The sequence below is a fragment of the Sceloporus occidentalis genome, unplaced genomic scaffold (genome assembly GCF_023333645.1).
Source record: "Sceloporus occidentalis isolate IW3139 unplaced genomic scaffold, rSceOcc1.0.p SCAF_3, whole genome shotgun sequence".
Classification (NCBI taxonomy): Eukaryota; Metazoa; Chordata; class Lepidosauria; order Squamata; family Phrynosomatidae; genus Sceloporus; species Sceloporus occidentalis.
Genome location: NW_028316983.1, coordinates 65544627 through 65688805, shown reverse-complemented (window position 1 = coordinate 65688805; position 144179 = coordinate 65544627). Strand labels below are relative to the sequence as shown.

Here is a 144179-nt window from a genome sequence, read left to right as displayed (position 1 = left end):
ATGTATAGGATGCACAATCACTATACAAAGTATATGATGCACAACAGCAACACACCATGAGCAACTCACAAACACAAGTTACAGAGGAACATGCTATCTGTGCAGCTCTGCTTCCACTACTATCAGCAGAACATGCCTGTTGCATAATGGTAGCTTTAAATAAATAAATGTGTCCTTTGTGTGAGTATGGGGAAGAGAGCTCAGAAATAAAACCTTCTGGAAATCATAGCAGACATCAGCTGAACTATTCCATTCTGAAGTTCAGCAAAACAGTTTAATTGTGAGAGTTCTTTCAAATCCAGGCCAGGGCTAGAGGCAACAAGAGAAACACTCTGGGGCATCTTATGAATCTTTCCCATTAATGCCCCAAAGCTCTTTTTACAAGGCTACATGGGCTATTAAAAATAACTGTGGAGTGTACAGATGAAGGAGGGAGAAGATTGTTGAGTGCCCTTGATGAGACTGATTGAATTGAGCCTGCTGGCAAGCAATTTCAGCAACAGAAAGTCCAGATTAAAAGAGCCAAGTGCCCCAGCTGGAAACCTGGCTGTAGGTGTCGGTACCAGATGCCTTGAAGTGAATCTGTATCATCCTCAAAACAGCTTTTGAAAGACACAAATGACGACCAGGGTGTGATAAACTCTTGATAAACTTATGAATTAGGAGGGAGGATTGGGCTGTTTCTCCTTTGGGTTTAGTGAGTAGTAAGCAGTGGAGTGAAAGAAAGAGAAAATGCTGGGAGACAAGCAAGTTGGATTGAAACCAGACCTCCATAGTGCAAGATATGTTTGGACTGGAACTAGATCCATTTACAGTGGATAATAAACAGTAGTTCTGGAGGAGCTGACAGAGTGGCAACTCTCTTAAAATATGCTAGATAACAAGTCGCACCATTCACAGCAAATGGTCTTGCAGGTTGATGAAAATGGGAATTGTCTGACATATCATGAAGGCATTAAGTTGTGGGAGGGGAACTGGTTTAGATCCATAACTAAATATATGAGGTAGGAGAGTCATAAACAGTTTCTTGACCATTTGAGGTGAGTGGTGTTGTTTCCCACGATACACATCTTAATCTAAAGTTCTGTGGAGCTGGTGGTAAAAGTCAGGACCTTGTTTATGCTATTCTCATTACCAATCCATATATTACTTCTGCTGGACAGAGATTTGACATATGACGTCAGGAACAAAGATCTTTTTGTCTCTATTGCTTCTAAAAGTATAAATGTGGTTAAAATTGGTTGTATCCACACTGCACAATGATTGTAGTTCAGTACACTTTGGATACCGTGGCTCCATCCTGTAGAATCCTAGGACTTGTAGTTTGTTGAAGCACTCAGAATTTACCCTGCTAAAGAGGTCTTATCCACTCTCCTGAACCTACAGTCCTTAAAGCTCTCTAGCAGATAACTGTATGCACTTCTGGATTACTGAATCTCAAGAATATTTAAGATGGAGCCATGGCTGTTAAAGTGGTATCATACTGATATAATTATGCAATATGGATATGTTGTTGTTGTAGTTTCTGACTTATGGTGACCCTACAGCAAACCCATCATAGGGTTTCCTGGAGCTGAGCAAGTGTGACTTACCCAAGTTTACCCATGGATTTTAATGGCTGAAAAGAGAATCAAACCCTGATCTCCACAGTTGTAGTCCAACACTCAAACCACACCACCATGTTGACAATATGGATACACCCATAGGATGTTAAAACAAAAGAAAACAAAACATAGGTCTAAAAAAATGTGGCTAGGCTTAATCATATTTAGAGCATGATGACTGCCTTCCATTTATTATTGATTTTTATGTCTGATGAAGGTTGGAGATATCTCAGTTTAAAATGAAACTATATTTCTTATAATAATGACTGTTTCATTTCAGGTCTTTGATATAGGCATATTATTTGGTCTTGACTCCTGTGATTAAAACAGCTGTGGTCTGAAAGGCCTTCAAGACCATTTTTCCCTAAGGGGGGAAATGGTATAAGGACTTCGTATTTTTAATTCACAGCCTCTCTTGAATTAGCCAATGGTGACAGCAGTAATGTCTAAAAAGAGAAAATGTCAGCATTTGAACTTGTATAATTTAGATCAGTATGATGTCATAGCACAGATAGCAGATGCATTTTTAAAAGTGATCCTTCTTAAAATGAGCTTAGTACTTAAAGTCATAAAACAGGAGATTATTTGTTACAAGTTCGCCACTTCTTTGAGTGAAAAAAAAAACTGCAGCGGCAGCAATACTTAGGTTTGCTTTCTTTCAGAAGCAGATTCTCAAAACTGCTGTCATTTTTATATTGCTTTATTTATAAATACAGTGGAGCCTCGGGTTACGAAAATAATTCGTTCCGCGGCCGCTTTCGTAACCCGAACGGCTTTCGCAAGCCGAATCCCCATAGCCGCTAATGGGGAAAAGCCGCGATTTGGTGTAAAATCGCGGCAAAAAGCACCAAAAGTTTTTTCGGGACCCGAAAAAACGTTCGTAACCCGGAACAATTATTTCCAATTGGATTTTTTCGGGTCCCGAAAAATTCGTAACCCGGGTATTTCATATCCCGAGGTTCCACTGTATGCACATGTAGCTTTCAGGGAGGCAGAGATACGAAGGCAGTAGGGCTGGCAGTATGTAGTTTGAGGAGAGAGGAACCTTATCCCATCATTTGGGAGTGAGGCCCCATACTACTCAGATTATTAGCTACCTTTAGGGAGCCAGGTCTGCTATCCCTTATGATGTCTTGAAGGTGTTACCCTGAAACTCCAAGGTGCTTTCAACTCACTGCTGGCAGCTGCCTGGCAAAGTTACTGTTTTGGACTACAGCTGCCAGAATCCTTCACTAGTGTAATCACCAGCTACATGTGGGCTGGGGAAGTCTAGGAGTGTGGCTCTGTCGTAAATAAAGAAGCCGGAGAAAAAATGAAAGACTACAAGGCACATAAAAAAAGACTACAAGACTAAGGGGCATAAAAATTAAGCAGCCATTTCCTCATAATAAGCACAGACATCTGGTTGGTAGGACTTACTGGCTGAGTTCTTTGGGATGCACCTTGAGGTTGTCATTCCGCGACTCAAAATATAAACAATTCCAAACGTACCCACCAAGGGGACCACGTTAAAGGTTGAACTGAGCATTCATGTAGATAGCCAAAGTCCAACCTGCATAGTTCTGACAAGCAGCCAGAAAGGACAAACTGGTACTTTCTATAATCAGGCAGCACACTGTAATTCCTAACTTAAAAATAGGTAAAAGCTGTTCTTTTGGGCAACCTCTTTAGTAGTACTGTGGGTATGGTCTTATTTAAAACTACATGGAAAAATAGTTGTTTATGAACTACCTGAGCTAATACTGTATAATGTTAGCTGTAGGGGTCCAATACACTGAAGAAGAACAACTTAAGAACACAGCCCTCCCAGATCAGACCACACATCTATATCAGAGATGGGCAAAGTGTGGTTCTCCAGATATTGTTGGACTGCAACTCCCAGCATTCTTCACCTTTAGTATGCTGGCTATGGCTGATGGGAACTACATCTGAAAGACCACACTTTGTCTACATATGGTATCCGGTGGTAAACTCAATATATATCTAGGACTTGTGATCACTGATGTATTCTCAGGAGTTGTGCCATAAGAAAAATGTAATACTGGTTGAGATACAATACAGGTAACTATGGGAAGAAGCCGTATGTAATCCACAATACAAGAAGAGATTTAAGAAGTTGCATTTATGGTGTCTAAAGACAAAGGGTTGTGCCCAAATCTTCCAACTTTAGCAATGTAGTAACCAGAAAACCTGGAAATTCTCTTTCTCTTTCTCTTTCTCTTTGTGTTTAATTTAGAGATGCTTCAATATTAGCAATTAAATCGTCTGGTTGCAAAAAACAAACAAACAAACAAAAAACCAACAAATAAAAAACCCAAGAGTTTATGAGATAATTAAAATTCCTAATTTTAAGGCACTCTTATTGAATGTGAATAAATATGCACATCTTCCCAAAATGTTACATTTTGGAGGCAATAGTTATCAAGGATGGCAAATATTAGACAACAGAAACTGGATTTATAAACCAAGGTAAGTATGGAACAGTAAAGACATTCATATGCAAGGGGCTTGCTTTACAGAAATTATTTATTCTACTTCTATAGTACTATGCAGCAACAACAAGAAGGAAAATATATATATTTGGGATTACCAATATTGAGATGCCAGATTCATACGCATACAGTAGTAATGAAATGATATATAAAGCTTTTGGAAGAATATCTTAAAAGCCAAGGGAAAGAAGTGATATACTTATATTTAGTCTGCAGGTGATGTTATTTAATGACCTAAAAAACAGTGTAGGTAAAAATGCAGTAGATTGGTTGGCAATTTACTAGTAGCTACTAAAATATTAATAGCTAAAAAGGGAGGCATAATAAGAAGCACAATAAGAAGCCATTGATTAAGGGATGATTTAAAAGAGTGTGGAATATGATTCTAATGAATTAATTAACAACCATAATCAAATTTAAGGGGTGAGAAATTATGGCTATATATGATTTTGGTGTGTGTTGAAGTAGGGGGACTAGGATGTAGTTATAAACAGGAATATAAAAGACCTCAGAGACATGCATGCTTATAATAACTATTTATTTTGGGGGGGGGGGGACTTCAATGTAGTAAAATCGTATTTTTCTGTGTGTCTGTGTTTGTGTCTGTATCTGGACAGTGAAAAACACTTGTTCATTATATTGTGATATTTGTGTATGCACTTTTGTTTATTTGGTAAATATGATAAAAGGAGGAAAAATAACTCAAGTACTTCTTACTGTGCACAGAAGTAGGCACTTTGTGTTTGATGCTGAAGTAAATTGTCCACATATATTAGTTTGGCTGGTTGAGCACCTTGCTTAACAAAGCAATCTCTCAACTTTGTTAGTATAGGGCAAGCTTTAAATTCTGATCATTCTGTACAAAAATATGTGGATTAAAACCTTTGAAAATGCATACCACAAAAAAAATTGCTGGTCCTTTAAGATGCTATAAAACACAACAGTGGCTGGACCGTTTGAAAATATAATTCATTTGTGCTTATTAAATGTATCACTCAAGACTTTCGATATGATAGTGGTCTGACTTTCAAGATTACACCAACATCTTTGAACAGTAATGTAAGAAAGGTAGCCAGGTAATTTATTAAAAAAGATTATATATATTCACTCATTCAAAGTACTTTGGCAATCCTAGGGTAAAGTTATATATAGGGAATTCACTCATTCAAAGTACCTTGGCAATCCTAGGGTAAAGTTATACGTACATGTATTGTCTGTAAAAAATGAATGCTTCATATCCTAAGAATCACAAGAGTGGAAGATCTACTATACTAAATTTTAAAATGTGTTGGTATAGCAGCCTGGGTTTTTTGATAAAGAAAAGTTTAAGAGGCAGGTTAGGCAGGTTCTGGTTAGGGTAGTGGTTGTTTTCCACCTTGAGTCTAGAGTAGTCTAGACAGTTTTAAGAAGCCATTATTCATTCATTCATTCATTCATTCATTCATTTTATATTCTGCCTTTCTCCCATCATAGGATCCAAGGTAGCATACAAAATTTTAAAAGCACAATACAATTTAAAAACTTTTAATATAAAAATTGATGGTCCTTGTGGTCTCTTCCAACACTATTATTCTATGATTCTATGATTCTAAATTTCCATTTCAAAAGCGCAAGTTAAAAATAAGTAAAAACAACATGAAAAATGCTTTTAAAAAATCTCAAGGAAGGGAATTCTATAACTTGGGAGGAGCCAATGGGAAGGAGGTGTTCTTTTTTTCTCTTTGTCTTCAATTTACATGGTTTTGTTTAAAACAAAAATTTCAAATCGCTTCATGCAACAACAACAAAATTAAAACATCATATAATAAATATAAAAGAAAGTAAAATATAGCCTTGATCTGGCTTATACATCCCCATAGAAGTATCATATGGAAAGAAACCCCAGTAAATACACTTTTCAGACAACAAAATCAGTGTTAGATGCTCTGATTACCTATCACCAGCTCAGAAAAGAAGCAATGGCATTTCAAATTATCCAGAATTAACAAAAGTGTTTAAAGAGCAGCCCAACATAGAATATGTTGCAGAAGAGCATGTGCCTGTATATCTCAAAATACAGGTGACTGAACAAGCTGAGTAAGGTTGGAAAAATTGTCATGTGAAGTGTCCCATTTGATAATGAGAGAATTTTGTATTTCTCATGCCACCAGCATACCTCAAATTTTGCTCACATCTACCTCCTCCAGATGCCCTCAGTGGGTAGTTCTTGAATACAGGATTGAACTTAAAATGTGTTATGTACCAAAATCAGAACATTGTTGTGTGATTCCTCATATAGTGGCAATCATCCTCAGATTGTGATAACCATTTCTCTTGGCCTTAGTTTTGGTCATCATTAATTCCCTTAACAAAGATATGGCCCACATGACCACCATAGCATAGCTTTCATTCATAACAATAGACATATACTGAAGAAGATGGAATGAAAATTAAGGAGTCTAGAAACACATACAGGTCAGAAAATATACAATATAATATGGGCAGACCACCTTTGGCCTGCCAGATACTTTAGCCTACAGCCTCTCCCAGCATGTTCAATAGCTAAGGACAGTGGGAGTTGTAGTCAAAAATATCTAGAGGTTTCCTACTATTGCACTAGACTCTTAATACATAATTTTGTCACTGCTAAGTTTTTAAAACAATGTTATTACAAAGCCCCTAATTCCCCTCTCAGTGGTACACCTCACAGCTGTCTTTCTCTGAAACAGCAAAGCACTGGAAATTTGCAAAAGATGTTATCACCCACAAGAAAAATTACTTTGAAAGCTTTTTAATATCTCCATATGGATACACCCAGGCTATAATGTGATTGTTACATTTATCACAGTGCAAACACAGTCTTCTGAATTACTGTCAGCCTTTCAACTCAATCTGATGTGAATGCTAGATCTTCTGTGGCAAGAGGTGGGAAGGCTTTTATTTTCTTCTCTTACTCCAAAGGAATGGAATAGGAAGCAGAGATCCTAAAATGTTGCAAAGGTATCTCCCACTTCACCTAGGACTCCAAGGAGAGGCCAAGACTCTTGCCTTTAATCCAAAGGTTAAAATTGATCCTTCATTATATTAATAAAGCAGTCCTTTGCTTTCTGTGCTTCCTCCCTGCTTCCCTAGAGTTCCCAAGTGTGAACTACAGTCTTGTCGCTTTGTCAGCAATTTTGAAATGCTAATGGGAGATGCTGTTTGCCAAGCAGAGCATTAGGAAATGTCTCCGTGGGGAATATTTTATTTCTGGCCAGTTTCATTCAAAGAAAGAAACTGTTGTGCATTTTGAGATGGGAAATGAGGACTTAGTCATATCAGGAACAAGCTCTGACTGATCACTTAAGGACTGACACATCCAACCTTCTGACCATCCAAACCCCCCCCCCCCATATAGTTATAATATTATGATTCCCTTTCACACCACACAATTACCATTTTAACTCCTATGGCAGCACAGTGGTGTCCCCATGCTGGGTGGCGGAGGGCAGGTGCATGCTCCTCCAGCCCTGGGCTTTCTTCCCAGAGCAGCCAGCAAGGGTGCATGTTCGCCCCTCCTGCTCCAAAGGGGGAGGAAGGCCCAACTGGGTGTCACCCAGTGTGGTCCACATCCCCCACACACCCCTATGATGCCACTGTGGCAACTCCTCATGGAATCGTGGGATCTGTAGTTTAAGGAAGGATGTTTAGCCAGAGCACTCTGGTATTTCTGACCAAATTACTGTATATACTCATGGATAGGTCTAGAAATTTTAGTCAAAAAATTGACCCATAAAATCTGAGGGGTCATTCCCACTGGTAGGATGAATCGCTTCTGCCCTGTGATCTTTTCCTTACCCCAGTCCAAGCGATTTAATTTGCCCCAATTGTCATCCCCACTGGCAGCACTGCTTCAGCATCCCCTGTCACTCATCCATGATGTAAGCAACTGCCTGGCTTAGAAATTTGGGGGGGGGGGGGGTGGAGGCTGAGAGAGTGTGATGCTCAAGAGATGGGTCAGAGGTCAGAGCAGTGCAAGGGGGAGGAAGAGGAAGAAGGAGGCAGGAGGAAGGGTCAGTGACCCGTGGGAGAAGGAAGAGGGGGATGAAGGCTCTGGCCAGGGGAGGAAAAGGTGGGGGCTTGGGGCCCAACTGAGGCAGGAGGAGGAGGAGGAGGAGGGGGGGGGGACCCAGGGAGCAGGAGGGCACTGGGACCCAGGGAGCCTTGGGAAGGGAGGGCACCACCATCCAGGGAGGCTTGTAGGAAGGAGGACAGGGCATCTTTTCTTTTTCTTTCTTTCTTTCTTTCTTTCTTTTGTAAATACAATTAAGCAATTAAGCGATAGAGTGTAGCATCTTTGCAAGTAGATTAATTTTTTTTTTAAAGGAACTGAAAGTCACACCTATAAATGACAAGACAGCACTGGGGGGGCATGGAGGAATAACATCTCCACAAAAATGGGGAGGGATGATAAACACCCCTCTGCCATTAGTCCCTCCCCTCCAGAATGCTGTGATTCCAATCTGTTGTTCCCATTTGCTGAACACTCTTTGGAATCACGGTTTTTTTTTCTTCAAAAGAACCTCTTTTAAGCTAGTGTCTGAAAAAAAACAGTTCTTTTGCCTTTGCCTCGCTTCATCATGATAAATTCGATCACATCGCGACAGGAACCAATTTCAAATGGGAACGAGGACCATTTAATTCACTCAGCGATTCGATTCTTTTAATAGTGGGAATGAGCCCTGAGTCGGCTTATCCATGAGTCAGTGTAAGTACTGTACCTTAACTCACATAAAAATAGAAAACATCCCCTGGTGAAAGGCAAGAGTATAATCTGTTGTGGAAGCACTGACCTTCCTGTATTCTCTCACCCATCCATCCTTCAGTGTGAACACAAACAGTTATGCCTCCTGCAATTCTTTGACATTGTTTTCTTTTGCTTCATCCTTTAGATCCTTAGTTACATGCCCTTAGGTTTTACCCGTGACCTATCCCTGGGTCATATCAAAGTCCATAATTTTGGCTCCAAAACCTGCCCTCAACCTATGAAGTCGCCTTATAGTCGAGTATGTACAGTACAAACTGCAGCCATGGCAGTTACAGTGTCATGGTGCTATAACTGGGTAGTGTGAAGGGCCCATAGTATTTGAGTTCATTTACAAATGTACAATCTGTGTCTGGGTGGAATCTGAACAAAGCACTACTAGAGACAGCCTGTTGCCTCAAAGCAAATCCCTACAGAGAGGCAGTGCATGAAGGTGCTTTCCAGTACCTGAAGGTGCTCTATCTTTGGGCAGAGTAATGGCAGCTGCTAGGGGAAGAACAGTGGTAGCCCTCCAGCTGTTTTTCCTGAACTGCCCGATCTTTCCTTTTTATTGAAAGATAGAGCTTTGTGTGCCACACAGCTTGCTCTCCATCCCCTAAACCAGCCTGCTGCTCTCAGATGTGGATTTTATCCCTTTGCCAGAACTGAAGTGAGGTTCATCTGCCAATCCAGCCAGCATTTGAACATGGAGAGAAATGGAGTCCTCTGTCCTCTGTCTCAGACAGCAAAATAACGTGGGCCAGCTCTGCATTAAGTTCAAAGCAAGCTTCTCTGTCAATATCATTCCCCATATAGTATGATGATTTCCAAAGGAATCCTATAGGTATCTATTCAGAATTTGAGTTGAATTCAGTAGGTTCTTTGAGTCCAGCAGGACTTATTCCTAAGTAGATATGGGACTGCCTATTTTATTTGTATCCCCCCGACCCCCCCCCCCAACTGACTGGCTCAGGTTACTTGTTACAAGGATTGGTGTGCAACCTCCAATATATGTAACAAGTAGCCTGAAACAGTGGAGGGTACTGGTCAGTAAGTTTTCCCTTTAATGTTTAAAGAACCTTTCACAATAAACAATTTTGTACAATGATTCCACTTTTACTGCAACCTAAGGAATCCTAGGATTTTGACTTTGATGAGTCATTAAGAGCTCTCTAGCTGGCTGAGAATTGTAAGTCCTCCTCCCCATACTACAAATCCCAGGATTCCAATGGATGTAATGATGACAGTTAACGTGGCATGATAGCTCTATCATTGTGCTATGTGAAAAAAAATCAATATAAGTACTTGTTGATATATAATTTCTAAGTAACTACTTGATTCTTCTCCAGAAAATTAGTTGGTTTTGTCCTTTCCTTTGGAAAAGTCAGTCACATATCTCTATGAAGGCCAGCACTCATGAAAGCTAGTCTATGGGCATACAGTGCGCCCGCGCCATACGCGGGTGCGCCATACGCGGACTTGAGCGTATGCGCTCAAGCCACGGCGCGCGCGCGGGGCGGAAGGGGCGGCACGTCCCATTCAATTGAATGGGCGCGTGCGCCCGTTGCGCCCTGCGCGCGCCTGCGCCGCCGCGCACGAGCCCCATTGTTTCCAATGGGGCTCGAGCACAGGCAGAATTTGCCTTACGCGGAGGGATCCGGAACGGATCCCCCGCGTAAGGCGAGGACGCACTGTATAATGATTGTTAGAATTTCCAGAAACATTCCAGTATACATTCCTTTTTTTTCCTAATTACAACTTACCGCAATGTGCTCCAGTAAATACAAAGCTCAGCACTCAAACGGCTTGACTCTGCCAATATTAGTAACACCAATAACTGCGGCCTCAAAGATAGAGAGACTGTAAGGAACACACACAGACCCCTATAGCTCAAATTACAGGTGGAGCAGGGAATACAGGTGGACACAGTCCCTTTGGATGTTGCTACAAGTCACCTTTTTGTGAAGTTCCATCTCATCTTTTTCCCCCCTTGCTGTTGAATGATGCTGAATTAAACAAGCTGTGCCTTTGTTCTTCATAATGCAGCAACTGATTGATATGCTCTTGCTTGGCTGCCCTGCAGACATCTCCTATGCCCCTCCCAGTCACCCAGGAATAGCCATTTGATGTTTGCAGCTGCCTTCACTATGAATTGCTTTGATTCTTGTAAGGTGTTGCAGTCTCTTTTCTTGTGCTGTTGCCAGGTCTCCTTGCTGTTTGTCAGGACGAACTGACATTTCTATGTGCCAGAGAACTCCTAATTTCTAACTCATTTTTTGTGCACATGTTCATGCAGGTGCATACATAACAGAGAGAGAGAGAGAGAGAGACTCCTTCAGGTGCTTGTTTGATGACAGGTAAATCTAGGAGGATGGGCTTCTACTTTAGGGCTGACCTTTTCCAACTGGTTTAAGAGATGGCAAGTGGCAGTGCTGCAGGCATTCACATCTCTCAGCTCACGGAGGCATTGGTTATTACCAGGAATAAATCAACACCTCAAAAGACTGGTTCAGCATGAAGAACAGTTTCCTTAGACTCACCTAATGGGATTCTCCCATGACTATCTGCCTTCACTGCCTAAGGGCATTTCCAGATAATTTTTGTGGAATAACATTGTAATTGCACCCTTGTTACATGTAGCTCCCGGGGAGCTTCATATTGCTAGTTCCAGTGTCTGTTAACAGGAAACTGTACTTTTATAGTTTCTCAACTGCAGCCTGTTGCTGCTGGGAAAATGCAGTTGACCCCCTGCTCTTAGCAGCTAAAATGTCAACTGTAATGTAGCAAATACTACATCATGAAATGTAGAGATGTCAGAGGCAGAGTACCTATTGCCCAGTTTCCATGTCATTCTCACTAATAAGTGACCTGATTTTATTCTAGCCACATTTTCTTGTATGTATAAGGGTTTTTTCTTAGTAATCTTTCTTGGGAGATGCCAGTTGTGAGGAAGTTGGAGAGGAAGTGGCAAATGGACATTATCAGGGAGCAGGGGTTCTCAAACCCTTTACTCACAGGATCCACTTGAGAGACCTGAAAATAACAGAGATGTATCAGCCACACAATGGTTGTGCATGTTTGAAGCTGGTCACAAAATGGCAGCAGATGAAGGCAGAGTATGGCCTAATCAGCTCGGATATACTGATCCATTTTTATAATGCTATCTAATCCTACAGCAGTTTTTTCATAGCAAGCAGTTCCATTCCATTTGTGGAAGAGCAACTCCAAAGGAGGGGAGGGGCAAACTTCCTAATAAGAAATCCTTACCCCACTGTCATTATCTTGTACTGATATATTTGTATTTGAAATAAGCTGGAGGATCATGCAAAGGAAGAACGACTAGCAAGAGTTACATGACTATATGGATAAGTTAATACTGAGGCAGAAGTTGTGGCATGTTGGGAAGATTGACTTTCCAGTGAGTTCATGGGGAATCAAAGTGGGAGGTGGACTTTCATTGAGTGGCTGGATCTGTTAAAAAAAATGTTTACTAAGCAGAATACCTGAACCAAAGTAAACTAGCCATTTCCCTTCTTTCTGAAACCTAGACAGAAACAATATGCCCATAACATGGATGTCTTTTAAATCTATTCTCCAGAGCACAGTATAGGTAATGAGCCACTCATTGGAAGGAAACAGCCTCATTACCTTCTGTTAACAGATCAGGACATATCTGGGGCACAGACAAGCTAAACCTTTGGTATCCATTAACCCAATAGTTAAACTTCCCCAAGTTTCTTCTAACATTACAATAGCTTCTGTATGAGCATGAATGTCGATTCTGAACATGATTAAAAAAGAACTGTCTACCTTCTAGACTGACTTTCTGTTCACATGGTAATCACTTAGATGCCTCCAGGAAGCCCACAAGTAGTGCATGAGCGCTTTCCCATTCATGTGCCCGATACCTGATCTGGGGGCCATTCAGACTACCTTCTAACACGGTTCAGGATTAGAAAATTGCATGTGAAGTTCATATTGGGCCCGATTCTGTCACAATCCATGTCTAGGCTTACACAAGGAAATGCCCCTTACCCTGGGGTATCCAGAATCGGGCTAAAATCCATCTTTTCCCAAAAGACCTGGGTTCTGCGAAATATGAACTTGCCCTCGATCACGATCGGGACAAATTCAGGGAGGGATTAGGGTCGGAGAGCGGGCAGAGGTCAGAGCATTCCCTCCCCTCATCCAAGGGGAGGGGGAGGAAAAGGAGGGGGAGGAAAGAGCTGAAGGACTGGAGGCTGAGAGGAGGCAAAAGGGGAAATCAGGGTGACTTTTGGGCTGCAAAGGGCTGTAAGAGGGAGGGGGAGTGGAGAAAGTGATGGAGGAGGAGGAGGAGGAGGAGGAGGAGGAGGGAGCCTTGGGAAGAAGGGAGCCATGGAGGGCATTCTCTATCGGAGCTGGAGGAGGAGGATGAAGGAGCCAGGGCAGCTTGGGAGGGGAGGGTCAGAAGGAAAGAGGAGGAGGAGGATTGCCCAGGGAAATAGGGCTAAACCGGGGGATGTAGGGAAATCCAGCTGCAGCAGAAGGAGCCTCTTTTATTTCTGACAATTTATGCGCATGATTTTTTTGGGTGACATGTCTGTGTGCTTGCTTGTGCTTTATTTCCTCTTGCTCCTGGATTATTATTATTATTATTATTATTATTATTATTATTATTATTTGTGTTATATAATAATAATAATTTGTTTTATTTATATACCGCTATTCCAAAGATCATAGCGGTAAACAGCAAGTAAGCTAATTAGCAAGTAAGCTACAGTCAGAATGCCTGCGCTGCATTTCCCTTTTATTCCCAATTGATTCCATGGGTCAGTTGGAACTGACAGGTCACTCTCTCTCAGCCTCAGTGGAAGGCAATGGCAAAGCTCCTCTAGTAGGAGGAAAAGGGTCATTTCAGGTCAGGTCAAAGGCAGGGCACCAACGGATCTCCCATCAGGCACCTTCCCCCCCTTTTTTATTTTTTAAAATTATTTTTGACAAAATATGCACATGTTTCTTTTCTTGAGGCAGATATATAGATGCATAGAACATGGCTAGCTGCTTGTTCACTTTCCCTTCTATTTGCTGGCTTCCAGCAAAGGGGAAATGTTGCAAAGGGCTAGACTTTTTTTCCTTTGCGAATCAATGCTATAATTTGAATGTTACATTTGTTGCTCTTGTAAATTAGGCAATTGGCAAAATGATACATGCTTTTGCTACTGTCTCTTCAGGGCTAGCCCTGAATTGCTTTTAAAAGCAAAAAAGAATGCATGACAATCGCATCCTTTTCTGGCATTTCCGAGGTGAGGAATTTATTATTATTATTATTATTATTATTATTATTACATGTGTAAGAGGCATTCTGGGGTGGCAAGGAGCTGGGGATACAGGATGCATTAACTTGCATTTTGGGGTTGAAAATGGGGCCAAGGGCAGATCATAACCTGCACTGACCCTAATGCCCACACACACACACACACACACACACACACACACAAAGAGGTTTTAAATTTTGATGTGCGCACTTTGGGGCATTTTGTGCATGGCTCTTTAAAAAAAAGGAGTGAGGAAATCACACTTCCGATGCCCCTGCAAACGTCACCTATGACGATCGCTTGATTGACAGCAGATGCCTTCAAGTTAAACCTGATAAGGCATTCGGGTTAAAATGCCCCTCAAATCTAGTGGGCACTCGCTAATGGAGAGATTCGGGGGAGGGGCATCCGGATCTACACAGTTCCACCCACGTTAAATGGGCCAGTGGGAATGGGGCCATAGAGAGGTCTATTACTTCTGGTTGTATAAAGCCCTCATTTAAAATCTAAGGGATGGGTAAATGTTTTTGGATAGCAGGCCATATTGGTGGGTGCACAATTCTCTGAAGCTATGAGATCAGAACAGGATTGATGGTGGGTGGCACCAGGGCTAATAGAAGGCAGAGGCGACTCTTACCTCAAACACATATACACATCCTTCTGTCTTGCAAACCCACAATAAGATCCTTCACTTACCATCTTCCTTACACAAAGACTTACCTCCTTGTCCCCATCCACATACAGACACCTTCCCTTAACCATATTTTATTAATTAATTAATTCACTTATTATCTCAATATAGGACCCAAGGGAGCTTTCCATGTAATTTTAAAATATTTAAAGCAATATATAATACAAACTATTTTTAAAGCATATGTAAGACAAATGAGGCAACGATGTTATCCCCAGCCTTCAAGAACAACTGATCAATGTTCGGCAGAAGGAAAGTGTGTGTGAGTATTGTATGAATGTGGGAGTGAATGAAAGAGCTCTTGATAATCAATGTTTATATTATTTTTGTGATTTAATAAATGTTACATGCATAGTGTTTAAAACCAAATTTGGTGTCTCACTATCTGTGTCAGCCCTGCTCTGAATAAGTCCACAGAAAGAGAAATTTTCATTACCTGCTCTCAGGTTAAACAGGTTGTCCTTACAACCTTGGACATAACACACAATCAAAATTAAAACATTAATTTAAAACAGTGAAAATACATTGAATGCAGAATTTAAAAAAATACAATACACACTAAAAATTCTTCCATCCATATACAGGCATCCTTGTTTCTCAAGCCATAGATACTTTAAACACAGAGGTGTGTGTGTGCGTGCACACACACACACACACACACACTCTACTGAAATTTAAAGACTACATTTTTAAGGCCATTTATTTGGATGAGAAGGATCTCTGTATATATGGAGACGAGGGAGGCAATAGGGGCTGCTTACTCCAGTGACAGTGAGGTAGTGAATCGGCACTGGGATTTAGGCCACGATCCTCTTGGGCTGGTGGTAGAATATAAATCTCTGGAAGTGTACTTATGCTGGTTCTTGGGTGTGTGAAGGCTACATCTTCTTTCCTGGATGCACAGAGGCAGCCAGAAGTTCCTGAATTCATCTCTGCCCCTGGGCAATGATTGGCCGTGGGGATGTGCTATCTAGCAGCCTTGTGCATCTGGGGAATAAGTTGCACTTTTTGCCACCCAGATACAGGCCATGGTTGCTTCTCTTCATAAGGTGCATAAGAGCAGGTTGATGGGGTCTGGATGCAGCTCCACAGCCAATCTGTGGCTAGGGGTTGGAGTGGAGATGCACCTGGGAGCCTCTAGCTGCCTTTATGCACTCAAAACAAAGGTACTGTGCAAGAAAGTATTGGCTACCCCCTTGAACAACGCCTAAAAATATTTACACTGGAATAATTAACCTTTACACCAGTTTGAGGTACCAATACAACTCTGCCCTTGCTCTGCATTGTAATGGGGCTATCCAAGGAGCTGAATCCTAACCCCAAAATAGGTTTATTGCCTTTGATTGCATTTTTAAAGTTTGATGTCAGCCTTTGACAGTATAATTATGTCAGTACTCTGCAGTAACAAGCAACTTCTTCCTGGGCTTTTGGCTCCATCCCCACCCCAACCTTCAGGACGACTGATAGCCCTGTTCATAGGCATCTAAGTTCTAATCTGCACTGCAGAAATAACACTATTTGATGCTGATTTAACTGCCATGGTTCAATGCTATGGCATTCTGGGATTTGTAGTTTTGTGATATTTAGCCTTCTCTAACAGAGAGTTCTGGTGCCACAACAAACTACAAATCCCAGGATTCCATAGCATTGAGCCATGGCAGTTAAAGTGGAGTCAAATTACCGATTTGACCTAAATCACAGAGTTCTAAGGGATCTACAGGGACCATTCACTAGCAATTGCAGGCTTATAACAATATACTTTTATTTTACCTTAAGGGAGAAATCTTTTGCCCTTTCATGTACTTTTGAGACAAGCTAGATCAAGATCTATTTTACGTATACCTATTGAATGTGCAGCATCATTTAATCCTGGAATTGTCTCTCCAGTTCTGACAATGTTACCTCATGTAAGCATGAAGTGATATTGCAGTGTAGATATAGCAGATTTAATTAATCATTAATCTTTTTATTAACTGCCAACATTATTATTAAGGAGGTCAGTTGGCTTGATTTCTGTGAATGAGTGGATATCAACCAGATTGTAACATTTCTTAATCACTGTGGTTGTTACCCTGCATGGGCCATTCTCACACAAGGTGGAACATCAGACTAAGGCTCTGGAGATGAATGTATGAGAAACTGCAGTTGAAGTCTGAAAAGACAGAAAGAACTGTACGGTGCGTTACAGACCACCCTAAAGCGGGCGGTCTGCCGCCACCACCATTAGCTACGCCGAGAAGCCCTGGCGGCCAGACTGCGAGGCTTCCTGGCGCAGCTAAAAAGGAGCGCCGAAATGGCGCTCCTTTTTGGCCCCTGAAAGTGGCACCGTGAGGCGTGAGGTGCACAATCGCAGCGTCACTTCCGCTGTGCCACATCTGGACGCTGTGTGTCCAAGACGTAAATATGGTGGCGCCTGTGTGGACGGGCGCCGCCATTTACTACGCGCTCCACGCGTCCTAGGAACGGGGCCAGTTAGGAAGGTGAGACCCTTCCTAACCCTAGCACGCCTCTTCCTAACCCTAGGATGCGCGGAGTGCGTAGTAAATGGCGGTGTGTAACGCGCCAAAGTTTCCAATTGGATTTAGATGGAAACCAAGAGTTTGGCCTTCTTGTGTTGCTTCCTTGGTCCCTGCTGGCTGTTAGAGGAGCAGGTGTTTGCTTCCAGTGTGCTCCACTTGTGTACAAATAAATGATGTAGAAATTACAATGACATCAAACATATCCACTGCTTTCTTATCCTAAAGGAACCATACTCTGTAGTGCTGCTCACTTGGGAAGATGGGTGCATGCATTGAAATGCAAACGGGGGGAAAATCTGATGCTCTTCTGAGGAAAATGTCAAGATCCTATGTGTGGTATGAGGCAAAAGCCATAAACAAAACTTAGCATTACTTACTGAGTTGTTCATGAAGTAGCCAAAGGCTAATAGTTCTCTCCCCAAATGCCTTAGGGCAACCTCTCCTAACCTGGCACTGCCCAGAAGTTTTGGATTATGGGCAATGTTCATAATGGTTAGTGATAACAGGAGTTATAACCCACTACACCAGGTGGGAAAAGGTTGCCCAAGGACTAGATGCACAATATGTAGCCTTGGGGCTTCATAATTTTTCATGGCCCTTGGCTCCACCAGACTCCCCAGAGCACCCTTTCACTTTCTGTGTGTATGTCTCCAAGTGTATGTTGACCTGAATTTCATAGGGTTTTCTGAGGCAAGGAATATTCATAGGACCTTATGACGTGGGGAAAATCAGAGGGAAATTGGGGGTTTAAACAGTGATTATCCTATGCAAAACACAGTAAGATTTTCACACACAACGCTATTAAACAAGCAATAAACGGCAACAAATAATTTTGGGGATTTCCTCATGAATGATTTTTTGCTGTTTATTGCTTGTTTAATAGTGACGTTGAGTGAAAATCTTACTTGCGATATTGCATTTTACATGGGATAATTACTGTTTAAACCCCCAATTATGCCCAATTTCCTCTGTGTGATAAGGTCCATAGTTTTACAGTTCCTTCCTCAGAAATATAGCTACAGCGCCTGGTTTTTGTTGGTGGTCTCCGATCCAAATACTAACTAGAGCTGACCCTGCTTAGCTTCCAAGATAAAATGGGATCTGGTGTCTTTAGGATATTTAGTCTCACCCTTTCTCTACCAAATTGAAAAGGTGAATTATTTCTCCCCAAAACTACAAAAGATGCAAGCAATTCGCCTTCTAAATGGGTTGCCAGGGACTCTCCACTTTTTATTAAAAACTCTGTTAAAATACCAGTTTAACATTTTAAAACTTGGGGGTTTTATTATTGTTGTTGCATTTTTGGCAATCCATGCCCCCCACCCTAAGGCTCAAAAAACTAGAAAAATACGTTGTTCTGTAGGCTGGTAGTTCTCAAACATTTTTGCCTCATAGACCACTTGAAAATTGTGGAAAAGTCTCAGGAAACTATTTAATAAATGTCTTTTGTTTGTTTTACAATTCAAAGAACTTATATTGCTCAGATTTTAATAAATGTAGGCTTGGTTTTCAGACTTGCCACAGATCACCTCATACCCTCCAACATTTCACAGGGAAAAACCAGAACGCCTGGGACCAAACACATCAGAGTGCAGTTAAGATGGCAAAGAGTTATTAATGAGGAAGATCATGCAAGCTAGGAGAGACTGCAGCAGTTTGCCTTTCCCTGAGCCTACTAGGAAGGACAAGTTTCCGCTCCCTCCTCTCCTCTCCCCCTTGATGAATTAATGGAGTACAAACTAGTTTTGCAATTTGAACTCATCTTGCGGCAATTGAAGTAAGCTGAGGACAAAGGGGAAAAGTGGAAGGAAGAGAGAAACTGGGACATTTTAAAAGCTGCTAAACAAGTGGGACAGCAGAGGATTGAGATTAACTGTCCCTGGCAATTCAGGACAGTTGGAGGGTATGCAACCAGCATGGGTCTCAAGGACTATTGTATGAGGACCTCTGATCTGGGGGGAACTGTTTATTTTGCTCTGAGGGGAGGATCATCTTCAGTGTTACAGGTTCTGAAGAAACAACTGGCTGGTATGTCCAAAAGGACCTGGACCCTCAAGCAGCATGCTTCCTCTCAAAGACGGCTACATGCTAACTCTTACGGAGTTTCAGAGTTAGTTAAGCTTTTTTCATAGTGTAGGAAAACAAACAAGCCAGTTTCCATGACGATTCATGCAAGGATTGCTTCAAATGACAACAAAACAAGATAAAATTGCTACCAGAGGAGAGTGGAAATATCAGGGGAGGAAGGCATGGGTGGGAGGAGATGAAGCAAAGTTGTTCAGTTAAAACTAAAATTTAAATTTTTAAACAATCAGAAGGGGGTCTTCCTGATGAGTACAAAAGAGAGACCAAGAGCAAGTGAGAGGGATGCTGTCAACCATGTTGTGTAGCAATCAACTTTCTCTGGCCCTTGTCACTTCTGGGTGCGCCTTGAAGTCACTTATTTTATTTCAGTCAGAGATTTTATTGTTGTTGTTTTTTTAAAGGCTGCACCTCCTATTTAGGCAAGATTTGTCTTGAGAAACTGCCAGGAACTGCTTTTAGCACCTGGAGGAGATCGGAGCTTATTTGCAAATGTGGCTCAGTTTGTGTTCTTTTTCACAACTGCATTTTGTCCTGGAATTTCAATTCACAGTGGCTCCCTCCCAACACAATTACAAAAAGGAAACACTTGAAACCCTAAGGTAATTCTGGAGATTTAGACTTTTGCATTTGGTTCAGGATTTGTTGTGCCTTCAAGTCATTTCCAACCTATGGCGACCCTAAGGCCCAGGGTCAGCCAATGGGTTTTCTTGACAAAATGGAAGTTTGAACTCTGGTCTCCTGGAGTCCTCATACAACACTCAAACCACTACACCATACTGGCTTTTTGTTGTTGTTGTTGTTGTTCAGGGCATCTGTTTATTTAAATACAAGGATCTCTCACACTGGTGTGAGCACATTGCAAATTTTAGAAGTTTTGGGTTCCACCTCCAGAGTAGATCACACCTAATTCCTTATATATCAAGGGTCAAATTTATTTTGACCAATTTAAATGTTCATAAGCAAGACTGAATCTATGCAGGCTAAATAATGCATCCTTACCTCAGTCTGAGTCCACTTGGAACACACACCGTTCCCTTCCTTCCAGTGTGAAAATACTTCTTTTCTGTGCTTCAGAGCTTTACTCCATGGGTTTTGGGGAGGACTGAGTTTTGAAAACATGTAGTTTGACTCCCATATTGGGACTGCAGAGGAATCAGGTGGGAGGAGTGAGGGGGCAAGTTGGGAGGTGGTCACCTGACTGTTCCCACCACTGTTGTTGTTGTTGTTGTTGTTGTTGTTGTGTACCTTCACATCATTTCCCAGTTATGGCAACCCTAAGCCAAGCCTATCAAGGGGTTTCCTTGACAAGATTTGTTCAGAGGAGGTATGCCATTACCTTCCCCTGAGGCTGAGAGCATGTGACTTGCGCAAAGCCACCCAGTGGATCTCATAACTGAGCTGGGATTCAAATCCTGGTCCCCAGAGTTGTAGTCCAGCACTGAAACCACTATGCCACAGTCCTCTCCACAGAAAGATAGCTCCCTCGTTTGTATCAGCATCCAGAAAGGGTAGTGTTGCCCTTTTCTTTTCTTTTTATTTGGTGTTTATATTCACACGTTTGCAAGTCAGCATTTCACCTCCCTCTTCTCTATGAGCTTCACTATACTGAAATGCATGTGAGCAATCAGAATGAAAGGAAAACTGGCTATTTAATTAAGCAAATATGTGAATATGAACATGTGTTGGAGAGGGATAAAAAAAATCCTCTTCAACAGCTGAAGTCATATGAGCAGTTATAACCAGATACAGCAAACACACAGTAGAACACTCCCTTGTACCAGTGTGGCTACACAATGAGGGGCCCCTGTGTGCCTTTCCAAACTGGTTTCAGTTTGGATTAAAAAAAGGTGTGTGTGGCAGTAAAGGGGCCAATCCAGGACAGGAAAATCACGCAGTAGAGCTGGGATACAGCCTTTGTGTAGATTCATTCCCTAGTTCAAGCAGTTAAATGTTACTCCCTTCCTCTGAACTAATCAGATATTTTGTACTCAAGGTGGTAATTGAACTAAGTTGGTTCAGAGTTATTCAGTGCTGGAAGCTGGTAGAATATTGCCAACTTGCCTACTAGAGTTTCAGGGTCCAACACATTAGGAGGTGATTGCATACTAAAAGCTGTGACTGATATAATTTTACATTTGCTGGCATTCCAGGATGAAGTCTTAGCAACCAGAGAGAAGAATGTCACAAGGGTTCCTGCACCTAGAGGGAGGTACCTCGCCTCACTGCTCTTCCTGCCTCTTGGCCACTCATTGCTTTTCCACATGGTCCTAACTCACAGCCTCCTCCATACACCAATCACTTCATCCTGAATCATAGAGTTTGAAGAGACCTCAAGGACAATCGAGTCCAACCCCCCACCACACAATGGAGTTTATCAGACAAGGGAAATTGGAAGCATAATCCAATGGCAATCTGAACGCAATCATGGGGTTTAACATTATTGCATGATAGACTGCCACACACAATTTTGGGTAATGGGAAGTCAGTCCAAACGCAATCATGGGGTTTCATATTATTGCGTGAGAGGTGATCATACACAATTTCAGGCAATGGCAAGCTATTTTTGGGCAACGGGAAGTCGATTTGAATGCAATTCGAATTCACATAAATTCACTGAACTAGCGAATTCACATGAATGCATTCTGGCCCCACTTTCTTTTCATTCAGAATTAAGAGAAATTCCTCCCGTGTGATAAACTCCAAAGACTTTCTTCCCAGTAACTATTATTGTCTTCTGTACTGGTGGAGCAATGAATCATTTGAACTTCAAAGAAGCTATCCAAATGTTTAACCTTACCACAACCCCCATAGAATAATAGAATTATAGAATCATAGAGTTGGAAGATTCTTCAAGGGCCATCCAGTCCAACCCCCTGCCATGTAGGAATACACAACCAAAGCAATCCTGACAGATGGCTATCCGGCCTCTGTTTAAAACTTCCAAAGGAGACTCTACCACTCTCTGGGAGAATGTGTTCCACTGTTGAACAGCTTTTACTGTCAGGAAATTCTTCCTAATGTTGAGGTAGAATCTCTTTTCTGGTATCGTAGTTTTCTGGTACTTGTAGATGCCTTGCTTTGAGCACATCATCCTCAGAATGAAATATTGTGGGCAGAGGAACTATGAAGATTGCTTATGCTACCACAACACTGGCAGTCTCCACAGCCACTCTAACCACAATGCCTGCATTGTGGTTATGGTGGCAGTGGAGATTGCCAGTGGTAGCACTGTGTGAGTATGTCCCAGAGCATGGCATGTGGGAACAGGTTGTTATCTCTGGGAGATATGTAGCAGCAGTTCTTCGGTTGCACCACTGCAGCCCTCCTCAACCTTCTAAACTTTGGAGATTCCATCCAGCCTCCTCTTGGCTATGGCATTTGCCACACACAGTGACCAATCAGTACATCTCTTCCTAAGTACCACCACTCTCTGCAAAGTTAAGAGGCAAGATGACTTGGAACCAGATCAGGTTCCAGATCTTATTAAGTAAATGGCAAAAAGCCAAAATCCAGGCCAAAAAGCCAAAATTGAGGTTTATGGGTTAGCATGTCAAGTTATTCCCAGTTACCCACTTCTGTGCCAAAGACTAAATACAGATACAGGTTGTAGTGCCCTTGTGTGAGTGTGCTGTGGTTACATCAACTTGCAACATATACCATTCAACAGGCCTTGATGTGATATTGTACACTAGCCAAAATCTTCCAGACTCTTGTCAAAGGGTGTCCTGTGTACAACATACTGCAGTAATCTGGTCTTAAATTTACAAAAGCATGACCAATGGTCACCAGAACTGAATCTGACAGCTAGTTTTGTCTTCCCTGCCAGAAGGCACTGCCCCTTACTTAGAAGGGTTTTGACATCTCATGAAGCCCTCTCTTTTCTGACATTTGGCCTGTCAAGTTGATTTGCACTGGCTGCCTGGAGATCAGTGTAAGGAATTGTTTTCCTCCATCTGCTGTTTCTTAGACTGTTAAACTATTTATTTTCCTAAATGTTGTGTTTTAAGCCACTCCAGGCCTATTTTAAATGGAAAGAGCAGGATTGTATGCATGTTAATAAACAAGTAATTAGTATGTTCCTGGCTGGTGCAAGAAGTGTCATAACCTTCCAAGAAAACCAACTCTACAAATCTTTATAGATCTTTCTGTTATCTCCTGCTTTGCTTTCCTATTAGAACTGTTTGAAATTGTACCTTATATATTTTGCTTTTAAGAAACTCCCACCCATCATGAACTCGCATCCCCTATGAGCATTTCTCACAATGAGATCTCAGTTCCTTAAGCTTACTGAAATCAGCTTTCTTAAAGTCCAGAATACATATCCAACTAAATTTGACTTTCACATCCCCTGTATCTGAAGAGGAGGTGGTTCTTCCCAACCAAGATTCTGACTGCTTCCAGTTCATTGATCAGTTCTCCCTTGTTTGTTAGGATCAGGAACAAGATACTGTAGTTAATCCTTTTGTTGACTTCTTCACATTCTGGACAATGAAATTGTCAACAAGGCAAATGAGGAATTTGCTGTTACATTCTTGGCAGAAATATACTTTCAAGAAAAATCAGGGTAGCTGAAGTCTCTCTCCTACTGCTGTATCTCTCCTTTTTAATGCTTGGTCCTCCTTTCTAAGAAGGCATTATCCAAGTCTTCAGTCTTACTGGGAAACTATAGTAAGTGCAACCAATTTCTTGCCAGAGGTCCATCTTCATAAAACCACAGAACCCAGCTCTTTGCTGAGAGCACCATCTGCCAATTGTTCAATTCCAGCATTCTCTCTCTTCCTGAGCTATGTTCTTCCACAAGGAATGATGGAATAACAACTTGTGCCCCAAGGTCATTAGCTTTCTAATCAGAGCTTCCTAGTCCCTTGCAATATGCAGAAGGTTATATCTTGCAGTATCATTTGCTACTACATGTGGATTAGATGGAGGGAGGGACAGCCGCTGGGCTTGATGAGTCTTAGCCTCTCTGTTATGTCATGCAACTTTACTCATGGAAGACAGCATAACTCTCAAGACATCTGGTATCACTGCATCTGTTCCTCTCAGCAGGGAATTGCCAACCACCACCAACACTCTTCTCTTCTTTTTCTAGGAAGGAGCCTTTCTGTCCACAGAATCCTCTGAGTCCACCTCTGTCTGTGTTCTCTGGAGACTGAGGCTGTTCTCCCTGGTCCTGTGTTTCATAATTGCTGATCAAGGATAGAGTTTGGAATCTGTTCTGTAGCCTCAAAATCACAACATGATTCCTGATAATTCTGCTTCTGTCTGTCTCTCCTGTGTATGCTTCTTGTGTTTGGTGATTGTATCTTCCCATCTATATTGCTCCTTCAAAATAATCTGCTCTGCTTTGTCCAAAAAGGGATTTATTCTCCCTGATAAATTTGAGGTAGATATGCGGGCCTCAGGGTATTGTTCCTTCTCTTCCAGCAGTGTAACCAGCTTGCACTTGATGCAGATATAACACCTCACATCCTCAAGCAGAAAAACAACATAGCACAGACATGCAGCTCCATCACCTTCCATGTTCAGCTGGCCTTTATAGGTAGTGTCACAGCACTCTGAGCCTCCCTTTCACATTCTCTCATGAAATTCCCATATAAATCACCTGTTGTCCTTGTCCTGTTGGCCAAGCTCCTGTTCAAATGTTTTTCTGGTTTTGATAACAGTTTAACTCCACAGAATACCCAACAATGGCTGGATGAACAAGGTAGGCTCCAGAGCGGTCATTCCCTTCTATTTACAGAATGCAGAAGATCCAGTGAAGCCTCTGTGCCACAGGAAAGAAACAAGGAAGTAAGCTTTGTCCAGTGGCATGGCTTCTGAATGGAGTGAATTCACCACCCTACTGACATTGGACCCACTAGCTGCCTGCCACTAACTTTATTCATTCCCATCCACTCCAGCAGCCTGCTGTGTATTGACTCTTCATGCTATTCCCAAGGATCTGTTAAAATATATTTCTAATTTGTATTGAAAATGTTCAGATGTGTCAATGGTTAACTAAGGTTTAAAATAGTTCCTGTTGCAGGCCAGAAAGCCTAGGCCTGGAAGAACAAGTCTTCAAGGACATTTGCTGAGACATAATATAAACAAATGTATTATTGTTATGCTTTTGTGCAGTATGGTGACTTCATGAGAAAGAGGTGTGTCCACTTGGTGGGAAAGTTGATCTTATGTGAGAACAAAGATTGATGTCACATTCAAGCTTCTAGCATGGACTCTGAAAGAGTACAGATGTATAGTAGCCTGCTGTAAAGTGTAAATAGCAACAAAGTCAATAAACCCTCATTTGAGTGAAAATCTGTGTGGAAGTTACTTTGATATTAAGTAGCTGAGAAGACTGCATCTGTTCCAGTTGGTACCAGTTCAGAACCACCGGTAACAAGAGACATCAACCATGCCAAAGATCTTTTTCTCTAACAGGATCCCCTGGAGAAGGTTAGAGGGTGACGTGATAGCCCTGTTTAAATATTTGAAGGGGTGTCATATTGAGGATGGAGCAAGCTTATTTTCTGCTGTTCCAGAGACTAATACACAGAGCAATGGCTTCAAGTTATACAAAAAGAGATTCCAGCTGAAAATTAGGAAGAACTTTCTGCTGGTAAAGGCTGTTTAACACTAGAACACACTGTTTCAGAGAGTTGAGTTGGTGAGTACCGAGGATGTGGACAAGATCCTCGGAAGTGTTCGGAAGACAACCTGCTCTCTTGATCCCTGTCCCTCGTGGTTAGCGGCCCAGGGGGGACCGGCGGCAACACTACTGTTGCGCCGGATAATTAATTCATCTTTGAGGGATGGGCTATTTCCATCGGATCTTAAATTGGCCATTGTAAAACCGATCCTAAAGAAACCCTCCCTCGACCCCCTGGTGTATAATAATTATCGGCCTGTCTCGCTGCTACCATTTTTGGGAAAGGTGATCGAGAGGGCGGTTGCTATCCAGCTTCAGGCGGTCTTGGATGAAACGGATTATCTAGACCCATTTCAAACTGGCTTCCGGGCGGGTTACGGGGTTGAGACGGCCATGGTCGCCTTGGTCGATGATCTCCGTCTGGGCATCGACAGGGGAAGCGTGTCCCTGTTGGTGCTTTTGGACATCTCAGCGGCTTTCGATACCATAGACCATGGTATCCTTCTGGGACGCCTGGCAGAGGTGGGGATCGGGGGCACTGCGCTCCAGTGGTTCCGCTCCTACCTCTCCGGGAGGTCCCAGATGGTGCAGCTGGGAGACGTGTGCTCCGACGAGAGGCCCCTTAAAACCGGGGTCCCTCAAGGGGCCATTCTGTCTCCCATGCTATTTAACATTTACATAAAACCGCTGGGACAGATCATCTGGAGACATGGGGCGCGGGTTTATCAGTACGCTGATGATACCCAAATTATTTTCTCTATGTCTCCGACTCATGCAGTGACTGAGAATGGCGTCTCTCCTCTCGTGGCCTGTCTAGAGTCAGTAATGGGCTGGATGAGGGAAAACCAACTCAAGCTGAATCCGGAGAAAACGGAGGTACTAGTGATAGGTTCTCCTGGTCCAGGAATGGAGGTGGTTCCACCTGTCCTGAACGGGGTCACGCTCCCTGTGAAGGACTCCGTGCGCAGTCTGGGGGTGCTTCTTGACTCGTCGCTTCACCTGACTGCTCAGGTGAATGCGACGGTCAAGAGCACCTGTTATCAGCTTCGGCTGATTCGCCAGCTGCGCCCATACCTGGCCCAGAGGGACCTAGAAACTGTTGTACATGCTCTGGTAACTTCAAGATTGGATTTCTGCAATGCACTCTACATGGGGCAACCCTTATACCAAACTCGGAAGCTGCAAATGGTGCAGAACATGGCAGCCCGGCTGGTCACTGGTGCTCCCAGGACCAGCCATATAACACCGATTTTAAAAGATCTCCATTGGCTGCCCATTCGCTTCCGAGCTCAATATAAGGTGTTGGTAATTACCTATAAAGCCCTAAATGGCTTGGGCCCAGGATACCTAAAGGACCGCCTCTCCCCGTACATTCCGCCTCGCACCCTCAGAACGACTGGGCAGCAGCTACTGAAGGTGCCTGGGGCTAGGTTAACCTCCACTTCTCGGAGGACGTTTTCCATAGCTGCCCCAGCCCTTTGGAATGCGCTGCCCACAGAGCTCCGCTCGTCTACTACCCTGGCCCAATTTAGGAAGGACCTTAAAACCTTCCTATTCCAACAGGCATTCCCCGAATAAATATCCTGTGGGCCTCCCTCCTCTTTCGTGGCCAAGAGGTTGGGCTATGGGGCTTTTTACTGTTGGTTTATGTGCATTTTAATCTGTTGTCTTTAAAGTGTTGTAAGCCGCCCTGATCGAAGGAAGGGCGGCATATAAATAAAAAGTTTATTATTATTATTATTATTAATGGAGGCTCCTTCTTTGGAGGTTTTTAAACAGAGGCTGGATGGTCATCTGTCAGAGGTGCTTTGATTGTGTTTTCTGCATGGCAAGGGGTTAGACTGGATGGCCGTTGTGGTCTCTTTCAACTCTGTGAATCTATGGATTCCACAATAACAAAAATTGTAATAATTTTGAATATACATTTTACTGCTGCAGTAACAGTAAAACAGAAAGATAACAGCACAGCACATTTGTTGGTCATGGAATTGAAGGACAGCAAATTCTTAAAAAACTCTTTTGAAAGCACTGTGTCCCAATTTGACTACTTCTGTATCCTGCTGGTGGGGCACATTCCATTGGTTCAGAAACACTGCTTCAGTGTACATATACATTTTCTCTCTCTCACTGTTCCAGGAATGGGGAAGGTGTGGTCCTTCAGATGGAGAAGTACAGCCCCTATCATCCCTGAACATTGGTACTAACCAGCATAGTCAGTAGAAATTCCAAGATGGCAGAAGATAGTTTTTTTGGCTCACAAGTCCCAGAATCCTTTAGCCAACATGGTGAAATGCTAAAAGCTGCCATCCCCAAGTTGTTGTTTTTTTTCAAGTTCTGTGAGAGATGCAGACAAATAACAGCCGAAAGGCTACATGTTTCCTAAATCTTCACTATTGTCTCTCGTCAAACAAACTCTGTAGACTTTTAAAAACACTTTCTGCATGTCTTTCTTTCAGAGACAGACACATACACAGACATACACCCTTGTAAAGAAAAAGCCTCACCTTTTCTGGCTCTTAGAAGATGGGGAAAAAATCTGGCAAAAATGAATAGTGGATGCTAGGAAAAGAACATATACTACCAATAGCGTGAAATGACAAATGCCATCTTAGCAAATATTTATGTACCAGAGTAAACCTACCTAGTACTCTCATTAAGCAAAAGAGGGCTCCAGTCTGACTGCTCTGTGGCAGGCGCACAAACTAGCTATGTGCCGTTACACTAATTTGTGCTGACCAGACACTTAATCCATGGTATTGCTCTGAGCCTAACACAGCCTGACTCTGATACAGTGACTGTAAAACACATGTTGGCATCGCTCCCAGGTTGGAGCTGTATCCTTTGCTTGACAGGGTCAGACTCTGCCTGGTGGGGAGGTGCGGTAGACCAGCGGATTAATAGGTGTGAACAGTTATTTTCTCAGCTTGTCCCTTTCAGGAATAATTGACTTGACTTGGCTCCCAACAAAAAGAATTCCCTCCCTCCTTCATAGCATCTCCGACACCACTTAACACAGTTGGGCAAGTACTAATGAAGCAGCGTGACCTTACTGCTCCTGAGGATTGGAAAGCTTGCTTTTGCCCTGAAGATGCTGCAAAATAGGGTGGGGGGAGATGTAGATATTCATGATGTTCCCATGGATACATCACTGGCTTTGCAAACTGTAGCCTCTCTCTACACACTCACACTTTTAACTATTGCTACAAAGCAATCCCTAAGTTACATAACTAGAGCGCTGCTTAATATTCTTTAGGCCATACTAGGGTAATACTTTTGATTAGACCAACACAAACTGCACAAACTTAAGATATTCAATTTATTTCTTTTCAAAACTTTTTGTAGTTTTTAGATCAAACCATAAACTTGAAAACCAGTTTATGGCCTTTCTCTTGTCCCGTTTCACAAGAATTGTGCAGAGTAGACCACTTAACATATTCCATTTTACAAATGGGCTAAGTGAGGTTTAAGCAATGGTTGCTAATGCATGCTGATACAATGAAAAGCTGGGGAATTAGATTTTGGGGTATGTATCTCAGTGTCAATTGAACAGTTTTTATTAAACACATCAATAAACCTCTACAAACACTAAATGAGGAAGTTGCAAACAGCCTAAACAAAACAAAACCACAGAAGATGGAGTAGCTGCAAAGTAAACATTACAGATTTTAAACCAGTGGCATCACTAGGAATGGTGTCACCCCAGTGTGGTAACTTACGCTGTCATCTTCAGGTGCCTCCCTTCGCCAACCAGGCTGCTCTTCCATGGTGTGGGTGAGCTGTGGCTGCTGGCACTCTGCAGTCTTTTCTGGGTCTGGTGGAGCTGCTGCGCAAGCAGGAAATGGAGGCAACTTGCTTTCCCATCTGCCCAGCAGACCCACCAGACCTGGAAGGCAGCCCATATCCACCAGTGGCTACTCCTGGGGGTGAGCTGCTGCCACTGCCCAGCAATTTTTCCCATTTGATCAGCAGCCCCATCAGACCTGGAAGGAGCTGCCAAGCAGCAACTTCACCCGACCCTCACCAGAGGCCATAGCCAATTGTGGGGTGATTTAAGTTTCCTAAGGCTTCAGCCTTTGCTGGGAAACAAAAATACAGTCCTCCCTCCATTCTCATGGCTTTGGAATCATGTCCTTCACTTATGCGTGAGGGATGAATAGAGGGAGAAATGATGGGGTGTGTGCCTGAGGCGCACATGCGTGACTGTGACCATGAAAACAGAAAGTCAACTTTATTTAAATATCAAAATATCAAAGCCAAGCCTGTTAGAGTTTAGCTTTAAAAATAGCAGAGAGAATTTCAGTCCCAAAGGGGGAGTGACTTAAGTAACAAGGTTAGTTTGAATGAGAGAGAGAAAGGGGGAGGGAGAGGGGAGAGTGTGCATGCAGGAATTCCCTGTCTATCTAAGGAGGGGAAATGAGAATGCAAAAATCTTCCAGCACCAATGGTATAGCAGAGGCAACCTGGCTAGTGGAGGGCAGGAGCGAAGAGGGGTCTTGGGATAAACAAGAGCAACAACTCCACTGAGGTGTCACCCAGTTCGGGCTGTATCCCCCCCCAAACCTGCTAGTGATGTCGCTGTTTTAAACAAACCTAACTGCTGCCTTTTCTGAAGCCACAGTTACATCTGTAATCCCTGGACCCAAAGAGCTCATGAGATCTCATCATGAAGTGTCAATCATATTAGGTAAAGACTCTGTCCAGTGATTTCAATACATTTTACTATTATCTTTCATGGGGCCTGAATAGACAGACCAGAATAAAGCTGCTTCAAGCCACTTTGGAAGTGTGCTGTTTAAATGACACATGCATTTTAAGAGGCCAGAAGCTGACTGGAGTGTGGCTTTGGTGTGGCTTCCGGCCTCTTAGGACACATGCATCATTTAAACAGCACACTTCCAAAGTGGACCGAAGCAGCTTTATTTTGGCCTGTCTGTTCGGGCCCATAGTCTTCTTTCACTAGCATTCCTTTCCCATCTTCAAAGTGATGCTCATGTCTTTAAGGAAAGCAATCCAAACAAAATAAGGACTTTAATGGGAGAAATTCAGATTGTGATCCTGTCCTAGTTTGCCCAGTGGCAAATTTCAGTGAAATCACTGGGTTTATATTACAGTAGAACAGTGTACACTTGTTTTGTTAAGCATGTGCTTAACTTCCCATTAAAATCATTGGTATGTTCAGCGTCCTTACATATGGTTCGATAAGACCTCCATGTGTAATGTGTTTTCAGAAAATCAAGGCATTGACTGGGAATGAAATGGTCATTTACACATTATTTTTAAACAGTTTGGAAAAATATTCTTCTCATTTTCCATAGTGGAAAAAGTAAGGCATGAAATAACTCTCACTTGAACTAAATTCATAGCAGTATCTATAATCCAACACAGAGCACACTCAAACTCACTGAAATAATGGTCACCATCTTCAACTATTATAAGCAGCGAGGTAGTGAACCCAGCACTTACAGCATCCCAACACTGGGACTATTTGATTTGCAGGAATGATGGCGTCATCTGCCAAACAATTTGGACTTCCCTGTTTCCTCTCTATTTAGCTGCATTTCTCACAGCAGCCAGGGAGATGGGTTGCATTTTCTCTGGAGTAATGCTGTTGCTATCAATTTAAATGCTTAATCTTGAATGGAGGTGGCTTAAACTTGAATGGGCAATTAAGACCCATTAGCTATACAAAAGTCCTACTCTTGATAAGATGAAAACTGTTGAAATTGGTTTGTTGGTATGAAATAATACAGCTGCTTGTATTTTTGCATTCTCCTTGAGGCCTTGGCTACGGGAACTATTTTGAAGAGTGCCTGTACTTCAAAATTTATCACTACACCACTGAGCAGAAGTGCAGGCTATCATGACCTGAGCTAACAGAATATATTCTTCCCTGCTGTGGTGTTTTGAGGTGAGATCAGACACTCTCAGACATCCCATTAACATCCTGATGACCCTGTGAGGGTCAAGGCATTTACGTCCCTTGATGAAAACATCAGGTAGATGCCAGCATCCTGGGAGGCTGCAAGATGGAAGGGATGGCATTTGGAAATCCACCCATCAGGATCTGACCTTTAATTCAGAGCAATGCTGACATTTTTATCATGTCAGAAGACATCAAGCCTGCTTGACTAAGTGCAGACAGAGAAGACGCCAGGCTGAAATGCCAAAAAGTGATGCTACAGGAATAGAGAATGAAATGCTGGACACCTGCAGCCTCTAGAAGGGAACCAGATGAACACTGATTCGCACAGCAGGTATTTCCAGTGCTCCTGTGACTTCAGGAATTATGTAACCAAGCCCTGATTCTGATAGCTCTAGACTGAAGATGCCTTTGCAGATGCCTAGAGGCAAGAATGTGGTTTGGTATGAACAGGCCTGCCCTCGATTATCTGGTACTTATTTATTTCTGATTCAGTCTGAAGTACCTTCTGCCAAATGTCTAGTTTCTGCCCCAAAGTGCTTGTTTTGTCTTGTGACAACACCTGGGTAGATGGCAAGGCTAGCTCAGGATAATGTCAGTTTCCTTCAGGGTTTATTCATCACATATGGATGAACGTACCTCTGCATAGTGAACAGCATGTGGCTTGCATAAAGATTGTGCTGGGTTATAACTGCACATGTGGCGTTGTCTTCTAATATCCATTTAACCTGTTATTACAACCGATATAAAAGATGAACAACACTCTAAAATGACACGTGGAACATTTATAAGGAGATAGAGAAAGAGGAAAGGGGAGCAGTTTTGGGGTTTGTAAATGTCTGAAAGTAACAATTAACAGCATCTTCTTGCTCCTCTTGTATTGCCTATTCTATCTTTGCATGTGGAAGCTCTAAACAATAATATTGCACTGCATCCAAACCATTTGCTAACTGTGTGGTTTCTTTTGTTTAATTCTTTTATTTTAGCTAAGAAGTATTCTTCCTAACCTCTGGTTCCAGGGGTAAGCTTACTTGGTTCCTGACCTTGTTTATTACTTTGATCTGTTGCTGTTTTCCCTGTAAGCTATCATAACTTTTTGAAATGGTGGGCTGTGTAAAGATCCTTAAATGGAAATAAACTCAGTGGGTTGGGAGAATTCTTAACATTTTCTAGTCATACACACTGCACAGATGGTGACAACACATTCATCTGTTCCTGCAGGATTAGCTTAACCTCAGGGCTTCTCTATGAGGTCTGGATGCAGTGGCCACTTTTTCATTGCCAAAAGACAGGAGATGCATCACTGACAAAGATGACAAAAGAGGACCATTAGCTGCATGAAATATACATATGTCAATTTATATTTGTAGATGCAAATTTAGAATTAAATACAGTACTATAATTTCCTGTTCTAGGTACTGCATGGGGACGAAAGGCAGGAGATATATAAATATAAAGTTAATGAAGATACAATAAAAATGTAAATAGAGCATGGGGAAGTGTCTTCTTGCAGTACAAGTACCAGCATTCCCCTGACACTTTGGTTATGCCAGCTAGGGATTCTGGGAGTTGCAGCCCAAAAGGTAACTTTTCTAGACCCTGAATTTAAATAGAATTACAATGCATTTCTTCCTACTGGAGAAGGTGGTCATCAGGTGTCATGTGTCTGCTCAGCCTGTGGCCCAGATGCTGAATGCAAATGGAAAAATTCAAGTCATCATTTGGACTGCCCTTCAGATGAAGAACACTTCGAATGGAGAACTGTTCTCTGTAAAATAGGACAAGGGGTTACCCTGGTTCTAGATCCTCTCTTCTTGCTTTACAATGTAGCCATACAGACCTCTTCCATCTCTTCCCCCACCCCCTCACCCACAATTGCTGCTGGTTTCCAAGAAATCAGGCTTTATGCTTGGTTCAGATTAGATGTTTTAGGTTTAATCTGCATTGCAGAAATAATGCAATTTGACAACACTTTAACTGCTATGACTCAATGCTATGGAATTCTGGGATTTGTAGTTTTGTGAGTTATTTAATCTTCTGCCAGAGAGCTCCACAACAAATGGCATTGAGCCATGGGAGCTTAAAGCAGTGTCAAACTGCATTATTTCTGCAGTACAGATGAAGCCCAATTCTAGTTTAACTGAACAACCATAGAACGCAGCAGCCGGTCACTAGGCAGTTATAAATCAAATGGAATCTCAATAGTATCTCACCTGTACATAACTAAGTTTGCCAGTTAATTAAATGTATCTTGCTGTTGAAATAGAATTTCCTCCTTTGCAGATTTTTTAAAAAATAAAATCCTGAATGTCAGAATTATAGAGTTGTGTTCACATCTGACAGTCATCATGAAGCTCACTGGATGATCCAAAGCCAGTCACTTTCAGCCTCATCTATTTTAGTTATAACAAGCAAGACCTCCCACAAAATGGAGAGTTCCAGCCAGTCAGCCATACCTCCTTCATTTATTCTATTCCATTCTCCTTTGGTTTACCCTCTCCAACAGTCAGCCGGCATTCCACAACTAAATGCTTGCTCAGTCCTGACAGCAATATTTTTAAGAGGGGTGTGTGTGTCAACCACCTGATGCGTTTTTTTCTTAAAGAAGAATCATACTTCTAAAAGCCTTAGCAGACACCTCAAAACTTGCTGACACTTCACCCTGGGGTATGGATGGTTCTATTTTGGCTACATGAAAATATGATTCCTAGAACAAATTTGCTATTATTGTGTGGGATAAAGAAATAAATCATTTCCCCCATTTCTTAAACTGAGCATTGTCTTTTCTTTAGTAGTCTTCCATTCTTTAGCCAAATATACAGAGCCTGGATCAATGCCTAGCAGTAAATAAGGAGGATAGCACCCTCACCATTTCCCACAAAATGGAGATTCAAACTTTGGAGGCATTCATACTTATGGCCCCATTCCCACTGGGCATATAAAGCAATGTATTTCGCTGCGATTCTGACTCGGATCTTTTTTCTGAGTCGTATTCGAATCTGGTCCCTCGTTCCCATTTAAGAAAGGGTGCAAATGGACTTGGTTGGTTTTTTTTACCCATGTTCTCGTTCCCATCGAAATTTCTTCCATTGTAATTTGAAGCGGACTTTTTTGCTCCCCGTTCCCATTGCCCTTCCGGAACCTTTTTTTTAAGCAGCTGTCAATCAAGCGCCTAGGTGGTTGATGTCACAGTGGTGTCAGTTGCTTTGATGCATTTTGGCATGGGCTATTTTTGTTCCCTGTTCCCATTTGCGTCTTTCAAATGTGTTTTTCTATTTTGTTTTGTTTTTAGCAGTCAATCAATCGCTTAGGCGCTTTTCCCTTCTGGGAAAGGGAGAAGGAGCCTCCATCCCCCCAAGTCCCTTTGCCTCCCAAGCTGTCCTGTGTCTTCCCAGAGCCCCTCTGGGAAAAGGAGAAGGAGCCTCTATCCTCCCAAGTCCCTTTGCCTCCCCCATTGCTCTCTGGGCTGTCTGGGGGACGATCGAGCAGGCATGTAAAAAAAAAAGAAACATTAATAGTTAAAAATGGTGTTCAATGGGTCTCCTCACACGTTGGTCTATGAATGTGGAGCAGGGGGGAGGTTGCAGGGGAGCGTAATGTGTTTACCGCGTTTGGAGGTCAGTTTAGCAATTTGCTATGTTTGGACACCCGACAGAGCGCCTAGGCGATCGAAACATTAATTTTTTAAAATAAATTTGTCTACATATGCGATCGCCTTACCCTGCTTCTCACTTCACCGGGGGAAAGGCTATGCGAATGGGGGGAAATGGTGGCAGTAATGCAGGAAAGAGAACAAAGCTGGTGACTCCCCCAAGCCAGCCCCTTGAGCACTGCTCCTCCCATCACTCTTGTTCCTATTCATTTGCCCCAGATTGGATACGGGAGCTGCAAGAAAAACCTCCGGAAAAGTGCAGTCAAATTAACCCAGGTTCGACTCCCCCGATTCAGGTTTTCCCTGAAAAATCGATTACATGGGGATCAGATTCGAATTCCAATGGGAACAAAACCAGCGTAATGAGGATCGAATGCATGCTCAAATGGGAACAATGCCCCCATAATCTGAGTCTTGATCCGTTTTGTAAACCAGTGGGAACGGGGCCCTACGTTGTTGTGCCGAAGACCTCCATGGTGACACAATTTCAAGATCGCTGTTCTCACTATGGTTTCAAAGCCCATATCTCTCCGTGGCATTTAAACCCTGATCAACATTCACATGGCCAGGTGCCCCCTTTTCACATCAGAGGCCACAACAAGGGTCTTTTCTGCAGATGTGATGGCAGAAGCAGGTATGGGGTGTGCAAAGCCATCTTCTCTGACAGCTGCCACCACAGAGTTTCCTAGATCCACATCAAACAGCCAGTCTTTTTAGACTGGGTTATGGACTCTTTGGGCTGGGATCAAGCTGAATCCACTGGACCCATGTCCAGTCTGCCTGATCTTGGCTGAGGGCTAATGCCCTGTGTCTTCTGGACAGGACAACACAAGGGCAGGGGGAGCATGGGCTCATGCATACAGGCCCTTTGAGTGAATGTCTCATGGAGGAGTCACACAATATGGAAAGTTGTTTAGAAGCTTCTAGAGAAATGAAGGATCACAAACACACAAATACACTTCTTATATAAGGAACAGGTTGTAATAATTTTTGCATCCCATTGGGGTCATTGTTAATAAAAATGTTAATATCTTGAAAGCTGCAGATGTCTCTTTTACTCTAAACTCTACATAGATCCACTCATTCCACATGTGTCAATCAGATTGTGTGAATAAGCCTCAGACTGGCTCACATTACATAATAGTTGCTAAGAGGTATCCTTAGGGAAATGTCTGCCTTACTCTTGCCAATACTGCAGGAAAAAGGGATGTAGAAAAACTAGGTCCTAGGAGAAACAAAACCTGTGTATGTCACATGGCTGTGTGGTGCAATCTTTTCTCCTCTTTGCACTGGTGTTGTGGACACGACAACTAATGTAATTTCATGATTCTTCCCAGTAATACCCAATTTTTCTTGTAACACCTAAACCTTTTTATTCTTCTTGGCTCTGCAGTAACTCTTACTTATATTGCCAGATTATCTTTGCTTCAATTTCCATTTTCTCTTGCACATAATTAAGACTGCATTGTCCACACATCTTCTCAGCATCTGAAACAGACCGTGTATAAACAAGCTTTTCTTTATATGTTATATGCCCAAAGAAAAAGGCAAGTGCAGAGAAAGTTTCAGATTATTTCCCTCGCATTTTAAAATAACATATGTGGTTTTTATATAGTAACCCTGTGGCACAATGGCAAACCTCCTTTTCTCACTGACTACACCCATTCTGAGCTGACAGGTCCTGAATCTACCCTGTCAAAGAACAGCTCTGTGTACATAGAGTGGTACACAGAGCCTTTTTTGAATTCTTCAAATAAATGGTTGTTGGGGGGGGGCTGTTTTGTGAGATTACCTCTTGCCCTCAAGGAGATTTTTACATGCTTTTATGAGAAAAAAAACAATGATCACAATGTGGACCACAAGCTTTCAAATTACACAATATTTCTTTCCAGCATGGATTTTATAAGCTTCTTCTGGGGAGGTAACACCTTACTTATTTTCCAGAAGAATAACCATAGCTAGTGCGATGAAAAGACAAAAATCATCAAATACTTTATAGATTAGGGGTTTTTAGAGCAATGTTTTAGGAACCTCTAGTAAGCCTTGTTTCCATATGGACACTTGATGACTGCAACTTCAAAGGAAGACTGGCAAAGATGAACAAACCACCTCAGACTAGACACTATAAACCAAACACTCCTGTCTTTTCAAATATAATGTCACCAGCTCATATACTTAAGCTGCATCCAAAGTGATGTGGTGATGATAAATTAGGTTACCACAGCTAATGTGCATCAAAGAGCCCAGCTTCAATTGAATTCACAACACAGTACAGGTATCAGAGTTCTCTCTCTTTAAATAGCTGAATACTTTAGAAGGTGGTGGCTAGATAATAGTCACAACCTAAAAGAGGGGGCATAGTGGGCAACCACTGCCAGACAATGCAATTTGCATGGGAAAGAATTAAGGCAGGAGGAAGAAAAAGATGTGTAAAAAGTCAAAAGCACTGAAGATGTGCCAACATAATGCAGCACATATTTGGGATTTGCCCCCAACAGTAAGCAAGATCTGTTTTGCCGGAGAAAATAGAAAGTCTAGGACATTCAGTATTGCAAAGCAAATTCCAAGGATGGACCCAGATATAAACAAAGACTAACAGCAGCACCAGAACAGAGACAACTGCAATCAGGATTCCAAAAGAAAAGAAAAAAAACAACCCCTGCCATTTCAGAGTGGAGTCTGATTTCTTCTGTGGGGACATTAATTAGATAATTCCAGAGTGAAGCAGACCATTAGCAATCAATTACAACAAAGCACTGGCAATAAATGCAGATAATTAGGCTCCCAAAAAGTAATTACGTTTGTTCCACTCCAGTTAACTTTTTATTTTACTAGTAAATAACTTAGGGTGGGGGTGAAAAAGTTGGAGTGACCTGCTGTGCCCAGCCCAGTCTGCATGAAAAATAGAAGGATGTCCAGTCCCAGCTGTGAGGTCTTCTTGATATACCTTTTGGGTGAAGGTAGCACTAAAACAAGTATTTATGGGAACAACTCAGAAGGATTTACCATAGCAGAAGAGTGACTAGTTTCACATGTCTTGTGTTTGTACATCTTGGTCAGCTGAACCACATTTCATGCCAACTCTGGCCACAAAGTAGCTCCATTAGACCGGCAGTTCCTAGCAATGAATCCCAAAACCAAATCAATCATTTCTAGCTGCAACTGTAACTGTTAACTGGACAATTGTCAAGATTCATCCCATTCATCAGAAGCCCTTTGGTGACCCCTTGAGTGATTCTGTAACAGAGCTGCCAATGCCCCAGAATTGCCTTCTCCAGAAATACGTTTATATGCATGTGGGCGGGGCTGGCGTAGCAGGATGCATGGTGGGAATAGAGTAAATGGAAACCCTCTCCACGTGGGAAACAAACTTTCCTTAACCAGGGATTTGCAGCAACAATAACGCCTTTATTGGCAACAGGTAATGCAACAAAATAAACAGTCAAAGCCAACTGGTGCCTCGGAGTCCTCTTTAGCAGGCTGTAGTGGGTAGTCCTTCACTGGTCCCTTCGTCCGGGCCGGGTGTGGGCTCTCTGCCTCGCTTTCCCCCTGAGTGTTTCTCAAGGGCCTCCCTGTCCGCCTTTTCCCAGTCCTGAGGTCTTGGGCCTTGCTCCCAGCTCCCTCCTTTTGGGTCCCACCATTCACCTTCCAAACTCCTTGGGTCCCGTCGACGCCAGTCGCCTTCTCCCGGGTACCTGAAGTCTCCCTCCACTCGAGGGTCTATTAACCTCACAGCCTCGTGGGGTCCGGGCCTCCTAGGGCTTGCTCGGCCCACCAGCGACACGGGCCTTCCCACTCTTTGTGGACTGTGAGTCACCTTTCCTCCTCTCAACTCGACCGCCTCACCGCGTCCCCCTCTTCCGCGCCTTCTCCCTCTCCCCGCGCAAGCTCTCTCCTCCTCCTTTATACTCTCTTGACGTTCCGCCCTCTCCTCCTCTGGCCCCTCCCCTGGGGTTCCTTCCCTTCTTTCTTCCACCTGGTCCTCCTCAGCCCTCCCAACTCTCCCAATCTCTACCTCTGCCTTGCTACAATGCTGTATTAATTTTTCAGGTCTGCCTGAGACGCCACTTTGCCTTTTGCTAGTTCCCATTATTAAAATCAGGTTTGGATCCAGGATGGTTTGAAGATATTGAGCAGACAGGCTCACAGTCTTGAAAGCTTCAGACAGCAAGAACTATAATTCCACATACCCATCTAACTAGCATAATCTGTGCAAAAAAATCATTAGGCAAAGAACGCAGACTTTCCTCCTACCTATAAAGAAACTACCTTGAGACCCAAAAGATTTCAGCAAGGCACAGAAAGAAGACAGTAGTTTGACTTCCACATCTCCTATCTCTCATTCTCTAATCACCAGGCTAAAATAATTTTCTCTTCCATGGAGCTAATGAACCATCCTACCTTCCAAGCTGTGCTTTTGGGGGACTATGTTCCTGGATTTTAGGACATGGTGAAAATTTTGAAATAGTCATAGGAATTTGTGCCACTCTCCAAATATCATTGGACTGCATTTCCCATGATCACTTACACCTTTGGCTAAGCTGTCTACAGTTGACTAAATATCTGAAGGGCCACACATTCCTTGCCCTTACTATATAAACAATAACAAATCTAACAATTAGTGTAGTCTAGTTGGGGAATTCCAGTATCAAGAAGAGCTAGATTAGGGTGGAACTTTTCAAACAAGAAACTACTGTAGAATTAATGCTACCCTGCACTGGAGCCTGCTCCAATGTGAGATGAATTCAGGAAAGAGAGGAAGTCCTGCAAAAGCTTTGCCACTTGCTCATAATCCTATAAAATCAGTAAGAATAAAAGATTGGCAACATGTATTTGGTTTTCTTTCTTTTTTTAATTAGTCATGTTAAACTAATGACCACCAGGTCGCTGTCTCAGAGGAAACAACAAAAGGCACACACACAAAAGAAAATCAAGTCAGAATGCCTGAGAAAGCAACTCCAGGTTAGAAATGCCATTTGAGAGACACTGCTTGGTGGCTGAATGGCAGCAAGACTCTTGCCTTGTTGTGCCTCCCACGTCCCCTGGTGCCATCACTAAAAGAAAGATGCTGGAGTGTTTTTCATTTTCAGCCCCAAGAGAAAAAACAAAATGAGGAGTGGGCAATTTGAAGCCTGATGAGATGACAAGTCGGCCCAACAGAAGTTGAAAACAGCCCAAGGGAACAAATGTGACCAAAGACGTCAAGGCTTGGCACTAACAAGACTCTACCTGCTGGCTGGGGAAAAAAACATTAAAATGAAAACAAACTTTTTCTTGTTCTTTGTTAGAAATCACACTGAGACAACAGTGGAGCATTGAGGAAAAGAGCCTGGTACAGAATCCAGCACTTCTTCCTATCTCTCCAGAACAGTTAAGAGCCTTAAAACAAGAAGCCCATCTCTCCACTGCTGAAGAAAAGCCTGGAGAGTCCAATCAGGGCTGGGAGGAGAGAAAGGCCAGGTAATGCAGGCTGGGCACCACTCCCCATCTCAAGAGATCAATACAATATAGGCCTGGTCTCAACCACAGCTCCACTGCTTGAGGGGAGACTATTGCCATTCCAGAGGGCACTCCATGTTTTGCTTTGGTGTGAAGTTTGTCATGACCAAAATGAAATGATTTTTTTTGGAGGAGAATAATGTGCTAGTGCAGATGTGCTGAGATTTTCAGAACGCTGACAGCCAGGGGAGGCAGGGGGGGCACTGTTATTTGTAACCTAGGCAGCCTTTACACGCTTGAGACACACATTATAAATATAAAATCATATCTGCTACAAACAGAAGACTGATATTGTACATCTTTTACCCATATACACAAGAACACAATATACACATAATGCCTTGGAGGAGTGTCGTTGTCACAGAAAGATTTTTAGAAGCACAGCCTTCCTCCTTCAGTTCAATTCACACAGCAGGTCAGACATTCAATTCATTCACTAATTCATTAATTCAGTCAATCACAGGAGAAATCCTGTCTTGTTCACTTGTATCATTCCAAACTGTGTGTGGACAAGACAGCCTTTTGAACACATGTGTACCAATCTATGCAAAGAGACATGCTGCACAAGAGTGTAACTTGGTGTGGGTGGGTGGGTGTGGAGTGTATGTCTCTTGTTAACCCTTAAAATGCTGCACTTCAGACACGCCGAGTGAAGCTAAGCCCTGAGAGCTTCTTGAGTCCAATGGCACTGCCATTCCCCAGGGCAGAACTCTTTGTAAGGCATCTTCATTAGGGAGTTTGATTGAACAGCATCTGAAGGGGGGGGGGGATATACAGGTCCAGCTGGGAGTGCATGAGTGTCTCTGTGCTTAGGCGGGTTAACAAGAGGCTGCAAGGCTCAGATGACCCAGGCTGGAGCTTGGAGTGCATTCAGAGGCTCAGTTTATTTGGACGTCTCCCCCATCTGAGCTCAGGCCACCATCATAGCATGGGACACTAATGGTTGTTTGAGTGGCACATCCACGCACAGAGTGGCAGGCACACGCAAAAGTTAAGACAGAAGTCCAGTGTGAGCTTTATACAGCAAAGAGTGGTTCCTGTCAGAGTGTTTGAGAACTCAAGTGATGAAATGCCACAGTGTCTTGGACTGGGCTAAGATGATAGGGAGCAGAGGCAGAACCATGGAGCCTATCGGCGGTAATGATTGGGGGCATCTGCAAACATGTACTTGAGTCTGTAGGCTTCAGCAAGTAGGAGTCCAATCTCTTCGTTACCCCAGTGTATCGTGGGTAGGTTTTGTAGCAACATTAGAAGGCCCTGGAATGAAGAACAAAATTTGGTGGTGGTAGCAGTGTGGCTATTGCTTTAAGCAAGAAGAAGTTCATTTTGTGTGTTTGTGGCTTGACATGTTCAGATATCTACAGCTCAGGGAGCAAGCCAAATTCATGCTTAGTTTCAATTAATTCACTGGGGTAACTAATTTTCACCAATTTAGGACAGTGGTGACCCTGTTGATAAGTGGTAAACCATGCAATGTATTTCACAATTCTGATCAAAACCTCAAACACAGAAAATTTAATTCTTATCTTAACAGACATATTTAGAATCCCACAGTAAGGGAAACTCTTGTATTGACTTCTCATGGAAAATATCTGGACTGCTAGATAGCATCATTTTGTTCACCTAATCACATGCTAGAGATCTTATTGCTCACGGTGCAGTCTGTTGTCTTATCCTAGATTGATAAATGCCTCAAGAAAGATAATCATGCTGCATTTCTTCCTAAATGTAAGTGCCTTGTGAAAATTTACCTGGAAGTCCTTTTCGTCCAAGATCTCTTTCCGCCACTTAATCAAGAATGCAGCACAGACATATAAATGGAAATGAGAGAATCCCTCTGGCTCAGACTGAAAAAAACAACAACATTCCACAACACTTGGGGTTAAAAAGTCTAAAATTATTGTAGCTCATTTCTTACTGTTTCTCCAGGTTTTATGAGTTTTTGCATATATGCATGACACAAGTCTTCACTTGAATATACTGGCATATAAAAGCTGACTGCTCCCATACGAGATAATTGTTGAAACAATGCAAAATCCCAGCAACAGAGAGGTTATTTGAGTAATGCGAACAGTACACAAACAATAGGCATCTATAGAAAGGAAAGCTCCCAACAGTAAGATTAAATAGTCTAACTTCCATACCTGGTAGGTGTCCCAAAGGCGAATGGTGCAGCGAAGAGGAAGCTCCCTCATCAGTAAATTGTTCATCCAACGAAAGGCAAACTGCAGATATTCCACTTCATATTCCCTGAAATGATTGTGTACCTGTTCTGAAACAGCACATTCCATTTACACTGTTGAATATGGAGTGTCTCCCACTGACAAACCTCATAAGCCATTATCTAAGTAAAGCTTCAATTTCGTACACACTCTAATCAACCTCATTCTCAAGTTAACCCAACCCCCCCTTAAAAAACGAGTGAAATCCCAAGCTTTCTACAGGTGCAGCTTAAATACTGCAGCCAGTTTGGTAGGCCTACCAGCTAACCTCTCATCCCACTCCCCTTTCACACCAGTTTTTCCCTTTCTAACATTCCTTAATGGTGTAAACCTAAGAGATTTGACATCCTGAATGGGCCACCCCTTAGCACAGCTGTCTGGTTAAAGAAACCTTTAAAAGCTTTGTTTTGTCACAATGGTAGCTTTGTACTTGTCACACACAATGTCTTTTTTCTCTTCTGATTCAGGTGGGGATATGAACAATTAAGAATCTGACAAGTGCAAATTCATCTTTAGAAGCTTTGGTCTCACCTACCATCAATACGGCTAACAAGTTCCTCCAGTGCTTTGACCTTCTTTTGGATTCCAGGTTGTGCAAATGTATAGTTGTCCTGCACAAACACACACACACACACACACACACACAAAACAACAACAGTGCATTAAAAGGGAAAATGCCCATTCTTTTTGAACTAGTTTTGCACTGCAATTTCTGGAAGGGCTTCCCTGTCCTTTGAAGCAGAACTTTACAAGAATTACTAGAGCTGCACTCTGGGACCAAATTAATGCAATCTATTTTACCACCAAGAAAGAACTTTGGGGATGGTAGTCATGAGAAACTACTGGATGGATGAGATTACATGAGTAGTTTCACTAACTGTGGTTAGTAAAGGTAATGGAAGATAACAGTTGTGCTATCAACCATTTCTCTCCTTACTGGCTACATAATCACATTTTGTTAGGAACTTGTTTAAGAAATACACATGATACAAAGATAAAGAAGGGGGTAATGTTGGCAAATGCATTTCTATATATTATATTTATTTATATTCTCTTTTTCTTCCAATTTAGGTACTCAAGGTGGCTAACAGCAGATTTAAAACAATACAAATTGAAAGCAATACAAAAACATTTTAAAGGTATAAATATACTGTTTTAAAAACAAATTAAACACTTTATACAGTTAAAATTAAAATAGTAAATGTATTTTAAAAACTATATACAAAATATAAAATCTGAATCGCACGGCATTTAAAAGCCCAACCCTTGTCAATCTGAAAAAACCTGATGGCAAAAAAATGTTTTTACCTGTTCCCAAATGGAAAACAGGGATGTGGTCATCCTGGCCTCTCTAGGAACAGAGTGCCAGTGCCAGGGAGCAGCCACCAAGAAGGTCCTCTCCCATGTTCCCACCCAATGAGCCTGAGAGGGTGGGGGGACAAAGAGAAGGGCCTCTCCAAACAATGTTAGCAGACAATGGACTCACAGATACGGTCTTTCAAATAACCTGTTGCCAAGTCATTTACAGGTCAAAATGATCACTTTGAATTGTGCCCGGAAATGGACTGGCAGCCAATGGAGCTGTAGCAATAAGGAAGGTGTATGATCCCTGTAGCCAGCCCTAGTTAACAACCTGGTTGCAGCTCTTTGGGCCATTAGAAGTTTCTGAGCACTTTTGAAAGCCACCCCCATGTAGAGAGCATTACAATAATCCAACTGGATATAACGAAGGCATGTACCACTGTGGCCAGATCCAAATCATCAACATTATAATCAAAAATATATAACACTCTTTCACCTAAGGGTGATACATCAGAACATATACAATAAAAAATGAATGATAAAACACCACACTATAAAATGCTGAAATACTAAAGTAATAAACTAATATGCTAAAAACAAAAAGAAACAAAAAGAAACAAAACAAGACATCTCCGGGAATGGGTACAGTTGGCACTTTAGATTTAACTGTGCAAAAGTTATACTCAGCAAGACTGCACTGATCTGAATGAATAAATTATGCAAATATACTGAATTGGTATCATTCATATAAGGAATAGAAAGTAGATATTTAGAGGCAGAATTTAGGTTGCCTGGAAGCAGCTTTTTAAAGCATGGAGTACACCCATGTACATGCACATAGTTTCACTATGTAGATACAGAGGCAAATGATGAAGCAAAGGCTACCTGTATCCCATCTAGTAGTTTGCTCATACACCAAAAGCTATCTGCTTCAATGCTCCGCATCACATCCTGAGACAGGTTTGTAACATCAAAATTCTCCACATCCTCTTCTGAAAAACAAAAGGCAAAAGAAATCCAGAAGAATAAGGTGTTGGATATGCTTTCCTATTTAGTAAGATGAATGGTTAAAGTTGTGTTCCCTAGTTTGCCTTTAGCACTTATTGTACAGACTCTTGCCAGACTGCTCTATATGCATTGCGGTGGGTTTGCTCTTCAATCTCAGGGTGGCTGCTATTAGCTATGACTATGGCTAGATCCAAAACCGTATAAATTGAAGGAAAAATACAATTTAGTACTGGGTCAGGGGCCTGAGAAATTCATCTTTCATTGTGTTTGTTTTTTAAAAATAAAAAAGGGGAAAAAAAGAAAAAAGAAATTCTGACCTTTATGAGTGAAACGATACAGATACATTTTCATGAATAGATTGTAAAATGCAACTACTTTTAGCACAGAATAGTAGGTCTTTCCCCCCCCCCCCCCCCCAGTATAGATTACACACTGATCAACGTATATCCAAGAGTGCACTACAGTACACACAATGCGGTCTTTAAATGAATTTTGTACTACTCCTGAAGTAACCTAACCTGGACCCCAAATACTGTATGTGAACAAAAGAACCCAGCATGTCCCTTTCCCTGACACAATATTTGAGTAAAAAGTTGCCAGCAAACTCCAATTACTCCTCGGTGAACTGGTTTTTCTAGATATATTTTAATGGGGCTTGTGGCCAGGGTTTTGAATGGTTTGCCTGTGTTGCTGTCAAATATCTTCTGTAATGAGAGGGGCACTGCAAGCACAAACCTGATATGCCTTCTTTGTCTCTCCATGGATTTAGAGGCCATAAACCACAGTATCTTTCTGGAGAGATTGTCCAAGACTGTGGTTAGAGGTAGTTTTGCTCCTACTGGGATTCTCAATCCCAAAAGATACTGTTGAGAAATTATTGCTCTGGCACCTAAGTGTTCTGCTATAAGATCCCACAGAGCCATATTCTATCCTCCATATTAACAGCTACATGAAACCACCGAGAGAGGTAATTCAGAAGTATGGACTGAGGTGTCATCAATATGCAGATGGTACTTGGCTTGGTCTTACCTTTTACCTAATGCTTGTGAAACACTAGATATTCTGGATCGATGATTGAGTACAGTAATGGACTGGATGAGGAGAAATAAACTGAAATTCTGTACAAGGAAAACAGAAGTGCTGACAGTACATGGTTTCTGTTTCCTTCTCCTTCCGAGTGGCCTTTTAACATATTCTAGAGGGTGCTGCACTCTCCCCAGAGCAAAGGTGGGTAAATTCTAGACCATGAATTATGTTTATCCATCAGCATTCTCCATACTGAATAAAAATTACCCCAAGAACTGCAAACTGAGTGCCCCCTCCAAGCAGGGGGGGAAAGTAGCCCCCATTAAATTTGGCCATTCCTAAAGGATCAGGTTCACAGTTTGGATCAGGTTTACAGTTTAGGAATGTTCTTATACATTTCAAACCCTACTCAAAGTGGGGGTATTAATCTTTAGTATCCTAAATGGTCTGGACTAGGTTGTCTGAAGGACTCCCTCCTAACACTTAACACCCACTTGGACTTGAGATGATCTTGAGGTACTATAAGCAAAGGAGATGAGGCAGGCAGCCACTAAAAAGCATGCCTTTTCCGTAGTATTAACCCAACTGTAGAATGTTCTCCCCAAAAAGGTTTGGCCAGTATCTCAAGTTATGGGGTTGTTTTTGTTTTTTTGGCACCAAGCAAACTATCAATTCTCTGTGGCATTTTAATTGTAAAAGATCTGGTGTGTTCAAGTTTACTGCATTAATTTCCCCTCTGTTCAGGTTTTATTTATACTATATTTTTAATTAATTTGTTTTAGTATTTCCCAATTTAATTTTAATGTACATCACTGCAAAAAGATACTGAGTGATATAAAAATATTATTCAGAATTTGGAATTAACTCATTGAATAACCTGTCAAGTCAATAATTCACCCATTTTTCCCTAGCAATTTCTTCTAACTTTCCAGATTCCCCAAACTCACGGTTAAGTTAAAATATGGACCAGGTAGTTAGAATGCGTTAGAATGATTAGGATGGATGTCTCTCCCTCTGACGCATTCAAGAAACATTCTGTCTCAAGAAAAGAAATATTAGACTTGGACGAAAGGGGCACATGGCTATGCTGTTAGGCAAACTAATCTGTGTTATTTCTTTGAGAAGATAGCAATGAGGAGGAAAGGTGAAAGAGAACTTCTGGAGTTCTGGTCAGATATTTGAGCTCATAGAGCGAAAGAACGGCTAGGTTTGGGAGAGAAGAAAAACCATGAATGGGGAAGGAAATATGGTGGATAGGAGAGTGATTTGTTTGCTTAGGAGGAGACCAATGCCCTCAGACAGCCAGGGGGCTTTCAGAATGCTCCCTTCCCATGGCCCTGTATGGAAAGAAAGTGTTTCTGGGGGTGGGAGTGCACTCTTATAAGTAACTTTCCCATCCACTGATTATATCGTGGACTGATTTCTATTTTATGCCAGCGTAATCATATACACTATTATATTATTTAGGGTGACCTGTAATGAACTCCTCTCAATTCTTAAGGATATTACTTACACAATGCCAGGCTCTTGAATAATTAAATGAAGTTTTCCTCAAACCCATCCCCCATTTCTTTATCTCTCAGCTTTTCCCTCTCTCCCTGCCAGACATCCCTTGCAGCCCCATCCAATGTTATGATTGTGATTTTAAAAGGTCCCAGCCATGTCCTTTACATGACACCTCCTGAAACATCCCCCAGATCCTCACTGCATACCCAATATCAGCACTATGGCATTTATTACAGGATCAGCTCGTGCATCCTTTGCCTGTGTAGGTGTGGGTATATGAAACCTTACAGTTAGTTCCAGCTAGGAATATAGGATTCTGCTTATGTGAATTTTAAAGATACACATGACAACTCATAAAAAGGAAGGGGAGAAAAATAGGAACGTGACAGCACCTTTAAGAATGTTTTAATGTGAATTATGCAAGTTTCTAGAAGCATAAAAATGCTGCATATATTAAAACTAAGACACGGTTATAGAAATCATTCTGACGTCAAAGGTTCTCTTAGCCACTTCCATATTTCTGAACATCCTTCACTCTCTTTGCATGAAGAAACCCCATATATAAGCCCCATGTTGTGGTCTATGAGACACGTGTTCTGTCTTGGGGAATTCCATCCACTTCTCAGATCCTCCATAAGCTCTCTATCCTGCTGTCTCCACATTTTCAGTCTTAATAATTCTTTTTGAGTCCAGAAAAAAACAACAACAACGCTGGACAAAAATCACTATCACCAACAAAATGACTGTGCAAGGCTACTCCCCACTTCACCATTCAACTTTATGTAATAAAATCTATAATTAAAAATAATATATCTTCAAGAGGTGTTTTTTCTCATCACAGAGTTTGCTTTGTTTTTAAAGCACAGAATTCAAGACTTCTCCTATTTTAAGCCAGAAAGTGACCCCTCTAGTTTATCAAGCCTCATCATTACTCCCCTACCCCCAATCCTTGCTTGACCCATCTGTCCAAGCATCTCTTCCTTCTTCTTGTGCCAGGATGTACTCGACAACCCCATGAGAGACAGCTGAGGAATACAAATCTGGCCACTCTTTGCCTCTCTCCATGGCAGCTGCTTTGCTAATGCATATCAGTGTCCCTACGAAGAGCTGCTTTGGCTGGCAGCACTGAGCAGGAGGTTACGCTTTCCTCTTGCTTCTTTTACAAAGCCAAGGACAAGCCATTCAAATCTCCCATGGTGTTAAGAGCTACTGCTGAGCAACTGGCCCAGTTCTCTAGTCCAAGGGATTGAGGGCTTGAAGCCCAGGAAGGGCAGCTGCTCTGGGATGTAGACAGGCAGGCACCAAATTCTACAAACTGAATTCAGGAAGGATTGGCAAAAGGCTGTTTTGAGCTATAGTTCCTTCCATCAGAGTTTGCTGCTTTGGAGGATTCTATTAACTTCAGACATGTTTAACCTCTATTTTAAAACCAAAATTTGCACAGAATGACATATATTCACTGATGCCTTTATGCAAACTGCCCTCCTCTGTATTCATGGCTACCCTCTAACCTAAAGAGTGCTACATTTTAATCTGGAAAGTGCAGAAAGTGCATTTGAATGAAACATTTTAGGAAAGGGTAATTCAGTAGTTAAAATGTAGACTTGGCATGTGTTTCTGGACTTGAGTGGATGTAGCAGAGACAGAAACATTACATTCTGTGTACAAAATGCAAAACAAACATGGGAGGGGAGACAATAGTAGGAGTGCCCCATGTTTTCTTTTTTCTTAAAGGCTATGGGGGTTCTTTGAATCTGACTGAACAGTAATGTTACAGTAAGGGGTATTTATCATTTTTCTTCTGTGCTGATTTTGTAATCTTCCTTCTGTGCCGATTAACCATCCAGTGCAAGTACTTTTATTCCTCTTATCCCTGCAGAGTTAACATCACAACCCCCCTAGTCAGCTTCTGAGTGAAAAATAAAAACACTGGGTGATCCTATCTTGGATTTCCTGCATAGTATGTTTGGCCCTTAGCAAAAGGACTAATCACAGCATATGGCTTATGTCAGCCAAAGATTTAAGCTGCCGCAGGTGGTATGTGATACTTTAAAGCAGGCCCTCAATATCTCAAATGCCCTGGGTTAAACTCAACCCACAATTCACAGCTTTACTATGATTCAACAAATATAGGATGAGTTGCTACCTGGTGAGGTAATCATATACTTATTTGCAATATACCAAATTCAGAACAGCTTCAATAAGTATGTTAGCTGGATTCTTGGAATGGATTCTTTTAACAGCCATACTGAGAACCAAATCATTTTTACTTCTTAAATTTGAGTACCAGAAGTGCTGAAATTAAAACTGGCAAAATATTAAGAACATATAAATATGTGATCGTGTGATGCAGAATGGGCCAACCTTAAATGGGTATTAGACTAATTTATGGAAGCTAACAATGGATACTAGCCATGATTGCTATATATCTCCTTCAGTAGGAGAGGCAAGTATGATTCTCAACAACAGGGGCTTGGGTACATGCGTGAGAAAGTGTTGTTGCACTCATGTCCTGCTTATGAATTTCCCATAGGCATTTGCTCAGACATTATAGGAAGAGAATGCTGAATTTGATAGGCCTTTGATGTGACCCAACAGGGCTGATCTTGCATTCATATTTGTTTGCTGCAGCATAATGTCGCCATTTAAATGCACACATATCATTCATAACTGTTGCTGCTGCTGCATACATATTTTCTTCAAGTTAAACCTTGGTAATTTGAGAGCATGAATAAAAATGTAGACAAAAATATGAATTTATCATCAGCAAGTTTGTTAGGACTAATTCTCACAAACTAATTGGAATATGGAGTAAAAGCGGACTAAGTTTGTTATGGCACAAAGGAGCAGCTGTGTTAATGATGGAAGAAGTCATGTATGAATAGCACCACTGTGTTTAGTTGTGTCCTGCCAGCTATTTGGAACTTAAAGGATTAGCTTTCTGCAGCTGGAGGTCCTCCAGCTTTATCTTTACCCTCAAACTGATAACCTCATAGACACCAACTTCCCAGCTCAGGAGGAAAGACATCACAGAACAGCAGGAAGGTGCCAGTGCTGTGGAAGCCCAGCAGCAAACAGAGTATGAAGAACATTAATGTAATGGAGATGGCAGCAGGGGTCTATCAGGCAACTACAGTCAGGAAAAAAGAGATGTGAGATGATCCCAGACAGCCACCTTGAGTCTTTGAAACACACAATGTTGCCAACACTAATTGTGACTTCAAGAAAACCTCCACAGACTTGCAGGAGCATAAATGCTCTTAAACAGTTTCTTACCCATCAAAGTTCTGAGAGTTAAATCTAGCTCCAAGCAACTAGTGTCTGTAGCTGTGATGAGCTGTCTCTGTATAGAGACCTCTCAGTTTCCTTCATCAAACTTGAAAGTATCATCCCTTGAACTAAGTAAGGTTTTGACTTTAGAGGAATTTTACAGAAACTGCCTCTTTAACAGAGAAACCATAGTTTGCTCCCTGGTTTTCTTGGCTGCAGTTAATTCATATGTCAGCAGAAGAGAAGGTTCTTATTCACAGGAAGAAAAGGCAACTTTAGAAACACAAAAGGACAAGTGGATACCAATATGTGTATGTGAATACTGTACTTGTATGTGTGCCCATAGGCTGAAGGAAAGGATTTATATTGCAGTGATCCATCCCCTTCCCCTTTTTTGATCAATCGATTAGCTTTGAATATAATGGAAGCATTGTTGAGTAACTACAGAAAGTGGGAGATAATATGCAAATCACTGCCACTTTTCTAAACCTGCCACTCACTATAAGAGGAAAAACATATTTTCCACTGCCCATTAAAATAACATACCAGATCCAAGCAGTGTAATAAAATTAAACAGTGTCTTCTGCACTCTCAACTTCATGGATTAAAACCTATCCCCATCAATATGGGCCCACTCTGAATAATCAATATATTTTTGGCTATAAATTTACTGATTAAATATTACAGCCTTAGCCAAAGGGTAAGAAGTTCAAGCTCACATTATAAACAAAATATGGTATTTGTCCATCCCCTAGTAAAAACTCTTGTTGTTGTTGTGTGCCTTTAAATAATTTCTGACTAATGGCAATTCTAAAGCAACTCCATTATAGGTTTTTTGGGGGGCAAGATATATTCAGAGGAGGTTTATCTTGTCTTCCTCTGAGGCTGAGAGAGGTTTCCCAGTCAGTTTCCACAGCCGAGCAGAGATTCAAACCATGGTCTCCAAGTGTCCTAGTCCAACACTCAAACCACTATACCACACTGATCCATACTACCTTATCTTAATGTTAATTTCACAGTGAAAGTAACATGGACTGAAGATGGGTTAATGTACATCAAGAGCCAGATTAACATCAGAGTTCATTTAAAAATATCTCATGGTAAAGACATATTGCATGGTTTAAAACTACACAAAAATTGTCTAAATTAAAAGTTTGTGTTTCATTTCATCAAGACATTGGTCAAATAAAAGACATTAACATTTTTTGCTCTTTCATAGCTGTCTAAAAGCGGCGGTCTGCCGGCAGCGCCAGTTGCTGCGTCTGGGAACCGCAGCGACCAAACCACACGATTCCCAGGCACAGCCGAAAAGAAGCGCCAAAATGGCGCTTCTTTTTGCGCCCTGGAAGTGGCGCCGTGAGGCGCTAGTCGCGCACTCGCGGCTCCACTTCCGGTTTGTGACGTCCAGATGCTATGCGTCCACGACATCAAGATGGCGGCTCCCGTGTGGACGGGCGCCACCATTTTGTACGGACACAGTCCGTACTAGGATTGAGGGGCATCTAGAATAGACACCCCTTTCTAACCCTAGCACACCCCTTCCTAACCCTAACACGTACTTTCGGCGCATGTGTAACATGCCTCTGTTTCTATACCATGAGGTATAGAATGAGCTGAGAAACAGGCTAACTATGGGGCTCGACAGACCCTCCTGAAATCACGGCCTGAAGCCGTCCATTTCTACTCCAGAGGAATGCTGCTGCAGCAGCCAAACCGCACGGCGTTCCTCTGCTCCTAAAAGAACCCATTTTCCCCGTGTTCTTTTAGGAGTGCGCTTCTGACGATGTCGGAGCACCACTGGCTGGTGCATGTCAATGACGCGAGTGCGGCACCACGACATGCAGACACAGCACCACACTTGCACCATCATGGCAGCCCCCATATGGACAGGAGGCCACCATGACGCCGGCGTCCATACAGATTAGGGTTCAGGAGCATGTGGTTGGTGCGTGCTCCCGAACCCTAAAATCACTGGGAGGACGCCGCTTCGAGCCTATCTGTCTCAGGCCTTAATAAATCAAGAATCAGACACAGTGGAGGGCATGAGTGTGGCTCAGGTCTCCATAACTTCGAGTCTAGAGTTTATTTCTGTTAGGCTTCACTACCCCTTTTTGCCCTTCTCTGAAAGAACAGGAGGATTTTCCTAAATACTTCTGATGCTTTCTCTGTTGTGTATTTAAAACTTTCCAATCTCACAAAACAAGTGTCTAATAGAAGAGTGGTTTTTACTACTACATTACTAGAATGACAATACATATAACCTTTATAAACTACAGTGGGCCTTTGGTTACCTGCTGGGGTTTGGTTCCAGGAGCCCACATGGTTACCAAAATTTGTGGATACTCAAGTCCTGCTATATACAGTGGTGCAATAAAATGGTGTCCCATGATATAAAATGGCAAAATCAAGGTTTGCTTTTTGAATTCATCTTTTTAAAATGTTTTCAAGCTGTGGATGGTTGAATCCGTGGATGAAGAATCTGTGGATATAGAGGGCCAAATGTATTTGGAAACACTGATTAAATTTTGTTTGGCTTGTGAATATATTCTTTTTTTTTCATTTTTTAAAAAAGAGTGTTCAATTTCTGACTGCAATTAAATATGTAGCACTTGGAATACTTTGTTTTGTCCAAGAAGCACACTGGTCTTTGTACATATTTCTGGCGCTCTGGGGTCTTACATCTTATCAGGCCAAGGACTAAAAGATTCCCCTTCTACTCAGGCTGCCAATACTATTGGTACGATTTGTGGTAGAATGCCCTGTGGAGATAAAGTTACCAGGGAACAAAAGCAAATTATATCACATTTCTCTCAAGATCCTGGTGCTCTATAGCCAGGATCCTGTAAAGTCACAGATCTTCCATAACAGACCATTCTACAGGACATATATGGCTCCAAACCACTTATTATTTGAAGGCCTGTTTTCTGTAGACCCCACGGATTGAAAGCAGTACAAAAGGAATGACTTGGACACCTGTCCTATGTCACAGGCAACTGTCTAGACCACCCTCCCATAGGCTGTTTGTACCTTGCTCCCACTGTCCCAGGCTAAGGTTTTGATAAACAGAGATGGTGGCCTCTTTATCCAGTCATAACTGCTGCCAGATGTTTTGCCTTTTCCTCATTACTGGCCCTGGTTTTTCTTCTTCCCATCACCACCAGCATAACTTCACCAGTGAAACCAACAGGAACCTGGCCTTAGGACCATACACTTGGAGGTGCTCCACTTTCACCATGAATGACACTCCCAAAAGCAGCAGCAGAATTACACTATCTCATTATCATATTATTATTATTATTATTATTATTATTATTATTATTATTTTCCACCTCTCCCTGTAGATCAAGGTGGGATCAGATCAATAAAATAAAATTACAATACAATATAAAATATAATCAATAAAATATTATCATTACTATTAATTCAATAAAATAGCTAGATCGTCATCTAGTCATCCAAATTTAATAAATGATAATCAGGAGCGGAGCTTTTCCTAAGATCTCCCATAAAAGGCCAGGTGGGTAAGCCCACCAGAAGAGAGCCATCTTAAGTGCCTTCTTGAAGGCATCTAAGGTGCTGATAAGACGGATCTCTTCCGGTAAGCTGTTCCACAATTTGGGGGCCGCAACAGTGAACACTCTGTGGGAAGTTGTTATTAACCTGGTCTTATGGTACTCTAATAATTTCTTCCCTGATGTTCTGAGAGTGCCGGGCGGATTGTGTAGGGAGAGGCGTTCCTTCAAGTAACTTGGGCTCAAGCCATGTAGGGCTTTAAAGGTAATAACCAACACTTTGTATTGCGCCCGGAAGCTAATTGGCAGCCAGTGAAGAGATTTTAGCACAGGCATTATATGGTCCAATCTAGGTGTTCTAGTGACCAATCTGGCTGCTGCATTTTGAACCAAATGAAGCTTCCAAACTTGGTACAAGGGTATTCCCATGTAGAGAGCATTACAGAAATCTAAATGAGAGATTACTAGTGCATGCACCACTGCTTCAAGGTCCTTTTGGTCCAGGTAGGGGCGCAGTTGGCGTATCAACCGAAGCTGGTACCAAGCACTCCTGGCCATCGCATTTACTTGAGATGATAACTGTAGAGATGAATCCAGGAGTACTCCCAAACTGCGAACTTTATCCTTTAGGGAAAGTGTGACCCTGTCCAGGACTGGTTGACAAATCTCCTTCCCCGGACTTGGGTACCTATTCCAAGTACCTTCATTTTCTCTGGATTCAGCTTGAGTTTGTTTTCCCTCATCCAGCCCATTGCTGATCCAAGGCAGGCATCCAGAGGAGAGATGCCATCCTTAGTCACTGTGGCAGTCGGAGGCATAGAGAAGCATATCTGGGTGTCATCAACGTACTGATAACACCGCGCCCCATGTCTCCGGATGATCTCACCCAGCGGCTTCATGTAAATGTTAAATAGCATGGGGGACAGAATGGCGCCCTGTGGCCAGATGTCAGCTCTCTTTTAGAAGAGCAACTGGCCCCCAGCATCACCATCTGGAATCTGCCTGAGAGGTAGGAATGGAGCTACTGGAGCACAGTGCCCCCAATACCTAACTCCCTCAGGAGTTCCAGAAGGATACCATGGTCTAATGATGGATCTCCAAAATGTGATGGTGATCCAAAGCTGGCATCCTTGCTTCATATGTAACAAAGGAAAAGTAAAAATGCTAATTGAAGGTAACAATCCTGAATTAACAAACCCTGTCATAGCAGGGTCCAAATATTTAGAGCCGCTTCAGTCTTTTACACGGCTGAGCTACTACATGACTGCAACTGGTCAGGCACATTATTATTATTATTATTATTATTATTATTATTATTATTATTATTGCTATATTAGCCTGTATTAATAGGAACATGGTTTCTATGCCTCAGGAACTCAGTTTTGCTCCCATTGTCATTGTTGTAACTTTATTTGGAATATTGTGTTCACTACAATGGATCACAGCTTCATTCACACATATCAAATTTGAAAAGGATTCAACTCCCAGAAGCCCCAGACAACTTGTCCAAAAGGAATTTTGCAGTTGAAGTAGAAAACAGCTGGAGGACCAATATTTGGAAACCACTGATGTAAAACAACTATAATCTTAGCCATCTTTCAGTTACTATTCTCCTATTCAATATATTGTATAATTTGGCCCATGAGAAATCTTCATCTGGACAGAGAAATGTCATCCAATAACTAACTTATTTAGGGATTTCTGAGATATTAATAGAAGATTATGATGATGCCCAGATGCTTATCTTTGAGGCAGAGGAAGAAGATGTGCACTTTTATCCTTCTTGTTCAGTTAGAAACAGTATTTTCCTTTAACAACTGTCATGGGGAGCTTAGGATTTATAAATTTGAATTTAATGTTTACCTAGCACCCAAATCTGCTTTCCTTCTTGTGGGGCAAAAGTGCATATTAGTTCACCATTTTTCACGCTTCCTAATATACTAAAGCAGACCACACTGTTAAATCAATTTCTCAGCTATTACCCTTTAAAAATCCCTCCTCAAACTCCTCACCCACCCATATTAGCCTTCTAGTAATAAACCTTCATTAGATCCTAGCTTTCTGTGCTCCTTGGGATTCATGCTACACCCTCCATTAGGAGAGGGAAAGACTTTTCATCCTTTACTGAGCAACTGTTTATCTGGTTTCCTAGGTAGTACATAATGTATGACCAAACTCACTACAACACAAGGTAGGGCAGGGGTTGAAAATTAAAGCCAACATCTTTCTGTTTGCTTATTTGGTTAAAGTTATGTGTCTCTGTTGTATATGTTCCTGTGTGAACAGAACTTATGATGACTTACAACTCAAAATTAAACTGTTATAATTTGGGGGGGAGTTAACTAGCCCACGATTAGAAGGTGGCAGAGCGGATACAAAGTATCTCAGTTTATTTCTTTTCCTTACAGTACTGAGAACAGCCTTCCCAAATATACTGGAGTATGTTGTTCTACAGTTTCCATCACCCTTTAGTCAGCATGGACAATGTGGAGAGAGATCTATTGAATCCTGCTTCTCTGGTCAGGAGATGGTGGTAGAGATTGATTTAATGTCTATCCCACTCTGAAATGTCCACTCAATTTAAGTAGCATTCAGCAACCCCAGCTTCCCAGTGGTATAATCATTCTATTTAATGTGGTTAACCTAGTTAGCCCCATGGGTGCAAAAGTTAAGAACTCTCTGAAAGAGCCCTAGGATATTACATGTAACCTTCACATCAGGGAATGATACTGAAGGAAAGTCTCAGACCAAGTTAGAAACTCAAGAAAAGTTCCCTGAGAAAAGTGGGTAACGTGGCATAGAAGAGTCTTGAGCTAACATCACAACTGATATTTTGATTAATGTAATTCTGATTTAATTGTTATTTTAAGTGGGGGAGGGTAGATGGGAATTTGTGTATTTTTTTTTACTGTAAGCCGCCTAGTTCCTAATCAGAGTAGGCGGGATATAAATAAAAGATGATGATGATGATGATGATGATGATGATGATGATGATGATGACGACTCTGCCAATCTCACTAGAATCTCACTTTGTCTGCATAGTGAATCACAACAAATTATTTTTAGGGGACAGGCAGAATGTAGAAATTAGTGCAGCAACTGGATTGCAAACAGTGAATTTTCTACTTGCACAGTTCTCACAATTGTGGGGCAGGGAGAAAGAAGATGAGTCATGACTATGGACTGATTTTCTTTATTTGCTTCTGTATTGTATAACTCTTAGGAGTCCATCATCCAGCTGCCTTTCCCTGTGGCAGTGGGGGTGGGTCCCAGCCTAGGGAATCTACATAGCCAGCCATGGGGAACTGGACTGACAACCAGAGATAGTCTGTGTAGTTAGTTTAGGGGCCCAGTTCTACCATTGGCTGTGAAGATATCCTGGACTCCACCAGCAAAAGGGCTGGAATGCTTCTCTGCTGTATACCTTGAGCTGTATGATTTATCACCAACAAGGCAACAGATGCTGTCTGATCTTGAAAGCTAAGAAGGGTTACACCTGGGTAGTATTTGATTGGGAGATTGCCAAGAAATACCAATAGCTATATTTCAAAGAAAGGCAATGGCAAATCACCTCTGACTATTCCTTGCCTAACAAAGTCCTATGAAATTACTAGTCACAATAAGTCAACAGACAACTTGAAGGCATATACACACACATAGCAGTAATATGTGTTTGCATTTCGCATCAAATGAAGTCTTGGGGAGACTTAGAATTATACCTGTTTCCAGAACAGAACATACCTCTTCCACTGGACATGACATCAAGGCCTTAACAAGGAAGGTTTATTTTTCCAGATCAAATGATACTACTAACATTACAACTCTGTTTAGAGGCTCTTCCTGAAGAAAGAACATGAATACTGTTAAGACAGATGGGCCATGCAGTGCCATCATGTGTCATCATCATGCACTTTAACTCTTTGCACAGTTGACAATGACAATGGTATTTTTAATGTCATCATGCACATTAACTCATCTCACAATATGCCTGACCACCCATATTGAAGAGGGAGGGCTGCAGTGGCTTCTTATCAAGGGCAAGTGAAATTTACAGTTTTTAGTCACATGTTCAAGATAAAGCAGTGTTCCTGGCTCTCTGGAGGCTTATTCTCATTTTCTAGCAAGCGAAAACTTTCTGTAACTTCTCTGTTCAAAAGAGGGAGAAGAAACCAGAGATGATACTGCCAGGAAAAGCCAGTGTAGGATTGTGATTAGCGTATCAGACTGGGACATGGAAGATTCATGGCTTTTGGGAGACTAGAAATTAAAACACACTGGGTGATGCTGGGCCAGTACTATTTTTCACAGCCTGGCCTACTTCAGGATTGCAAGAATAATGACGAGTGCTGGGGTGGGGGGCGCAAAGGAGAATGATTTACCCCATCTTGAGCCAATGGGAGGAAAAGCAGTGATATAACTGTAATTAGTGTACAGTTAAGTGACAAATAATAAATAGCTTGATGAGATACATAAATTCAGACATAGTGATTCTATAATGTTGCAATAGGTCTAATTCCTTCCTATACAATTTTCCCCACCGCCACTCCCACAAGTGGTAGTGAATGCAAACAGCACAAACAGCATTGAAAATATGAGCCTGCAGTCCTGGCAAAAGAGGAGCTTTGGAAAATTCTCTCTCGAGCATATTGCTCAACACAGACATCTGTTCTGTAAGAACCTTAGACAGGTCCTACATAAAGAACCTGGATATTCAACATATGGCTCTGACAGGAACTGAAAGGCAGCCAACAGCTTTGCAGTAGGCACTTGGGACTGGCATGAAGAAGAACAAACGTGGCTATGATTGACACCACAGTGCAGGGCATTTTGGAGAGAGGTTAGAAGAGAATTAGCAGCTTGTTATACAGGCAGCGATGGGGAAAGAGGAAAGATCTTTGGACTGGCATTCAACCAACAAGGTAGGAGATTGCACTGCAAATCAGCAAGTAGGGTTAATTTTCAATAGAATTGGAGTCCAGCTCATGGCTCTCCCTGCAGGTGCTGTCTAAAACATTTAGGATATCAGCAATGAAAGGTTGTACTTTGTTCTGCCTTATCAGGAATGCATCCACTATTCATTTGTTACTGTGACAGGGCATATTAAAAAACTTACTGGTGTTTTGAAGGTATTGACATAGAAACTGAAGTGAAACTGAGACAATTGTGCAAGTAGTGAGACAACTATGCCGGAAAATAAGTTCCTACTTAAGACCTATCTTGTATACCAACAGATAGTGTAAGCCTTTGTGGTTTGTTTTGTAATATACTAGTGCCAAGGGAAAAAGGTGTTTTTAAAAATAAAATTGCCATTGCAACTTGGCAAGCTGTGGGTATATGGGGACTGCTTGTCTGTGCTAGGCATTGTCCTTAAGCAATGTCCAAGAAAGTCCAACCATTTGCTCAATGGTGTTTATGCCATCATAGAAAACCAACAAGATTCCAGCCAATGTAACCACCTCCAGTGAGACGAAACTAACAGAGCGTTAGGCTAACAACATATTTTGAAGTTCTTGATGTTCCATTAATATGTTTCTATGCCAGCATGCCTACCTTTCTTTTGCTAGGAGACACTATTTATGTTAAGATACCATTTCTATATGTTATTTTAAGGCAATATAAAATACCTAAAATATCTTAGCAAATCTGTTGTCTTACAGCCTTTGGCAGAAAAGATTGTTGTGTGCTTTCAAATCATTTCTGACATAGTGAACCTACGGCAAACTTATAGTGGGATTTTCTTGTCATGATTTGTTCCAAGGAAGTTTGCCATTGCCTGCCTCTGAGGATGAGAGAGCGTGACTTCCCCAAGGTCATACGATGGACTTCCATGGTCACACAGGAATTCAAATCCTGGTTTCCCAGTGTCCTAGTTGAACACTCAAACCACTATACCACATTGAGTCCCACCTAGCAAATCTGAAGTCTTATAATCTTTGGCAGCATGCAGGAACTCCACCTGTAGAACACTAAATATCCATTGCAGCTGCAGACTTGACAACTCCCATATACCATTCTGTTAGATGGAACTAGATGGAACAAGCAGTGCTCAGCAATGTTCAGCTGAAGCCATTGATCTGATGGGAGTAGCAGACATTGCATATATAGATCTCTCACTGGCAGCAGCCCAAAAGCGCTTGTGCACTCTGCCAGCTCACAAAGGCAGCTGAGTTGATGCTGTAGGGCAACAGTGGACACCTTGAAAACATGCAAAGAAGAAGAGCCTAGTCTAGTGGCCAGACAGCTCAGTGGGGATCCTATGATGGCATTTTCAGACAGAGAAGAGCACCTGTGAACACCAGTCTATGGAAATAACAAGAGTTCCTTCTTACTCAATTGCAGGGCAAAAGTTAACAAAACCTCCTACATTGCCCTCTGTAGTTGGTACCTCAAGGAATACTGCATAGTTGCTCACTTCTGGACCTTCTCTAGTTCACCTATATTCTTCAGACGATGGGAAATCAGATGCACATCGAGTCTGATTACTGAGGAACACCTCAACAATGCAGCTGCAAAAACAATCAAGTCATTTCCGTCTTAAGATGACGGGGTTTCTTAGTAAGATTTTTCAGAGGGGGTTTGCCTTTGCCCCCTTCAGAGGTTGAGAGGGTGTGACTTGACCAAGGTCACCCAGTAGGAACTATGATTGTATAAAATTAACATATTTATTACCACATGAGCTTCATGGTGTAAGAAAGCTGTTTGCCTTTTAGGTCATCACAGCACTCTTTGGTGTTTTTTACTACAAATGCCTGCCATGGCTATCATTGTGGAAACTGTTACAATAAAATGGCATGTTCAATGGCCCAAATCTATCATGACCCTAGTAGAAGAGCCAAGATTTTCAGTCTCACTACCTTCCCTCGATTATATCATTGTAGCCTTATTTTGTGCTCATGAACTGCTCCAGAGAGCCTCCAACCCTCCACAGGCAGTGTTTCAGATAGGTGACCAAAAGAGAGAAGAAGGCTTGTGTTCTTCCAACTTGTGGAAACTGCTTCAAATTACATCAATTGCTTTGATGTAATGCTAATATTGGGTATTATCCAATATCTAAGAATGATTTCATAAAAATATTTTCCTTGTCAGAGGCCCTTGGTTGTTGTTAGTAGTGCATGCTTTTAATTCTTTGTATATTCTTCTCAAATTACCAGACACTTGTACAAAGCAGCAGACCTTTTAGCAAGGTTTCTTGATCAATCTTAAAAGATATGCTGATGATGTAGGTTGCGATTGTTAACACTTACTCCTACCAGTGAGAGGTTAATGAGTGCCAGAGACCTCACCAGCGAAGGTTAATCCATCACTGAGAAAGGATGCTAAGAGAGAGACACATGTAAATCCAAGATCCTAGGAGGCAGAGGTGAAAACAGAAATGCACAAGCATCAGTTTATTTTGAAATAATCACTTAAGATCTCCCATCCCAAACAAAACAGTCATTTCCCACACAAAATGCTTCCCCTGGGAGCTTCTGGTGGCTTGCTGATTCAACTATCTACACAACAGATTGTGCCATTAGGGGGCGGATATGTACAGAAATGGCTCAAACCACAGATAACAAGCAGCTATTTAAGGGAGCTTGTAATGGGAAAGAGAAGTGAAAAAAGGTTACTATTGTAAGCTCCAGCATCTGATACTTAATGTCAGGGGAGGAACTGAAGGCATTTGCATTCACAGTATGAATGAAGATGTAACACACTATTCTGAGAATTAGATATGCCTTGCTTGAAACAGTGAAAAGAAGATCAACTTCCCAATTTTGATGAACTGATATTTAGAACATAGAGCATAGCACCACTCTGAATTTTACTGCTGTGCAGGCAACTCCAAGTACTTCTCGATAAAGTGTAAATGTCCCTTTTTTTCAGCCTGATTTTGATACAAAATGGCCTTGGCCACCATCCTAGATATTCTCCTCTATTAGGAGACAGAAGCAACATGTGTTTGCTAATTATTCTAGGCTTCTTGACAGGTTTTGAAACTGTTAACCATGGAATGTTTCATTATAAACTCTCTGGTTGTGGATTGGGAGACAGCACGTTCCAGTGGTTTCATCCCTAACTGCAGAGCTGATTGCAGGCACTGCTGGAAGACTACTGCTTGGCTCTGTGGTACTTTTGCTGTGGATTTTCATCTTGTGCCCCCTGTTTTTCAATATATACCTAAAGGTACTACATGAGTAATGTAAGGATTCCCCTTTACATCTGATTTAGGTATAGTAGCATAAGTGTTAAATCAGTATCCAATATTGATGGATTGGATGAGGACCAATAAATTCCATTCTATCAGTTTTGAGATATAAATGATGGTGGTTTATCTGCTTAGATAAATGAGGTTCAATCTAGACAGAATGCCATCCCTCATAAAGTATCATACTCAGACTGGGAGTGCACACTGATCCACTTTTGTGACTTGACTTTTATGCATGGAGTGCCTTCTACCAGCTATGACTGGTACATCAGAAATGGCCTTTTTTGCAGAGACCCAGTGTGATCATTTACTGGTAATCCTCAAGTTAGATTACTGTAATACCTTTCGTGTTGACTAAAATTGTGAAGGGTCTGGAAACCATGCCCTATGAGGAACGCCTGAAGAAGAGATGGTTAAGAGGTGATATGATAGCCCTGTTTAAATACTTGAAGGGATGTCACATTGAGGAGAGAGCTAGCTTGTTTTCTGCTGCTCCAGAGACTAGGACCCGGAGCAATGGACCTCCAAGGAAGGAGACTCCACCACACTCCGAGGGAGTGTGTTCCACTGTCGAACAGCCCTTACTCTCAGGAACTTCCTCCTAATGTTGAGGTGGAATCTCTTTTCCTGAAGCTTGTATGCATTGCTCCGGGTCCTGTTCTCTGGAGCAGCAGAAAACAAGCTTGCTCCCTCCTCAACATGACATCCCTTCAAATATTTAAACAGGGCTATCACATCACCTCTTAACCTTCTTTTCTCCAGGCTAAACATCCCCTGCTCCCTAAGTCGTTCCTCATAGGATATGGTTTCCACACTCTTCACCATTTTAGTCGTCCTCCTTTGGACACGCTCCATTTTCTCAATGTCCTTTTTGATTTGTGGTACCCAGAACTAGACACAATATTCCAGATGGAGCCTGACCAGAGCAGAATAGAGTGGCACTATTACTTCTCTCGATCTAGACACTATATTTCTATTGATGCAACTTAAAATTGCATTGGGTTTTTTAGCTGCTGCATCACACTGTTGACTCATGTTCAACTTGTGGTCTACTTGGACTCCTAGATCCCTTTCACATGTAGTTTCATTCAGCCAGGTGTCCCCCATCCTATATCTGTGCATTTCATTTTTCTGCCCTAAGTGCAGTTCCTTACAATTCTCCGTGTTGAATTTCATTTTGTTAGCTTTGGCCCAGCTTTCTAGTCTATTCAGGTCGTTTTGAATTTTGATCCTGTCCTCTGGAGTATTAGATACTCCACCTAATTTGGTGTCATCTGCAAATTTGATAAGTATGCTCCCAATTCTGTCATCCAAGTCATTGAGAAAGATGTTGATTAGCACTGGGCCCAGGACAGAGCCCTGTGGGACCCCACTGGTCACTTCTCTCCAGGATGAAAAGGAGCCATTGTTGAGCACCCTTTGAGTTTGGCCGGTCAACCAATTACAAATCCATGTAACAGTTACCTTGTCTAGCCCACATTTTACAAGCTTGTTTGCAAAAATGTCATGAGAAACCTTGTCAAAGGCCTTAGTGAAATCAAGATATACTATATCCACAGCATTCCCTTCATCTACCAAGCTGGTAATTTTATCAAAGAAAGAAATAAGATTTGTCTGGCATGACTTGTTTCTCTGAAACCCATGTGGACTTTTTGTGATTATGGCATTGCCTTCTTGAGAGTAAGGACTGTTCAACAGTGGAATACACTCCCTCGGAGTGCAGTGGAGTCTCCTTCCTTAGAGGTCTTTAAACAGAGGTTGGATGGCCATCTGTCGGGGATGTTTTGATTGAGATTTCCTGCATAGCAGGGGGTTGGACTGGATGACCCTTGTGGTCTCTTCCAACTCTATTATTCTATGAAACAGATTTATTTAAAAATACTACTACAAAGGTGCAAACTGGGACAGGTCCAATGGGAGTTTTTTTCACCAGCATCTGAACAGTTCTACTGGTCACAGAATCATAGAATCGTAGAGTTGGAAGACACCACAACAGCCATCCAGTCCAACCCCTTGCCATGCAAGGAACTCTCAATCAAAGCATCCCCAACAGTTGGCCATCCAGCCTCTGTTTAAAGACCTCCAAGAAAGGAGACTCCACCACTCTCCGAGGGAGTGTGTTCCACTGTCGAACAGCCCTTACTGTCAGGAAGTTCCTCCTAATGTTGAGGTAGAATCTCTTTTCCTGTAGCTTACATCCTCAGTTTGGTCCTCAGTTTGCTTCCAAGCACAAACAGCTAATGCTGATCTTCAAAGCCTTACATGGCTCCCATGAGCACATGCTCTGAGGTAATCTTCAAAGGTCCAAGTGTCCCCAAATTTGAAATGATGAGGACAGCTCCTGAGGAAGTGGGTCCCCCCTCTTGTGGAATTATCCGTGTAGTGAGACTCCTTTAATGTCCATTCTTCTGTCCTTTCAGGACCTAGCAAAGAACCTTTTAAAAGCTAATGAAAATGAACTCTCTGCAGCAATGTTCTAGTAGGAAGATGAAGATTTTTCTCTCTCATGAAAGGCTGCTGACCCAGGAGAACAGTCAATCAGGGAATGTAGCCAAAGGTGGACAGGGCTGCAGTGTTGCAATACTGCAGTGCACACACACACACACTCTCCCTCTCTATGCCACCCTATCTTCTCTATACCCCCCATTCATGTATGCATGTGTAGACACAAAGAAAGGACCTGAGGGAAAGCACAACTCTTGGCATGACTTTCTACCAACTGATATTCAAAGGCATACAGAATATGAAGCAGACAAATCATGGCCCACAGTATACTGTTGTACTGCAATTCCTGCTAACTCAAGCCGGCCTGTCCCCCATGCTGTTTAACATTTACATGAAGCCACTGGGAGAGATCATCTGGAGACATGGGGCGTGGTGTTATCAGTACGCTGATGACACCCAAATATGCTTCTCTATGCCTCCGACTGTGGCAGTGACTAAGGATGGCATCTCTCCTCTGAATGCCTGTCTTGAGTCACTAATGGGCTGGATGAGGGAAAACACACTCAGGTTGAATCCAGAGAAAATGGAGGTACTCGCCATACGTACCCCAGGTCTAGGGGAGGAACTTTGTCATCCTGTCCTGGATGGGGTCACACTTCCCCTAAAGGATGAAGTTCGCAGTTTGGGAGTACTCCTAGATCCGTCTCTACAATTGTCATCTCATGTGATGTTCAGGAGTGCTTGGTACCAACTTCGGTTGATATGCCAATTGTGTCCCTATCTGGACCGAAGGACCGAAAGGACCTTGAAGCAGTAGTGCATGTTCTGGTAATCTCTCGTCTTGATTTCTGTAATGCGCTCTACATGAGTCTACCCTTGTATCAAGTTCGGAAGCTTCAATTAGTTCAAAACCTGGCAGCCAGATTGGTCACCGGTTCATCAAGGTTTGACCACATAACTCCAATTTTAAAAGATCTTCACTGGCTGCCGATCAGCTTCCGGGTGCAATACAGGGTGTTGGTTATTACCTTTAAAGCCCTACATGGGTTGGGCCTGAGTTACTTGCAGGAATGCCTCTCCCTACATAATTCGCCCTGCACTCTTAGAACATCAGGGAAGAATTTGTTGGTATTACATACAACTAGACTAATTTCTACTTCCCAGAAAGCCTTCACGGAAGCTGCTCCAGAACTTTGGAACAGTCTCCCGGAAGAGATCCGTCTTACTACCTCCTTGGAGGTCTTTAAGAGGGCAGTTAAGATGGATCTCTTCCGGTGAGCTTACCCACCTAATCTCTTATAAGATATATTTTTCCATCTCCTTGACCTAAATTGAAACATCTCTCTCCTTTTCGCTTTGATAGCATTGTTTTAACTGTTATCCATTTTTATATTTTATTGTACAATATTGTTGTTTTTATTGTTGTCATTTGCATTTGTATACTGTATATTGATACTGGACTGTAATCCCGCCTCGATCCAACTGGGAGAGGCGGGGAAATATAATTATTATTATTATTATTATTGTTGTTGTTGTTGTTATTGTTATTGTTATTATTATTAGCACAGCCAAGGTGAGAAAGTGCTGGGAGTTGCAGTCCATGTGGAGGGTTGCACCTTGTCCACCCTGATTTAAACTGACATAAGCATAAAGAACATAATCACGAAAACCTGAAGAAGTTTGAATGTTCTCATTTTCAGGATTAGAAGATGCGAGGGATGCTAATCTAATCTACAGGCAGATGTCCAAATAATCAAGAAACTTGGTTTCCTAATTCATTTGCCAACTACAAAAATGTCAGCTTCCATTCCATTTTCCTCTCCCTTTACAAAAAGAATGGAGTACCTAACCTAGTGTGTTTGATGAATGGTGCCATCTAATCATTTGACAACAGTTTTACTAGTTCAGTGCAATGTATACTTAATCAGTTTCATTCATGCTCAGACATTTGCAGAACACAAAAATAATACAGAATTTATTCTGCTTTCTGTTAAACTAGTAATACTGTTGTCAAATTATTAGACATTAATTCAAGGGGAATATTCTGTTTGGAAATACCAACTGGATATAGGCCTTAATCACTGATTGCTTATTTTGTCTACTGGCAATCACTGCTATACATGAATTTTAAAGCCATACCTATTTTCAATGTTAAGCAGATAATGACAACAGCCAATAGAGGACTGCAGTGAGACTATGCAGTCCTAATTATATACAGGTTGAAGTTTTTAATAGAGCATGATGCAGCCAACAAGTATCGCTTACCCACATATTCAGAGAGGAACACCACAAAGAATGGGGTGACCAGGTCATTAATCCCCTGCACGTAGCCACTGGCTGGGTGTCGGATAGCCCAGATGAACAGGATTCGTTCAAAGATCTAGAGAGGAAGAAGGAAAGCCAGGTACTTGAGTTAGCCGTGCTCAGGGAAAGAGAGAGGAAGTCAGACATGTGCAGGGACAGAACTGTAGGTGGTAAAGGTTAGAAATGTTCATAGGCTAAAGCTGCTGCCACACAGAATTAGTGTAGCTTGACACCACTTTAACTGCCTTGGCTCCATCGTATGTAATCCTGGAGTTTGTAATCAGTTTTCTGCTGACAGATAAGGCTAAATATCTCACAACCCTACAAATCCAAGAATTCCATAGCATTGAGCCATGAACTACATTAATTCTGCAGTGCAGATGCAACCCCCAAGTCTGGAGTGCTTAGAGGCACAGGCAGACTCAACATGAAGCAGAGATGGTTCCTAGGTCAAGATCCAACATAAAGTGCTAGGTGTAACCAGTGGAAAGGCAAAAATGATCCAGTGTATTAGTGAAATCTCTGCATAGGAAGAAATCCTTTTGTTGATTGCTCTGCCTGTTCAGTCACAGATAGGGAAACGCATGGAAAGTTAAAAGATAAATAAGGTGTAACTTGGGTATTATCTAACTCCATTTGCACTATAATCACACAATAGCTGATGGTTTACTAGAAGGTCTTTTGCTTTCCTGTCCCTAGATGAAGAGTAGTAACCACTAGAAAGGAGGAGAAACTGCATGGAAGCTTGCTCTCTTTTCTGAATTTTCAATTTTTATTTCATAAAGAAGTTCCTACCTCTCTTAAGAAGAAAGAAAACCTATACAGGCAGTACTTTACACACCTGCCAAGTAGTAAACTACATATCTTATTTTAGTAATCCTCTCAATGAACACAAATTACATTAGGATGACAGAGCAGCTCTTAAATATATGTGAGAAAAGAAAATATTATACTTAACAAACTCTTAATGGCTGTAGACTATCTGTGTTTAGGTTTTGGGTGCTTCCCACTTTCAACAGTGCCATACATTTTCATTCACATACTGTTTTTTTACCTCTCTTCAAGACCTCTTTCTTGCTCAAGGTCTTGCAAGGATCAGGAATGAAACAGGAATACATCTAGTAAGTGATTTTGCAAGATATTCTGTTTCAGCTGGAAGGGTTTTCAAAAGCTTCATTCCAAATTGTATAACAGAAAATGTAGCATTCACAAAATACTATTTTAGTCATCACTCCCAATTAAAGCAACTTTCAGCTACAAGACCTTCAAGTTCTTGGACAGATTAGTGTGCTAATATATATGATAATGACAGGTTCAAGGATACTGGTAGTAAGTATACACTAGATGGGCTTCCTCTCAATGTTGCTAAACATAACATGCATGCTTCTGTAGTTCAAACTACAGAACTACAAAACTGTAGTGCTCTCAAAATAAATCTAGAGAAATGGGATTTGGGGGGAGGGGAACGGGACTATAGCTCAGAACTAGAGCATATATCTGAAGAAAGAAAATCCTAAATTCAATGCCTGACAAATCCAATTAAAAAGATCAGGAAGCAGGTACTGGGAGTGACATCAGCCTTGTACCTTGGAGATCAGCAGTCATCAGAACAGAAAATGCTAGGAAACAGTACATGGCCACTTCCTATGTTGCTACTTCAAAACACTGTGCTCTCCCCTGGCACATAAGACAACCTAATCAAGTCACTGCCAAATTTTCTTAGTTTATATATACCGTTAACCTTACTGAAATCTTATCAAAGGCCATTTGCCTACTGTAGTGATCTTTCTGATTTATCCCTGGTTCATACATTTAAAACCTCCCCATATGAAATTACCTTGTCACCACAACTACATACCAGGAAAATAATGCATGAACCACTAGGTCATATTGCTGCTTAATGACAATGCATTTGATCATGGCAGGTAAAAAGATTGTTACTGTGTTCACACAAGTCAAGATAAATCAGCCTAGCTACACAGGTTCTTCCACTACATGGTACTGGCAATGATTAGAGAACTACTATCTGGGTTTAGATCTGTTAAATACACAAACCAGGCTCTGATGGCCCTGGATGCTTTTAAATTGAACTCCCCCACACTGATACTGACAGACAGGCAAGACATTAAAATGTTACCGTTTTTTGGTTTCTAGAATATTAAAAACCAGGCAATACCCCCACAAACATGGATATAAAATCCTTGACAAACTTGCTTGCATAGGTTTTTTAAAACCTTGCAAATTGCTCAGCAATGATTGTCAATGCAATTACAATATATATTTCTCATTAATCATACTCTAAATATGACAGTTTGCTTTGCAGCATTATTAACGACATGAATAATAAAGTGCTTCAGCTTTTAGGTAAACAATACTTTATCCCAGTATCTATGAGCCATTGTCTGCTTGCAAGCAGAAAACAAGCCATATTAAGAGTGGCAATAACAGATCTCAAGATAGTCATGGGCCTATTAATTGCAAGACCAACACCACAGGACTTTGTTATGTATTTATTTATGGGACTCACTGTGTGCTTCTGTGTTCGAGAAACCTGAAGATCTGAATCAAACTTTCATGGTTGCAAGGCCTGTGATTTTAGACAGTCCTTGCATTAGTTGTAATAAATCTCAACATCCAGTCAGCTATTGGCTCTTAGATATAGCAAATCCAAATGCATAAGAATTCTGGAATGGATTAAGCCTACTCAGACTTGACTGGAATTATATGATCTGCAAGTGCCCTTACCTACAAATGTTAAGAAAATACCCTACCTAACTCTATGTAGGAGAAATGGGGATAACATTTCACAGCAGAAAATATTGACTACAATTAGTCTGGTCAGAGGATTTTCAGCTATACTGCAGAAACCGGTTTTCAGTTATGGACAACTACAATTCTGCCTGGTGTATCTGGATGTTCCAACTCATTTTTGGCCCTGTCACTGAGATGTTGTGTGGCCTTAGGTAAGATGAACCACTGCTGTGAAGTGCTATCCCCATTCCTTCTACACAGAGATCCTGGTATGGCACCTTCTTAGCATTTTTTGGAAAGGGCATCTGGCTCAGAATTCACAAGTCACTGTAAATTGTTCTTAAGAGACACTGACCCTGATGCTACTACTTCACAGCACTCTCCAGGGTAAGCTTACAAATAGCAGTACAGTCCTGCTCTCTTCCACATGAGCCTCCTCAAGTATGAAGGCTGCAGAGAAGAGAGGAGGACGGCCAGAGGTGAGGTGCTGAGTGACTAAGAGTGTGATCTTCTTAGCTGTGATGTCCCAGTATAAGGACTTTCCTCAAATGGGAAAGAATTTCTTTTCATTACCAGGCAAATACTTTTTTATTTGTACAGGCCTTTTAGCTCTGTCAGTCTCAGTCTTATTTTAATGCTGGAATAATATCAACTCCATTGTCCTTTTTAATATTTAAAAATAATTTTAAAGTTGTTTTGTAAACCATTCTGGGAATGCTCAGGGACTGGAGAGAAAATTAAATGTCCTAAATAAATTGTCAAAGTTTCACACTGATGCAGATAAATATATATATCTCTGAAAGGTACATTCTGACCTGAAAAGAATGTCTAAGACACTAGTATATAGAGCTCCCTGTTCGGCCTGTTCGTTTTTGATTTGATTTGATTTTTTCCTGCATTTGTTCATTTAAAGAATAATATGGCTACTTATGAAATGTAAACTAGAAATACATATTATGGGGAATGCACTATGGGAAATAATATTCCCCATCTCTACATTTCCCTCCTCCTCTCTTCTCTGCAGCCTCCAGCAAAGGAAGATATACAATGTGTGATCACTATGTCATGATCAAGTTGTAGTCCATGAAGTAGAGAGGAATAAGGAAATGGAATATGTCATATCATGCATTATGCATTATGCGACATTACTAGGAAAAGAAAAAGAGGAAAATAGGAGTATTTTCCCATAATGGTAGCCATACATCTTCTAACATCCAGTTCCGGAGAGAGACAGGCAGGCCAGCTCTATCAGGCCTAGTCCAGAATAAGAAGAAGGCCGTCCCTCCAGTGCATCTGCCATGGTCCAGACCTTAGAGGGAGAGAAGATCTGCTGGACTGGATCCCATTCCCCACTGCTATTCCCTTCTCCTTTTGTGTCATGTCTTTTTAGATTGTAAGCCTGAGGGCAGGGAACTGTCTAATTAATACTCCAAATAAATAAATACATAATAAGATAATATGCATCTTACAGGGAAGAGGGACATTTCTTGTACCTGTGTGGTGCTGAAAATAAAGCATGCAGATTAAGCATGTTCCTCCAGACTACATCTATTTCCACAAATCTCATCTGAGAATTTAGTTTGAGCGCAGAATCTGCATGCTGAACATTTACTACTAGGTGGGAAGCTGATAATGTACTCAGTTACATTTAAATCATCTTCTAGTCTATTTGAACAGCTCTTGGATATAGCAGAAAATAGCTGACCAGGGAAGAATATCACTACAGTGCACCCACGTCATATGTGGGCGTACTTTACGTGGCTTTCAGCATATGCTGAAAACCATGCGGGGAGAAAGGGGTGGCACATCCCATAGGGATGAATGGGGTGTGTGCCTGTTGCATCACCACGTGCACGAGCCCCATTCATTTAAATGGGGCCCGAGCATACGCGTTATTTGTTTTACGCAGGGGAGTCCGTAAACAAAGGGCACACTGTACTCTGTATCCTTGTGAAGCCATTATAGTCTGGTATATTGCACTGCAAAAAGATTAGAAAGAAAAGTAGGCCTCTTCTCACCTCCTGAACTAATGGCTGCTGGAACAGAGGGATGAGGGGGTTCGTCCGTGGAATGTCTATATGGATCTGAAAGATATATATATTTTAGCAGGGGGAAAAAACATTAAGTACTGCTGATTTCATTGACCCACAATTTCAACATAGTGAAGAAATATTCCCAAAGCTTGAGTGACAGCAGCACTATGTCTGGAGACAGAGAGGGACTACAGTGGACCTGCTGTATCAGTGGGTTAGCCACTGGTGGATTGCAGTTCCTGCGGCTTGCCCTGTCCATATTAGCAAATGACATCACACACCCATGGATGTGCTGACATGGGTATGCACATGTTAAATAATAATAAGTTTCATTTCTATTTTCCCGCCTCTCCCGATGGATTGAAGCGGGATTACAACAGTATTTCAACAACAAAATATCTAAAATTACAGTTTAAAAACAATTTAAAACCATGTAATATCAAAGTATGACAGTACAATATTAAAACCACAATACATCCTGCGATAAAGTTATCTTAATTTCCTGAGGTGAAGTTTTCTTCAGATCTTATAAAAGATCAAGGGTGTATGCTTGCCGGAAGAGATGTGTTTTTAGTGCCTTCTTAAAGGAATCTAAGGTTGGAATCAGTCTGATCTTTTCCGTAAGATTGTTCCAAAGCGTGGGAGTCATAGCTATGTATGCTCTTTGGGAAGTAGTTAATAGTCTGACTTTTGTATGAACTAGAAGATTCTTCCCAGTTGTTCTGAGAGTCCGGGGCAGATTGTACCAGGAGAGGCGTTCTCTCAAGTAACTCGGGCCCAAGCCATATAGGGCTTTAAAGGTGATAACCAACACTTTGTACTGCGCCTGGAAGCTAATTGGTAGCCAGTGTAGAGATTTTAATACAGGTGTTATGTGGTCTGACCTGGAAGTTCCGGTGACCAATCTGGCTGCTGCATTTTGGACTAGTTGGAGCTTCCGAACTTGGTACAAAGGTAGCCCCATGTAGAGTGCATTGCAGAAGTATAAATGAGAGATTACCAGTGCATGTACCACACTTTCAAGGTCCTTTCGGTCTATTCACTAATATGGGCTTGAACTCTCACATTTTTTTCCCATCCACGCAGTAGAGTGAGGGTTTGGAACCAACCCCCATGGATGGGAAAGGCCCCTGTATTAACTTATAGATACAACTACCCCCACACCAAGAACTATTTGCTTCTCCTTCAGAGATACAAAAAGTATATTACAGTCACCCTTCCATATTCATGGATCCTTTATCGATGGATTCAAACATTCACACCTTGAAAATATTAAAAAACATATAAACTCTAAAAAGCAAACCTTGATTTTGCCATTTCATACAACTGACACCACTTTACTACCCCATTATGTTTAATGGGACTTAAGCATCCATGGATTTTGGTATCTATGGGGGGGGGGGGGGGGTTCCTGGAACCAAACCCCAATGGATATCCAAGGTCCACTGTACAATATGAGGGTAACATGAACAGAACAGCCTATTAATCATTACTCTTCCAACACAGCTTGCATTTACAGCAATTAGACCAAGAATGAGTCCTAAGAGAACAACATTAGGGCAACTTCAAGTATCTGACCAGTTTTGAGAATTCTTCACCTCTAGGATAACTCAGGGGTGAAACAGACTGTCCAAAAAGGGTGGACCAGGGCTGCCCTGGTGCCGCTCGCCTGGAGCCAAGGCAACTGCATGAGCATGGCCTCAATCCAGCCCATCGCAGCTGTTTCATAGTAGCTTCTTAAAAGAAGCAGTTTTTTACCACTATTTTTTTAGGTTGGCTTTTTCAGGCTGCGATGGCTTGGCGGCGGCTTCTGGGCATGCGTTATGTGACTGACATGCCCCCAAGTTACCCGGAAGCACGCTTTCTTCGCCCATCTCTTTTGGGCCTTAGTCAGGGCAAGTGTCAGATCTACTCACTTCTGGCAGCTAATACCACTGAGGTATTCTGCCATGATATCACCAGGGCTATGTAGATAGGCCTCATGTGAAAATGGGTAGGGCTACAAGCAAAATTACAGAAGGCTTCTACTAGTGAAAATCTTTAAGGTCTCATGTCATGAAACCTCAAAATAGTCCAGGATGCTATATAAAAGAAACCTCATGCATCAGGAAATAAGTGTTGTGTACCTGACGGTATGTATCTTGATGATGCTCCTCATTCCTAGAGTCATAATACTGCTCAATGAATCCAAAATACTCTTCTCGTTTGCGCTGTAAGGTCAACTTCCTCCGCTCCATGTTGGCAGGAAGATACCCCTGTAAGAGAAGAGAAAGGGGGAGAAAATCTTCTTCTTTGCTTTGCTCAATGTTCATAGAAAATCACAGAGTCATAAAGTTGGAAGAGACCACAAGGGTCATCCAGTCCAATCCCCTGCCACGCAAGAATGCACAATCAAAGTACTCCTCATGGATGGCCATCCAGCTTCTGTTTAAAAGCCTCCAAACAAGGAGACTCCACTACCCTCCGAGGCAGCATATTCTACTATTGAACAGCAGTTACATCAAGAAGTTCTTCCTAATGTTCCCAATGTGGAATCTCTTTTCCTGTAGCTTGCAGCCATTGCTCCGTGTCCAGTTTTTGGAGCAGCACATACCAAGCTTGCTCCATCACTTCAAATATTTAAACATTGCTATCGTGTCATATCTTAACCTTCTCTTGTTTGTATGTCCTACCCCAACTCATCTCTATTATATTGCTGCAACAATAGCAAACTAGTGTTGTTGAATTCAATTTCTGAAAAGTTGAAACCCCATAAGAATTGCACAAATGACCCAAGTTTTACAAGTGCAGTTGCTCCAAGCCAGGTGTTGCTGTAGTGGAAAACATTTGCATCTGTCAGAATTTAATTAGCTTACTTGCTAATTAGCTTACTTGCTGTTCACCGCTATGATCTTTGGAATAGCGGTATATAAATAAAACATATTATTATTATTATTATTACATGCAAAAACATTTTTAAAGGCATTAGAGTACATCTTGTGTTGAATCCAGCAGCTGTAATATTGAATCCAGTAATTATAGTATTAATATGCAACCTCTTCCTTTGGTAATGGCCTTTTGGAGCATTGGTATATGAAGACATTGGAACTTCTCTCATTGATTGCTCCACACTAGCATTTTTCAGGTGTCAGTAGCACAACACATGAACAATTCCCATTTTCACTTTTTTGCTGATTTAAAAAAAATGACAAAATTTAACATATGCCTCTCCTACATTATAGAGTGGCATGTTCCTCTTCCATTAAAGGACTTGAGACAGCTTCATTAAAAAAAAGGTAAAAGTGTGAGCTAGAAACAGAGGGAACTGTCACATGTGCTTAAATTCCAGTTACTGCTCTTGTGCACGTACACACATTTTCCTATGTAGGATGCATACAAGCAACTTCAGCTTGGAGAGGTGCAGCACTTACTGATAAAAGTCGCCATGTCACAGGCCGGACTTCTCTGGGGACACCAGGCCAGCTGCATTTCCTCAATTCATCTGCAAACAGACAGTGGTTAGTTTCTTCACATATAGTATTCTGGTAGATACTTCTCTGTTGTAGGGGGGCAAGCAACTCCTCTAGAATTCCAAGCCCATGAAAAGGTTATTCCTTTGAATATACAGGTTTCTAGGACAATAGGGGGATGCTTTAGTATTTATATATTTTTAATTATGTTTGCTTCAAAGTGTTAGGTAACAAAATAATTTTAATCTATATTAAACTCAGCCATGAACAACATATTAGAAATAATTTCAACAGATGCAGAGCTGTATTGCTTTATTCTTTTAAGCAGGCTTCCTCAATCAGTACTCATGCTGGCTGGAGCGTATGGAAGTTGTAGCTATTGCATCTAGAGGGCACTGGGTCAGAGACGTATAGTTTAGACCAAGAAGGGTAACACAGAAGTTCCCTCTTCGCGGCCTGTTTTTTCACCCTGGCAAAGGCTGGCAGTACTGCAGTAGTGAGGCAAAGAAATAACATCCTTTTCCCATTTTAAAAAGGTGAAGTGCATTTCTGAACTTGTAATTCTGCTTTAGAACTAGGAACATCTCCCCTAAACTCTTTATTTTAATATGAAGATGTGTACACAAGAGAGAGTTAAATGGAAAGTGGTGTGTGTGTGTGTGTGTGTGTGTTGTATTTCTATTGGGGGCATACTTATCAAATTTGCAGATGACACCAAATTAGGAGGAGTAGCAAATACCCCAGAGGACAGGATTAAAATTCAGAATGACTTCAATAGACTAGAAAGCTGGGCCAAAGCTAACAAAATGAAATTCAACACGGAGAAACATAAGGTACTGCACTTAGGGCAGAAAAATGAAATGCACAGATACAGGATTATGGGGGACACCTGGCTGAATGAAACTATGTGTGAAAGGGATCTAGGAGTCCATGTAGACAACAGTGCAATGCAGCAGCTAAAAAGCCCAATGCAATTTTAGGTTGCATCAATAAAAGTATACTATCTAGATCAAGGGAAGTAATAGTGCCACTCTATTCTGCTTTGGTCAGGCTCGACCTGGAATACTGTGTTCAGTTCTGGGCACCACAATTCAAAAAAGACATTGAGAAACTGGAGCATGTCCAAAGGAGGGCGACTAAAATGGTGAAAGGCCTGGAAACCATGCCCTATGAGGAATGCCTTAGGGAGCTGGGGATGTTTAGCCTGGAGAAGAGAAAGTTAAGAGGTGATATGATAGTCCTGTTTAAATTCTTGAAGGGATGTCATACTGAGGAGGGAGCAAGCTTGTTTTCTGCTGCTCCAAAGAACAGGACCCAGAACAATGGATGTAAGCTATAGGAAAAGAGATTCCACCTCAACATTAGGAGGAACTTCCTGACAGTAAGGGCTGTTCGACAGTGGAACACACTCCCTCAGAGTGTAGTGGAGTGTCCTTCCTTGGAAGTCTTTAAACAGAGGTTGGTTGGCCATCTGTCGGGGATGCTTTGAGTGGGAGGTTGGACTGGATGGCCCTTGTGGTCTCTTCCAACTCTATGATTCTATCACTGAACTTCAGTGATGCAATGTGGCAGAAATGGATGGGGCCTATAGCAATTTCTGGCATATGGTGGAAATGCCCCCCAGTTGTTGTAGTTGTGTGCTTTCAAGTTGTTTCTGATTTATGGTGGTCCCAAGTCAAATCTATGACAAGGTTTTCTGGGCAAGATTTGTTCAGAAAGGATTTGCCATTGCCTTCTTCAGAAGCTGAGAGAGTGTAACTTCCCGAATGACACTTGGTGGGTTTCTATGGCCAAGCAGGGACTCTGGAGTCCTAGTATAACATGCAAACTACACTGGCCCCTAGACCAGCCAAGCTTGCTCATTTGTGTCACAGGGCTTGTCTACATTTATCCCAAATTCCTCTTGGGCTTGCTGCATCCTGCTTATGTGATGCTGGGCCAAAACCCTCAATCAAGTCTAAACTATCTTCATAATGCCCATACCTGATTCAGGACTTCTTCCTCTTAATCAGCATTTAAATAATTCACATTTTTGCTGTGAGCTTTTGGTTCTCTTTGCAGCGACACTAGTGGCTGCCTTTTCACTCATAGTCTCTGTGGGCCACTTGGCACTGCCACTGCAGACGTGAGTCACTCTGAGGTCAGAATGAGGTGCCCATCATTGATAGTGTGGCTAAACTCCTCATTCTGACCTCAGCAGTGACACTGAAAAACAAAAAGGGGCTGTATTGGAAAGCAGCTGTCCATCGTTTGCTGCGAAAGCCGAAAACTTGCAGCAAAAGAAAGCAGCTAAGGGGTGAATTTGGAGCAGCCTGGAGAATTCTGACAAGCTTAGACCCAGCCTTAGACAATGGCTACGCTATATCAATTATTTGGATATCTTCCTTATACCTCAGTTTTCAACACACAACCCCTTCAAAACTGGAGAAAGGTACCAATGGAGAACATGCCTTTCTCTAGTCGTCCCTCTAAAACAAACAGAGTGCCAAAAGCTTATTGCTTTCTAAACCCAGACTCACCTAGATCTGTGTTGGGGCTGGACAGAAGCTGCCGGAACTTCTCCAAGCGAGTTTTTTCACGCACTGTCATAGGAGGAGCTCCTGAAGCATTTTGGTCAGAGATGCGAGCAACGAGTGGAATGATGGGTCGGAGTGGGAGAGACTGCTGTTTGTGGAGTGGGTTGCGCATACAGGCATCGTCTAAAAAAGTTTAAAGATGTTTATCAGGCTATGATCATACTGGACAACAGCAAGCCCTGTCTTGAGGTTCCAGAATCCACTGTGTTCTTCATGCATGCAGCACTTCTAATTCCAGGAAAGCATTCACATCTTGATCCACAAGCATGGCAAGGAAAATCTACATACTTGCAAATTTTCTCTCCCAGCTCTTAAAGATGGGAGAAGGTATATCTGTTCAAATTTTTCTGACATGCTGATATAAGTACAAATGCAACTTCAAGCCCAGACTATATAAACCAGAAACCTTACCAATTCTGCTGGACTGAACTGTTCTGCCTCAACCGCATGTCTTACAGAATAGTGAGAATCCCTACACAGATATTTCCTTACAGTTAATACAATGCTTTAAGACCTTTATTGCAACTGATGCAACACTTCATGATGGGAAAGAAATGACCCAAAAGAGCCTTCCACTTCACTAGCGGGTGTACTGCTAAAGGCAAAGTATCACATTTTTAGCAATAACCATTGTTCAGAGATTAGCATGCATGGCTATTATTTCTCTTTGGTTAACTTTGGCCCGTTACAGACGGGCCTATAGTATGGACTGGGTATGCACTAGGGTTAGAAAGGGGAGTCACTTCCTGATGTCCCTAACCCTAGTACGGACAAAATGGCGGCGCCCGTTCCACACGGGGGGCGAAATTTTGACATCACGGACATGTAGCATCCGGACGTCGCATGGTGGAGGTGATGCCGCGAGTGTGCGACTAGTGCCTCGCGGTGCCACTTCCGGGGCGCAGAAAGAAGCACCATTTCGGCGCTTCTTTTCGGCTGCGACCGGGAACCACGCGGTTTGGCCACTGCGGTTCGCAGATGTAGCAACTGGCGGCAGCAGCAGAGCGCCCTTCTTGGGCGCTCTGTAATGCGCCTAAGATTACCTGTTCTTTCCATCAACTACAGATATGGCCAGACTGATCGGTCTCCAGCCTTCTACAGCCCGTTCCGCATGGGTGGAAAGTACGTGCACAGCACGTACTAGGGTTAGAAAGGGGTGTCCTTTCTGGGCGCCGAGCGCATACAAAATGGCGGTACCCGTTCTACATGGGCGGCGTCATTTTGACGTAGCGGATCAGCGCCATTATGACGCCGTAAGTGCGTCACTGGCGACTTGCGGCATCATAAGGGCACCGCAAGAAGAAGTTGCATTTTGCAGATTCTTTTTGTTGCGTGGAGGAGTCGCGCGGTTTGGTCGCTGGGGCTCCTCCGCACAGCAAATGATGGCGCTGGTAGACCGCCCTTTTTGGGCGGTCTGTAAAGCGCCTACCTCTCCAGTTTTTAAGCTCTCTTCCTTTCCTCCTTCTTTTAATATGCTGGGCAGCAAACTTAGTACAATGGGCCTTGATATTAGCTGGGGTTTGGTTCCAGGACCCCTTGTCAATACCAAATGTGTGGATGTTCAACTCCCATTAAATACAAGAGATAGTAAAATGATATCCCTTATACAAAATAGCAAAATCAAGGTTTGCTTTTTGGAATTTATATATGGTTTGAAAATTGAATATTTTCAAGCCATGAACACTTGCATCTGTGCATATGGCGGGCCAGCTGTAATCTTATAGCAGGGAACCTAAAAAGACAATTTACAGCTCCAATGCAGAGGGGTTATGTGGGTTCTGATGCCATCTGGTGGCAATGTGATAGGCAACATGTTTTCTCACATGTTTTGTTCATTCCAACATCAGCACAAGAAAGAACAGTTCTCTACTGCCTTAACTATTTTCATTATGCATTGTATATCTGTTTAAAAGCCCTAGTTAAAGTTCTGTGTTTTCTCCAGAAACCTACAGTTCAACATCTCCAAAAATCTATTCACATTGGTTTGTAACCAGAGGACTTCAAAGGCCCAATCATGTCAAAAGAGGTAACACAAAAAATGGGCCTGATAGTAACCCACAACAGACAAGTTTACTAGACCGCTATGTTACAGAAACATATCACTTATGTGCCTACTCTGTTGACATGAGTTATAAAGTATACTACGGTAATTTAAATGATGTGGCAAGAAATGCTAAATTCCACTCGTTGCATAAGAAGAAAGCTACTGGATCAGATCAAGGATTCATCTAATCCAGCATTCTATCAACAATGTCTCCAAGTGAGACTTACACAATCAAGAAAATACATATTTTGCTTCTACAAGGCAAAACAAGGAGAAACAAGGCAATCAGGTCTAGCTACCAGAATATTCTATCCTTTTCTAGATCTCACCAAGCACTTACTGCATTCATTCAAAAGAACTTTTGCAACCATAAGGGAAAGAAATCTTAGCTGTAGTCCCAAGATTCTCAGGATGCTCTATTCTGTAGTTTCAAATGTGACATCTCTACCGAACTGTAGAAGCCAGAGACTTTGTAACAGAAACATGCACTGTGAAAAAGCCATGGGTTGTAAAAAGCAGTAGAGTTCTTACCAGGCGTTCTGGATAGCTGGGCATCACTATTGGATTTGATGACTTTACAGTTGGTCGAAGTTTCATTGAGAACTGCCTGAGGCCACTCAGGTTTTACACGTAGCCTGCTGTGGTTTTCCAGTACCTGGGCTGCTGTGGCCTTGGCCACCTTAGAGTTCAAAGTCTGGAAAGATGAGAAGTCCTCATCTTCATCATCCCCAATGTCCCAGGCATCACTGGTGTCACGAGCAAACTCATGAAAACTGCTGGCCTTCTTATTCTTCATGGGAAGTGCATTGACCTTGGAACGCTCCTTAATGAAACTAGAAAATAAAGGATAACTCAGACTACTGTGTCTCTCTGCACAGTCAGCATTTGCATCTAGCCTTCCCCTGCTCATGGGGAAATTCGCTCCCATTTATTTCATTTCCCAGGGAATATGCCTCCCTCTCACCGTTTCTCCATCTCACTGTACAATCCTTTTTATTCTGACCAGAGTGCAGAGAAGGAATGCATAATCCTTCCATGCATTCCCCAACAAGAACAAAGTTTGGACTCTGAACTGCAGCATTAAACTTGACACTTGAGAGACCAAACACTCCAGCTTTTCTTTGGTGAAGAAAGACTGCCAGTCAGGCCTACTGTGTGGTAAGCAGAGCAAGGCAGGATAATGGATTCAAATTCAATGAGCATATACGGAATTCTAAACAAAAGCAAAAGTGTATACATAGAAGATTTATGCAGAACAGGGGTCATTATTCTTCAACCCCCTACAAGCTGCATTTACTTTATCCACAATCAAAATCCTTGTGTCAAAGAACTCTAGCAGAAATGTATTTCCAAAAAATAAATTCAGAAAGCATATGCATACCAACTGGGTAGAAACAGAGTTGAAAAGAGGGGGCGGGGGGGGGGGGAGATAAAAACTTGTTTTGTGGTTTAAATTTGTTTGTTTGTTTGTTAACTAGTTTTTTGTTTGTTTTTTGTATTAATGTGTAGAACTACACCAATATAGGACTAAATCAGAAAATTAAGAAGTAAAATGGAGTTCAGATATTATGGCCACAGGCTTAAATAGCAATTGTTCTTTAAAAAGTGTTCTTTTAAAGCAAGTTGTTTTGGTTGAACATATTTTAATTGAAGGATTTGTTCCTGAATGGCATTTCTTGCACAATAAAATAAAATGGTTAAAAAGAATCAACTGACACTGGATACTGGTCAATGAACTGTTAAAGTTAAAATGTTTAAATTCAAACAGTTATTGTTCCAGTAAGAGGATTGGAAAATAGTAATAGCTAGACTTTTTTAAAAACCAAATTTTTTTTAAAGGCTAGGAGTTGTTGTGGGGTTTTTTAACATTGCTTGGTTTAAACATGGTTTAAATCAGCCTGGTTTAAACCAGCCAACTCTGGGTAGAACAGGAATAAAGCATCACATCAAAAAACTTTGTGCAAGGTTATCAAGACATGGGCAATGGCAATCTTAAATCATTAAGATCATTAGTATTTACTCTGATGAATTTTAGATGCAAACCAGCATATTTAGACTACCACTAAAAAAGAAAAAGAATATATAAGAGATGTAGATGTAATCCTCAAAAGTCTATCTTTCCTAATAGGTCAACAGAAAGAAAAAGTCATAGTTGTAAAGAAATAATGATTTGTTATACATTTTCAATTTCACACACATACTTTTACCAAAAATGTATGGATTACAACTAGTATAAGTAAAAGATATATCAAAATTTATTGATAAATCCCAGAATGATTTGTAGTAGATTAGCAAGCGTTTCCAGCTCTTGGGTTGGAGCAGACAGGCATGAAAGAGTGGTTTGAGGCCGCTCTGGCTGGAAGTGGGTCAGAACCCCACTGACTGCATGGCCCACTCTCAAGACCAACCAGCACCATCAGGAGTCAGTTTAGCTGGGCTCCTTTTTGCTCTGGTTTTACAGGCTGAAGCACGGCTTCCAGCCACTTTGGAGGCATGCATTGTCTAAATGCCACGCCTCCAAAGCGGCTGAAAGTTGCTTCATATTGACAATCTGTTTCACCCCTCGGATGACATGGCCATTCCAGGCCTAAATTAGACTGTTAGAATTCCAGACTAGTAGTAACTTAAGAGGCAGATTTGTGTATATCATTCATCCTAGTGTACGGTCATCAGTAACAATAAATAACTGTCTCCATCTCTTGAGCTACCAAGTTGATATGGCTCCAGTTTTCAGACACATCAAACACATAACAATATAGATCCTGCAAACCTGAAATCTGCCCTCTAGATGGGAAAGATTCAAGTAACAGGCTATGAGCAGTCTGAAAACAGATTTTTTTTTTAAAAAAAATGCAAAAGCTCAACAATTAAATAATGCATCACAATAAAACATTGGGAAGGATAGGGTCCATTTGTAATAAACTTGAGTTTTTCACAATACTTTCGAAGTATTTTCTCTTATCAAAATCAAGCTCATGTTCTCCAAAACTGATTATAGGAGATATAACAAGTGCCATCATTTCTCTGTATTTTTTCCAACTCTTAACAACTTGTTTTTCTACACAAAACATGTGGCTCCTGCTCTCATCCTACAGAGATGACCAACTAAAATACCAGTTTTGCTTTTTAGCCAGATTTAGTGGATAACTGTAACAAGTAACATTGAAGTTATTACAGACTATAAACTATAACTATAGCTAAAACTTAGACCGTATTGTTGGGATACACTAAAATTCAGGTTCCTAATCTTACTTTTAAAAAATACATGATAGGGTGGGTTTTAATACCAGTCCACATTTTATGGACTGGCTAAATATTGGTAGACTTCAGGGATATCATAACACTTAGCAATGAAAATAAGATATACTGCAGTCCTCCATGCTCATGAATAAACTATTGAGCTAAAATTTGAAAAGCATTTCAAGAGTCAAATCTTTAGGGAAATGGATCTATTTTTTAATTACTGAAGTACATATTGATCAGAGGAAGATGTAACTTTGGATATATAATGTAACTTTAAAATTTAGTATTATAATTTTGTGCTTGATGTTTAATTGCTTGTTATGATGGTACAATGCTGATACTGATTTTTCAGTTATCTGTCTTGAATTACAGATTATATGTTTCTTATATATGCTGTAAGCACCATACTTATTCTCCATCTTTGTATCAATCATGACTACTGTTTAGATTTTTAGTTTAAAGCACAAGTACATGTGTGTACATGCGATGTAAATGTTATTTTGTATAGCTCACATATTTGTATATAGGCTCTATTTGTTTACATGTTTAACAAATATCAAAAAAGAAAACAAATACTGTTAAAGAGATTCTCATTAAAAAGTAAGATAAAATATTTAACCATCAGAACTAAAACACACACACACACACACACACACACACACAGAGAGTATATGAATATTTAATAGAACAGTATCACTCACAGCAAATACCAGTGCCACTACCCAAAATCTGGCAGAATAACCAGACTTTGAAAAGACAGACAAATACTAATGTTCTAGCCTCAAAGGGAACAGGATTTCATTGTTCAGGAGATATCACAGAATAAATTCTGCTTCTAGATGACAAAATCTAATGCACTGAAACTGTGGCATGTGGAACAGATGTTCACTGTCAGACAGTTACTGCCCCAAAAGCACAGTTAGGTGTGGGAGGCAGGGAGAAGAATCAGTCTCGCCACTTCTGTCACTTCTTCTTCTACATAAGGTTCAGCTTGGCTTCTGGCCCTGAAACAAGGAGGGCATTCACTTTCTCTCTGACAGCAGAGAGGTGAAATCAATATTGTGATCATTTTATAAACAAGCAATGATTTAGAGCCACATTAAGTAATATTCTAATTTCTGTGTGCATCTGTGTACATAATATAACATGCAGTCATATAAGAATATAGCAAATTGTCCACAAAAGAGGGAATGGAAATCCTTTTTTAAAACCACCAAGACTTTATTGTAAGGTAGAAATCATGCTGCCATCCAGATGTTATTAGATTGCAACTTCCAGAACTCTTCATTAATGTCTATGTTTGCTACAGCTGCTGGAACTTTGTATCCAATAACATCTGCAGGACTAACACAAGATGCTGAGCCGCATCTCATGCAATGAAGTATCAAAGTAGAATCATAGAGTTTGAAGAGACCGCAAGGGCCATCCAACCCCATTTTGCCATGCAGGAAATCTAAATCAAAGCATCCCTGACAGATGGCCATCCAGCCTCTGTTTAAAAACCTCCAAGGAAGGAGATTCCACTACACTCTGAGAGAGTTTGTTCCACTGTCAAACAGCCCTTACTATCAGGAAGTTCCTCCTAATGTTGAGGTGGAATCTCTTTTCCTATAGCTTACATCTATTGTTCTGGGTCCTGTTCTTTGGAGCAGCAGAAAACAAGCTTGCTCCCTCCTCAGTATGACATCCCTTCAAGTATTTAAACAGGGCTATCATATCACCTCTTAACCTTCTTTTCTCCAGGCTAAACATCCCCTGCTCCCTTAGTCGTTCCTCATAGGACATGGTTTCCAGACCCTTCACCATTTTTGTCGCCCTCCTTTGGACACGCTCCAGTTTCTCAATGTCCTTTTTTGAATTGTGGTGCCCAGAATTGGACACAATATTCCAGGTGGGGCCTGACCAAAGTAGAATAGAGCGGCACTATTACTTCCCTTGATCTAGGCACTATACTTCTATTAATGAAGCCCAAAATCACACTGGCCTTGTTAGCTGCCACACTGCACTGTTGCCTCATGTTCAACTTGTGATCCACTTGAGCTCCTAGATCCCTTTCACACATAGAAGTCTCTCGTTCAGCCAGGTGTCCCCCATAATCCTATATCTGTGCATTTCGTTTTTCCGCCCTAGGTGCAGTACCTTACATTTCTCCATGTTGAAATTCATTTTGTTAGCTGTGGCCCAGCTTTCTAGTCTATTCAGGTCATTTTGAATGTTGATCCTGTCCTCAGGGATATTAGCTACTCCTCCTAATTTGGTGTCATCTGCAAATTTGATAAGTATGCTCCCAATTCTGTCATCCAAGTCATTGATAAAGATGTTGAATAGCACTGGGCCCAGGACAGAGCCCCACTGGACACCCCATATACAGATCCTATCAAATGCAGCAAAAAAAGTTATAGGAAGTAAGAAAATTCCTAGACTTGAAAAACCTTCTTGAAAATTCCTAAACTTGTGCTCTTCCAAAAAAACCCTACCTGGTACTGATTTGCGGGATATTTTGCAGGCTTCATTCCCTCTGAAGGGGCTAATATGCTTGCAAATTTCACCTAATTCTATCACATACACAACACCCAGCACAAATTAGTCATTTGTTGTTACAGTCAATATGGAGACTGGATTTGTCAAATCACAGTTTGGCTCGGGATTAGAGAAACTGATCTCTGAAGCTGTCCAAAAAGAAAGGTTAAAATGGAATATGGATTGAACCCTGTAGCAGGTGCACATCCCTAATCTACAACCTTATTTAGATGACTACATTACTTACTTACCTAAAACATCCAACACATAAGCCAGGATGACATTACACAGCCTGGGTATGCAAGTCCTCATCCTTCTTGAGTGGCACCTTTTCCTTGTACAAACTCACTTTAGAAAATATCATGCGGTTTTATATTGACTAGGGAAGGATGTTTAGAGACATTTGTAAAAGACTGAAAAACCCTGATAGACTACTTGTGAAGAAAAGAAAATAATTTGACAGTTAGAAAGAGTGGATTATTAGAAGTGGATGATGCAGAAATTTTAGGGAGAGCTATTTTTGTGTTATATGTAGTTATAGCCATCGAAAAGAAAAATGGAAGTCACCTTTTTAATTTTTTATTTTAGTTATGTTTATTTATATTTTCTAATATATTCTGTGTCTTTACCTTCTATTTCTTTTTTATTTGTTATCTTTTTCTTTTTGCTTTAATATACATAATTTTAACTGGAAAAAGCTTTATTTTACAAAAAAAGAAAATTTCATGCCAATTTTGACTCCACAGCGCTTGACTCTCTTGGCACACTGGTTCAGCGGGAGCAACTATTGTGATGAAGGTATCTTCTTGGAATGACTTAATGGTGAGGCCACCAGCATGTTATATGCTTTCAACTCAGTAGTTAATAGTTTTCAGTGAAAGAAGCAAAAAAGAGATAGAGAAATAAACTTTGAATAGTGACTGAAGGACAAATAATTGGTTCAAATACAATGCCTACTAAATTTCAACAGGTTTCTGCTGCCCACAACTGTATATTCTCCTGTTGTAAAGTATCCTCATAAAATTCTAGTTCAAAGGAAAATTTGTTCTCCTGTTTTGAAAAGTGTTTTTATTGTTCTAATTCATACAGGAAAACTTGAAATTTTTGTACCTAAAAATGATATTCTATTCAAATATACCGGGCACTATATTTGGTCCATTAAACTCACTCCCAGTCACCAGTCTGAAGTGGCTTCCCCCCCAATGACTTTGTGACCACCAAGGTCTACAAGGATACTGTTCTACAAGAGAATAAACTGCCATATTTTCTAGCGGATAAGACAACTGGGCATATAAGAGAACCCTCAACTTTTCCAGTTAAAATATAGTTTGGGATATACTCGCCGTATAAAACTACCCCTCTTCCAATGCACACTAAATAAAAATTTAAAAATTTGATTTGATTTCAATATGGTAATTTTAATTGAAATGCCTATGACATACAGGTAATTAGCAGCAAAACTTGTATACAAAGCCTGCTAGGATTGGTCTTCTCTCCCTGCCTGCCCAGCCCTTCCTGTGTGCAAGACTATCAGAGCGGTAGCGCAAACACAGCTCTTTTTTCCATACCCCGGGCGTCCTGGATGCCTGCAGCTTGCTCCGCCCTTCACTTACACCTTCCCGGTGAGGCACCCCCTCATCTTGTCATTGGGACTACGTTAAGTCACTGCTTTTCACAAATCCTGGTGAGTGGATTTTCTTCAAGCATACTTGTATAGCACCGCCCTTGCTGCTTTCATATGGTCTCCACATATGGCGGAGATGCGGCCGCAGCCGTTTTTAAGATCCCCCCACCATATGTGGCGACTGCAGATTCTCCAGGCCAGTTCGGAAGTTTCAGCACCCGCCCTATAAGATGACACCCAGCGTATAAGACGACTCCCGACTTTTGAGAAGATTTTCTTGGGTTAAAAAGTAGTCTTATACGCCAGAAAATGCAGTAAATGGACAGATCAAAAAAACCCTCAAAGGGACTCTACAATGATTAATACTAACCAACTGTCTTTTGAAGATGTGAAGGAACAGTACATACTTTTTAGTGAGTCGGGGATCCAGTGGAGGGTGCTGAGCTCCATAGACAGGTTGAATGCTGGAGGGGAAACAAAGAAAGTAACGTTCAAGTGGTTAGTGAGTGACTGCTTTAGCCTCAGCTATAGATATATCAAGGACCATATTGAAACCACTAACTGCAAGTGTTCAGAATCACAAAGAGCTGAAAGGCATTACTCTATTTTTACAGGAGAATAAATACTTCCTTTACAGCCACTACAGCATGAAAGATGTTCTATCAAAGCAAATACATAGATGCAAAGACAATGAAGCTGGGAAGAGGCAAGTGTGGAGAATTTTTTCAGTTCTAGTCACAATACTGAATAGACGATGTGGACTTGAGAGTCTGTATATGTAGTCTTTCAAATCAGTGTATGCTTCTTGATAAGTATATAAGAGATTATCACTTATGCGCCCCGCGTCTATTCCAGCAAGATCAAATGGAATTCTTAAACACTCTGAAAATCCTTATGTTCACTTCAAGAAAAACTATTAGAGAAAAATGACTTTGGAAACTCTTTGCAGTTACAGTTTGAGTATCCCTTATCTGAAATGCTTGGGACCAGAAGTGTTTCGGATTTCAGATTTTTTCAGATTTTAGAATATTTGCATATACATAATGAGACATCTTGGAGATGGAACCCATATCTAAACACAACATTCATTTATGTTTCATATATCCCTTATATACAAAGCCTGAAGATAATTTTACATAACATATTAATATAATTTTGTACATGAAACAAAGTTTGTGTACACTGTGAACCATCAAAAAGCAAATGTGTTGCTATTTCATCCATGTTTTGGATTCTGGAGTGTTTCAGAGTTTTGGATAAAAGGAATTCACCCTGTATTTATATGGTGTATAGTTATGTACTGGAATGAACCCACTTGATATTTTGCACTCACTATTTAGTAGAATAGCCAGGTTTCTTTCATAGAAGTAAACACTGTTACTTCCTTGCCTCTACTGAACTATTCAACAATCCACCCAGATACGTCCTTAAAAGTAAATATAGCATAAATACACTGCCAATCTATCACTGGACTAGAATTCTGATCAAGTAACTTTCTCTCTCTGAATTTCTCTTTTTTTCTCCCGCCCTTTAATCCAGGGCTTCTTAAACTATCTGATGTGGGGGACCTGCAATTTGACCCCCAATATGACAGGAAACATCCTATGTATTCACTGGACAATTATTTCTTTCTTTCCTGAAAGCTTGCTGGGGACTGGCAAATGGTTGAGGAACCAGCATCAGTTTAAGTAGCTCACCCTCACTTTAAGTAGCTTTGATCCAGTCTGAATAGCGCTGCCATCACTGGGATGACCAAGAATGATTATACAGGAACTATATATCCAAATCCAGGGAGTTTTATAATTAAGCCTATATGACCTACAAAATCTGACATACTGCTAGTCTTGTGCCAATGAGATTTGTAAACATTTGCCAGTCATGATGACGACTGGTTGCACTGATATTCCGTTTAACTAGCTAGCCTATCACATGTAATGGGTCAGCCATATGAAGCTGTGACATATCTGAAACATTAGCAGGCACGCAGACTTCCAAATCCAATGGACTGGGAATTCGGCCAGCCCAGCTGTTTGATTTAGAACACAATCTTCTATATATCTAGCTTTGTGTTCAAAGATATAAACTCGTGTACAAATTCATTTCCATTATCCAGTGTATAGCATGCCATAAACAGAGAAGAAATAAAAATCATGTTGTATGACAAAAGTTCTAGGCAATTGAAAGAATTAACTAAATAACTTCAGTTATTTCCAGCAAGTGAGCCACGCTAACTTCTAAAAGAAAAACCAAAGACAAATTGCAACCCACTTCATCCTCATAATTCCCTCCTTGGCCTGCCCTTTGGCTAGTGCAAAGAGAACACATGGGAAAGATTGCCCATTTAGATAAGCAGCTCTGAGAATTTCCACTGCCCTGTAACTCCAACCAAAATACCTCTTCCTTCCCTTTTTCTGGGCTTAACAGAGGCCAATTCACATGACTGACTACATGTATGCCAAGCATTTTTTCTTCTCAGCCAAGATTAACTACACAAGGAGCAAGTGGGTCATCATAATTACTTGCCACAAGCACCGACTTTCTCAGCACATGTTAAGTAACACCACAGAAAATTACAAATTGTGCTCATAACAAATACTTTGGAACATTTATTCCCAACATGTACTGCATAAAGCAAGTTGGAGCATGGGAAATTATTTGTGGTGGTAGTTTATGAACTAGCTCTTAGTCTAATCAATTTCAAATAAAATACAAGTCATAGAAAGAGCAAGCGTGAAACACATAAACTGCTATAGACTTAAAGACAGGTGTGTAGACACACATGCTATCTCCCTTCTATTCATCCGAAATACCTTAGCAGCTTATTGACTGGCTGATTGCTTAAACCAAAAGTAGTGAACTTGAAATTCACTGGTTAGACTGAAGTTCAAGTTGGCTCCTTCGCCTTCCCAAAACCGGTTTGCCTAGTTGAGTCAACTTTACTGTTTAAAATAGCTACAGATGGAAACTACACGTTGCTGTAGAGAAAGGCAGAAATATACAGGATGTGGCACCAAGATAAGAAAGCTAAGATAGGAAGATGCATTGCTACCACACTTGCAGAGATAAACACTTTTCTTTTCCTTCTTAAGAATACGCGATATGACATGTTACCTCTCATTTTCTCACACATCTAAATTATCCCACAACTTAGTACTGTTTGACAGGGGAAAACATATTACCGGCAGAAACAAAAGTAACTAGCGTGGCAGGATTTAAAGCCAGCTAAGCATTCCAGAGCCCTTGCACTGGTGGGACTGTAGGGTCAGGATGAGGTTAGAGAGCATGTGTACAATAGCATCCACACAATCTATACAGACGTGATCACAAATATATGTCAGGAGAGATGCCTCTTCACATTGTTCCATACTCCTGATCATATTAACAAGACTTAAGTATTTCTTAAATCCCTTTAAAGTTGCCAAATGGCTGTGTCACATTTTCCCATGTTGTCAGGTGCATTCTTAATAGGCAAACACATTTAATCAATGTAAGATTGCAAATACTTAAATATCTAAGCAGGGTCAGCTTGGGAATCACCAAGAAATACCAAGTGATTTTAGGCTATATTTCAGAGGGAAAATTTGGCAAAACCACCTCTGAGCATTTCTTGCTTAAGAAAACCTTATTAAATTCTTGGGAGGAACATAAATCGACAGGTGGCTTGAAGGCACACACATAGACACACATGATTGTAAATTCATAAGCAAGGCAGAGGAAGATGTCGTTCTAAGATAATTAAGGATGAAAGGAACATTTTCGACACTGTGAGGTAAGAAACTTCTCCTCAAAACTGGAAGAAGCTTGTCCAGGCCAAGAGCCCTACCCAACAATAGCCCATGCCTTTTCTCAACAATAATTTTCCTGGAGGACATGTTCCCAAATTATATGGCAATAAAAGAGAAAGAAACCAATGTTTGGTTTCGAATAACTTGCATTTGTTCACACCTATCCTTGAATTATTGAGGGGAAAAACAGGAGCATGGGGGGGGGGAGGCTGTGTGTATGTCAACTATGGATTTCATACGATTTTTTTTATGCAAGGAGTACTCAGAGGTGGTTTTGCCAGATCCTTCCTCTGAAATATAATCTACAGCACCTGGTATTTGTTGGTGGTCTCCTATCCAAGTATCAACCAGGGCTGACCCTGTATACCTTTCAAGATCAGTCGGGGATCTGGTGCTCTTAGACTGCCTGTCCCCTGCAATTCAAATACCACAAATTCCCACCTCACCTGTTTTGGAAGGAGGATACAAAGGGATCTTGTAGCACCTTTGAGACTAACTGAAGGAAAGAAGATGGAAGCATGTGTTTTTGTAGACTTGAGCCTAATTCCTCAGATGCACAAGTAGGCTGAAATCTACAAAAGGTGTGACAAGATGCCTCTGCATACTGATTCTCCAGACTATGTCATAGGTCCAAAACACTGCAAAAATAATCCAATTTGAAACCACTTTAACTGCCCTGGCTCAATGTTAGAGAATTTGGAGAACTGTAGTTTTGTGACACATCTAGCCTTCTCTTTCAGAGAACTCTGGTGCCACCATAAACTACAATTCCCAGGATTCCCTAGCATTGAGCCAGGGCAGTTAACCAAGTCTGGAAGTGGATTATTTCTGTGGTGTGTTTTGGAAGGAGGCACTATAGAGAGATCTGAGGTCACAACTAATAAAAGGACCCCCCTCCCTCCAGAAGGCCTCTGCTTCCTATTTTGGTGTGGGGTTTTTGTGTGTGTGTGTATTTTTTAAAGTAAAATCAGGCTTATGTCCTGAACTTAATAAAGATGTCCAGCTGTGACAGTGAAAGGGTTGCCCACTGGCACTTTAGGATAGTCTTAACTACTTGGTTTTGCATTTAAACTTGATGGAAGTATTAAGCAGCATATTGGCAAATTAAACATATACAGATTTGCGCCGATTGATTTAGGCAAATAAAGGAGGACCTCTCTCCTCCAAGGCAAAGGTACGAACCCTATACTCAGTGCAGCTACTTTGTTGTTGTTGTTGTTGTATGCCTTCAGAAGTCCAATTCCAATTTCTGGTGACCCCATGGCGAACCTATCATGGGCCTTTCTCAGCAAGATTTCTTCAGAGGGGTTTGCCATGGCCATCCCCTGAGGCTGAGAGAGTGTGACTTGCCCAGGGTCACCCAGTGGGTTTCCATGGCTGAGCTGGGAATCGAATCCTGGTCCCCAGAGCCATAGTCCAACCTTCAAACCACTAGGCCATGCTGGCTTTTGCTGCTAGCTGCCTGAGACAAACTGCCCAGGGCTTCATCCCCACTGCAGAAACAATCCAGGTTGGCACAGGGTGACCTCGTGTCCTCCTTTTCCCAGGACACGTCCTACATTTCAGCCTTCTGGCCAAGAGGAATTCCAAAACGTGCTGCATTTGGGACATGGCTAACCAGCATGAATTTATATTTCTGTGAGTGCTTCTAGCTTTACTTTGCACATGCCCTACATTCCTTTATGGAAAGCCCTACATTTTGCAGCGCCTTGTCCTCCTTTGCAGTGAGGACACCTGGTCATCCTGAGTTGACACCACTTCACCACACTGGCTCCATGCTGCAGGATTTGTAGTTTGTGGCGGCAGCAGAGCTAAACGTCTCACCAAACTACGAATCCCAGGATTCCACAGCATGGAGCCCTGTCAGTTAAAGCGGCATCGAACCGGATTATTTTTGCAGTGTGTGCTTTGGGTCGCTATGATCTATGATCCAGCAATCCTTCCTTCCCTCCCCCCTCTACCTACCTTCCCGGCAGCTTGGCGCTCCGCTTCCAGAACTGCTTGCTGCTCTCCGCAGCCATAGCTGGGCTCCGAGGAGGAAGAGCCCCAGCCAGAGCCCTCCGGCCGAGGGGCCTCCTCACCTCTTCCCTTCAGGGCCGCCAGTCTCCGCGGCCGCCATCTTAGATTCGGGCGGGCGCTCTCCAGCCATTGGCTGCCACCCGGGACGTCGAGGCGTCTGGCCAATCCTGAGCCAGGAACCCCGAGCAACGTGAAGCAGCCAAGGAAGGGCGACGAATGGGAAGCCGCGCAGGAGCGTGAGGGGCGGGGCATGGCGAAAGGGGGCGGGGCGAGGAGGCCTCGTGCTTTTGGAGGCGGGAAGGCGGTTTAACCGTCAGCCTCCGGGGCGCGCGCTTTCAGAGAGGGCAGGAAGCCATGGTAAACAGCGGCCCTGAGTATCTGCTCAGTTTGACACCGCTTTACCTGCCCTGGCTCAGTGCTAGGGGATGCTGGGAGTTGTAGTTCATCGTGGCACCAGCGCTCTCACTGACAGAGGAGGCTCAATGTCTCACAAACAACACAGTTCCCAGGGTTCCCTAAGACTGAGCCAGGGCAGTTAAAGCAGTCTCAGACCTTCCTCAAACCCAGGCTTTGAAACCGAGGTTGCGTCCACACTGGAGAAATAGCCCGCTTTGGCCCCGCTTTAACTCTTTGTGTGGCTCAAGGCTGTGGAATTCTGGGAGCTGGAATTTGCTGTGGGGCCCAGAGCCGGCATCCATAGTTTTTTGTGGGTTTTTCAGGCTATGAGTTTGTTCCTGGCGTTTTACCAGCATCTTCAGAGAATGCAGGCATGGAAGAAAGAGAATGGGATGGATAGATAGATATACACTCATCCCTCTGTATTTGCGGCTTTGATATTTACGGATTTGATTAATATGTTCTCTCTAGGAACATCTAGGTCCTCCAGTGCAACTCTATGGTCAACTTTAGCGCAAAGTTGCACCGAAAGACCTAGAGATTCCTAGAGAGGTGTCCTCTCAGGCAAAAAGATGGTGTTTAGTTATTTGTGGTTTTTCCATATTCACTGGGAGTCTTGTGTCCCTAACCCTATGCAGGGAGAAGTGTGTGTGTGTGTGTGTGTATATATATATATATATATATACACACACACACACACACATACTGTTGGTTGAGAGGAAGTGATTTGCATCTTAATCTGTGTGTTGTTCTGTTTCCTGTTGACAGCAAAGAAGAAACTCTTAAACAGTGTTACCTACAAGCCTCGAAGATATATCCCCAGAATGTTTTACCAAGATCCCCAGAATTCCCCAATATTTATTATTATTATTCAGTCAAAATCCCCGGAAAAAAATTAATTAAATTCCCCAGATTCCGGGGAATTCCCAGAGAATTTGGCAACACTGCTCTTAAATAAAGTGTGGCTACCAGTCCTGAGAAACACCAGAATCAAGAGCCAGCAAATGCAAATGAAAGCCACCCAGAGTGAATGGGGGGGGGGGTTCCCAGCAGACAATGGATTGTTAATTAAATAGATACCCCGAGGCCTCGCCATTCAACAAAAGAACAATACACAGATTCTAGTTTTTGGGGCTATGTGGCCATGTTCTAAAATAATTTATTCCTGACAGTTTTGCCAGCATTTGTGGCTGGCATCTTCTATCAACTATGGATGCCGGCCATGAAAAGCCTTTGACTTCACAATACACAGATTGGCGGGTTACAGACCGCCTGTTTAGGGCAGGCTGCACCTGCCCCTTTCCCCGGTGTATCGGGGCCTCAGCGGCTAGACTGGCAGCTGCTGAGGCCCCAATCCGCCGCTTTCCGGGCTGCGGGGAAGCGGCAAAAGGCCGCTTCCCCGCAGCCTGAAAAGGGGCGTCCCTGGGGCTTCAAGCCCCAAGGACACCCTGCGGTGGCGGGGAGGAGGAGAAAGGGTCCGCTTGGCCCCTTTCTCCTTTGGTCCGCTGGGCGCAGCCGTGTGAAGGCTGCGCCCAGCGGACCAAACCAGGAAGGAGCTCCGTTTTGGAGCTCCTTCCTGCTCCACGCTAAGGGCGCACTAAGCGCCCTGGCGCGGAGCGAGGACGTCATGTCCATGCCGCCCCGTATAGAGGCGGTGCAGTCGTGACGTCCTCATGGCGGCGGCCATGTGGAACGGCCGCCGCCATTTTGTGCGCACAGCGCACACTAGGGTTAGGGGGTGCAGAAGCACTGCCACTTTCTTGCCCGTTTGTAATGGGCCATTAACATGTAAATCGCTTCCTCTCAACCAACAGTGTGTATGTATGTGTGTGTGTGTGTGTGTGTGTATATATATATATATATATATGTCAGGAATAAACTCTTCTAGAACATGGCCTCGTAGGCCGAAAAACCCAAGGAAAACTACAAAAATCTCTCAGCCTCAGGGAAAGATCAGTGCTTACAAACCCTGGGTGTATCTGGCTCTAAATGCTGTCCAGAACGATGAGGCAGGGATAGAGGAGAGGCTTAGAGGCACCAGTTCATCCCTGGGAAGGAAATCGCCTCAGCGGTGATTCCTAAACTTTGTCCTCCCAAGTGTTTTGGACTCCAACTCCCAGGTGCCTCAGCCATCTTGGCCAACAGTCAGGAATGCTGGGAGCTGAAGTCCAAAACATCTGGAGCACCAAAGTTTGGCAACCACTGAGTTGCTATGAAAATCCCAGGATAAGACCACTCTCTCAGCCTCAGAGGATGGCAAAGACAAACCCCTGCCTGAAGAAACTTGCCAAGAAAACCTCATGATAGAATTGCCTTAAGGTCGCCATAAATTGGAAATGACTTGAAGCCAAACAACACACACAAACACAAGGCTTCACTCCTGGACAGGCTTACTTGAGATATATCCCATTGAGGCTCATAGACCTGTGTTGTTGTGTGCCTTCAAGTCATTTCCAATTTATGTGGCCCTAAGGTGCATCTGTCACGGGGTTTTCTTGACATGTTTCTTCAGAGGGGATTTGCCATTGCCATCCTCTGAGGCTGAGAAAGTGACTCGCCCAAGGTCACCCAATGAGTTTACTTGGCCAAGCTGGGATTCGAACCCAGAGTCCTAGTCCAACACTTGAACCACTATGCCAGAATGATGAGGCCCTGATGGAAAAGGCTTAGAGGCACCAGTGTGTCCTTTGAAAGGGAATAGTCTGGAGTTATGTGTAATTAAGGTAACACTCTTGGACACGCTTACTTGACATGTAACCCATTGATCTCATTAGGGCTCACATCAGTATACATATTTGTGTTGTTGTGTGTCTTCAAGTCATTTCTGACATATGGCGACCCTAAGGCAAGCCTATAGTAGAGTTTTCTTGACAGGCTTCTTCAGAGGGGGGTTGCCACTGCCTTCTGAGACAGAGAGTGTGACTTGCCCAAAGTCACGCATTGGGTGTCCATGGCTGAGCCAAGATTTGAGCGCTGGCCTTCAGAGTCCAAATCCAACATTCAAACCACTACACCATACTGTCTATAGATATCTGTAGTGATGTTGTATAAGCAGTGAATGGACACCCCTTCTCAGGAAGTCTTTCAACTACCTTGACTACAGAATGTCCCCATCTGTTTGCCAGAGCAATGGTGAGGAAGATAGTTCCCCCCGTTGGGTATGCTTTTAAAATGTTTTCAAGAAATACAACACATTGAATGGAGCTTTTTCTTGTCCTGTTATGAAATGTGCTTCTGACCTTTTGTGTTTACAAGGTATTGTTTTACTGTGAATATTGTTAAATAGCCAAGAGTGGGCAAAGATTGACTGACTGCTGAAAGAAAGAATTAGGAGGCCTCTGAATCCCTGTGCCCCAGTCCAGTCTTTAGATGGATTACTGGCACAACTTTTCATTACTAACATCTGATAATCCTTTTCCTCTTTCGAGTGAGGTTTTTCTTGAAGTAGATTAACTCCATGGCAGCGTGTGGTATGTGGAGAAGGATAGATAATCTTGCCATGCAGGGTGAGGTTCAAGTTGACCAGATGTCCTCACTGCAAAGGAGGACAAAGCACCACAAAATGTAGGATGTTCAAGAAAAATGGAGGATGTGACCAAAAAAAAAAAAAAGCTAAAAACACTCAACCAATTTTGAGTCCCCCCCCCCCTTTTTTTTTAAATCTGCCTTTAACCATCATTCCCAAACTTTGGTCTTCCAGGTTGATGGACCTCAACTCCCACGTCCCAGTCAGCTTGGCCAACAGTCAGGAATTGTGAGAGCTGAAGTCCAAAACATTTGGAGGACTACTGAATTATAAACCACTGGTCTATAACAAATGTAAAAGCATTTATTGCTGTAGCATCCCTTCAAATCACTTCTGACTCATGGTGACCCTAAGGTGACCCTATAATGGGGTTTTCTTGGCAAGATATGTCGGGGGGGGGGATTGCTGTTCTTTTCCTCTGAAACTGAGAGACCGTGACTTGCCAAAGGTTACCCAGTGGCAGAGCAGGAATTTGAACCCTGGTTTCCCAGAATTCTAGTCCAGTACTCATAGAAACAGAGTTAAAAGAGACCTCAAGGGCCATCAGGTTCAACCCCCACCATGCAGGAACTCACAATCAAAACACCCCCAACAGATGGCCATCCAGATCCTTTTTAAAAACCTCCAAATTAAAAAAAAAAAATCAAAGCACAGCACATACGTTCTTCAGCTCTGGCTTGCTGTCATTCATTAACAAAATCCATTTGTGAGGATTCTGGGGCGTTGCTTATAAACAAGTAAGAAAAGCCTGGTGTACCCAGTCACATAGCATAAGGGGGTTCTACTTTAGAGCAAAAGGGGCATGCAGATGTGGCCAAAGGACAATCCTCCATTTGAAGGTGTCCTCTATTTCAAGGGCTGTTGGGTCCAAGTCTGGTTTAAAGATGAAGAAACATAAGAAGGGTCCTTGAAGTTGCCCATGAAGAATTGGCACCTGGACAGCAGAATGGAGAGCAACCAAACATGTCCCCTGGTCACAACTTTCCACAGTAAGGTGAAATGCATTGTATTTCTGTTTACATTATAGTAGTTAGTTCTAAAATTGCATCTCTGCGTATGAATCAGCATATGCATATTTTATGGAAATCTCTCCCCCCCCACCGCATGATTTTCTTCTGTTAAGTGGTATGTAAATGGCCAGCCTATACTATCCCATCTTCTACCTATGGCTTACCTTTACACAATCCGTAGTTCCTCTTCTTGAGTTGTCAGATCTGATCATTGTAACACATGCCTCACTTACATCTTAGTTAGGTTACTGTTATGCATTCTACATGGGGCTGCCTTTGAAGAGTGTTTGGAAATTACAACTTGTCCAAAGAGCTGCAACCAAATCCTAGCTACAAGGAAGTACACAACTCCCTCCCTCTGACTGCTGGTCCATTTCTGGGCCCAATTCAAAGTGCTGGTTATAACCTTTAAAGCCCTTCATAGCTCATGTTCAGGGTATTTAAAGGACCGTATTCTCCCTTAAGAAATGATCTGTGCTAAGAGATCTGCTGGGGAGGTTTGTCTCTCTGTCCCACCATTCTCTTGGGTACTTCTGGTGGGAATACAGGAGAGGGCCTTTTCAGAGGCTGCTCCCAGGCTCTGTAACTCCCTTTTCAGAGATGTTAGAAGTTAGGGCACCCACCCACACACTTCTTTTTACAGCAAGCAAAAACTTTTATTCCAACAGGCGAATGGCATCATGGGAGAGGGGCAGACTGAACTGGTTGGCGCTGCAGAGGAGGGATGACACCCAATTAGACCCTCCCCTCCTGCTTTGGTGCAGAAGAGGTGAGCGTGCACCCTCCCTGGCTGTTCCATCACAGGGCTTTCTCCTTGAGAAGGAAACCCTGAGACAGAGCAGCAGCCCAGACAGGCCAAGTGAGGGGTGACACAGTGGCTGAGGAGGAGAGGCAAGGGGTGGGGGCCACTGGAGGGGGGCAGGCAGCAGGGGGGCAAGTGAGCAAATTAGCTAGAGTGTGTGGTGCCACTGTGACAGGCATTTGGTAAATGATGATATGATAGAAGGCCCATCTAACACAATGCGCTGTATATTTTATTAACATTACTGTGCTGATGTGTGTGTGTGAAAGCGTGATATGTTTTAACCTTTAATTTTTTCTGATGGTTTAATTGTGTTTTGTATTTTGTGGATTTTTAACAATTTTTTTTAAATTGTAAGATGCTTTGAATCCCAATCTGGAAAAAAGGCAGGAAAGAAATAAATATAATAAATATGACAATGATGATAATAATAGTGTAATTCTCAACAGAACCTGGTACCAGAAGTGAATGCAGCTGGAAATAAAACACCTACGGAGAACTTTATGGAGAGGTAAGCGGATTCAGGGACACCTAATATCTCAGCCCTATTCTCCTTTTGCTCCTTGGATCAGAAACAACTCCCTACTTTATATGAAGCTGGGAGAGACCAAAAATTAAGAAATGTATCTGCTACTGTCATATCTAATCTGATCCTATTGTTATCATGTTCAGAACATTAGGCTTGCTTCTGGGGTCCCTTCTTCCTGCTCCTGCTGAGTAGAATGGAACCTCAAGAGATCACCTATCCTATCTGCCACCATCCATTGATTAGAATCCCCCTCCCCCCTTTTACCACTGTAATTGGACGTTGCTGGGATTTCACTGACACGTCCCATCTCTGATGCTACAGAAACATTTCTTTCCTCCCCCAACCCTGGTGAAGGGATTAGACCAAGCAAATGGATGTGAAAGAGGAGTGTAAGAGATAAAGTACTCTAGGGGCCCATTCCCATTACGATAACCTCCGAATCTTGAATCGGGGTATATGCCCCTTGTTCCCACTGGAAATTGATTCTGATCCTCATTGGATTGATTCCAGTGGGGAAAAAGCGGAGCAAACTTTAAAAAACGGGGTATCCTGACACTACTTTTTTGCACGTTTTTTGCCACGTAATTGACTGACACGATTCCAGCAGGTGGGAATGCCAGATCAGAATTGATGGTGACAAATGATAGAGGGCTGTCACCATCCCTCCCCACTAGAGACACCCCCAGTGCTGTTTTTTTTAAAAAAAAATATTGAAAAATCTCTCTATTGCTGAAGCAGCCACTTGCAAAGTGGTTGCTTTAGCAATCTAGAGATTTTGCAATAAGTTTTTTTTAAAAGAAAAGGGGGGTTCCATCCACCTCCTCCTCCCGGGTCCCTTGGCCTTGCCTCCATCTCATCTTGTCATCATCTTCCTCCTTTTTTTCACCGTAGAATGGCCCTCCTGCAGGGCTGAGGGAGTGTGTCTTGCCCAGGGTCACCATCCAGTGGGTTTCCATGGCAGAGGCTGATGCAAGGGCGAGGAGGAAGGCGAGGCCCCTGGAGAGCGCTGAAAGGGGTGGCAGAGGCAGCGGCGGCCCCATGGGTTGGGTCCTGGATGGGATCGGCATGAAAGGAGGCCAAAGAGGCTGCTGGGGGCCAGCCTGATGACCCCACTACCAGCTCGTGGCAACCCTCCTTCGGAGGCTGGCCTGGCTGCCCTCCCCTGAGCCCCGGTGGAGGCTGGCCTGGCTCCCCTCGCCTCCTCTCCATGGGAAGTAACCTGGGAAAGAGCTGCCTGGGAGAGAGCCAGCGACAGGGCAGGAGAAGGCCTTGTCTTGCTCACTCAGCCTGAAAACCCACCACGTGGCTTCGGGTGAGTCACGCTCTCTCAGCCTCAGAGGAATGGCACAGAGCCAAACCTCCCAATTTGGTTGCACCTGGGGATGAGGCCAGGCGGATGGGAGTCTGGCTGAGGCTGGCCATGCTCGCCAGGAACCCCCGGCCTCGTCGCTCGGCTCCCAAGACACACTCTCCCAGTGCCACAGACTGGCCTCCACCTCATCCCCCCTCCTCAGTGGAGACAACAACATTCGAACCCCAAATCGGAGCAAGGGCAAATCAGGATGCGAATTAAACCATAAATGGGAATGGGCCCTAGGTAAGAAATCACCATAGTAAAAGGCTATCTCTTTACTTGAAGAATTGTCTTTCCTTCTGGCACAAGATTAAAAGTTACAGCTTATAGACATACCTAAATCATTTCAGCCAAGCCAAGAAAAGTAATAAAAGCCCTTGACACAGCTAGCTAATCCATTCTCCTATTTTACTCACCGATCAGATGGTATTTGTAATCTTTGATGTTTATGGGATAGCCAGGAATCTAGGCTCCTTTGTCCAGTCTCCTCCAGCTTCCCCAAGGGGACAGGAGCCCCTGCTCCAATCTCTCTTTTTCAGAGAGTCAGAGTCTTTAGAGTCAGACTTGTGGTCCTTTCTCACGCTTTCTATAACTTCTGCTGAGAAGGATCTTGAAGGATGGTGCTTCTGCCAACTGGTCATTTCATAGGCAATTATTCTCTGTCATCTCTGTGATGCTGAGCCCCCATTAAAATGTAATTTAACTTCTTCACAACATTTAATGCTTTGTTTTCTGGGAAGAAGGTTCAGATAATGAGAAGACTCACATTATCACAGCTTGTATCTTGAAGCCTTATACAATTTATTTCTAGAGTAACTTTGTTATTCTTAGGAAGTAGTAGCCATGATATGTTTCATCATCCCATTAAGTTCCATTTTTCATACATATGGCAGAAATAGTTACTATGTTATATCATATTTCTTAGTTTGAAAATTATTGTTGCTATTACTATATAATTGTACAAAATGTAGATTTTAAAAACGTTAGAAGTAGCACATTCTCAGTTTGAATTCTGATGCTTCTGTGCCTTGTGGATTTTTTATAATAAAAGCTGTGCAGTTATGAAAAGTATTATATGGCATATAACCCCATTATGAACAACATGTCCTGTTCAACATTTTATCCAGTGTACAGATGAAGTACTCCAAATTTTATTGCCCTACAAGTCTAGATTGAAGATTATGGTTCTTTTCACCCATCTTTGTGTTATCATTATAGAATTACTTTCCTTCAGGCATATCAGACTTACGCATTCTTAGTATTTAAGATGTTGGTTAAAACTTATTTCATAGAGCTTTGGGACAGTGACAGAGATTGCAATAGTGTGCCTGTTTAGGAAGTGAAGACTGCAATCCTATCCACATTTGCCTGGCATTTTCCTTTTAGTAGATATACATAGGAATGTGTTGTAAGTTGCTTTTAAACACACTTTGACTTTTTTTTTCCCTCAGTAGATACTGTTAAGCTTGCACTGCAGATAGTTTAAAAAAATTTTTTGCTGTGGATTCTTACATTTAAGTGCATCTTCTGATTCAAACGTTTCTGAATTGCAACTCCCCCCCCCCAAATGTTTATAAATTCAATTATATCTGCAAAAATGAACACTAACCCATGAAACATGGCACAATAAATGTGGTTTAAGATGCCACAAGACTCTTCATGGTTATTATTACAACAGACTGATGTCATACCTGTATTACTGCTTTGTGTAAGCTGTTCTGGTAACCTTTTTTTTGTGTGTGTGACTGGAGTGAGCTAAGAATACTTCAAGTAAATTCCCTTCTGGAAGTTATTTATTTAAAAAAAACAGTTTAAATATCATGGTATATACAGTCAATAAACAATCTAAATCCACATCACTGCCTGAAACTAATTTTCAAGTTACAACAACTGAGATCTTAGCCTGAGTACAAAAACACAAAAACACAAGTTTGTCACAAGAAGAGTTGATCAAAGAAAAACCTTTGAATTTCATCTGATCAGACTCTCCAAAAATCATATGGCATGTTGGTGGAATAACACTACCCAAAAGTATTTAATTACTGTTATTTACTTATGGTTGTTTAACGTGAGAGCATGTTCTGACTGAAAAGGTTAAAAAATGAGGGGGGGATTAGTAAAAAAAACATGAATAGCAAAAGCAAAACCTTTTTAATAATGAGAACTGGATAGGGATAGTAATCATAAAGATCTGCATGCTTTCTCCATGCTTCTGTGGAGTGCATGAAGTTGGAAGGAGGAGAATTTTCACCTCTTCAAACTTGCAGTTTTCAACATGGTGTCCAATTATATTACATGTCATCAGATTTGCTTATATGTATGACCTTACTCATAAGGAGTATGGAAAAAGGAGATAGAAATAAACTAAGAACCATGAATGCAATAGTGCACCAGCTAGTGCGCAAAGATAAGGAAAATTACTACAATGACAATGAGAAATAGAAAACAACAACAAAAAAGGAAGAACAACAGACCTTTTCCACAAGATTCAAGCAATCAAGGGAAAGTTCAAACCAAGGACCGGGACTCTCTATGACAATAAAAATAACATAATTCAAGACAAGAAAGGAATAAAAAGATGATGGATGCAATGCCCAGAAGAGTTATATAAAAGAGATGACAACATGAAGGACATATGGAATGAAGAGCCATATGAAGATGAACCTTACATTCTAAAAACTGAGGCGGAAGCGGCAATAAAGGAAATGGCAAAAAACCAAGACTCCAGGAATAGATTATATTGCAATGTAACTGTTGCAATCCACACTGACAGAGTCAACTCTCATGCTAACCATTGCATGTCAACAGATGTGGAAAACAAAATGATGGCCAACAGATTGGAAGCGATCAGTTTACATCCCCATCTACAAAAAAGGAGACACAAGAGACTGCAGCAACTATAAAACCATAGCACTAATCTCCCGTGTGAGCAAAATCATGCTCAAAATTCTGCAACATAGGCTCCAACCATACATGGAGAGAGAAATCCCAGAGGTCCAAGCAGGGATCAGGAAAGGAAGAGGCACTAGGAATCACATTGCAAATATACGATGGCTAATGGAGCATAGCAGGGAATTCCAAAAGAAAATCAGCATGTGCTTTATAAACTATAGCAAAGCCTTTGGCTGCATAGATCATGAAAGGCTATGGGATGCCCTTAAAGACATGGAAGTGCCAACACATCTGATAGTCCTAATGAGAATTCTGTACTCAGGACAAGAGGCTTCTGTCAGGACAGAACATGGAGAAACATAATGGTTCCCAACTAGCAAAGGAGTCAGACAAGGCTGCATCCTATTACCCTACCTATTCAACTTATATGCAGGATATATTGTAAGAAAAGCAGGCTTGGACATGGAAGAGGGAGGAGTGAAAATAGGATGAAGAAATAGCAACAATCTGAGATATGCTGATGACACCATAATAATAGCAGAGAACCTCACAGAACAACTACTAAGGAAGATCAAATTAGAAAGTGCAAGGGCAGGCTTACTGTTGAACAAAAAGAAAACAAAAATAATGACCACAGAGAATTTACACACATTCAAACTAGACAATGAGGAAATAGAAATAGTAAAAAAGTTCTCATATCTGGGCCCAAATATTGATCAAAATGAGTACTGCAGCCAGGAAATCAGAAGAAGATTAAGAATGGGGAGGGCGGCTGTGAAAGAACTAGAAAAGATCCTAAAATGCAAAGATTTACAACTCAGCACAAAAGTCAGAATCATATAAGCCACTGTATTCCCTATTACCATGTATGGATGTGACAGCTGAACAGTCAAGAAAGAAGATAGGAGGAAAATCAAGTCATTTGAGATGTGGTCCTGGAGAAGACTGCTGAGGGTCCCATGGACAGCCAAAAGAACAAAAAAATGGGTCCTAGAGCAGATCAAACCAGAAATATCCCTAGAAGCCAAAATGACAAGACTTAGACTGTCATACTTTTGACATATCATGAGAAGGCATGAATTGTTGGAAAAGACAATAATGCTAGGAAAGGTAAAGGGAAGGCCACATGCTAGATGGATGGACTTTATTAAAGAGACCATGAATATGAGTTTGCAGGAGCTGGGCAGAGCAGAAGAGGACAGGGGGGCCTGGAGATGTCTCATCCATAGGGTTGCCATGGGTCGAGATTGAGGGGAAGGCAGTTAATAACAACAAATGACTTTACAGCTCATGAAGAATGAGGCTGGTATGCATTGCAGATGCCGCCAATCTGCATTGATTTGTGGCAAAAAACCTCATTTACAATTTAGGTTGATTAGGTGCCCTGAGTTTCATTATATATAGCTCAAAACTTTTTTTTAAGACGTTCATTATCCTTTTCTTCTTCACAGAGAGTGTATAAGAAGTACTCAGGATGCATCACTGTTTAGAGGAGAGAAACTGGTAGGAGAGGACTAGGAATCAAAAGAACCAGATCGAAAATGGTGAGAAGAAATGTGAAACATGGATTTTACCTTTAACAGCAATTAGTATCCATAGAAAACAGAGAAAGTGTATACACATAGATCAATACTGATTCTGAAGTGCCTCCAGAAAGATAGGTGTCTGATTTAAAGCAGTGATGTATGAATTTCTTTTTGACACCTATGTTTTTGACAGCACATTCGATCAGACAGTTGGAAGGGACCACAAAGCTCATCTAGTCTAACCCCAGTCTAAACTACATTTAACTCAAAGTGTGGTTTGTCTCTTAGTGACAGTAGTTATGAATATATATCAATACTATCAATGGCCTGTTACAGACTGCCAAAATAAAGCTGCTTCAGGTCTCTTTGGAGGTATGCTATTTAAATGATACATGGGTCCTAAGAGTCCGGAGGTCGCACCAAAGCCACACGCCATTCCTAAGCACTGGAGTGCAGCTTTGGTGCAGCTTCCAGATTCTTAGGATGCATGCATCATTTAAACAGCATACCTCCAAAGAGACCCGAAGCAGCTTTATTTTGGCTGTCTGTAACAGGCCAATGAATACTATCAAAATTCATACACATGCACAATTTTTCAGGAGCTATTCATCCCTTGTGAAAGTGAGGTGAGTCAACTTGCTTTTAAGAGTGGGTGAATTTCCATAAAGCATTTTGGCAGGTTACTTACTCTGTGTGTATGTACACACACACATGCATGTATGTGTGCAGGCACCTTCAAGTCACCTGTTGACTTAGGGTGACCCCATGAATTTCATAGGTTTTCTTAGGAAAGGAATACTTAGAGATGGTTTTACCAGTTCATTCCTCTGAAATATAGCCTACAGCACCTGGTATTTGTTGGCAAACTCCCATCCAAGTGCTAACCAGGGCTGACCCAGCTTAGCTTGTTCAGGCTCAGATGTGATTTGGTTCTCTAGGCTGTTTCGGATGGTCTTACTTACCTTACCTACTAGATAAAAGTGATTAAGTGGGAGGTGGTTCTTTTCTCTTTCCCCTTTAAAGACAACCAGACAAACAGTTGTGACCATTCCTACAATATGTTTTGGTTCTTAACAATGTTTTGTTCAGCAGATGCATTCAGATTCAGCAAATGTGTTCTTAGGCTGTAAGTGGTAGAATTCATAGTTGTTCATACAGTGATGATATCTTTTTTCAAAAAAATAGAAAAGTAAGGATTTGCGCTCAACTACCAGCATGATGTTGTTGTTGTGAATAGGACAACACCTCTGGACATGAGGCCCTGCTCAGCCAAAGAACCCTATTGAGTGACTTTGGGCAAGTAACTTTCTTTCAGCCTCAAAAGAAGGGAAAAGCAAACTCCCTCTGAACAGATTTTGCCAAGAAAATCCCATCTTAGGGTCACCATAAGTTGGAAACTACTTGAAGGCACGCAACAGTAACTTATAATAGTGGATTACATTTCAGCCTAGATCATGAATAAATAAATGAATAAATGAATGCTATTATTGGCGGGGTACACATCACCAGAAAGAGGTGCGTCCCCGGCACCTCTCTGCTCTGCAGGAGCACCACAGCAACCAAACTAAACCTGGAAGCTGCTTCTTTTTGCGGTGTACTTCCACTGCCCCAAAGTGCCAGTGACGGCATGGAGACATCGCAGCTGCACTGCCCTGTTTAGAGGCGGCGCAGCTGCAACGTCACCATTACACGCCACATCTGGTGGGCGCGCTGCAGCTGCGGCGCCCTCATCACATGCAAGGGTTGGGCGCTCCACCTGTCAGGCAACCCTCGCATGTGACGAGGGCACCTCAAAGGCTTGTCTGATCGGGCCATTGCTACCCATATAAATTACTTCTAAAAAAGCAGTTTGTTTCATAATTATATTTACTCAGCAAAAGCAATACACAGTATGTTATTAATAGTGAATTTTGTTTTTTATTATTTATAATATAAAGAAAATGCTGAGGCACTGCTATACAATAGCAATAGTATTTGCAGGTCTTGGAAGTGTGGTTTCAAATCCGAGGGGATTTGTTGTTTGTTATATATGCTCTATTAAAATTGAATATAAGCTTACAGTGGTCACCACTAGGAGTCAATAGAATTCTGCCACCAACAGAAGGTGGGTACCTTTCTCTGTTTCTATTCCTTGTACTGTTCTCCTTTTTCTACAAACTAAACAGAAAATTTGAGGAACCTATGTATTCAGATAAAGCCTGAAAGTGAAGGAAAAGAAACCAACTCTCTGCTGTTTTTTCCCAGCATTGAAAACAGAAACTAGAATTTAAGATCAACAAAAGATATGACTCATACTATTGCAATGGGGTAATTTTGTGTGTTTGTTCTAAGTTTTACAGTGAAAGCAAGAACTTCACTCTAATAAATAATAACCATCTTCTATTGGCCCTAGCTGACCCATCTTTATTTCCAGATCAGTAAACGGTAACACAGTTGGCAGTGATGCTTTAAAGCAATTTGGAAACTACCTAGGCTTACAAAATTATATGCTGAGAACAATCCAAACTTTGACCCCACTCCTTCTGTGAAACTGTGCTTCAGCATTTCAGCAACTTCATAAAACACAGTGCAACAGATGTAGATCCTGTTTCAACAATCTTGGCGGCTCTTTTGGATACTTATGGTAAAAATAAAATAAAATAAAGATCAGATTGCATTCTTTATCACATGGCTCAGAAAGGCTTTTAAAAGCATTCAGGTGCAGTAAGTTACTGGCCTGCTTTTTAGAAAATATTGTTGAATAATCTGGGTCAGATTCCTGTATTAGTGCAGTGAGAGTCCCCACATCATTATTGTTTTGAGCAGTGGTTTTCAACATTTGGTGTTCTAGATATTTTGAATATTAAGTCCTAAAAAGCCCAATCAAGATGATCACTGGTTAGGGATATGGCAAGTTGAAGTCCAAAACATCTGAAGGGTCAAAAGTTGAGAACTACTGCACAGGTTAATTCTGTTAAGCCTGCATCTTTGATCTCAATTGCAAATGAAAAAAACTTTGATATAAAAAAAAATCTTTTTAGAATTGTTGCTTTTATATTTCTAGCTGTATATCTCTAATAGTATTTTAAACAATTTTGATAATTTGTTCTAGTGGGAAAATGCCTAATATGCATATATAATAAATAATAGACATCTATTTAGCTGCCCATCTTTTTTCCAGATCACTCAACAGCAACACAGTTGACAATGATGCTTCAAAACAATTTGGAAACTACCTCAGTTTACAAAAGTATATGCTGAGAGTAATGCACACCTGTTCCACTCCTTCTATGAAACTATGCTTAAACATCCTTTGCTTAGAGATTGTATTCCATCAATACATCAGTACATTTTGAAATCCATAAATGTTCATTGTAAAATAAATTAGTGTCAGATGTACTACTATATTCCTTTTGTTTACTGAGATTAACAGTGCTAGCTCTTTAAAAACATGTTTTTCAGCAAACCATATTTTTAGCAGTTTTATTCCCATGTAAATTTGCATAGGTCTGCAAATGTAGTGAAATGTAGTAGAACAGAGTTATTTTTTGGTGGGAAGATACTGCATCTGTTTGTGAGACTACTCATACAGTTTTCCATCAAGTTTGTGTTATGATCGTATAATTTTTAAGCTCCCTTGTTCGTGCCTCATTAGCATTGTTTCCTGTCTTGTTCTAGTAATTCATTATTTTCATCTCTTATTCTAAAGTGTATATACTACTTAGCTCTGGAAGCACCTTCCATGTCTTGCACTACTGATTCAGCATTCTTTTTCTTTCAGAATGTTATTCAAGAAAAAGTGTTCCTTTTGTGTGCAGGTGGTTTCTGTGGCATAACACCAAAAGGAGGATCTGTTCTGGCTGGTGTGTATATGATTCTGATGACAAATATGTATCTTATCTTTGAGATTGGGCACCTAAACGCATCCTTATTGGTATTGCAGAAGTTCGAGGCAGGACAGTTTGCTAGCATAATTTGGAATATTCCATATTACTATTATGTAGCAATTGCCTTAGCCTTTATATCGTATCCAATATGTATATACTTTCTCTATTCTATCCGGAAGCGAGACACAGTGGGACTATTTATTTACCTTACATGGATAGTCTTTTATGATGTAGCCAACTGCGTCATTGTAGTGTTGACTAGCAGGGCTGCAAAGAGAGCTAATTTTTCCATCAGTCCTTTGGAATGGTTTGGATTGGCCACTAGGATCCCCCTCGACTGCGTTTGGCTTTCTTTTATTGTAGCTTATGCTATGATGATTATTGAAGGCAGAAGAACAGGGCGGATGTCACTGAGGACAAGGAGGGCATCAAAACATGTGACAGAACCTCCCAAGTTTAGATTGGGCGTCAATACTAGGAGAATCCAATGAGAGTGGTCAGATTATCTTTTTGTGCATTTTCTGGACACTGTACCTGTACAACTTGGGAGACACAAAGAAATGTATAACCCATCAACCATGTATTGCCATGAACTGTTTGCCTGATTAGCCTCTTTGATATTTCTGCATCCTGGAACTGCAGAAACAGGGATTGTCAAGTACATGGCAAGACACAGTACACAGCTAGTTGGAATTGTTTGTTTCATGAGCTCAAACTGAAAGACTAATGTGTGCATTTTTGAATGCTAAGTGTTCTGTTAAGTGGTTTAACTAGTTTTTTTTAATTACCTTATCAAATTGACCTGATGATATTAATAGATGTAATTTTCTGTCCATTGTATTTGGGGTTATTTTATCTCAGGTTCCTGTTTTACATCATTGAATGTGGTGAAATGAGAATAGTGACCCTACAATATGGGGGCAGGATGATGGTTCTGTTTCTAGCCAATAATCACAATTATGTACCCTTGGAAATCTGGATTATATATTGTGGTGGAGAAATGTCGAGCCTCCAATAATGTATAAAGCATTGGGAGATATGTATCTATGCATGTATGTATTAAATAATACAGTGGGAATCTTTCATTGGTAGATGGTAAAGTTCTCTTTCTTGGATCAGACATATTCCCACATGGTTGCTTAATAATGTGTCTGCAGGACTGGAGAATTTGCAGAGGCGAAGTAACTATTAAGAAAGAGATACATATTTAACACTTTCCTGCCATCTGCTTTTCCCCCATCAGGTTTCAGGTCTGAAATAAAACTTATTCAAGGGGATATTTGGAGGGAATGGCTAAGCATACACAGCCTCACACTCTTCACATCTTCCCTGGAAATGTCAGTCCTCCATTACTGTGTTAAGCAAATTCAAGAATGGGAAGAGAATCCATGTTTACAAGCATAACCTATAGTGGTAGCCTCACATTCAATTTTCTATCAATGCAAAGTGTATTTAATTGCACCACAGCTGTATGACATTTTAGACTAGATTGTGTTGAGATCTGTTCTGCACATACAGTGCGCACACACCATATGTGGGTGCACTATACATGACTTCCAGCATAAGTGGAAGCCGCGCAGGGAGGAAAACAATGGGACGCAAACATACATGGATTTTCCCTTTCACGGGAGGATCTGGAACGGCTCTCCTGCGTAAGGGTAGGGCGCACTGTACATGATTCTACGATATTCCTAATATTTATAAGCATAAGCATTGGTTTGTAAAATTCAGATATTCTCCTACTATTCAGTGCTGAGTACTGGAATCCTCCTGAATTCTGACTTGGGATCTACCTAAAGTGCAAACGTAGTGAAAATTAAATAAACATCAAGGTCCTAAACCAGAAAATTTAAGACATCCATATTTATTGTAACATGAATTTGCATCATCATCATCATAGAATCATTATTTCAATCCCACCTTTTCCCCCACATTGGGACTTACAATGATGAAAAAATATTGTTAAAAATCCACAAAATACAGTGTGCCTGCGTCATATGCGAGCATGCTTTATGCGGTTTTCAGCATATGCTGAAAGCTGCACGGGGAGGAAGGGGCAGCATGTCCCATAGAGAGTAATGGGGAGCACGCCCGTGGTGCATGCGCGCTGTCATGTGCATGAGCCCCATTCATTTAAATGGGGCTCAAGCATGCGTGGAATTTGCTTTATGTGAGGTAGTCCGGAATGGATCCCCCACATAAAGCAAAGGCGCACTATACAAATGTTAAAATACAATTAGTTATTTTACTTGGCACATTCGTTTTAAAAGTAGATTCGCACTTCTCTTTATTCCTAGGGAAAAAATAGCAATAGCAATGTGTGCAAGCCTTGACGAAATGACCTTAAAATCACTGATAGCCTTGAAGTCAGAATAATTACAATTCAGATATCTATAGCAAGAAAAAGTCTTTTGTGCAAACGGTGTTTTCTCCTAACAACCTTTCTATAGGGAGCTATTTGGAAAAGAGAGCTTCCACAGTGGATGCCTAAACCAAAATACTACTCTTTGTTCATTCATTTTCTAACCTTAAATTCCCAGCTGATGTTGAATTGCAGTTGCCATCATTCCTGATCTTTAGGGATTCAAATGTTGGGAAAGGCTTTCAATATTATACCATTTTTCTGATTCCCAAGAACCCATAATCCTGATTGTTACTGTTTCATTTTTGCTTATTTTCAAGTAGTGATTTGAATGGAAGAACACCAACAAATGCCAGTTGTGGTAGGCTATATTTCAGAGGAAGGAACTGGCAAAATGACTTCTGAGTATTTCTTCCCTAGGACATGGGGTTGCCATAAGTTGACAGGCGACTTGAAGGCAAATACACACAGAACAGAAGTGCAGAGAATATCTGCAAATTACTTTAGCTGTTTTCTTGCTTTTAAATATATTGTTTTAACTTGTGCAGTGACATTTTTGAGGTGCTCATAAATCGATAGCTTCTATTGCTGCCAATCAAAGGGCATTATATATCTGTGCTGCCTTTTCCTTCATAATTGATTCATTGTGGAAGGGAAAAAAGGACAGAAAAGCAGTGGGAAAACACAAGAAGGTAATAAATTGAAGATGACAACAATAAGTGGACCTGCTCTCCTTAAAATTCTATGAATAAGGCAGATCTGTTGCATAATAAAATCCTTGTCTGAAAGCACCTATCATTACTTTTCCAAGAGGCATAATTTTAGCCACTTTGGGGAGGGACAGTCTTTAATATGTGCTAAACATAATAAGATCAGGATTTAACTGATCTTAGATGTGCATGTTGAATCAGTCTTAATAATTGTGAACATTAGAGTATAAAGGGACAATAGTAAGGAGATTTTCCCCATTTCCTGCCCTAAACCTTATACTGTAGCCTTATTTATGTAAACTGCAAGCTTTTGTTTTAGTATAAAAATACTGTTAATCCTTTAAATAATTTAAAAAATAATTTCCTTTGTTTCTTTTTTCTCTTGTCCCAATTCAACTCATTTTGGCAGTTCTGATGCAGCCAAGTCCTAGTTGTCAGTAGCTGGCTGACGAGTCCAAATGCAAGCCTACTATTAATAATAATAACTTTATTACGGCCATTTGGCCAGCACAAGCCTACTATTTGCTTTGGGGAGAGGTGCATTTGTGAACAAATGATAATACAGAAACAGTACAAGTTCCCATTACTCTCTCCTCACAAGAGCACTGACTCTTAAAAAGCTGCCCCACAAATTTCTTACAGTTTGGGTAAGTGAAAAGCACAACATAGCACAAAATACAACCATAAGTGAAACAGTAGGTGGTGCCATTTCCATGTAACTGCTGCTAACTAATCAGACTATAAGGAGTTTATCAGATGCGAGTTTTTGGTGATTTTTCCTGCCTATCGCGCAATGTTAGCGTCACCAACATTGCGCAATAACGTGAAAGCGCGATGTTCTTCCAGACACCATTCATTTCTATGGGAGCCCGTTGCGCAACACTCCCGTAGTTTAAGCATCATTCCTCCCCTTATTGGGCATTGCGGGCAAAAGTGGAAGCCAGGCCATGCTCTCCCGTTATCTTGCGAAATGTGTTGCGAAATGGTTTGGTGTGGTAGGCAGCAGCACAACGCAATGCTAAAGTTACTGATTGCAAAGTTCCCATGATGCTGGGCTGCTTTTTGACCCCATTCCCTTCCGGTGGCCTTCCTTTTCCAGGACAACCCCCGGGGAGGGGGTGGCGGCTCTGTCTTGCATGAACACCTAGGAGGCTTCCAATGTAAGGAACCCCCAGGGGTAATCCATTCCAGCCCCATTCCTCTGTCCTGCATGGACACCTAGGAGGCTGCAAATGAAAGGGACCCCTAGGGGTCATCCATCCCAGCCCCATTCCTCGGTCCTGCATGGACACCGGGGGGTTGCAAATGAAAGGGGTCCCTAGGGGTCATCCATTCCAGCCCCATTCCTCTGTCCTGCATGGACACCTAGGAGGCTGCAAATGAAAGGGACCCCTAGGGGTCATCCATCCCAGCCCCATTCCTCGGCCCTGCATGGACACCTATGAGGCTGCAAATGAAAGGGGCCCCTAAGGGTCATCCATCCCAGCCCCATTCCTCTGTCCTGCATGGACACCTAGGAGGCTGCAAATGAAAAGGGCCCCTAGGGGTCATCCATCCCAGCCCCATTCCTCGGTCCTGCATGAACACCTAGGAGGCTGCAAATGTAAGGGGCCCCTAAGGGTCATCCATCCCAGCCCCATTCCTCTGTCCTGCATGAACACCTAGGAGGCTGCAAATGTAAGGGTCCCCTAAGGGTCATCCATTCCAGCCCCATTCCACTACCCTGCATGAACACCTAGGAGGCTGCAAATGTCAAGGACCCCAATGGGTCATCCAAAGAGCAGCAGCTCTGAAAGAAAAAGGGAACCTCCAAGCCGGAGGTTATTTATTTGAAAAAATAACTAAAAATCAAGACAGGGGTGTATATATTTATTAATAAAAATAATGAAAAAATAACTAAAAATCAAGACGGGTGTATATATTTAATAATAAAAATAATGGGGAAAAATAAAAATAAAGACAGAGATGTATATATTTAATAATAAAAATAATGCATCCTGTATCCCCCACTCATTGCCACCCCAGAATGCCTCTTGCACTAATAATAATAATAATAATAATTTCATCACCGTAAATGCCAGAAAAGGATGCAATTGTCATGCATTCTTTTATGACTTTTAAAAGCAATTCAGAGCTGTCCCTTGCAAAAGCATGTATCGTTTTGCCAATTGCCTAATTGACAAAAGCAACAAATGTAACATTCAATTGTAACATTCGCATTTTAGCATGGATTCTCCAAGGAAAAAAGTGCCCTTTTATTGTTCCCTTTCACTTTTATTAGCTGACTTCCAGCAAAGGGATACTGTTGCAAAGGGCAAATACACACACACACACACACACACACACACACACACGTATTCCTCAGGAAAAAACACAACAAAACATGCACTCATTTTGCCAAAAATAGTTTATTTAAAAAGGGAGGAAAGTGCCTGATGGGAGCTCGGTTCATGCCCTGCCTTTGACCTGACCTGACCTGCCCCCTTTCCTCCTGCTTACACTTTGCCATTGCCTTCCACTGAGGCTGAGACAGAGTGACCTGTCAGTTCCAACTGACCCATGGAATCAATTGGGAATAAAAGGGAAATGCAGCACAGGCATTCTGACTGTAGCACCCGCATATAACACAAACAATAATAATAACAACAACAATAATAATAATAATGGCGCTTAAGTTCCAGGAGCAAGAAGAAAGCAAGCACCCCAAAAATCATGTGCATAAATTGTCAAAAGAGGCTGCTCCTGCTGCATCCATTTCCCTACATCCCCAGCTTCTCTCCACAGCCCTATTTCCCTGGGCCATCCTCCTCCTCCTCTTCCTTCCTCCCGACCCTCACCTCCCTCTGAGCTGCCCTGGGTCCTTCATCCTCCTCCTCCTGCTCCATTATAGGATGCCCTCTGTGGCTCCCTTCTTCCCACGGCTCCTTCCTCCTCCTCCTCCTCCTCCTCCATCACTTTCTCCACTCCCCCCCCACCAAAAGCCACCCTGATTTTCCCCTTTTGCCTTCTGTCATCATCCTTTACATCCAGATTCCCCTTTTTCCTTCGGCTCTTTCCTTCTCCCCCTCCCCTCTGCTAAATAGGACCCTAAAGATGGGGGGGACCCCCTCGCTCCCCCGGAAGCACAAAGGTCATGATGCCACCAAAGCCTCCAAAGGGCATGCACAAGGATTTTGATGCAAAATGCTCGACAGAAACGGAAGACGCTGGTGTAGTAGACAGTTCCGCTAAGCATGGTTTCACATCACACAAATCGCAACTTTCGCGCAATTGTAGCGCTAACATAATGTTATGGGGGAATGACGGAAAAGCAAGCAATGTGGTAAGACATCACATGAAACAGTCATTTCGCAACGTTCTTTACACTTCCTTAGCGCAATTGCAGGGTCCAAAACTTGAGTCTGATAAACTCCTAAGATGGCCTTTGAGTGGATATTTATAATCACCTTTCAGATCTGTGGGAAACAGCATCATAGGAAGCAAGAAATTAACACAAGGTTAATCACTTCGCTTAAAGCTATTGCTCAGTTCAAGTTGATAATGAGCCACAGCTATAATTCATTTAAAAAGAAAATATTGGAGCGCCAAACCATGGATGATCTTAAGACTGCACTGTTGGCCTCTTGCATTATCCATTTGGGAAAGTGAACTGAAATATTCTGGACTTATTTCTATAAAATCTGTTTGTAATGCATCACAAAGTTAATGGTTTCCCATTTACTATGTAGCAGGGGTGGGCAACATGCAGGTGATGTTGGACCAAATCCCATTATCCTTGACCATTGGCTATACTTCCTATGGGTAATGTGAATTGGAGCCAATTACATTGAGAGGGCCACACTTGTAAAGCAGTGCCCTGGTGAGCTTCCTCCAGATTGTGCATCTCTTATGGTAACATCACACTATCCCAGCTATATGTACTATCCTATATTAGAAAAATAGCATTCACTTTTCATCTATCCCAGCCTGTATAGTGAATACATTGCTCTGATGACAGATGAACATTGTGGTTCCACAAATATAAGACCTATTAATATTATATAGCTTGCTGATTGTATGGCTTTAGTAATGGACCATTGTACCCAAAGCTTTTTGTGTTTGCTAAATTTGTTAAACGAATTTTTAATTTTTTTAAAAAAAATTGTTAGATAGTTATGTAGCTTCTCTTGTTTTGTTAAGCTTGCACTGATCATTCTTTCCTCTTCACTGAGTAAGCACTACAAGGCTAGCACTCCATATTACCAATTTAGTTTGGAGAATGGGGTTACACTGCTGACAATGAATTCCGAGTTAGTTCAAGTACAGTGCAAAGAATAATTATGTATAAATACAACACTAGGCATACCAATTTTGATTGGGGTTCATTGGGAGTGAGCCATGGCCTTGTGTCTTCTGCCCTGTATGGGAAAGAGAGCCAGAATATCCTACATTTATATCAAATTGGGGAAGGGAATCATTCAGGTTTCCATGTGTTGTTGGACTGCAGTACTCAGTGATTCTCACAGTTGACTAGAGCTGGTGGGATCTGTAGTCCATCAACATGGAAGCCATATGATTCTGAACTTTGATTTATTTGAACATAAGACTCTTAATCTTTGAGGTAAAACATCCTTCTAGCAGACAGTTACTGTTAGCAAAAAAAATATACATGAGCATATGTTTCATATAGCACCTTGGAAATCTTTCCAAGACTCCTAACACCAGTTGCTATGTAACAGTAAGCAAACACCAAATAGTGGTGTTAATATTGGGGCTTGCATTTCCTGTAAGTATGTCAACACAAACTGCATTCATTTCGTAGAGAAAGTTATGTCCATTTCTGTTTAACAGCAGGCTTAAGGGGATGCTATTTTCTTTTGGGCCAGAAGAGCACTAGCTAACAGATTAAGGATATGGCAAGAGATGTTAGCATCACAACTTGCCAACATCAATCTTAGTCTCCACACCACAGAGATATGTACCAGGAATTACCTTCTATCTGGCTCAGCGACGAGAAGGTCTACCTCTGAGAATGGTATAAGTAGTAAATAACACCTGTTAGCAAATAGTAATCTTTTTAGCTTGTTGTAACTGGATAATTTAGAAGGGGCTGCTTTTGCCACATCACAATGCTTGTATACAATAAAATCATGGAATAACAGGTGCACATTAGTGTGGCAAATTAAAGCTTGTTGGTTTCTAGTTCCTTCTGTGTAGAGATACAAAACTAGCCTGAATCTGAAATGAATAAATAATTAGGATAAAAACTGCAGATAATGAACTAGTTAGGAACCAATATTCAAAGGGATCTTATAGCACCTTTGAGATTAAAGGAGAGCCAACATGGTGTAGTGGTTTGAACACTGTACTATGATAAAATCAGGATTCGAATCCCCTCGCCAGTCATGGAAACACACAGGGTGATCTTGGGCAAGTCATACTGTCTCATCCTTGGAGGATGGGATTGACAAACCCTCTCTGAAGAAACTTGCCAAGAAAACCCCCATGATAGGGTTGCCTTAAGTCAGGCACATGTCAACAAAAACCATTTAAAATGCATGTAGTGTTTCCTAGAGTATGTAGTTTGACCAACAGCCTCAGTTAACTAAGAACGTTCCCTACAAACCATCGAGAACTATTGTCTGCCATTTTCTTACAGGCATTTTTTAAAAAACAAATCTGCCCATATTCATTCCACACAAAGTGTAGAACCCAGTTCACCATAATTTCCAGCCTATCGGAGACATGAAGGGCAGTCTATTTTCCATGAACTTCCAGTAAGCTACGTTCTCCAGAGTCTCTCAGCATTTCCCTTACTGATATAACAAGGGGTGTGGAAGAAGATAGAAACAAGCCACAGGATGAAGTTGCTATCACTGAATCAGCCTCCATGCAGCTTGACATCTGTGGGAAGTTTTTCTTAGAATGAGTAACAGTCAATCAGCATTTACTGGAATAAGTGCAGGCCTAGGATGGTAACACTAACACCCACACTTGCCTATTACATTGAAAGTAATGGGGTTTACTTCTAGATACTGTGTTTGGTGAACAGGGTACATTGTTGTTAACATCTGAAGCAGGCACCCAGGTATTGATAGCTTGCACAGTTAAGGGTCAAACTGCATGCTATACAGATAAATCTAGGAATGGCTCTCTGAAATTTGACACCTAATATTGAAGTGATCATAATTAGTTTGTCTCCTCCAGGGTTTCTGAGGCAATACACAACAGATAAAAATATTACTTTAGAAAATATCAAAATGGCTGTAAACTCAGTAGGGATGGAGCCAACCTGACCTCCATTGGGAGGACACTGTGCAGCTGAGGTGCTGTTACTGAGCAAGGCTTGTCTTCTGTATTCAGCAGCCTATACTCTCTGAATCTGATTTGAAACAGATTCGCCCAGGAGGAAGAGGTCATTTGTTCCCAAGATATTTAGAGCTATGTGAGTCAAAATACCTTGGAAGCCAATGGGATCGATACCTAGACCAGTGATACATAGTTTCTAAAGTACACACAACACAACAGTATTGGTACCACATTTTACACTAGCTGTAGCTTCCAAACACTTTTCAAGGGCAGTCACAGTCCTAATAAAGAATGGACCATTGTGGTAAATCTGCCCACCCTGGAAAATGTTATAGTTAGGAGCATAGGTTGAAGCTGGGCAGATCCACTTCTGTTCAGAGGCCAGTGGTCTTCCAAGATCCAAAAACACCCCCAAACAACCTTGCCTTTCAGATGGAGTGCAATCCATCTAGGACAGTTTGTAATCTAAATTTCACGTTTGCTTTCCTGTTGCCCAACAGAACTGTTGCCTAATTAGACCTCCATTTATTTACCTGGATCTATTTGCTCACTGTATTTAAGCTTCTACATCCATCTTGGCATCAGCTGTAAGAGATGGAGCTGAATGTCTTCAAAATAGTGCCAAAACCACCTCCAGAAGTTTGACAGCTGCAACCAGCTTTATGTATATAGAGATCTTGTAGCACCTTTGAGACTAACTGAAAGAAGTTAGCAGCATGAGCTTTTGTAGACTTCAGTCTATTTCTTCTGATGCATTTGGTGGAGCATCTGAGGAAGTAGATTGAAGAGTACGAAAGCTCATGCTACCAACTTCTGTCAGTTACTCTCCAAGGTGCTACAAGATCTTGCTACATACTGATTCCACAGACTAACATGGCTATATCTTTGAATTCTACCGCTTTATGTAGTTGCTTTTAAAAAGGGAAAGGGATGGAAGTGAGCAACACAGGCTAATGGCCATGAGGCTGAACACTTGCTCACAAAGGAGCAGGCCAACTGCAAACCAGTGCCTTCAAGTTCCATATTAGCCAAACAGTCCAGAGATAGCATGGCATCTGATCACCTTGGTGGAAAACTTATACAGGTAAAACAGGATTGTGTTTGATATCACAGTGATACCACTATTGTTTCAAGTTATGAAGCTAGCACTATAATGGCATGTTCCCTCAAAAAAAACTTGGTTAAACTTTGTATGGTACACCCAGGAAAACTAGAACATTATTGAAAGCCTCATTCTACAAAAACTGCTAAGACTGTATAAAACTGCAGGTACAACTTTATCAGGTAAAAAGTCAGCATGCAGAGCTAGAAATGGATGTTGGATGTATACATGTTTTAAAATGTTGTTTTAAAAGAAAATTGGACTGAACTATCTTAAAACTGCGATCCTGTAACTGTTTATAGTACTTGGAAATAAATCACATTTAACACAGTGGAACTTAATTCTCACCAAGCTTAAATGGGGCCAGGCTGAACCTGTAAACACTACACCAGTTACTAGTGCTAGAAAAACAGTCCATTGGGAAACTTGTTACAGCCCCATGTGATGACAAGTTTGACAAAGAAAACAAATTTGATTCCAATTACCAAATGTGCACATGCCAGTCATAAAGTAGATACTAAACATCGTATGTCAGTTGCTTCTTTTAAGAATATGTGTTTCTGAAGCAGCCCTGAAGTTTTAAAATATAGTGGACTATTCCAGGACAAACACCAATTTAACTTCCCCATAATCTTACTCATATTTATACAAGACTAAACCCCATAGTGTAGCAGCCTAATACATCTACATCTCTTGCTGTGTGACTTCAAGGAGTTTCCCACTTATGGCAATCCTAGGGTGAACCTATTGTGGGATTTAATGTCTTAACAGTACATTTAGCTTGCACAGTATGTGAACAGTGCAGTTTTAGTAATATTCCCCAACTCATTTCCCTAGTCATCTTCTAGAAATTTGTAGTAATCCAATTTTTTATAACAAGAGACCGTAGCTATCGTATAAAATGAACATTAATACCTCAGGCAATTTATTGGCATCAATCATACATGAATGTGTATAATTCATATCACTCCTGCAACTTTCCACTGTCTCTTTGTTGAACTGTTCTAGTTACAGAATATGCTATGTGATAAGATTTGAACCATACCTTAACCATTAGTGTTTAACAACCGAAGATGAGAGCAGCCAATCAAGTCTACTTTTGACCTGTTGTGATCATTAAGAGCCAGACTGATTAAATCAAGTGATTTTATTTAAAACAGCATGTATAAAAAAAATAGCATTTCTGAATTTACTGTACAGTATTAGCTATTTTTAAAAAAACAGCAGACTACACACCAAATTACTTATACAAGTCTGACAGTGTTGAAGTCCAAAGTATCTTGCCCCATTTTCAGTAAGAGCACTATATACAAATGCTATATACACACACACATTCACTCACACACTCTAATACAGTAGTCCCCAAACTGTACCCTTTAAGAGATTTTGGACTTCAGCTCCCAGAAGCCTCAGCCACATTGGCCAATAGTTTAAGATTCTGGGAGCTGAAGTCCAAAATCTCTTAAAAAGCAGTTTGGGGACCACTGCTCTAATACCTGTGGAAACATGTCTCAAACAGAGGCTGAACAGCCCACAGCTAGAAATATTTATAGATGGCTGAAAGGTGGTCAGCTGCTCCATACAGTGGCAAGACATCAAACAGAGCAGAACAAGAGGCAAGAAAACCCAATGAGGAAGGGAATGGGAGCAGGAGGAAGAGGAAAGGGCAGTGTGAGGAAACCAGGTCAGCAGCTGAAGCAGTGAGGTGATTCATAAATTAAATAAATAACATCCTACAAATTAGGACATTCCATTTTAAAAATCCTAGAAATAAATTAAAAAACAACAGAAGTAAAAACATTATAAACTACAATCTTCTGTACACCAAGCTTTGTTCCTGTACTGTTCTGTACAAATTTACAGTTAGTATGTTTGCATTGTTTGTGCACTTGAAGACACCTTCGCTCAATAGATTGAAAGAGCAAACTCAAAAGAATTCATACTGGACTATAAATGAGAATCTCAAGTGTGCCAGCCTATCCCCCCAGCCTCTTCTGAAGTACTTCTTTTTTTAAAAGGTGGAATAGCACAGGAGAATCTTGAGACAGTAGCAATGAAGGAATATTCAAGTATGTTCCTCCAGCACAGCTGAATTTGCAACTGAAGGCACTCAGATCAGATGACACAGTGAAGACGGGCAGCCACTCCAAATCAGTACCTTCCTTCCCTGCTCCTGTACCCAGATTCTCCCAGCTGAAGCATCTGCTCTAGTTCTCTGCTTCCCTCATTTCATATTGTAGGATTCAGCAGGTTATGGAGATGCATGGATTTGCCCAAGTGGCAAGGAGATTTGCAAGGCAAACCCAAAGAGTTCTAGTCCACTCTAGCAGGAGATGGGTTTCTTCAGACATGGAGAAGTCTCAAGGCAGCCTTGTCTGGAATGAGAGGAACTGTGTTCCTGTAAAAATCCCCACTCAGCCAGGCTTAGTAGGGCAGAATTCTGCTTTGCACCCCATTGTGGAGACACATTACTATTTGCTAGATTCTTGAATCAGACTGTGCAAGTGGATCTCTGCCGTTTCTTGAGGCAGAAGGACATCTTGCATCCAAGAATGGTTCAGAAGGTCTTCAAAAGATGGCCGGTCTGAAGGCCTCAGAGCTAAACACCACTTAATGAGATGCTGGCATTCTAAAAAAGAAAGGAGAAACTTAGCAAAGGTCCACTCATGAGAAGACTGCAAAACAGGAGAACACATCTACTGCAGTACAATCCTTCCAACTTACTCCATAACAAAAGTTTGGTTCATGTGCCCACCACTATGTTTAACCAGTTCATGCACTCTACTGGATGCTTTGTGCCAAAGCTCAGTAACATAAGAGTTCCTTGTGTAGACAAGAGATCTGGCAACAAAATGAGCTGCTGAGGGGCAAAGAAGAGACCATTTGGGGAATACAGTTGGCTCTTGGTATCTGTTGGGGTTTGGTTCCAGGATGCCAAAATCCATGGATGCTCAAGTCTCATTACACAATGGCATAATAAAATGGTACCCCATGGCAAAATCAAGGTTTGCTTTTTGGATTATTACTGTATTATTTTAGAGTATTTTCAAGACATGGATGGTTGGGATCTGGATGCAGAATCCGTGGATACCAATTATGGCCCGTTACAGACGGGCTAGAAAATACGCACGGAGCGCGTACTAGGGTTAGAAAGGGGCAGTGCTTCTGCACCCCCCTAACCCTAGTGCGCGCTCTGCGCGCACAAAATGGCAGCGCCCATTCCACACGGCTGCCACCATGAGGACATCACGGCCGCGCTGCCTCTATACAGGGTGGCGCGGACGTGACATCCTCGCTCCGCGCCAGGGCGCCCAGCGGACCAAAGGAGAAAGGGGCCAAGCAGCCCCTTTCTCCTCCTCCCCACCACCGCGGGGTGTCCTTGGGGCTTGAAGCCCCAGGGACACCCCTTTTCAGGCTGCGGGGAAGGGGCCTTTTGCCGCTTCCCTGCAGCCCGAAAAGCGGCAGATCGGGGCCTCAGCGGCTGCCGCTCTGGACACTGAGGCCCCGATACAGCGGGGAAAGGGGCGGATGCAGCCCACCCCAAACAGGCGGTTTGTAACCCGCCAGAATGTAGCTGTATGTAACTCAGTTCAAATTCTGTGAGTTTGCCTGCATCACTGAAGTCTTTCTTAAAAGCTGCAGCTGACTCAGTACACTAGCACATGGCAGCAACATCTTTCATAAGTGGGTATCATGAGGCCTTCCAGATGTAAGAACAATGGAGCTGCATGCCAACATTTGAAGGGTGAAATGATTCCATCCCATATCTAAGTTTACAATGTTCATAATTACTAAGTGCTATCTTCCAAAGATGAGGGGAAAGATAAGCCCTGGGTGTTCTTTAAATGGCTTGATGAATGCCAAAAATGATAATAGGGTTTGTTACACTTAGAACTTCAATTATTCCCCCCCCCCCTTTAAGTTAGCAAATAAAGACAAGAAACACTTACCTGGAGAAACCCTTTGTCGAAAATAGACTTGACCCCTTATGATCTCTTCATCGTGCTCGAAAGGGATATCTCCACAGACCATGTCATAAAGTAATACACCAAGTGACCAGACAGCAGCAGATCTGCCATGGTATCTGTGAAACCGAATCCATTCTGGAGGACTATATACACGTGTTCCTGGAAAATGAGGCAGCTTTCATCATTAAGAGAACTAAACATGTAGAAAAAGTCCCTGTCAAACAACCCTTATTGGCTCAATCCATGCACAGTGCTTGGTCACATAGATGAAGATACCAGAACTGAAAAAGCATTGGTTTCAAATTGCAGGAAAGCTGGCATGCTTGTCTCTTTGTAAGGCAATTTCAAATGAATTTTCCCTCCCTTTGAGGTAGTTGAGGGTGACACACTGGCAAGCATCTGATCTCTCCGCCTCCCCGCAGGAAGCAAGGAAAGGAAGGTCAGAGCTGCTTGTCTGGTTTCCAGCCACGTGACTCTTGTTTACAAACTTTGGGTTGTAAAAAAATACTCCAGGATCCACCAGAGGGCACCACCAGCTTGGGAAACTGAGCCAGAAAGAGGGCAATGTGGGGAGGAGCTAAGCCATCCCTGGTCATTAACCGTTATTAAATTAAACACAAAACAAAACACAAAAATGCAAGGCAGCTCATGCCATTCGGGAATTCAGAGGGCAAAAAAACCAAAACAAAGCGAAAGCCAGGAGTGGTTTGTTTTGAAATCAACGGCTCTTGGCTAGGAGATGCCGCTGTTGCCAACACAAGAAGCTTGGTTTGTTTTCTGAATACCATTTGTGTCCATGAGCAGATCAAGTTTCCCTTCTAATCTTAACACCATTACTTGGATTACTTTCCACTGACTCCCCCGCCCCCCCTTTTTAAAAAAAATACAAAACAAACACCTAGAAATAACATGCACATACTTCTTGGTAGGAAAGCAAAGTAACTGGCTGTAACAGATCTCTTGGTAGATTAAATTTCACAACATTGGTGCCATGACGCAAAGCAACTTCCCAACTGAGATGATTAATTCAGTGAGATGGCAGCAGCAACCATTCTTCTGAACAATCACCTCCCTCCCTTCTCCTTTTGTATTTAGCCATCACTAGGAAGGGCAGAATACAAAATCCTCTGGTCTATATACTCTACGCAGAAAGATACAAATACGGTCCCTAAGCTTTCCATTTGGGTTATAAGGCTAGGATTAGCATCCCTGGGTTTTGAATTGCAGGGCTGTCGGCATGTTGACATTCAACCTTTGCAGGTTGGAAGACCCAGACTAATCTGCGTCATCTAGCAGGTGAACTGGCAACCATGCTGAAATTTTTCAGCAGATCTGTTGCCCAATTGCACTTTTTGTGTTGGCACTGCAAGGAGGGTCTTATGAGTCCTCCAGACCTCTAGAAGAGCAATCTCCTAATCAAGAGCAAAGACTAGCAACTGGCAGGGAGTTAAATCTCTTAGCAACGGAGGGGTTTGTAGGCACATTCAGGACAAAATGCATTTCCCAGGGACGAGTCATGCAGCTTAGAGGAAGAACATGTTCCTCTCCTGAGAAGTCACTGAGCACTCAGAGGCAAGGAACACAGTGTTTGGGAAAGGAAGCTCCCTGGCTCCCAGCAGTGAATGGAAAATGATCCTCATATCAGGGTGACCAGATGTCTTCACCACAAAGGTGGACAAGGCACCCCAAAATGTAGGGCATTCAAATAAATGTAGGACATGACCAAATAAAAGCTAAAACTCATATAAATATAGGTCCATGCTTCTCAGTCATGCTCAAAATAGAGGACGTTTTGGCATTCCTCCTGGAGACAGAAGACTGAAATGTAGGATGTGTTCCAGGAAAAGGGTGTCTGTCACTCTGGATCATACTCACCATCGAAGTCAGTGTACACTGTGTCCTTGAGGAGCGCTCCGGATCCAAAGTCTATAAGTTTGAGCTCTCCCTTACTTAGATCAATGAGAATATTCTCGTCCTTGATGTCCCGGTGCAGGACCCCGCAGCTGTGACAATGTCGAACGGCCTCCAAAACCTGGCGGAAAAAACTGCGGGCCAAATCCTCCGGCAGAGCCCCTCGCTCCGTGATGAAGTCGAAGAGATCCTGGACGTGATCCGGCCTTTCCAAAACCAAGATGAAACTGTCCGGCCTCTCAAACCAATCCAGGAGCCGGATCACGCCTCGAAAGCCGGAGCCGACCTTCTTGAGGAGCAAGATCTCCATGGGCACCCTGGTCCCACCGGGCTGCAAGGAAGGCAAAAGACAAAGATGGTCCATGAGATGAAGATGAGGATCCAGGCATGGAAGGAGGAAACTTGTCAACCTGGGGAGGGGGGGTTCTTACAAAAGACGCTCCCCCCAAAATAAACCCTACTTACCAGTTCTCCCCACTCTGAAACCCGGTCTCGGGACACATGCTTAATGGCCACCTGCAGACACAATACAAAAAAACTGATAAGCCTTATACAGCTGGTGGAGATGAATGAGGAAACGAGATCAAGAAGAGGGAAAAGAAGGGGCAAGTGGAAGGGGGCTCTCAGGACCCAGACACCTACTGGGACTCGGAGGGGGCCCAATCGGGAATGGACTTGAGAAGGGGCCCTATCCACCGGAATCCGGCCCAGTCACCCACTGGGACTTGGGAGGGGAGCAATCCACCAGAATGAAGACCCAGCCACCCACTGAGACTTGGGGATTCAGAGAATGAACTCTGGAGGGGGCCCTATCCACCAGAATCAGTCCCTGCCACCCACTGGGACTAAGAGGGGAAAGTCATTCTGGGAACGGATTCTGGAGGAGGGGGCCCTATCCACCAGAATCAGGCCCAACCAGACTAGGAGGGGGGCACCATTCTGGAAGTGGGTCTCTGTCGGAGGGGTGGGGGGCCCCTATCCGCCAGAACCAGCCCCAGCCCCCCATGGGAACGGGCCCACTCCCCCTCCACTCACCGGGACCCCATCCGCCAGCCGGGTGCCGGAGTAGACCGAGCCGAAGCCCCCGCTGCCGAGCAGAGGGCCCACTTGGTAGAGCTTGTCCAGGGGCTCCTTTTCCTTCCCTGCCAAAGAACAATGCCAGTCATAAGAATGAGAGGCCGATGGCCAGGGGGGAGGGAGGGAGGGAGGGGAAGGGAATCCCCTGCCCGCAGCTCCCCTGAAAACAAAGGCAGGGGCCCCGGAGCAGCCCGGCTGCCGCCACCCACCTGGCAGGGGCTTGGCCGGGTGCAGGTCCCCTCCCGGCGCGGAGGAGCACAGGTGGGCCAGCGAGTTGATCTTGGAGAGCAGCATGTCCCCGCCCTGGCCGCGTGTCCGGGTCTCTCCGAGGCGGCGGCGGCGGCACTGGCGCAAGGCAAGCAGCGGGAGGAGGAGGAAGAGGCGTCGTGCTCGTCTGGGAGGCCGGGCGGCGTCTCCCTCCCGTGTGGCGAAGCGGCCCGGCTTCAGCCCGCCTGGAGTAAAAGGGGCGGAGGCACAGGCGCCAGGGGGAGGGGCTCCCGCCACGGAACGCCACGCCCACCCCCGCCTCCTCCGCCAATCAAACGCCTCTCGCCCAGGCAGCCACGCCCCTCCGTCAGAATGGGGGCCGCTGAGGAGACTCGACGTGGCGGGAAGGAAAAGGCGCCAAAGAAGGAGGGGAAGGGCGGGCAGAGCGTCTCTCTCTCTCTCTCTCTGAGGGGAGAGGGAGGGTGTTGTTATTAACTCTCATTGTCAATGAATCCCCTACTATGTGGCTGTTATACTATGCACTATAATACAATGCATAATATAATATACTATATGGGGATAATACACTAGAATACACTAATATGGGGATAATACTATGGGGATAGTACACTATATAATACACTATGCACTATATGATACACTATATGGGGATAATACACTATATGGCTATATGGGGATAGTACACTATATAATACACTATGCACTGTAATGCACTATATAATACATTATATGGGGATAATACACTATATTATAGTATAGCTATATGGGGATAATACACCATACACTAGAATACACCAAATACAGTATATAGGAGATAATACACTATATGACTATGGGGATAATACACTATATTATAGTTACCTATATGGGGATAATACACTATACATGGTTATCACATGCAAATAAAAAGCAATGTCAGAAATGTATCGCCGCTGCAATCCCAAAAGAAAAAAAGATGCGTGTTAATGGTTCCTTGTGACCACTTTTATGGCAGGTTTTGTGTGACATCGTGACATTTTGTGTAGCTGCGTGATTTTTCCTGGATATTCACAGGATAAACTCCTGACATCCTTCATGTGATAAACTCCTTAGAAATGAAAATCCATGCTTCTGAGTCACACCCAAGATGGAGGACAGTTTGGAATTCCTCTTGGACTAAAGGCTGGAGTGTAGGGACGCTTCCGGGAAAAGGAGGACGCCTGTTCACCCTGGACCCCATAACCTCCTTAACAGAGTCCATCCATAGAGTGTGCAGTCTTCCTCTCTTTCTATGTCCCTCCACCTTTCCTAGCAGCATTGTCTTTTCTTCATGTCTTCTCATGATGTGGCCAAAGTATGACAGCCTCAGTTTGATCATCTTGGCTTCCAGGGAGAGTTCAGGCTTGATCTGTTCAAGGGCCCATTTGTTTGTCTTTTTGGCCATCCACAATATCCTTAACACTCTTCTCCAGCACCACATCTCCAATGTATTGATTTTCTTCTTATCTTTTGTATCTGTACATGGTGATTGGGAATACAACGCAAGGTGACCAGATATGAATGGACAGCAATCATACCAGGGTGACCCACACACATCCTCACCGCAAAGGAGGACGAGGCACCACAAAATGTAGGGCATTCGAGGAAAAAATGGAGGACATTGCCCAAATGAAAGCTAAACCACTCATATAAATATAAATTCATGCTTCTATGGCCCAAAACACAGTGCAGAAACAAGCCAGTTTGAGACCACCACTTTAACTGCCCTGGCTCAGTGCTAGGGAATCCTGGGAATTGTAAAATTCAAAGATACAGCCATGTCAGTCTGTAGAATCAGTATGTAGAGGATATATCTGGTCACCCTAAATACAATGGCACGGACTATTCTAATTTCCATGCTGGAGTTGGAAAGAGAGATGGAGGATGAAGTTGGGAAGTAGGAGAGGATGGAGGGGAAGGGGTTAAGGGAGCTCCTGGCCAGTGGCGGGAAAATGGAGGAGAAGGAGGAGGCAATGAGGGAGAAGAAAGGCCTCCATGCTCCATCCCACTCCTGCTTTGTCCAAAGCAGCCCTCCTTCTCATTACACGCTCCCTACTCACGCACTACTCACACACCTCTGGTGCCACCGGGGAAATGTTATTCTTTTATCGCCTCACACATGTATATTTATTTTATTTATTTTATTTCTATGCTGCCTTTCTCCCAAAAGGGACCCAAAATGCCTCACAATATAAACATTGTGGTCTTCCCACCAGAAAGTGTCCTAAGTTGTTCCCCACATTGTTGTCATGGTTCATCTTGTGCAGTCCACACCTCAAAGGAGGACAAGGCAAAGCAAAATGTAGGACAATTCAAGAACAGTGTGCTAGGGAAATGACCAAATAAAAGCGCACACATAGAATCATAGAGTTGGAAGAGACCGCAAGGGCAATCCAGTCCAACCCCCTGCCATGCAGGAAATCCAAACCAAAGCATCCCTGACAGACGCACGCACACATCCCACACACACACACGCACACAAAACTCCTAGAAATATAAATTCATGCTTCTTGGGTCCAAAACACACTTCAGAAATAATCCAGTTTGAGATCACTTTAACAGCCCTGGCTCAATATTAGGGAATCCTAGGGACTGATGGCACCAGAGCTCTCTGACAAGTGTCTCACAAAACTATGGTTCCCAGAATTCCCTGGCATTGAGCCAGAGCAGTTAAAGTAGTCTCGAACTGGGGCTTTTTGCTGTCTGTTTTGGACCATAGTCAGGTTCCAAATGGAGGATGTTTTGAAATTCCTCCTGGACAGAATGTTCAAATGTAGGACATGCCCTGGAAAAGGAGGGCCTCTGGTCACCCTGGTCTTGTGCCATTCCGAAACACACAGCAGGTGGAAATTCAGCAGGTGCAGTTTTTCCTCACCTTCTGTTGTCCTATTGGGGAGAATAGCCCCTTTGAGATGCCACCCATTTCAGTCATGGCAGCTCCCTTCTGCAGGGGAGTGTTGTTATTGTTGTTGTTGTGTACCTTCAATTCCTTTCAAATTTATGGGGGCCCCAAGGTGAACATATCATGGGATTTTCTTGGCAAGTTTCTTCAGAGGGGGTTTGCCATGGCCATCCCCTGAAGCTGAGAGAGTGTGACTTGCCCAAGTTCACCCAGTAGGTTTCCATGACTTAGCCGGTAATCGAACCCTGGACCCCAGGGTCATAGCCCAAGGCTGAAACCACTATGCCACATTGGTTCTTGCATTTGAGGTAGACAAACCTGAATTTTTAGTCTCCGTTACCAGTGTTGTAACACCTATAAAAAGTAAAGCACAGGCAGGCAATGCCTCTTCTCAGAGCACGGATGGAAATCACGAGGCTTTCTTGATATTATTGGAATACCATTCTTAGTATTATTCATTATTAACTGTTGTTGTTGTTGTGTGCCTTCAAGTCATTTCTTACTTATGGAACACTCTAACACAAACTAACCACATGTTTTCTTGTGAAGATTTTTTTCAGAGGGAGTTTGCCATTGCCTTCCTCTGAAGTTACGAAAGTGTGATTTGCCCAAGGTCACCCAGTGGGTTTTCATAACTCAATGGGGATTTGAACTGTGGTTTCCCACCATCCGAATCCAACAAAGTCTGGTGTGTCTTATGGTTTCCTAGCCCTGCTTGTTGGCATTTAATCAGGTAGCATCTAATGGTGTTGTTATTGAGTGCCTTCAAGTCATTTCCAACTTATGGCGACCCTAAGGCAACCCTATAAGTGGGTTTTCTTGGCATCTTCAGAGGGGGTTTGCCATGGCCATCCTCTGAGGCTGAGAGAGTGTGACTTGCCCAAGATCACCCAGTGGGTTTACATGGCCAAGCTGGGATTTGAAACCTGGTCTCCAGAGTCCTAGTCCAACGCTCACATCAATATGTCACACTGGCTCCTAACATCTAATTAGCTATTGGCTAAACTAATGCAAGTTGTCTCTGAAACAACAAAAAGTGCTGAATGAGGCATAGGTGAAAGAAAAAATTACAACAAATGTTTACAGCAGCCAATTAGGCCAGGAGGTCTTCTGTGTGAAGCTGTTTGATACTAAAATCTAATCTGATATGGACTATGCATTTCATGGGATAGGAATTATGCTTTACTTAGATGCAGAGAGTTCACTTTGGCCTGTTACAGACAGCCAAAATAAAGCTGCTTCGAGTCGCAGTGGAGGTATGGCGTTTCAATGATGCATGCGTCCTAAGAGTCCAGAAGTTGCACCAAAGCCACGCTCCAGACAGGAGTGTGGCTTTGGTGTTGCTTCTGGACTCTTAGGACGCATGCATCATTGAAACGCCATACCTCCACTGCGACTCGAAGCAGCTTTATTTTGGCTGTCTGTAACAGGCCTTTGTCAGCAGAAACTTCTTTAATATCTACTTGGTCTTTAATCCTGGGAACGAGCATAACAACATTCCTAATTATTTGGACAGACTTTGCACAGTGGTGACTCTTAGCTTCGCATAAGTACAAGTTCCTGTAGCAATACCTGGATAAATGAGAATTTTGCTATGCACTGTATACACCTTTTTTTGTAATTGCATCAAGCAGAAAAGTCGTTTAGGTCCAAAACACACCACAGAAATAATCCAGTTTGAGACTGCTTTAACTGCCCTGGTTCAATGCTAGGGAATTCTGGGAATTTTAATTTTGTGAGACATTTAGCCTTCTCTCTCAGTCAGAGAGCTCTGGTGTCACAATAAAGAATTCCCTAGCACTGAGCCAGGACAGTTAAAGTGGTCTCAAACTGAATTATTTCTGCAGTGTGTTTTGGACCTTAATTGGCTGTTTTGAACAGCTGAGAGTAAACCTTTGCCTTATTCTTGAAGAAAGCAATATGTGTCCTTTCAGCACTACAAGGATATTTTTTAAAATGCAAGTTTTAAAGGGAAGTTGTCAGATTAAGTTTTGCCCTCTTTTCATTACACTTAAATATATTTGTGTGGATAATAAAAAACATACCATTTTGCAACGTTTTGTTTCAAGTGAACTCAAGGGGAGACAGCTGTTTGAAAAAACAAGCAAGCACTGCTTGGAAGCCAACTAATTTGGTAGTCTGAAAGTGAAACTGCCTATTAATACAAGTGAAACTGACAAATTTTTGTCAAGTAAGAGAAATGCAAGGAACAAGTGCTGTATGGTGAAGAAAAAAATAGTCAAGGCAGATTTCAGGCCTCCAGATTCCTGTAATTGTAATGTTTATTTATTTTGCTAAATGTATTAATACATTGTGACCTTGGGCAAGTCACACACTCTCAGCCTCAGAAGATGGCAACAGCAACCCCCCTTTGAACAAACTTGCCAAGAAAACCCTGTGATAGGCTTGCCTTACGGTTACCATAAACTGGAAAGGACCTGAAGGTACACAGCACACACACATGCACACTTTTATACTGCCCTTTTATTGTGAGATTTCAGGGTGACACACAGGTAAAACAATATAAACAATTAAAGAAGTCCAGATTAAAATGCACAAATAATTTAATCTAGTAAAAAAAACCACTTTAAACAACTCAACAAGTTAAAACAGCTTAATATTTGTGTCAGAAGGGTGTAAATGCAATCAAACCAGATATATCCACTCCTCAGCTTCTTTTACAAAAACCAGGGAGACTTGGAAGGTAACAGAAGATCAGAAAACCAGTTTAATATGTTCCATTTTTAGTTCTTCTATTATTCTACAGTTGTACAGTCTTAGAGGAAGTAATAAAAAGTGGGCCACTAATACTGTTTGCAAAAGGGATGTACCTGCGTCATATATTACCTTGAGCAGAACAACCCCAATCTCCTTGAACAGCTGTCAGAGAAGTGGCAAGATGGGGATGGTGAGGTTCTTTCCCTCCTGAAAGAAACAAACTCCTCTGTTAGAGAGGAGGAATGTGAACACTAAAAACCCTCATAGAAAGCTCTGTTAAGTGTGAATATACCATAAGCAGTAGACTACAACAGAAGCAGTTCTGCCAGTGTGGGAGAGTTTGGTTTGGATATGCTAAACCAAAGGGAGTGAAAAAAATTAGAAAAACAAACTGCCTTGCATTGCCACTCTAATTCAGCGAGGCTTGTTGTAACTGTGTGCCTAGAAGCCGCTTGTGACTTATGGCAATCCTATCACAGGGTTTTCTTGGCATGATTTGTTCAGAGGAGATTTGCCATTGTGATGCTTTGACTGAGAGTTCCTGCATGGCAGGGATTGGACTAGATGGCCCTTGTGCTGTCTTCCAACTCTATGATTCTATGATTCCCCTGAAGCTGAGAACATGTAACTTGCCCAAGGTCACCCAGTGGATTGCATGGCTGAGCTGGGAATCGAACCCTGGTCTCTAGAGTCCTAGTCCAACACTCAAACCACTATGCCAGGCTGGCTCTCCAATATAGAATATACACCACCATATAATCAAGCTCTTATATGTTTCCTATTTGTACTTGTTCTGTGCCTCCAAGTCATTTTTCTACTTATGGTGACCAATGGGGTTTTCTTGGCAAGATTCTTCAGAGGACATTTGCCTTTGCCATTGCCACTGCCACCCTCTGAGGCGGAGAGCGTGTGAATTGCCCAAGTTCACCCAGTAGGTTTCATGGCCAAGCTGGGAATCAAACCCTGGTCTCTAAAGTCACAGTCCAACACTCAAACCAGTGTACCATGCTAGCTCAGGATATGTGACTATGACCCCATTGCATTTAGGATCGTTCTGTAACTCTGGGATGAAATGTGTCAGTGCCTCATCTTATTTATTTATTTATTTATTTATTTATTTATTTATTTATTTCATTTGTATGCTGCCTTTCTCCCCAAAGGGACCCAAGGCGGCTCACAGGTAAAAAGCATTTCAAAAATCATTACAATGAAAACATAAAACATTTAAAATAATCTAAAAACCATATAAAACCACACATAAATAAATATATTAAAGCTAAAAGGCATGACCAACATCCCCCCCCCACAAAAGCCATTCTAGCATGATCTATCTATCCAAGGAAAAAGTATTAGGGAAAAAAGACTCTAAGTTGCTATATGAGGCAGAAACTCTTATCCTTAACTAGCTAGTGAAGTAATACATGTGGATTCCACTGTGGTAAATATTTAAGAGATACTGTCATTCTTCAATCTCACAAAAGCTCCTTCTGAACAGAAACCTTTTGTCTCAAGGTGTCAATAAACTCTTCATTCTTTGGCCCAAAAGATCTCCTGAGACTCTACTGGTGGTCATATACATGACTCCCTTTTTCAGCTGAATATTGCTGTTTTCATTACAAAACATTTCAGAATTCAGTGTTCATTTATAATAGAATTTCTTCAGTTACATTTATCAATTGTTTCTCATAGAGCCATTCTATACTACAATGATGCCTAGACTGAAGATACATGTCTGTTATATCCTAGAATGTAGAGTGCACTGTCCTCAATACACATAGCTCTCTTTCTCCTTTGCACATAATATCTAGGAAGCAGGTGATCTTTTCAATTGGTGCCAGAAAGGAGTAATTGGCTGGCTGAGGGCTAAAACACTGAAGCTTAATCTAGGCAAGTTGGAAGTGTTCCTGGCAGGAAGACTGACTCTGTCTGGATTATGGATTTAGCCTGTTTTGGATGATGTAGCACCTCCCTTGAATCAGTGTGTGGGTATTTTATCTTGCACCTGGATGCCCATGGTGATGACTAGGAGTGCCTTTTCACAGCATACCTGTAACCGGTCCTAAATTAGTCAGCTCTGGCTGTTGGAATACATCCCTCAATTAATTCTGGACCAGATAATTCTGTGTGTGTTATTTTTAAGAGTCAACAATTAGAACCTGCATGCACAGTAATTCTAACAGTTAAATACACACTGAGAGTTTTTGCATTTCCTATAAATACAGAAATAAATGAAGAGGTCAGTATTTATTAATCTGTTGATTTCTTCATCTTGCCTGTCCCTGTGTAAGATACAGACATTTGTAAGAGGAAAGGCTAGCAAACTTACTGAGAAGGAGGTGAATACCAGGTCTAGACCATAAACATACTTATCCTCCTTCAAAGCTCTAATGCTACACTGTATTCCTGTTGTGTGACTTCAAGTAGTTTCCAGTTTATAGCAATTGAAAGGCAAACCTATCATGGGTTTTTCTTGGTAAGATTTCTTCAGAAAGGGTTTGCCTTTGTCTTCCTCTGAGGCTGAGAGAGTGTGACTTGACCAAGGTAATCAGTGGATTTCCATGGCTGAGCAGGGGTTTGAGCTCTGGTCTCCAGAGTCATAGTCCAGCACTCAAACCACTACACCACACTGGGACACACTATACTCTTACTTGGGATTAAATATAGGCTCAATTTAGATGGGCCTTTGCTGCGCCCTCATCACGTGCTAGGGGTTGGCCGAGGGTGCATCGCCCATATGTGCCTCACCCCTAGCATGTGATGAGGGCATCAAAATGGCGGCACCCTGTACACAGGGGCACCGCCATTTTGCCATGATGGACGCCTAGCATCCGCATGTCCCGGTGTCATTGTGACGCCACGAGTGCGCCATTGGCATACTGTGGTGTCACAATCACGCCGCAAGAAGAACCTGCTTTTTGCAGGTTCTTTTTGCTCCGCAGAGAAGCCCCATGGTCGGGAGGCTGCAGCTTCCCCGCGGAGCAAACCAGGGCGCCAGGAGACCGCCCTTTTGGGCGGTCTGTATCCCGCCATAGTTAACTGAATGAACTTGTAGACAAGTAGCATGTATAGGATTGTGCTGTGAGACTAAAGTCCTAGGCACACTTACTTTGAATTTCACAATATATGTTTCTGAGTAAACTTGCACAGTGCACTGCATTGGCAGGATAAATTACATGGAGCCAGACATTTCTCCAACTGTAGCTTTTCCCACCACAGAGGTACAGTCAGTAGAAAGGATTTTGTTGTCTTTCATGTAGCTCAGATTTTAATCATGAGAAGGGTTAGTGGTTAGTATAGTGATTGGTCTGGGGTGTGGTAGAAGCTTGATGTATATGTTTTGTTCTAAATATGCAGATGTGGTGATCCTGTGGTTCTGAGAAGGCAGGGAAACCTTACGGCAGGATACATGGGAAGACTGTACCATTCTTGAGAGTTCTCATCCTTGTAAAATATAGAATTTTAACCTTATCCACGTCAGTTTATTTATCTACTCAATCAATCAATCAATCAATCAATCAATCCAAGGGCAGCATACAATAAAACAACACAACTGATTTAAAACCATGTAAACATCTCTCTCTCTCTCTCTCTCTCTCTAGATTAATTGATATCCTGGCTTTCTCCCACCACAGATTTTGGAAGCTGTAGTCTAAAAAAGTAATGTTTCCACATTCTTTTTCTAAAGTACCAGACAGAAGCCCACTGGCCCCAATAGTTCCCAGTAGATGAAGACACTTGTATGTTGTGTCTTATCAGTGGAGGGACAACATAGCCCTTTCAGGTTACCATGAGCTATGTACCAGCCTAAGGTGAGAGAGTAAGGGCTTGCCAACCAGCTGGTAATATCTAGTGGTTTACAGATGTTTCCCATCAAATGCTTAAAAGCTTCTTGGATGGAATATGTTGTGATTATATAGATGGATGGCTACTGAGAGAAATTAGGAAATTAATTCACTTGATTTGAAACAAAGCAGATGTTGAAACCGCCTTCTATTTTGTGTGAATTCATGTGATATTCTAGACTCTGGTGAAAGAAGTTACACTGTCATTAGCAAGCATTTGGGGGCTTTCTGATAATAACAGCAAATGTCTTCGTCATCATCACAATCTTGACCTGTTTGGCTGCCATGGTAAAGTCAGCCTTGATTGAATTTTCCTGTTAATCTTATCATGACTTGATCTCTTCCTGAAAACACCAGCAGGGAAATCTTGGCAGCTGTAGTCCCCTCCCCTCCTCCTTCTTTCCTTAGCCCAAGTAGAACTCCCAGCAGAGAATTCTTGACCACAGCATCTTTCCACAGAAGTCACTGGATGAGATGCTTTGCAGAGTTCCAGAGATAAGATAAATAATTTACCAGCACAGGCTTCTGATTACTCAGTCTATTAACATTTAGAGCAAAGAGCTCCAGCCAATAGTAACTAAATTATTACAGATGAAGACCATCTGTATGCATCTGTGTGTGTTATTATTTTCCATATCGTTGGATTCTTATTCACCATCATCCCTTACTACTCACCATGGTAAGGACATGGGAGGATCAGAGCTGACATCCAACAATATCTGAAAAGCCACAGACTGCCATCCATCCCTATGGGAGGTCCCAGTATCCCACACTGACTTGGGAAGTCAATTGCTTGGATCTGATGGGATTTATGGGAATAACAGTGAATGCTGTTGTCTTGTTTTTGTTTTTGTTTTAAATACACAGACACACAGCTGTTCAGGCTTCTTGCTGAGCTGTATAGAAAGTATCTAACCATTTTCCCAGGCTCACCAGAATCAGATATTTCACTTGGCATTCCAGCCTCAGACACTGTAAGTTGTCCCATGAAACATTTCTGGAGAAATAGAAACTGTGATACCACATTTTCCTAACATTGTTCCTGATTTCAGAATCATATACAAGAGGGAGTCAAATCTTTAATCAGCCTACTTTTAATTTTCAAAGTGAAGGAGGACAAAGGAAGATAAGAGTCACACCTGTAGTTGTTGTGCATACCAATCCTTTTGAAATCTGCATAACTATAAAACCTGAGTCATACTCTCCTAGGATAAGCTGAGTACATGTGACAGACAGGCAATGAAATGAGTATCCTTTCCATTCATTAAGTCATACCCTTTTCTTACAAAACATCTAATCTCATGTTTTGTTTTCCATTTGACATACAGAAAATGGAAATAGAAAAGGACTCCATAATTATTTTTAAGTTCCTCCTGCCTGACTTTGAAATCATGCTTCTTTTGAGTTAAAAAGTTCTGTCTAATCCTATAAGGCCATAGTTGTATTAGTCTTTGCAGCAGAAACAATAGGTGATTTTGCTTAGTCCATAAAGACCAACAACTTTCATTTAGCATAAGCTTTCATAGATGGCAACTCATTCCATTTGGTGTGGATTTAAACCTAGTGAGCTTTCTGTTGTTTCTGGAAACCTGGCAACTATGAAAGGATGGCAAAGAGATACTCCGCCTTTTGTTTTGTGTGCATGTAGATCTATTTAGGTGAGTTCTTAGATACCTATAGTGAAATACTGTTTTGATATTCACCAACAGTTCAGTGAGGAAACAGGCAGACTACTATTCATATACAGGGGACCACTGCCTGACTACCCCACTTACTACTCTACTTTCTTGAACAATTATATCAGTCAGTGGGGTCTGCTGCTGACAGTATTTATTTAAAGTAAAACAGACTCTAGAGCTAAATACTCTGATCCCATCTCGTCTTGGAAGCTAAGCAGGGTCAGCCCTGGTTAGTAACTGGGTGGGATACCATCAATGAATACCAGGTGTTGTAGGCTATATTTCAGAGGAAGAAACTATCAAAACAACCTTCACCTTGTGTACAAAAACCCTATGAGATCTATGGGGTCACCATAAGTTGATGGTGTAAAATAACCTTTTCTGTAGCTGTATGAAGGCTCAAGACTGATTATGTTAGGTCCAAAACACACTGCAGAAATAATCCATTTTGAGACTGCTTTAACTACCCCGGCTCAATGCTAGGGAATTCTGAGAACTGCAGTTTTGTGAGACATTTAGCTTTCTCTGTCACAGAGCTCTGATGCCACAATAAACTACAACCCCCAGGATTCCCTTGCACTGAGCCAGGACAGTTAAACCAGTCTCAAAATGGAGGGTTTTTTTGCAGTGTGTTTTGGACCTTAGTTACCATCTGAGGGAAAAAATTCCAAAGCACCTTTCTGTGCAAATAAATAAAGAGTTTCACAAGGAAAAGGCAAAAACAAACCAACAAACAAACCCAACCCCCTCCTTTAAAAACAAACATCACTCTTTTTTGATGCCCAGAAGTAGCCACCTAAGACAGCTTCCTTGCTCTGCTTAATGAAAGGGCCAGCCCTAGTATCCAGCCATACATACTTTGGTTGAATTGCACTGGAAGGAATACACTATAATGTGCACAATATTCTCTCCAGAATCAGGTTCAGGGAAATGTGGTTGTGTGTGTCTGGGAAGAAACTGTGGTGCTAGCACTGGCTGAATGCTTCTGTCATGCCACAAATCTCTTGTTTTCTCAGCTCTTTAGAACAGGAATGGGAAATATGTCCCATTGGCTACATGTGACCTGTGGAATCATTTTTGTAGTCCCTGACACAACCCTCCTAACACAAGGCTGGACAATTTTTTACCCCACAACATTTCTCAGATGTTCAAAACCATAGGTGGCATGGTGTTTTTGCTCCTCCTATCCCATCCCTGAAAACTGCAAATAAAGGTGGTGGGGAGGGGAAAGCCAAACAATAGTTGAAAATGATATCAGAAGTGATGTCTCCTAATTTTGGTTTTGATTTGGTGCAGCAATATGCCCTTCTGAAGGTATGGAGGTATGAAAAAAGGGCCCTTCCCCTGGTGCACGCGCGCACACACACACACACACACACACACACACACACACTAGACAAGTCCCTCCAACAAAACAAATAATAAAATCAGACACCCAATGAATATTAACTCTGTTAAATGTGCACATAGTTGAGATGGGCTGGGGAAAGCCACTTCAAGACAATGGAGTCAATCTGTGTTCAATAAGTACGTCTGTCAAAGTACTGCCAAGACAAGAAGTAGATGCATTCAGTGAGTGGGAGAAAAAATGAACATGAGTTTTTTTAGGGGATGACTGTATGAATCAATGGCAGGTCATAGGCTGAACGCATAGACCAAGCCTGCCTGTGGTATGAAAGCTAACAGATTAAAAATTGTCTCCAAAATTACTTAAAAAGGCAAAACAGAAGCAATGATTTTCCACTGAACCAGGGACTTTTCTTAGTAATAGAAGATAACTGTGAGATTAATGCAGCTCTAGGCAGAATAAACTAGACAGGTGGGATGTGAGACCTGCTCCCCAGAGCCCTTTTCCCTGATCCAATCAAGCTTTTCTCTCCATCACACTGAGCCTGTACTACATATTAAAAAGGAACCTTTCTTCCTGTCAGGTCTCATCATAGACTATTTCATCCCATTCCTCAACTTCATTGACCTAAATCAAGGGTGGAAATCATGTTGTCCTCCATATGTTGTTGAACTGCAGTGCCCAGCATTCCTCATCATTAGCAATACTTACAGGCTTCTGGGATATAAAGTCCAACAACTTCTGGAGGGCTGCATGAAAACCACCCCCAGCCTAAATCCAGCTCTTTATTCCAACTAAACTAAACCCCTTGAATCAATGGAATGCAATTTATGACATTCTCATTGATTGGTCTACTTCAGTAGGGACTAACATCTGATTCTATGATTCTATAATCTGGATTTAGATTACAGTTACACCAATCAGTCCAGATCTGATAGAGTTTATCAGTCAAGATGGACAAAGATCAAGTTTATATGTGGTGCTATACATTGATGTAGCTGTTTTCGAACAGTTACTAGGGAAAGTCAAAGACGAAAATGCCAAGGCAAGTTTAATGTTCAAATTAAGAAAACTAAAATGATGACTATGGAGGATCTACACAACTTCAGTACAGATTATGAGGAAATTGAAATAGTTAAACACTTCCCATACCTTGGGTCCATCACTGATCAAAATGGAAATTGCAGTCAAAAAAACAGAAGAAGATTAGGACTAGGAAGGGCAGCTATGAAAGAACTAGAAAAGACCTTAAAGGGCAAAGATATACAACTGAACACTAAAGTGAGAATTATTCAAGCCACTGTATTTCCCATCACTGTGTGTGGGTTTGAGGGCTGGGCAGTGGAGAAAGCTGATAGAAAGAAAATCAACTCATTTGAGATGTGGTGCTGGAGAAGAGTTCTGTGGATACTGTGGACAGCTAAAAAGACAAATGGGTCCTGGAGCAAACATATCTGAAATCTCATGTGAAATGTTCCTTCTCTTACTATCGCCCATTTTTAAAAACTCAATTAAATTAAAAGCCCTACATGGTTTGGGTCCAGAATACTTAAGGGAACGCTGTCGTCCATACTGTCTGTCCCACACATTACGGTCCTCTTGGAAGAATTTACTTCAGCCAAAAAAATCCAGGCTAACTTCAGTTACCTAGAGGGCCTTTTCCACCGCTGCTCCGAAATTATGGGATGACCTGCTGGAGGAGACCTGCCACATTTCTACTCTTGCAGCCTTTAAGAAGGCTCTTAAGACAGATCTCTTCCAGCAGGCCTTCCCAACCTAGTTTCCTCTCCCTGAATATGAATATGAATACGAATATGACTGTGATCAATGTCTCTCTATCTGCCCAATTTTCCCTGATTTTTATCCTATTGTATTTTAGTGTTTTTAAATTGTGATTATTCTATATTGTAGTTTTATAATTGGGATGGGGGGGTTGGGAAGGGATTAATTTTGAATTTTATTGTATTTTTAATGTATTTTTACTGTTGTAACCCGTCAGGATTCCTTGTGATTGGGCGGGCTATAAATTATTATTATTATTATTATTATTATTATTATTATTATTATTATTATATTAGATGAAAGAAAATATTAAAAGCCATCCAGCCTTAACAAATTCCCCTTTTACAGTAACAGAAAAAGTGAAGGAGGAAAAAAAACCCACCACAGCCATATGATAAAAATTAGAGTGCAAAGACTTGAAGTGCTTGTTGAAGAACATTTATTTCCTGAAGTGAGCTTCCCTGCTGACTGGGTTTTTGTTTTCTTTACTGTTTGCAGCTGATTACCAGCATCCTCTCTTGATTGGATTGTTTGTTTTGCTATCTGCTTAGATCTCAGACTGGTGCTTGGCGAATGGGTCAAAGGAGGGCTTTAATGTTGGCCCACATTACTGTGAGGTACACCCCACTCACTGGGCCTTACATGACCTGGTTACCTCAAGCAAACTGCAAGCTGCTATTTAAAAGTGTACAGCTTCCTTGTGCTCAGCAGTCATGTGAATCCTCACTAAGAAGCCTGCACTCTGTTCTGTGAATGGATTATTCCTGAATTCTTTAAACCCATGGCAAAACTGGCAGCCCTAGAACTAATCTTCTCTGTTTACAAACACTAGACAAAGCTGCCCTATTAACATGCATCATCTGACCTGCAGGGATATACAATCAACTGAAAGCTGTCTGACTGTTTCCATGATCTATATGTCGAAATTGATTTGTGTCAACATGGTGTAGTGCTTCCAAGAGCACAAGGGATGAGGGTGAAATCTTGGTGAGTATCACTGAGCTGTGCTCGGCTGAAGGACGTGCCATTAGATTGATCTTGCATCCAGAAAAGTACAAATCTGGGTACCCCGAGGCCTTGGTACTTCTGAGCATTGCCTTAGCTGCAGTCTTTAATTTCAGATGCACCTATACAGATGCCTTTTTAATACAGATTATTCTGGTAAGTTCCCCAATGACACAATTTCCCTGAACACTGAAGTTAGCCTTTGGCTTTGCAAATGGTTTGCATAGAAATCATTGTGATTCTGACATTCAGCACATAAAGACAAATTGATGCAAATGGTATTTTTTATTACTGTTGTTCACTGAAGATGAGTGTGTTTGGGGCTAGATCCTGAAATCACTGTTACCTTTCCAAAGGCTTGTTTGCCTGTACAATTAGCCTGAATTAATAATACTTTCAACCTTTGATTAGTGGAGCTGTTCAGTGGATGCACCAAATAAAAGATCACTGTGAGTGTCTAAGGATGGCCATTTAACTAAAAAGAAACTTTTAAAAAAATAACACTACTGTTAACAAATTGCACAGCCAGCCTGATTCTCAGATCTCTTAGCTGGCACTGGCAGGGGTCAGAACAGGTTAGACAAGACCCCTCCCCACCACCACCACCATCAGATAGGAGTTTCAATCTGTGAAGTCATAACACACAAACCCAGACCCCAACAGTCTGCTGGCATATTTCTACAGCCAAAGGTGTTCACAACTGAAAGGGGCATACTGGGAAAGGGGAAGGAGTGACTTTGGAGTCAATGAACCCATTGTACCTCTATTGATCACTGTTCCTTTTTCTATACCAAACATAGATATATTCCCTCCCATTGAAATCGAGAGGGATTAAACTTCACCAGTAGTGAAAAGGGAAAAGCAAATTCACCCTCCTCCATTACTTTTCCTGTTGCATGAGTTGATAGGGTTTTGAAAGTGATGGAGGATCTGCCCACTCATTTCCACATGCATTAGGATTGTTACCCTTAACATACTTCCATGTACTTGGGAATCCACATGAAATGTATGTGACTCCCTGCTTCTGTAAATAAAGCCTAGAGGCCTGGTTTGGGCTGATAATTCCATTGAAAATAACTCTTCACTTCCACTTGCCATGTAGATAATCCAGTCATGAAATCACAAGAGGAACTCTTTATGTCCCCTATGGGCCTATTACAGACTGCCAAAATAAAGCTGCTTTGGGTCTCTTTGGAGGTATGCTGTTTAAATGATGCATGCGTCCTAAGAATCCGGAAGCTGCACCAAAGCTGCACTCCAATGCTTAGGAATGGAGTGTGGCTTTGGCACAACCTCCAGACTCTTAGGACCCATGCATCATTTAAATAGCATACCTCCAAAGAGACCCGAAGCAGCTTT

At 42.0% G+C, this 144179-nt stretch overlaps 3 protein-coding genes across 8 annotated transcripts; 1 reads left to right on the top strand and 2 right to left on the bottom strand.

Annotated features, from left to right (window-relative positions):
- Nucleotides 1-36831: 36831 nt before the first annotated feature.
- Nucleotides 36832-94085, bottom strand: TBC1D22B (TBC1 domain family member 22B). 3 transcript variants are annotated; one of them, XM_089514775.1, is made up of 13 exons: nucleotides 93926-94085; nucleotides 88583-88639; nucleotides 81320-81621; nucleotides 78688-78867; nucleotides 76130-76200; nucleotides 74846-74974; nucleotides 72705-72770; nucleotides 67897-68011; nucleotides 45562-45668; nucleotides 43910-43985; nucleotides 43297-43424; nucleotides 42904-42999; nucleotides 36832-37141 (listed from the first exon to the last, which is right to left on the bottom strand). In XM_089514775.1, the coding sequence occupies exons 1-13, from the start codon at nucleotides 93979-93981 to the stop codon at nucleotides 37070-37072; spliced, it is 1455 nt and encodes a 484-aa protein (XP_089370901.1). In that variant the 5' UTR covers nucleotides 93982-94085; the 3' UTR covers nucleotides 36832-37069. The 3 variants fall into 3 exon arrangements, with proteins under 3 accessions (XP_089370901.1, XP_089370902.1, XP_089370900.1); XM_089514774.1 differs by lacking the exon at nucleotides 36832-37141 and adding an exon at nucleotides 40350-42409; XM_089514776.1 differs by lacking the exons at nucleotides 36832-37141; nucleotides 42904-42999 and adding an exon at nucleotides 40331-42409.
- Nucleotides 94086-94279: 194 nt separating this feature from the next.
- Nucleotides 94280-111812, top strand: LOC149316085 (transmembrane protein 217-like). 4 transcript variants are annotated; one of them, XM_089514773.1, is made up of 6 exons: nucleotides 94280-94336; nucleotides 98758-98895; nucleotides 99580-99680; nucleotides 100163-100224; nucleotides 105940-106032; nucleotides 109775-111812. In XM_089514773.1, exons 5-6 carry the CDS (start codon nucleotides 106030-106032, stop codon nucleotides 110369-110371), a joined length of 600 nt encoding a protein of 199 aa, XP_089370899.1. In that variant the 5' UTR covers nucleotides 94280-94336; nucleotides 98758-98895; nucleotides 99580-99680; nucleotides 100163-100224; nucleotides 105940-106029; the 3' UTR covers nucleotides 110372-111812. The 4 variants fall into 4 exon arrangements, with proteins under 4 accessions (XP_089370899.1, XP_089370896.1, XP_089370897.1 ...); XM_089514770.1 differs by lacking the exon at nucleotides 99580-99680; XM_089514771.1 differs by lacking the exons at nucleotides 94280-94336; nucleotides 99580-99680 and adding an exon at nucleotides 96700-97507.
- Nucleotides 111813-121474: 9662 nt separating this feature from the next.
- Nucleotides 121475-127872, bottom strand: PIM1 (Pim-1 proto-oncogene, serine/threonine kinase). Its single transcript, XM_089514768.1, has 6 exons — nucleotides 127508-127872; nucleotides 127257-127363; nucleotides 126687-126737; nucleotides 126186-126552; nucleotides 124293-124469; nucleotides 121475-122971 (listed from the first exon to the last, which is right to left on the bottom strand). The coding sequence occupies exons 1-6, from the start codon at nucleotides 127590-127592 to the stop codon at nucleotides 122814-122816; spliced, it is 945 nt and encodes a 314-aa protein (XP_089370894.1). The 5' UTR covers nucleotides 127593-127872; the 3' UTR covers nucleotides 121475-122813.
- Between the last annotated feature and the right edge of the window lie 16307 nt (nucleotides 127873-144179).

What these genes read in the sequence shown, in the direction of transcription:
- TBC1D22B (XM_089514774.1), bottom strand. Translation starts at nt 93,981, where the DNA reads ATGGCTGCGGAGAGCAGCAAGCAGTTCTGGAAGCGGAGCGCCAAGCTG. An exon ending in GTTCCTCTCTGAATATGTGG is followed by an intron (nt 45,669 to 67,896) that starts GTAAGCGATACT and finishes TTTGTTTTTCAG; the next exon opens with AAGAGGATGTGGAGAATTTT. An exon ending in AACTACTAGATGGGATACAG is followed by an intron (nt 43,986 to 45,561) that starts GTAGCCTTTGCT and finishes GTGTTTGTGCAG; the next exon opens with GACAACTATACATTTGCACA.
- PIM1 (XM_089514768.1), bottom strand. Translation starts at nt 127,592, where the DNA reads ATGCTGCTCTCCAAGATCAACTCGCTGGCCCACCTGTGCTCCTCCGCG. An exon ending in AGTGTACACTGACTTCGATG is followed by an intron (nt 124,470 to 126,185) that starts GTGAGTATGATC and finishes CTCATTTTCCAG; the next exon opens with GAACACGTGTATATAGTCCT. An exon ending in TCGACAAAGGGTTTCTCCAG is followed by an intron (nt 122,972 to 124,292) that starts GTAAGTGTTTCT and finishes TTTCTTTTTTAG; the next exon opens with AATGCCAGCATCTCATTAAG.